The 144,179-nt window shown below is 42.0% G+C and overlaps 3 long non-coding RNA genes across 3 annotated transcripts; 1 reads left to right on the forward strand and 2 right to left on the reverse strand.

The window, feature by feature from the left end:
• Nucleotides 1-39,013: 39,013 nt before the first annotated feature.
• LOC142830665 (uncharacterized) lies at nt 39,014-118,216 on the reverse strand. Its single transcript, XR_012906107.1, has 3 exons — nt 118,080-118,216; nt 40,895-41,021; nt 39,014-39,291 (listed from the first exon to the last, which is right to left on the reverse strand). It is a non-coding gene; the product is annotated as an uncharacterized LOC142830665 (long non-coding RNA).
• Nucleotides 43,488-44,375, reverse strand: LOC112545321 (uncharacterized). The gene is made up of 2 exons (XR_003088789.2): nt 44,101-44,375; nt 43,488-43,709 (listed from the first exon to the last, which is right to left on the reverse strand). It is a non-coding gene; the product is annotated as an uncharacterized LOC112545321 (long non-coding RNA).
• LOC142830664 (uncharacterized) lies at nt 68,330-74,015 on the forward strand. The gene is made up of 3 exons (XR_012906106.1): nt 68,330-68,464; nt 68,721-68,828; nt 73,239-74,015. It is a non-coding gene; the product is annotated as an uncharacterized LOC142830664 (long non-coding RNA).
• Nucleotides 118,217-144,179: the final 25,963 nt, after the last annotated feature.

The raw sequence follows: 144,179 nt of genomic DNA on the forward strand, positions 1-144,179 counted from the left end.
AAGCTGTCATTTTGATTCCTGAAAGATTATTTAAAATTTACATTTGGCACCTGTCAAAAAACAAAAAAACTACTATTGGATATTATAACGCAGCAGCTAATAATTGCTAAATTTCAGCCAATTATGCAGAATGACAGACAATGCTTTCAAACTGGAACTTTATGTCAGGATCATGGAGCAAAAAGAAAAAGCTCTGCAAGTTAACGTTTTTTGGCATGCAAAATTTTATTTTGATTAGCCATGCAAAATGGATTGCACCAGATAACTTGTAAACACTGACAATATGATTTCCCCCCCTCAAAGTACTGTCAAAAACTTTCACACTGGTCCCAGTAATATGAATCTCAGATATAGGCCCTATTTGACAGACTAGGACACAGAAAGCTGTCAACCTAAGAGTAGACCAAAGATGATTGTTAAGGGGATTTGGTACTTTGTGTATTTTGCTTAATAGGGGAGCCTGTGCTCAGCATTTCCTAAAGCAAGAGAAGACAGTTGAAATCTCTGGGCACTTCATTGCTGCTGCCTCTCAAAGATTTCCTGTCAAAATGGGCCTATAAGGGGAGAAAGGTTTTCAATAACATTTTTTTTTTTTTACCTGGCAGGATTACCACTCTTGCTATGAAAAGAATTTGAAGGCACTGTCTGTGTAAAAGCACTGCTGCCAAACTACCACATCTAGTTGTGTTTAAAAATAAAAAGCAATATATACTGTAAAACCAGCTTTGATTGACACTTTATCCATATTTAACATAGTGTTTTTACCCCTCCCTTCAAATAGAGCAAGTGACCTTGCTGCTGGTGTGTTTGCAACTTAAACAGGGAAAGCATATTTGTTGTCAGCTACATTAGGGATACATTTTCAACATGGAGTGTGCACTACACACTCAACATAAAGTGCACAATTTCTGCAATTCCTGGTTCACATCGCTGAAACCCAACCCTTTCATGTTAGCCTTTCAGGGAATGGCACTTATGCAAATTTTAGTTACATGGGAATAAAGGTGTCAATAAAGATGCTTTCCCTTTCCAGTAACAGTTCCAAGCAAAAAGTGTACACAATTCAAATCTAAAAGCTTGGAGACAGGGCATAAGCTTTAGAAAATGCTGCATGTAAGATCTGAAGCCAGAATGTAGGCTTAAAAATGTTTTCGTTAAAATATTTTTCTGTCTTGTTCAAAACAATCCTGTATTGAAAACTTATTAAGAATGGGGCGAACTGGTTTTGGGAAAAATAAGATGGCGTCCATATTTTAATTATGTTTGGAACCTGATGTTTGAATCTACCTAAGTTAGTGGTTTCTAAATCGTTAATTAACTTGTCATTACAGAATATATGGGGACAGTAAATTAAGGCACACAGTTGACTTAATCATGGAAAAAGTGTAAAAGAGATGTGATGGAATTTTCATTTTAAATAGGAGGGAAAATCTGGGATGTGAAAGAGTAGGCTTTTCCAGATAGCTGGAGGAATGGAAGTTAAAGATTGACTAGCAGCTGAGAACAGTGCGGAATGGGGATTGAGATAAAATATGATGCAGGAAAGAGGGCATAGTACTAAAAAGAGAAATTGAGACCAGGGAAATTGAAAGATTGACAATGAGTCCATGAAAACCACTTTAAGACTCGGGCCCCAATATTTTTAGTCACTAGCTATGAGAGAGTTTGAGAAAGCTGGGATATATTTCAGGATAGCAACGATGTGTTTGCATATACAAGCAACATTCTTAACAGACTGAATTATGAATATAAGTGACTCTAAAAGACCATAGAGGACTTGCTACATCTACTCTGTAGCCTTCTTCCACAAAAGCTTATGCAAATGAAGCGCGGAGTGGAATATCACTGCGCTTCATTTGCATGATTAATTAGCAGCCATTTTTGCATAAGATGCTTTTGCGCAAAAAGGAGCTATGTAGACGGCTCCTTTTTGCGCAACCTCCCCTTGCGCAAGAGCCGTTCTTCCTGAAAAAATGAGGAAGCATGACTCTGAGCAAAAAGGAGCTGTCTACACAGATCCTTTTTGCGCAAAAGTGGCTACTAATTAATTATGCAAATGAAGCACAGAGATATTCCACTCTGTGCTTCATTTGCATAAGCTTTTGCAGAAGAAGGCTACGGTTTAGGACATAGCCAAGACGTGCAGCATGAACTAGCAATATGGCATAGTTAAAATCTAGTTTCAGTAGCAGTCACAACGGGCTACATGGTGCACAGGTGCTAGAAGGCAGACTTGCACAACAAAGTATTATGAATTTCTACAAAGAAAGGAAGATTGGGGTTGACGATATAGAAATGCAATATTGAGAATGAGTCACAAAAAGAGACCAGAGATAAGACAGGAGACATGTAAGGCACACTTGAGGGTCTTTCCTCCTGTCCCTACAAGAAGATATTCATTAAGACCCTTAATATAAAAATATAATCTCAGAAAAAGAGTAAAACATTACAGAGATAATGAGAAAAAAAAACCCATAACTATAAGTTTAAATAGAACAAAATTCCTGCATACTGATTCTTCAGTCAAATTCTCTGATAAAATATATACCTGTTGCATAAGTTAGCAATAACTATTTCCTAATTTAAATGTATGTAACCATGTCAGAAAAAACGCAACTCCATCATCTGGGTTCTGTGTTTTATGAGAAAAATCAGGATTCACAACTCTTAAGACTACAGTTGTTTGGGAGCTTGTGATGTGAGCTACAAGCCCTGTGTTAAACCAGGGCTAGCAGTAAGGCTCTGATGCATTTCACTGCTTTGCTTGTTTTAACATTCAAAACCAAAAATAAGTTCTGCTCCAGAGGAGGGAGGATTGGACCTATACTCTTCGGCTACATCTACACTGCAGGCTTCTTGCTCAAGAACTGTTTTACGCAAGAGATCTTGTGTAAAAGGTCTTCTACAAGAGTGCATCCACACTGCCATGTGCTTTTGCGCAAGAGATGTACTTTTGCACAAGAGCGTCCATGTCAGTGTGGACGCTCTCTAGCGCAAGAAAGCTCTGATGGCCATTTTAGCCATAGGGTTTTCTTGCGCAAGAAATTCATGTTGCCTGTGTATACCGACTTCTTGTGGAAGAGCTCTTGCGCAAGAGGACTTATTCCTTGTGGGGAGAGGAATAACTCTTCTGGAAGAAGCCCTGTTTTCCGACTCTGTACTGTAAATTTCCTTATCAAAAATACTCATGGGCTACGTCTACACTGGCCCCAAATTCCGGAAAAGGCATGCAAAGCAGGTAAGTCAGAATAGGGAAATCCATGGGGGATTTAAATATCCCCCGCGGATTTAAATAAACATGTCTGCCGCTTTTTTTCCGGCTTGGGGAAAAGCTGGAAAAAAGCGTCTAGACTGGCGCGATCCTCCAGAATAAAGCCCTTTTCCAGAGGATCTCTTATTCCTACTTTCAGTCCCTATTCTGACTTACCTGCTTTGCATGCCTTTTCCGGAATTTGGGGCCAGTGTAGACGTAGCCATGCAGTGTAGATGCTCTGCAAGTTCTTGTGCAAGAAGCCTGCAGTGTAGACATAGCCAAATCATAGCCCAAACAAAACAAAAAACAAAACAAAAACCAACAGTTTGTATTTAACATCATGATCATAAACAAAGTTATATGAAAATGCTGGCTCCACTGTGACTCACTTTTACACCCAATATTAAAAATCACCAAGACCGAAGGACACTTTACATTCCTTTTCTAAAATAATCCTCTTTAGAAAGTGAAGACACCGGTTTTTTGGTTCAATCTACCTTCATCAAATCAGTATGTGTGTCTACACAGCACAGTTATTTTGAAATAACAATGCGAGCATCTACACAGCAATTCCATTATTTCAAAATAATTTTTAAATATTGAACAGCTTATTTAGAAATCTGTAAACCTCATTTCATGAGGATAACACATTCCAAAATAGCTGTTTCGGAATAGCAGGAGTGTGGATGCTTCACTGCTGGTATTTCGAAATAGCTCCTCCCCAGGGCCATTCAAAGTAATCACTCCCCAGTGCTTCCTTGGTCTCTAATTCAAGGTAGCACATCCATATTAAGGAAGCCTTCCTCAGACTTATTTTGAGGTTTCTCTGTAGTATGCACATGGTATTTTGAAATAAACTATTTTGGAAAAAAAAATCCAAAATAGCTTATTTCAAAATAAGTGTGCCGTGTAGATGTACCCTTAGCGAATCCCAATTAATCTTATACTTAATAAACTCCCCCTTCTCTGGAAATGACATCATCCGAGGAGTTCTCACAATTAACTCTCTCTCTCTCATTCTTCTTTCAGCAGCTATTCGCACCATCCCATTATCTTCAGTTAAATATATCCCCAGAGAACCTATTTTCTGTATTTATACAATGAGATATACCAATCACACTATCAAATATTAAAGACCAAGTTACTGTTTCTTTCCTTCGAATCCTTTATTTTTTTAGCATAGAGGGAAACAGCTAAAGAGAAATGCAAGATGTCAGGTCATCAGCCACCCATGAACTATTCCCTCCAAACCTGTAAATATATAATTATTTTATTTTTCAATAGGGACATTGTTGAAGATTATCTGCTGGAGGCTCATTAAAGTTGGATCCATTTAAACACTCAGTAACATTTTCAGGGCAGTCTTTGTAGTAATGATCTATCCATATAAAGTATAAACAGTGTCACCAGCTTGATGTAAAAAATGATAACTTACCTGGCCATAAACTGTTATTTTGCAAGATGAGTTGTGCTTGTATACATTGCCGTGCAGCTTTATGTACACCCAATCTATTTGAGTTAGAACGTGCGTGCCAGGAACCCTTAAGTTGGACACTTTTGCCAGCAGTACCACTGCACAGCACCTACTTTCCTGGTATTCTTCGGAGAGGGCATAATAGGGACATGTCTCTGTGTTCCTTCACCCCACTGAATGTAACATCTATCTTGGCAGAGAAGATAGGAAGGCTGTGGAATGTATAAGTGCACAACAGATCTCAAAGAAAAGTTACAGTACTGGTGAATGATTATATGCATATACCTTCCATTGTAGGCAATTCATCAGCAGTTCCCTTCAAGAAGAGAGATTTTGGATCATCAGAACAGAGACTGTAACACCAACTTGCCAAAGTTGGCATTGTCTCCAATGCTATGAAAGATGGTGTAATCAGTGGGGAAAGTATGCACAGGGAACCATAACAATGCCTTGCAGATGCCAGCTTTTGGAATGCTGCTTAGAAAAGTTGACAAATAACTTGGTGCAGCAAGTGGTTATTCTCAGCACAGGAGAGACTTTACCAAGATGGTAGCAGAGGTAGGGGAAAGTACATAGCTTGCATGCATTCCCCTCACTCTTAGCTGGTGAGGAGGGGAAGGAGAGAAATAAGTGATGCAAGTTGTGTCCTTTCCCCTCACTCCCACATAGTGAAGGGAATGGGAAGAAGAGCAAGCAGCTTCCCAGTACAGGTGACTAGTGCCTGCTACCTTCCTGGAATGGTGGCCTTGTACAGATACGGTGTGTCTAGACTACATGGCTCCATCAACGGAGCCATGTAAACTAGTTTACCCGACACAGTCAATGAAGCGGGGATTTAAATAATCCCTGCTTCATTAAAATAAAAATGGCCCTCGTGCTGTGCCAACAATCAGCTGATCTGGCACAGCGCGGCAGTCTAGACACGGATCAATCGACAGGGGAAGCCTTTGTCAACCACTCCTGTAAACCTTGTTTCATGAGGCATAAGGGAGCGGTCAACAAGCTACATTGACGGAGCCAGGTAGTTTAGACCCACCCATGCAGCACAGAAATGGAAGCATTGTAGACTCTCACATAGCTCATCTGTTGCCTGAGGTGCAACAGATATTCCAGCACACGTGTGACCTCTTTCTGCTTGGGTGATAAATGATGAGTTTGCATCGAAATTGAAAAATCTCTATGACTTTTACTGAATTTTTGGCTGTATTCAATCTTCTTAACCGCTGGAGACAAAATATCTCATAAGAATTCAACTACATACCATGCATGCCATGAGGTGGAGAGACTGGAAGTTTGGATATACACACTTGCCTTGATTCCATGACAGGAGATCCTAGACTAGGTAGAAAAGCTATTGGAGGCCAGCCAAAGAGCTGATATAGGTTAATACTGTCTTGACACACTGGTGCAATAAGAATTCATGTTGTGCCATGTCTTTTCACTATCTTGAGTTCCTTTGGAATGAGAAGATCTGAAGGGAGTGCATATAGAAGATGACTGAACCAACGGAGGAAGAAGGCATCTGTAATAGTGTTTAAGCTTCAGCATGATCTAGAGCAAAAACCTCTTGCACTTGTTCTTCAGGTTGGTTGTGAACAAGTCAATGGCTAGGTACATCCAGCAGTGGAAAATCTAAAGGAGACTGTCCTTTCTCACTGGCCATTTACAATCTCTCCCTACCAAGGAATTCTGGCATCCACAATTGTGTTTCTCATGTGTTTCATAAGGTGGAAGGACATTCCAGAGACATTGTCACATATGCGTAGATTCCCTAGCCTCCTTGCATAGTTGAGATGATCTCACACTTCCCTGCTTCTTTAAATAAAACATGTCAACAGTGTTGTCTAAGAACATCTCACAGGTCCAATGAATAGCTCAGGACTCCAGCACATTTTTGTGAAGAGAAACACGTTGATGGAACAAGGGTGTTTTCATGAATGTTTGGATCCTGGTTCTTGTGAAACTAGCCAGTTCTGTGGTAGACTGAATGGTGGGGAGGAAACATACTTTATTATACAGAAAAGATAACTATTAATAAAGTATAGACCCAGGTTTGCATGCTATGATTTTTTTTTGTATTGCAAACATTTGGTTTTATTCTTTCTAAAATAACTCTGTTTTTGTTTTATTATATGTACTTATAAATACTGTGTTATTTAGGGTGTGATTGATACCAGCATAAGAGGTTGAAGAGACAAATTAATCTGAGAAAGAGCTGATGGCACTAAGAGCCCTGTGGTGGGTTTTTTTTCACCCCCAGTGCTGGATGTGTTGCTGATGCCAGGTGCATTGGTGGAGCTGAGGACACTAAATGGCGGTTACAGCAAAAGGGCAAAAGAGAGACCGACAGTGAAAGGCAAATCAGATCCCTTGCCAACAAGAAGGCCTGCGGCACCTCAGGTAAACGTATCAGTGCTAACAGCATCAAAGGATCCTGCAGAGGTGAAGAAAGTGGTCTTGACAGTCCCAAAGGAATCCGTGTTGCTGCCTCAGACAGGACCAGTGAGCATTTTCATTTGTGAAGCCTCAAACCGATACTGGAAGACTTACCAGAAAACTTCTGGCTTTTGTCTGCATCAGAATGCCTGGAGCACTTTGACGAGGCTGACAGGGAAGACAAAGCGTAACATTTCTCACCAGTCTTGTGCTTTGAGTCAGACGCAGCCGGAGGAGCACTTTTTGATTGAGTCCCCTGCCACACGGTTGGGGGCTCAGCTCCAACACAGGATGCATCATCTCTTTTATGAGGTGAATTTTAAATGAAATTCCCTCTTTTTCAATCTGGTGGAGAAGGAGATACAAATAAGAGCCCTTAGAGGCCCTCTTCGTATTTGTCTCCCACGAGGCCCATGCCGAAACAAATCAAGCAGTTCTTGTGCTTGTCTGTGACAGCCCTACATGTGGCACACTACTTAAAATCTGGAGATTTTTGTCATACTAACGTTCTGCAGGTAACCACAGAACTAAATGACTACTAAATGCAGCCGATATAACTATATACACTGAAAAGGTCTAAGGTGCTGGCTTGCCAAAGCAGATATGTGTGAGTGTGAGGAGAGCAGAGGTGCAGGTGCCACTTAGTAGTACTGCTGATAAATGCTTCTGCTTCGAGTGCATTGGGTGCATGTCCATCTGCAGTGTGAAGTAAATATGCAAATCACTCGAAGAAGAACTTGACTTGAAGCACAGTAAGCTTTCTGTGAGTAAGTACAGAAAACTGTCCCTGGGTTCACAGAAACACATATAATGGATGCAAGAGGGAGGCACTTCTATACAACTGAGAAGAAGCCATATACGATATCAGCAAAAACCAGGCTTGTATGGTTAAATAATCCCCTCATCAACATTCTAAGAAATACACAGAAACCTTAAAATAAGATTTTTATAAAAGGCTCTGTTCTGAACTGGGTGGATGACAGGCACCAAAGTTAACAATGGTCTGTGACTTTCCAACTTGAAAGCATCCTCCTATTTCATTTTGGCTAAATCAGTCTGTGACAGGTTCATCCCCGTGTGGTGTCTGAGCTACCACTGAGCCCTCAGACTCACCAGTATGCTGCTGTGACAAGCTGCAGACCCACTCCAAATTCTGAGCTTCTTCCAGCATCCACACAGGTAGGTATACACCCAGCTGCAGTTACATGAAGACAGGCTAAAGACAAAATAACCATCAACATCTTTGCCCCTCTCTCAATGTGGAGAGGATATGCAACAGTGCTCTGGGTTTAGATTCCCAAGCACTTTACTCCAAACTTTCTGGTTTGGATTAAAACATAAGTTTATATTACAAAAAGATAGATGTTAAATTATTATAAGTGATAGCAAACAGATTAAAGCAGATCACCTACTAAATAAAGAAATGCAACCTAAGTCTAAGAAACGTAGGGTACGTCTACACTACAGCGGTAAGATATTTCAAAATAACGCGTCTACACACAAAATGCATTTCAAAATAGCATTTGGCTATTTCAAAATAGCAGTATCCACTCAGTGTGGACGTGAATCGTATTTAAGGCCGGCCGGAACCCGTTTAGCAGGGCATCTGGTCAGCAGTTACTTTGTGTGGCTGCTACCTGAGGCTATCTGAGACCAGTGCTTAAAGGGACCCTCCCCACGCCCCGGACAGCTAGTTCTCAGGTTTCCCTGCTTCCTTGCCTACCTCCATGAGGGACAGCAAAACATTTTTTTTCTGCATGCTCTGGTTGCCCTCACTTGGGACACCACAGCACTCTGCAACATGGAGCCGGAGCTGCCTCTGGGCATTCTGGTGTTTCTCTTGGATGTGTTGCTGCAAGCTTGGCTGCACTTTCTACAGGCTGCCATCCAGGAGGTCCATCTCAGGGCTGTCGATATCCAAGAGGCCCTGCAGGAGAGCTTCTACTCTGAGGAGCACTGACAGTCTCCCTGGTGTGCACCACTGGGGGCTTGTGCCTCATTTCTCCCTCATGTCCTTCTACTTACCCCTCCCTAAGCTCCCTTACTGATGTCAAATAAAATGCACGTATTTTCATGAGCAAAAACTCTCTTTATTTAACAAAACTGGGGGGAGGAATGAAATTCTGGTGAGACTGGAGAAAGGAGGTGGGAGAATGGAGGAGAGAGGGTGGTAAAGTGGAGGAGGAAACCTGGGAGAAGGGAGCTGGAAGGGGGAAGTGAGGGGAACAAAGAGGAGGGGAAACTCAGGGCTCAGGGTTGGGGGTATTGCTGGGCCAACTGTCTCCCAGCACAGCAGGTGCGGGGGCCTCAGCGTCCCCAGGGGGATAGGGAGGGTGGGAGGGATAGAGGGTGTGGAGGGAGAAGCAGGAAGCAGCAGGAAGCAGAAAAAGAGTGGGAGGAGAAGCAGTAGCTGGGGAGGCAGCAGGCGCTGGAGTGGCAGGAAGCAGCACGCTCTGCACCAGGGTCTGCAGGTGGTGGCAGATGGTATGGCCCTGAGCAAGCTGATGCCACTGGAGATGCAATTCTTCTTGCACCCAGTGCTGGAGGGTGAGGTGCAGGGCTCGCAGTGCCCCCAGGTGCTGCTGTTGGTACCCCTCCACTGCACATGTCCCAGCTGGTGTCGTGCACCCTGCATGCGCAGCTGGTGTGGCTGTGGAGAAACAAGAGAAGTGGTCAGTTCTCCCTGGGGACACAGTAGCTGAAGCCCAGCCCAGCCCAGCCCAGCCTCCCTCTGCAAGGTGAGGATGACCATTCCCTGCACCATCAAAGCCGATGTGCTTGCACAGAGGCCATGTTCAGAATGTCTTGTTATCCCCGGGAGTGGGAGCTGCCCCGAGACCTCACCCATACCCCTGTGGTGTGTATAGTGTGGGGGTCGGGGGGAGATGTCCCCTGCCTCTGTGTAGAATGGCCTTGTGGAGGGAGGGCATCTTGCTGTCCCCCCCCCCCCCCCCGGAGTCAGGAGAATGTCATGCCTCTTCACACATGAGAATGGCTAACAGGGTAAGGCCCCTGTGGCAGCCAGCTGGGGCCACATGCCCAGGGGTGGCATGGCACATGCTCGCACATGCACAGGTTTCTGCATGATCCACGGACAGCAAGGCCCACATGCGCAGTCCCTGGTTCCATGCTGCTACTCCCCCAAATAAGGGGACAGTGATGGCACTCACCTGTTGTTGCCTCCCTGGCTTCAGATGACACCGGTGACAGATCTGCTGAGGTGGCTTGGGGGTCCTGGCTGCCCAGCATGCTCTGTCTGGTCTGTTGTGGCTCCTGGCTCTCCTCCTCCTCCTCCTCCTCCTCGATGCCCTGGTCAGGGTCCTCTGCCCCAGGTTTGATAACCACCTGGGGGGCATGGACTGTTCCACCCTCCAGGACGAGGTCCAGGGAGTTGAAATAGGGGCAGCTTGGTGTGTGCCCCTGGTTGGGAGCTGCCCCCTGTGGCCTGGCATATGCCTGCTGAAGCTCTTTTATTTTCAACCGTACCTGCTCCTGGGTGCAGATGTGGCCTTTGCTGGATGCTGGCAGCTATCCTGCCATAGACAGTCCCATTCCTCCATCTAGTGTGGAGATCATGGACATTGGAGGATTCCCCCCAAACTTAAATGAGGTGCATGATCTCCGCACTGGACCAGGAAGGTGCCCTCCTTTTCCGGCCCCTGGCAGGCTGCTGGGAGCAGGCAGACTGCTCCTGGGGAGTGGTGAAGGGCTGGCTGCCGGTGGCTTGCTAGCTCATATTGGGGCCACTGGGTCAGGGGCAGGACTGACTGTTTGTTGCGCTGGCAGGCATGGAGCTGGTACAGGCACTGTGGCCAAACTCTACCCCTTTAAGGGCTCTGGGGAGAGGGGGAGGGAGAGTAGCAGGGCACCCTGGGAAGGGCTGGAGGCCCCCTATTTCAAAATACACAGCACTTATTTCAAAATAGCAATTTCGAAATTGGCGTTATTCCTCATGGAATAAAGTTTACCAATTTTGAAATAAGCCCTCTGCTATTTCGATTTAATTTCAAAATAAGCGGTTGGCATAGGTAGACGCTAGTAAAGTTATTTCGAAATAATGGCGGTTATTGTTATTAAGGTGTAGACATACCCTTAGATAGAAAGGTAGCATATGAATTACTAAATTCTCACCCTGATAGATGATGCAAGAAGGCTGCAGATTCTTAAGGCACAAGCTACGCTTGCTTTGCAGCTTGGAATCCTCAGCTTTTCATGCACAGGCTAGAAATCCCTTTCACCTGGGTCCAGCACTTCCCCCTGCTCAGTCTTTGTTCCTCATGTGTTTCCAGAAGTCTTCTGGCTACGTCTACATTGGCAAGATTTTGTGCAAAAGCAATTGCTTTTGCGCAAAATCTTGCCACCTGTCTACACTGGCCATGAGTACTTGTGCAAGAACACTGACATTCTAATGTATAAAATCAGTGCTTCTTGCGCAAATACTCTGACGCTCCCGCTCAGGGATAAGCCCTCTTGCACAACTGTTCTTGTGTAAGAGACCAGTGTAGACAGGCAACAACAATTTCTTGCGTAAGCCTGATGTTTAAAATGGCCATCGGAGCTTTCTTGCACAAGAGGGCATCTACACTGGCATGGATGCTCTTGTGCAGAAGCACATCTTTTGCTCAAAGGCACATGCCAATGTAGACTCTCTCTTATTCAAATACTCTAACGCAAAAACTCTTGCGTTAAAGAGTATTTGCGAAAAATCTTGCCAATATAGACACAGCCTTCTTGTGTGGGGAGTGAAGAACAACAGATGATGTTACTCCCTGCCTTATATTGCTTTAGCCTGTGACAGGAACCCTTTGTCCTAAACTCAATGTGTGGAAAACCCTGACATCGCAACATGGAGTCCAGAGAGTCATATGGCTTTGTTTCAGGTACCTTGCTGAGGACTAGCAATCAATACTTACAGGCTGTCTGGACCATTCATGGGAAGGTCCATTGTCTTTGCTGATGAGCCATCAGTATTGCCAGGCTTCTTCGTTGCTGTACCAGAAAGGCTAGCTGTGATTGTCACCAAGAGTAAGCACATATGAAATACAGATGCATAGTCAATATTCACAACTTTAGGTAGAAAAATGAGATGTGCATATAAATAGGATAATCATATTCAGCAATTCATAACTTTTCCAGTGACATGGCTGATCTTGTACAAAATGCATTGTATTATACCATAATCATCATATCACTATGAATAATATGGGGTTCAGCATCATACATTTGATCCCAGGTTGAGATGGCCATGACTTCTCTTTAAACATTTATAACCTATGGAAGAGTTTCTTTCAGATTCTAAAGATTGTTATAGAAGGTCCACAATCACCACAGAAGTTGACACAGATGGTCTGTACTGAGAGCTTAAAGCAGCGGTCTCCCGAGCACCCCATGGAGGGGCATGGAGGATTTTTCAGGGGAGGCAATGGGCTCCAGGTCAGCCCATATGGGGGCCAAGGAAGGAGTGTCACCCAACTCCACTGTGCCAGCCATTCCACTACAGCCCCAACTACAGCCCCGGTGCCAGCCACAGCTCTGGTTCCTGGCCCCACTTCTGCATGCAGCCCCTAGCTGCAGCCCTGACCTCTGCCCTTAGCTCCAACTCCAGCTCCTGACCCCAGGCCCAGTTCCCAACTGTGGCTATCAGGGAAGTGCAGACAGGTTTCATTATGGATAAGGAGAGATCAAGAGAAAAAGTTTGGGCCTAAAGAGCTAGTTCCTCAAATCCAGATGAACTGGACGTTGCATAGGACAAAACTGTGAGGTGAGAGGAGATGGGAGAGCAGGAGAAAAAAAGCTGTTGTAGGTCACCTTTATGCCTGTGAGATATTTCACTGGGGCCATGTCTACACTAGGAAATTATTTTGAAATTACTAAACTTGACTTAAGAACCCAATTTAACAAACTAGTATGTCCTCACTATGGGGAAACATCAACATGAGTTTGAGGCAAGCTCCGTTAATGTGGATGAGCTACCTCAGACATAACTCCCCAGAGTGCTTCCTGGGACTCTGTGGGAGGCCTCCCAGGGTACGTCTACACAGCAACATTGTTTCAAAATAACTAGTGTTATTTCATATTAACTTAGTCTGTGTCTGTACCGCAGGCAGTTATTTCAAAATAATGTCAAAATACTGTCAAGCTGGAGGACTTCTTAGTTTGACTCCTGTAACCCTCATTGTACGAAGAGTCAGGGAAGTTGGAGGAAGAGTGCTCTATTTCAAAATAAGTGCTATGTAGATGCTCCCAGTTTTTAAATAAGCTTTTTCAAAATAAGATATACTCATTTTGTGAGCTCAATTTGTGTAGCTTATTTTGAGTTAAGACCTTAGAAACATTAGTTGTGTTCTTTAACTCAGACTCCCTTTGTGACAATGAGCAAAGCCCTTGACTTCTCTGAGCCTGAGTTCCCGCCTCTGTAAAATAAAATAATGATGATTGGCCTTGTAGAGCACATATTACTTATGGAATATCTATTATTATTGATAAGTAGTAGTTGTAGTAGTATTACCACAGTGCATAGGAGCCCAAGTCATGGACTCGAATTCCATAGTGTTAGGCATTGAGCAAAGAGAACACAAAGGAGCTTACAATCTAAGTATAAGATAAGTGGCAACAGATAAATAAACAGGTTAGTACAAGGAAATGATAATGTTCAAAAAGAGGAATGTTCCAGGTAACTCTCAAAATAAGTATAGACACAGTCCATGTCCCAAAGAAAGCACAATCCAAACTGGGGTTACATGTGAGTGTAAGAGTTGGTCTTTCAGGAATCTTCATGGTCCCATTGCATTTTTGTTTTCTGTAACTACTAAGTATTATTAGGATTTTGATTTTCTTATTAATTTCTCCTTCCCTGAGTATCATTGACATCAGCTGAGGGCTAGGAACAAAATTAGTGAATTTGTGATTCCAGAAACCAATCAGGGCACGTTCAGAGTAAGATGTGCTAAATATGAGTGAAGGTGGCAGAGTCTGACTGTAGCAACTAAGCCTCCGAGTAAAGATTTTTCTGAAATACAGTGGTGGGGTTGCAGTATAGAGTTAGGCCCAAATCCTTAGTCACACATTAACACCACCAGTCTTCCTTTCCACCTTCAGCTGGAATCATCTTTGTCCTATCTGAATCCTACGCAACCAACACTCCCAGCTATCTCCGAGATACTACTGACTTCCTGAGAAAATTACAAAACATCGATAACCTCCCAGATAACACCATCCTTGCTACCATGGATATAGAAGCTCTATACACCAACATCCCACATGAAGACAGATTACAAGCAATAGAAACACTATCCCAGTGGACAGCACTGCCAATCTGGCAGCAGACCTATGTAACTTTGTTCTCACCCACAATTATTTCCAATTTGAGGACAACTTATACCTCCAGATCAGTGGCAAAGCCATGGGTACCCACATGTTCCCACAGTACACTAACATCTTTATGGCTGACTTAGAACAACGTTTCCTCAGATCCCGTCATTGATGACATCTTTATGATCTGGATAAGAAATGGCCAAGAAACACTGGAGACATTCCATAGAGATTTTAACAACCTACACCCCACCATCAATCTCAGCCTGGACTATTCTACATGAGAGATCCATCTCCTGCATACCACAGTACAAATCACCAATGGTAAATTAGACACCACTCTCTACAGAAAACCCACTGACTCATACAGTTACTTTCATGCCTCCAGCTCCCATCCAGAACACACCATACAATCCATCGTCTATAGCCAAGCTCTTCGATACAACCACATCTGCTCTAATCCCACTGACAGATACCAGAAACTTCAGGATCTCTACCAAGCATTTATAACCTCAGTTACCCACCTGGAGAAATAAAAAAACAAATTGAAAGAGCCAGACGAATACCCAGAAACCATCTACTTCAAGACAGACCCAAGAAAACCAACAATAGAACACCACTTGTCATCACCTATAGCCCCCATCTTAAACCCGTCCAACACATTATCAATAAACTACAAACTATGCTAGAACAGGATACTACACTCCAAGACGCTCTGGGAGACAGACCCATAGTCTCCTACAGACAATCACCTAATCTCAGGATAATTCTTACCAACAACCACAGACATACTACACTAATACCAACCCTGGAACTTTTCCTTGCAATAACCCTGTTGCCAGCGTTGTCCACATATTTACTCTGCTGATACCATTATTGGACCTAACCAATTCAGTTATAAGATCAAAAACACATATTCCTGCTCATCCAGAAATATAATTTATGTCATCATGTGCCGACAGTGTCCGTCTGCTATGTACATTGGACAAACATCTCAGACACTTCGCCAAAGAATCAATGCACACAAAACGGATATTAGACAGTATCACAAAGAAAAAACAGTTTCTTGACATTTCAACCAGAAAAGGCATTGTCTCAATGACTTGATTACCTGCATACTGCTTCAAAGACTTGAAAGAGAAACCTCTGAACTGTCATTCATGCTTAAATTTGACACTTTACACCGGGGTCTTAACAAAGACACTAATTATCTTACCCATTACGAAGATAGCTTCCCTAATTATCACCTCTAATATCATTAGCTCACAGACATTTACCTTCCATCCCCCCCATCTCCCCTCTGTTCTGAAATTTGATTTGTCCTTTTTATATGTGTTCACTTTTTTTTTTTTTGATTGTATCCCTTTGGTATATATGGTCATGCCTATTTTCTTCCACAATTTGATCTGAGGAAGTGGGTCTGGCCTACAAAAGCTCATCACCTAATAAACCATCTTGTTAGTCTTTAAAGTGCTACATAGTCCTGTTTTTTGTTCTATCTGAATCCATGAGCTATGCTTAAGTTTGACATTACATCTCAGTTTTCTGAACATGACTGTTATTACGAATGCAGAATATCTCTGAAATGGATCTGGCAGAAGTAAATGATTGACTATACATAAATAACGCTTCTATTTCACACCAATATCTTGGTCACCATAAATAATGGAGAAGTTGCAAAGGGAAAAGACACTTTAGTGGGTGCTCAAGTCTTACAGCGAGGAGGGCCATGTATGGGTTTGGGTAGAATGTAGCAGTACCTCTTTAAAGCCATTAAATTCACATATTTTGCAATCTTTTTATTTTAATAAAAATACATAAAAGGAGAGCCTGCCTGCCAGGTGGCTTCTTCTAGAGTTGCGCATAGATAAGGCCCTGATACGAAGCAGTCATTTTCATTATTGTGTTTAAATATTCCCATCCACAATGAAATTATGAGAGAGAGAGGCAGCTGAAATGACTGATGATGAAGAATTAGTCCAGTCTGCCATCTCAAGCCAGCATTGGCTGAGGATACTACAGCTGCTGTTCTATCAAATTTTTCAGTCATTGTGGATTCTTGCATTTAGTACAACAGAACTGAATTTTCTAGTTAATGGTTTAAAGCAACATTGAATAAATACAAATAGTTTAATCTTCCTCTGTGGTCACCTCCTCCCACACTGGTGAGTATAATTAGAAAAATGCTACATTGCATATCTTGAATAGTGAATATAGCTGATTGTTAATCATTACATTTACATAGTTTATATGAAAAATATTTAAATTCATGAATACTCTAACTTTTCTTTGCCATACCATTAGAACTTGAAAAGTGCATGAATGTATAATACTCCATTGGCAGCATACTGATTTTATCCTGTAGTATCCTCTTGAGAAAATCGTTGGACAACAAAATCCCAGGTGTAAGGAACATTTGAGTTTAAATAGAGGGATTTTTTTTATGAACATGACATTTTACAGGAGGGAGGGGATGGAGATACAGAATTATAAACTGACAGAAGTATATTCATATAAACAATAATAAGCTTTAATATATTATAAAATGTTGGGGAAAAAAATCTTTTCTAGAGCCTATTTTGTGGAATGAATTGAGAAGTATATTTTTTCTTTATTTTACACCAGTGTAATATTGATTTCCTACAAAAACACATTAGAGAAAAGATTTACATGAAGCATAAGAAATCATATTTGATCAACAAACAGTAACTGCTTCATATCTTCAGTATGAACAATTGTAAAACCAGAAATGCTTCACATAGTTTGATAATTTAAAAAAATTGAGAACATTGTTAATTTTTTAACAAATTCAAGCACTTTGAATGCACCAAATAATTAATAATGTAAGAAATAATTTGTCTTTGCTAGTGAAGATAGTGGTAAAAATTGTATCCCGGCAAATTGTATGAAGGGATTTTTTCCAAATAGATTAACAAAACAATGCAAGAGAAAAAATAAACAGTGAAGCAGAGTTTTGAGTTATAATATATTTAAAGAAGTTTCTGGTAACAATGATTATTTTAAAAACAGTGGCCAAGATTTTCCAAAATGACTAGTGCTTTTGGGCAACTTGGTTCATGGGTGCACAATTAGAAACACTTCAAGGCCTAATTTTTGGGTACATCTAGACTACACGCCTTTTTTTAAAGAGGCTTTTTGGAAATAATTTCAAAAAAGCCTCTTTTGAAAAAGAGTGTCTAGATTGCACTAAGCGGATTGAAAAATTGCTCCGCTTTTTCAGAAAAGAGCATCCAGACTGCCTGTCGGAAAAAGGACACCTGGAAGCACTTGTGTCAGGGCATGGGGGCAGCCTTTACTTCAGGGTCCTGCAGCATGCTCTTTGCAGAAACGCGTGCTTTGAGGGATCCCCCTGAACAGCCATTGCTCTGCTCCTGAGCTGGCTTGCCTACCTCCTAGAGGGAAAGAAAAGCTTCTGCAATGCTTGCTTGGAGTGCCCTGCTTTCTGGGACACCACAGCATTTTTTTTTCCTGGTTGGTTTTTGTGCTTTGAATTGGGGTTTTTTTTTTGCCGTGGAGCGGAGCTGCCCGTAGGCAGGCGATGGACCCACACAGTAGTGCTTCAAGTTCTTCTAAAACTTCATGTAACCTTCATGATGTTCATGCCAGGTCTGGATTCTGAACCCAGCCTTCAGCCTCTCACTTGGGCTGTAACAACACTGTTCTTGCCACCGATCTTCTTCCATGAGAGACGATTTTGGAGGCTGGAGACAAGTTCAGATTGGTGGGACTGGCTCGTCATGGAGCGGTGAGATGATCAGGATTGGCTCTAAAACTTCCGTATGCAGAAGTCCATCTTCCAGGAGCTGTGTACCTGGCTTGCCCCTGCCCTGAAATGACAGGACACCCACCTGCGCCCTGCCATCCCCCTGGAGAAAAGGCTGGCTATTGCCCTCTGGAAGCTGGCCACCCTGACAGCTACCGTTTATAAGGACACCAGTTTGGCATGGGGAGATCTACTGTTGGTGCAGTGTTGATGGAGGTAAGTCCCTCTGGGGAGACAGTCCGTGTGGGGTAGGGAGACTGTAACAGGAAAGGGCAAGGGTGGCAATGGAGTGGGGGGCATGTAAACCTGGAGAAGGGAGGGATGTAAACCGGAAGGAGGGTGGGAGAGGGGAGAGGGAAATCTGGGAGGAGGGAGCTGGAAGGGGGAAGCCAGGGGAAGAAGGAGGAGGGGAAGTATCAAACTATGGTACGCCATATCTTCAGTACTGTGTACAGATGTGATCTCCTCACCCCAGAAAAGATATTTTGGCCTTGGAAAGGGTTCAGAAAAGGGCAACTAAAATGATCAGGGGTTTGGAACAGGTCCCATATGAAGAGAGGCTAAAGAGACTGGGACTTTTCAGTTTAGAAAAGAGGAGACTGAGGGGGGATATGATAGAGGTCTATAAAAGCATGAGTGGTGTGGAGAGGGTGCATAAAGAAAAGTTCTTCATTAGTTCCCATATATAAGGACTAGAGGACACCAAATGAAATTAATGGGTAGCAGGCTTCAAAGTAATAAAAGAAAGTTCTTCTTCACAAAGCAAATAATCAACCTGTGGAACTCCTTGCCACAGGAGGCTGTGAAGGCTAGAACTATAACAGAGTTTAAAGAGAAGTTAGAGAAAGACATAGAGGTTGGGTCCATGGAGTGGTATTAGCCGGGGGTAGAAATGGTGTTCCTGGCCTCTGTTTGTAGAGGACTGGAGATGGATGGCACAAGACAAATGGCTTGGTTATTGTCTTCGGTCCATCCCCTCCAGGGTCCCTAGTGTTGGCTGCTGTCGGCAGACAGGATACTGGGCTAGATGGACCTTTGGTCTGATCAGTAGGGCCATTCTTATAATCTTATGTTCTAAGCTCAGGGCTCAGGGTCAGGGGTCTCACTGGACCACCTTTCATGCAAACCTGCTCCTGGGTTTGCATTTGGCCTTTGGTGGCCAGGCTGTCAGCTATCCTGCCCTAGACGACCACTTTCCTGTGCCTAGTGCAGAGGTCGTGGACGTTGGAGGCCTCCCCCCAAACCTGGATGAGATCCACGATCTCCACACTAGACCAGACGGGCGCCCGCCTCTTGCGGACCCGGGCAGTCTCCTGGGAGCCGCCAGCCTGGTCCTGGGAAGAGGCGGAGGGTTGGGTGGCAGCGGGTGGCTGGCTCGTGCCGTGCCAGGTGCAGGGTCTGCTGGCTGGGGGCTGACAGGCTTGCACCTGGCACGGGCACCGTAGCCAGATCGTGGCCCTTTAAGGGCTCTGGGGCCGGGAGGGGGGCAGAAGAGTTTCCCTGGTTGTGCCCAGAGTGGCCACAAGGGCAAGCTGGGAAGGGCTAGCCTCCCACTAGTTCGAATTAAGTGGCTACACAGCCCTTAACTTGAACTACTTAATTCGAACTAGGCGTTAGTCCTCGTAGAATGAGGTTTACCTAGTTCGAATTAAGCGCTCCGTTAGTTCGAATTAAGTTCGAACTAGCGGTTTGCATACACAGAGCCTATTAAAGTTAATTTGAACTAACGGCTGTTAGTTCGAATTAACTTTGTAGTGTAGACATACCCTGAGATACTTTTGCCCTCACATGGACTGTGAAATGTGTCTGCACTCACCTCCCTCCCCAGGGATGGGTTAACTTTCCTGGGGGGCCAAGGATTTCAAATTTTGTGGAGCTCCCTAGGTACCAGGGTGGAGCCAAAAATGAGGGGTTCAGTGTGTGGGAGGGGACTGTGGGTTGAGGTAGGAAGATAGGTGCAGGAGGGGGTGAGGCCTCCAACTAGGGATGCGAGCTCTGAGATGGGGCCAAAAGGTTGAAAAGCAGGAGTGGGATGAGGACAGGAGGGTGGGGTGGGGGATCTAGGAGGAAATTAGGGTGCAGGAGTCAGCTCAGGATTCAGGTATTGGGACTAAGATGGAATTAGGTACTTAGAGTGCAGGAGGGAGCTTGGGATTGGGGCATGGCTTGGGGGGGTCCACACTGCCCTGCACTTACCTGCAGGCACTGCCCCTGCAGCTCCCATTTACTGCGATTCCTAGCCAATGGTAGCAGTTTCAGAGGGACTTCTGGGGAGGGTAGTGCAGGCACAGAACTTCCCCAGCACCCACAGCAAACAGCTCCAATGGTGGGTGAAAGGGGGGAGGGAGACGGGAAGAATGAAAGCATGTAGAGCTGCCTCCCCCCCACATCAGGCAGGTCTGGCAAGGAACACGAGGGCTTTAGGGGCTGCAGACCAAGTCCCCAGGTTAAAGAGGCCTCCCGTAGCCTGGGGCCTTAGACTACAGTCCCTAAAGCCCCTTTCTTAATCCAGCCCTTTTCCCTCCCATTTCCAGCAGGCATTTGCTCACCCCTCCATGGCCCTTTTAAGTATCTGCTTCCCAGATGCCTCCCCTCCTCAGTGTACATTTAAACCACCAGACTCCAAGTTATCACAAGTCCTGCCTCTTCCACTGTCTCAGCCTTGGCAGCACCTCAGTTCTGGAGGGTACTTGAGATCCAGCTCGTCCCCAATCACTGGTTCTAACCCTCCCTATTTCTGGCTACCTACAGCTCCTGCTTCCCAGTCTGGCCCTTTCCCTCCTCACCCATTCCTACCAGTTACTTGGCCCCTGCCTTGCCCTCCCTCCCTCTAACTTCATTCTGCACTCCTAGCCCTGTCAGGCATCTGATAACCTCCTCCCCAACTCCCACCTCCTTCAGCTACCCGATGCTTCTGTTCTCCATCCTTTTCCTTCCTTCCCTCTCAATATTCACCCCTCCCCATCCCCAGCAGGTACCCATCACCCAGCCATTTTTCACACTACTCCCTGTTCCCTAAACAGAAGCTGATGTTCTGAGCCCTCCCTGCTCCTGGCATGTACAGCCATTTGCTTTCCACACCCTGAGAGCTTCTGACGCCCTCCTCACACAAGCTCCTCACTGTCCCAAACTGTTTCTTCTCCCACTCACCCTCAGAGACTTTTTGGCAGACTTCATGGTCTTGATTCCACCCATTACTTCCCAAGCTTCTGGGGTGATTAGCTGACTTACTTCCCCATCTTTCTTTGGGGGACTGACAAGGGGACCTGCTCTCCTCCATGATCTGATGAGATGCCATTATCAGTAGGCCAGCCTTCTCTATGCATACAGAGATCAACAGGGGCAAATCCCTTCTTATTCAGAATGGGGAAATAAAAATGGTAATTCCTCTACTGTCTCTCTCCTTTTCATGGTGGGGTTGGGAAGTAAGGCTGAGCCCCACTGTCCCCTCCCACCTCATGCCACTGTCTGTATTTGCATAAAGGCAAGAGATCTTCATGTTATTGTCAAAGCAACTGCAGCAGGAGTCAAAATCTTGTTACTCATAGTAAATATGCTAGATTAGCCATACCGTGCTTGTTGCAGACTCATTGGGAATAGCCTGAGGAAATAAAATATCAGAAAACAGACGGAAAAAACCTGTGATTTTAAAACATGCTCTTTAGCTTTTCAGGCCTGACTCAGGATTTTTGAACTCATGGGGCAGGCAATACTGCAACTACTTACAGAGTCAGTATATTTTAAACAAAGACAGAAACCATAATGGATAATGAAGTATACATTTCCCGGCACATACAGTATGTGATCAACCTCACAACGGCCTGCCAAGCGCCATGCATCTTACATGACACACACACACCAGAGGCCTGCTATGTCTCATTCCCAAAGCCCTGTTGTAATGTCACACATCCAGCAGGACTGCGGGGAGGCAGAAAGGTTTGCCCTACAGTTAACTCATTCCAACCACTGGAGCTACTATGAGACTTACTAAACAGCTAGCCAAGCTGTCTCTTCTCCTCCTGTCCCACTGCACCTCTTCCTGGATCAGGAAGAAAGATCCAGCATCCAGAAGCTGGGAAGGAGAAGGTAGTAGCTTTGATCAGCAATGACATAATGAAGGCCTCCTCCTGCTCCCCGGAGCTCGTTAGCTCTTCCAGCCCCCTGTCACCCAGTCCCACTACCACCTTATCCTTCTCAACCTCCATCTAAAACCTTATGTTCCAGAATTATGCAGCTACAGAATTTGCAGCAACACTTCAGAATCTAAATGTCCATTAAAAAAACACTAAGTGCCATATGATGGCAAAGATAACCTTGAAACCATGAATCAAAAGTAAGGCTAGTTATATACTTAAAAAAAAAAAAAAAAAAATTAGGTCAACTCAACTACATCACTCGGAAGTGTGAAAAAACCACACCTCAGAGATGTAATTAAGCCGACCTAACTCTTGTGAAGACAGTGCTGTCAGCTTAGCTACCTCCTTTTGAGGTGGTGGATTAATTATAGCCATGAGAAACAGACTATATCAATAGAAATGCTCCAACTGATGTGGTTCTGTCTTTTCTGACCATAGCTTTGAGGGGTGAAAGCTGCCAGTCAGCTCAATGACTTATTTTTCAAAATTAACAACACTTTAGTGTCATCACTGTGATCTGTTTCTCTGCTGATTGTTTTCACTGAAATGGCCAGTTAATTTGTTTATCTCACAATCCAGAAAAAATAACACAGGTGCTAAAGTACTTTGTTATCACTTTTAAACTTAGTTTAATAGTACCCTTTCCTGAGCAATTCATTTATCTTTAGCTGCAGCAAAATTACTGCCACATTGCCAGAAATTTCCAGAGACTATGCAACAAAATTTTAGTGGGTCTTACCTCAATGTAAAATCAGGCTTTGCACATAAAAAGTACTTAGGTCACTGCCAAAGGAGAAATACCTGTGGAAAAGGAGTACTTTAAGAATGTTTCATACCTATTTAAGGCATTGTGAACTCAGAACAAAGTACAGTTGCCAGGTGTGAAAGGATGGATCAGTCCATTGTTTTGGCTGTGTATTAATGTCACCCAGGGGGGACTTTTATCATCAGTAAACAAAACGTTTCTGTAGTAATAATGGCAAAATTATTTCACATTCATTTAAAAGGAATATTAGTCCTGATTCTGAATTTTTAAAATTAAATTCTAACAAACAGAAATGTTTTCACTTCATATTTAATTTTAAATGTGCAGTTATAAATGTGAGAAACATTACTGAAAGGTTCATAGTGCACAATCACTTCCCCCCTGCCCATATGAAACTCATTGGTGATTCAGTATTAAAGACAGATCAGCCACTACAATACAAGCAGCCCATGGGTACTACTAACATATCTACCAACCCAATATGTCAACCAACTGTGGAACACCAGTTCTGAATATGGGCACATAGATCACACATTGGGGCATTCAAATGGGGTTTTTAAGTGCATAACATGAGCAGTTACACATCTGAAAACCCATATGAGTACACTCAGGTTCAGCACAAACACTCGCTTTTGTAACATCTCTGCTATATTCTTCTACTAAATGCTTCTTCTAGGAATAGATGCTTTAGTTTTCCTGAGTTAGAACTGCAAATATCCCTTAATATCTTCCCAATGGTCACAGCAACCTACATTTTTCAAAAGTTGTTAATCCAATCTTCAGTTTTATGACTGCCAAATACAACTATATGGTTTTTAAATTGCAACCATACCCACAAAGTTCCTCAATCCATGGCTGAGGTATACATTAAGATTCCTTTGTTGTTAAATGGTAAAATATGTGGCAACACTTCCATAGATATAGTATTATTAGTAAACTGAACTTTGGGAATTCTGCATGCTTTGTAACATGATTTTGTTAATTTACACCTTTAAAGTTTTAAAAGCCAAGTTTTTCAGCAATGATAGTATTCTTGCAGTAAGCTCATTAGAAGTAAGATGGCAGACTAGAAGCCATTTCTAAGTTGATATGTTTTGCCCATGATATCACCCAGAAATAGAGAGAGTACATAATAATTCAATTCCTCATGCAAAATCAATTATTTTTTAGTTCAGGATCCTCAGTCACTGAAACAGGATATTACTTTATGTCCTGAACAATACCTTGTTCCAGTTTCTAAGGAAACCAGTAGCAAAACTAAGTTTACAATGATGCATCCTCAAGAAATTGACTACAATGTCAGTCTCCAGGGTATCATTACAAAGTGCTATTTGCATTTAAATTTCTATAACCCTTAAGCAACTGAATTGTTTGTTTATAAGCACAGATATGATGTATCTGGGTGCTGTTTCTCCACCACCACCACCAATGTTAGCAATATATTTGTATTTAGCTATTTTTTAAGCCAGTGTCCACATCTGAAATGCCATTTTTATATTTTTATTTTATAATTTTGTTTCCATACACAGTGAGAATACTGTTCAAGCCTTGAAGCATAATGTGTGCTTCGTTAATGAAAGTTGCTCATTTGTTGCACATGTAGTAGTAAATAGACTAAATAATGTTGCTATGTGTTGAAAATAGCAAGAATCTATAAAAACAGTATTTATTTTGCACACAGTTTGGAGAGCTTTGGGCTAGCCACTATGGTTACATGTTCCTAGGGGAAGTCAAGGAAAACCCCTGTTTTTCTCTTGACAGACACTTGCCTCTTGTCAAAAAGAAACAACAAATATTCTGATCAGTTACTGATGCTTTTATAGTTGAAAACTCTCCTGACAAACTACTCCACTGACCAAAGATGACAAGGCCCTGACATCCTGTTTCTGCCTTCAGAATATATAGAACTGTTGCAAAAAGCTGTTCACATAGGATGCAATCATAAAAAACCAGGACTCAGGGGTTACTTTACCCCCGGTGAAATCAACATCAATTTATCATCTAGCAGTAACCTCCTTTCCTATTCACTGTTGTTTTAAGATTTTATACTTTAAAATTTGTAATTACATTTTGCAATAAATAAATAAATAAATAAATAAATAAATAAATAAATAAAATGCTTAAACCAATGGTTCCCAAACTTTTTGGCATCATGCCCCCCTTTTTGATTTTTGAAAAACCCTCACGCTCCCCCCTCCCCAAATAGCAGCAAAACTTGTTGAGCAAAAAAAAACTGAACAGGACAGCAAAACTTGTTGGGAGGGGGAGGCTGGGTCACCTTGCAACCCCCTCCCCTCCTGGAATTTCTTCATGCTTCCCCACCCCCCAGTTTGGGAACTCATGACCTAAATGGTATCTGTTTATTCTGTTTTAACCTACCAAGTATGATTTTTTAAAAAAGCTTCTTCTAAACAAAGATCACTTTTAGGACTAAGAGATCATATTCAGAAACGTAGAACCTGAACAGAAGATTTCTGCTCTGAATTGCAGTCAGGCAGCTGCAAATTCAGCCTTCTACAATAAAACAAATTTAATTAAGTAACTTTCTACCTATGGCAGGTAAGCCATTGATTTAGATCAGAGTTTTTAGCAGAAAATTATTTTAGCAAAGTAATTGTGAACCAGACTTTTTTAAAAAGCATTTCTCCCTTATTCCATTCTGCTCGCTCTTCCATATCAATATGTATGATACATTCATTGCTTCAGCAAAGTATGAAATTATAAACCTGAGAGAGGGAAAGAATTCTTCTGGGTGTCTGCAAACACATGTATACTGTTAGCGGATTCTCTGTGAGATTTCCTGTACTTTTCATCAATATGACTTAAGTCTGCCCTGGAAGATCCCTTTCAATTGATAGAAGCAAGTAATTAAGTTTTTGTGCTCATTACAACTTGTGCAATCTCATGAGCAAAGAGTGCCCTTTGAACCAAACAGCTTGGTGGTTTTATGACAAAGCTTTTTGTAATGTAAGGTTAACAATTAGAGTCAGACAGTGTGTTCTTCTCATGGGCTTGACACTCACTGAAGTGCTACAATAACCAAATTCATTTGAAAAGAGACTGGTTCAAAACCAGTTCTGGGGCAGCAGATGGCTTTTTGATTCACCTGATTAATCATTTAGGTCCCTGTTTCCCTTTTCAGCTCTCACTATTCTCAGACTCCATCCCATAGGATGTGCCTTGGGAATATCTGGGGCGTGGCCACATGCATATAATAAAACTAAATTTAGGGCTATATTTGGACAATAGAGTGCATAGACGCAACCAGACCAACACACACTGTGGTTGATGGAATCTGAAGCTGGTTCTGGATTTTGTGGCTGGTCCACTTTAATGTGCTGAAATGCTGGATCTGAATTCTTCAGACTGAGGTACATGAGGGGTAGAGGAAATAGGAATGGTGTAATGGTTTGAAATCAACATTTTATGTCTTGTTCTTGTCTCTATATCCCACATGAGCAGCAATCATGTTGCCTGAAGATGCCCTGAACTTAATCTGCATTGTGTAAATGTACAAACCACGTACAAATTTATCGCTGGGTACCAGACTATGAATGCCCTCATGCTCCAGCCACAGAAAACCAGCATGTGTGTAGCCTGGAGGAGGTGAGAATCAGGGTGGAAATTTTCTACCCATGCTGTGTCTCTGCTTGCATGGTTTGCAACAGTTGACTGCACACCACTGGCAGCAGCAATCTGGCTATAAAATTGTATTTTAAGGGGAAATGGAAAGGCTTTTTATTATTATTATTACTTACCAAAACCTGAGTTCAGGCACCATGTGTTTCACTTGAAAGAAGCATACCTCCTTCTGTGCTACTTCATGTGTCAGTTATGTCACCATCTCCTCCTTGGTTAGCAGGCTCTGGGGGCCTGAACTTATGTCTTTAAAGGCAATTGAAAAAGTAACAGAGTCAAAGCAGTTTTATTTTAACCATTTTTTCCTCAAGTCTTTTTGGCAGTGAAATAATAGTCCATTAGGATGAAATCATCAATGTTTGTGTGAGGTAGAATAGGTGGTAGAACAGGATTAATTGTACAGAGGCAGAAGATGGATCATTAGAGCAGAGGAAGCCAAAAGAAATGTAGGTGATTGAAACAATTGGAGAGGAATGAATGGCATGCAAGAAGACCCAGTAAGGAGACTTTTTGGCGCATGTTGAACACACAACTATGCAGACAACTAGCGGGGCAATGCAAAGTGCATCTGACAGATATGAAGCAGAAGTGTGGCTGGGGCAGAGAGGCAAGAAGCCAAACAGGAAAAGCAATTAAAGACAGCCATGATGATTAACTAGTTCATGTGATCAAAGGGTTTGAGTGATCTTGGAGGGTTGAAAAGAAAAGATTCCTTACCAGGTATCAGCAGCAGATATAGGGCAGGGCGAGCGTGGTGGCTGCCCCGGGCCCCGCGCTTCAGTAGGCCCCACTCCAGTGACAGGGGCAGACTGGCCCGGTGGGATACCAGGAATTTCCCGGTGGGCCATACGCCGAAGGGCCAGTTGATGGCTCCTGGAGGCGGAGGGGTATTGTGACGGTGTGCCGCAGCCCCGCACTTTAAATTCCTCAGTGCTGGCCAGTTTGGGTCATGTGGGGCCGAGGAAGCGCATGTGCTGCGTGCTGAAACACCGCGCAACAACTGAGAGAGGAGATGGCTGGGCGTGGCTTGACATCACGGCCCGGGACTTTAAAACCACACGGCCCAGAGTTGCACCGCTTGGTTCGGCACATGGTCTGGAGCCTGGGCCGGGGTCGCAGCCGCCCTGCAAACTGGAAAGGCAGAAGGTGAATGGCAGAGGAAGGGGCTTGTGCTGAGGGGAGGGGGCAGGTCAGGAGAAGAAAGGGGAAGGCATCAAGGGACAGCGTGGAGGAGAGACAAATGTCAGGGGGCCAAGTGGAGACAATGAGGAAATGGGCAGGAGGGGAGGTGTCAGTGGGAGGGGGACAGGGTGATGCTGGGAGAGGAGAGGGTAAGGGCATTGGGAGCTAAAGGTGGGAGGGGAAGTTCTGGGAGAAGGCTTGAAAGGAGGGGTAGGCATGAGGAAGGTGGGGATGGAGCAAGGCATGTGTGAGGGCACAGGGGTATGAGGGGAATGGGGGCACAGGATGGTGAGGGGATGGGCATCAGGGAAAAAGAGGGCAAAGGGCACAGGGGTAATGAGGGAAGGTGGAGGCACCAGGAGGGTGCAGGGGTAAGGAAAGGTACAGGTGCCAGGGGATTCTGGGGGTAAAGCAGAAAGGCAGACACCTGCAGGGGAGGGACCAGCACCAGAGGAGAGAGGCAGGGCAGGTGTGTAGAGGGAGGTGCTAGGAGAGGGGATGAGGAGAGGTAGCTCACATGATCAGAGTGGGGCTACGGGAGGAGTGGGTACAGGGGGGACACCTTTTTTCTATTTTTTCTCCAAAGAGGGGCCCCACAAAATTATGCTGCTCTGGGCCCCGCAAAACTCTCATCCACCCCTGGAAAGAATAGAGGTCCTTGGAGAGCATTCCTACTGCATACTCACACTTGTGGGATGCACATCTTGGCACAGCTGAGCTTTGGAAATCTGGAAAAATAATGCAGTCCCAACTGGCATGTGTGCCTCCTATGGCACTGTACATTCAGAGTTGAGGTTATCCGTGTATAGTCCCCAGCTGCCCCAGTTCTGCTAAACCCATGTCCATCAGAGAAGAGAATGTGGAGACAGAGGGAACAGTGGGCATGGCTTCCACCAACACTTTTGCAGAATCATATATGACAGTAAGTAACCTCTCTTCTTCAAAATGGCCTGGGCATATTTCTCTGTGGCTACGTCTAGACTGGCATGATTTTCCACAAATGCTTTTAACGGAAAAGTTTTTCCGTCAAAAGCATTTGCAGAAAAGAGAGTCTAGATTGGCACGGACGCTTTTCCGCAAAAGCACTTTTTGCGGAAAAGCGCCCGTGCCAATCTAGACGCGGTTTTGCTCAAGAAAGCCCCGATCGCCATTTTCGCCATCGGGGCTTTTTTGCGCAAAACAGTTTTCAGCTGTCTACACTGGCCCTTTCACGCAAAAGCATTTCCGGAAAAGGGCTTTTGCCCGAATGGGAACATCAAAGCATTTGGGCAAGAAGCACTGATTTTGGACAGTAGAATGTCAGTGCTTTTGCGCAAAATCAAGCAGCCAGTGTCGACAGCTGGCAAGTTTTTAAACTTGCCAGTCTAGACGTAGCCTGTGTGTTTAATCAGCATTACAGCCATGGGAAGGTCTGATGAGGAGTTAATTAACCAAAATATATTGAAAAAGCATTGCCCTTCAAAAAATGAGCATCAGCTCCAGATACAAAGATGAGAGAGCAGTGCTCTAGATTCTGAGCAAAAGCTAATTTAACATATACATCTACGGCCAGACAGCACCACCTCTAGAACAGCATGTCCACCACCAACTGCTTCACACAACAGTTGTGATGGTCTTGAGGGCTGTGACAACTTGTCTGCCATTATATTTTCTTTAGATGCAAGGTGGAGGGCTACAAGATGTATTCAGTGTGCCAAACAGTTACTCTGTTGTCCATAAGCTTTATATATCATTTTTAAAGAAATAAACATTTTGGTTAACCTTTACCAACACAAAATAGAAAGTTAAAGGTCTGGGTTTTTTTTGTCAGATGAAAGGTTTGTTCAGCACTATAGTCATCCTCATTCAGCTGCTTTAGCAGTAGAGCCACATTTTTTCAGATGAAAAAGAAAAAAAAGTAGTGTTAAATTAATATTGGATTTAAGGTCAGGTCACTCCTTGGAATACCAACACACATTCTCAGGGATTTACAAAGATTTGCTCTCAGCTAAAACACAAAACATAAGCAGAGTGCACATTTGGGGGGTTATGAAACTTAAAACTAATCTGTTTGGTTTTCAGCTAAACATCCTTAAAATATAAATCAAGGTTTTAAAAATATTCTAATCCCAATTACAGTAGGACTATAATATACATTTGTATGACAACAAAACAAGCATTTTAAACTAATGTAGAGGAAACCTGTAAATATGAGGACTTTATAGAAAATACTTTAAGTGTGCAGTAGTTTGCCTAGTATAATGCTTGACTTTTAATATAGAGATTGTGAATGTATTATAATTTTAAACAGTGATCTGTACAATTATTACATCTTAAAAATCAATAAAGAAGTACAATTAAAATACTTTTAAAATATAGTTTGCAAATCATTATTCTCTAATTCGAAGCAGACACTTTGTCTTTAAAACAAATACATTTAAGACTACGGAGCAATTTCATTTAACAAAATAGTCATTCTACATGACAGGCCCATTTATAAGCACCCAATAAACTAACATTTTTCAGTGCAAGCATTTTTTTTCAGTGCTTAAAATGCATATTTTAATCTTAGAAGTAAGTTTTAATTTATAAACTAAAAGTTACCCTAAAATACTAATAGCCAGTCTATTATGTTATTAGAAAACTTTGTTGAATTTCACAAAATGTTCAAAAATATAGTAATCATATGTCCATAATATAAAAACAAGCAAACAAAACACATGAAATATAAGAAATAGAAGAAAGATGTTGATACCGATATAAATATTAAAAAGAATATTGAGTGTGGGAATAAAAGCAAGAAAATTAATAGTTAAGGGTGAAAACTGCCATATGTTCTCCAGTGCTTGGGTACAATGAGAGCACTCCTTTAACTACGGTCGTAATGCCCCCTGTGATGCCTAGAAATAAAGAACATATGGTATATTTTCCTTTACTGTAAATAAGCGTATGTCTACACTGCATTCCTCTTTCGAGAGAGGAATGCAAATGCAGATGAACGAAATTGCAAATGAAGCACGGATTTGAATTTCCTGTGCTTAATTTGCATAATCGCGTCTGGGCGCTATCTATAAATACCCTATTTCAAAAAAAGAAACACTGTCTAGAATCGGTTATTTTGAAAGAAAACCCTTCTTTCAAAATTAAACTTAAACCTCATTTTAAAAGGAGTAAGGGTAATTTAGAAAGAAGGTTTTTCTTTCAAAATAACCGTGTCTAGACAGGGTTTCTTTTTTCAAAACAGGATATTTCAAATTAGCGCCTGGACGCGATTATGCAAATGAAGCGCGGGAAATTCAAATCCACACTTCATTTGCAATTTCGCTTGATTGCATCTTCATTCCTCTCTCGAAAGAGGAATGCAGTGTAGACATACCCTAACGGGGGGGGGGGGGGTTGGAGAGATGGATTACTATTTTGTATGTGTTTTGTTCATTGGGTCCTGAAGCTGACCGTATGAATTCACTGCTTTACTTTGACAACAGAGTATCAGATGTGTAATTGGTCTGATTCAGCATGTGGCTGAGCGCTGAGTATTGCTGAGCCCCCACAACTAGTGAGTTAATGGGAGTTGAGGCTCCTCTGTCTCACACCGGAAAAAAGCTTTATTTTAGGAACTAAAGGCCACACATTGCCATGAATTGCCACATGAAATTCCCATGGACTGACTCACACATATACAGCTATCATTAAAGGCAGTATATAGGAGATAAAGTCTGGCAGTTCTATACTCTCTAGGCACACTGAGCTTTGATTTCATTGGCCTGCCATGTCATAAGCAAAACAGAAACAGTAGCAAAGTCATATTGTCCTTAATACTGATAGCTAATGAGTCAGGGGAGAGCTGACAAGTATTATTTTGGCACTTGGGCATCTACTTAGGTTGGTCTACTGCAACACCTGGTATTACTTCCAGTCTGCTGGGCACACATTTCATTATATCACAAAAAGCTGCCTTAACTACTGAGCCTCAACATACAATCAGGCTTAAGCTCCCTCTGAAACCTCTCATTTCAATTTTTCACTCTTATCTGTACGTGTTACATATCTTGACAAAGTCTTATCTCTCCAAGCAACTGAAATAGGATAATTCTTAGTATTAAAGTCCAACAGAATGGAAAAGAGAACATTCCAGAAAAGAACAGCTACTGTCACAGTGGCTGCCCTGAGTTCGAGTCTCTCACAGTACACAGATGCAGATAGTTCAGTGCCTTGTACACAAATTGTCAGAATATACCAAGCACTAAATAGATCTTAAAAACTCCAGCCTTGGATACTATAAGATGCAAGGCAGAGAGAGAAAACATGAATGAGAGAACTCTAAAGATGGGGGATGTGTTCAGGAATTCTCTATAACAGGGATTCTCAAACTTCATTCTGACACAAAAATTGCTACATAAGCCATAGAGGGCAGATCAATGCCAAGGACCCATTGCCATTAGTGGAAGGGTGGGGCCAAAGCTGGAGCCCAAGGGCATTAGCCCCAGGTAAGAGGCCTGTAATGTGAACCTCATTACCTAGGTCTGAATCCCTTAGGTTTTGGCTTCAACCATAGGCTTTGACTTTAGCCCCAGAGCCCAACAAGTCTAACAACAGGCCTGGAAATCCCATTAATACAAAGCTAAAACCCACTTTGGGGTCCTGACACACAGTTTGAGGACTGCTTTTCAAAAAGGCTAACATCAATTTTTTTTACAAAAATAGAGAAGTATGCTCTATCAGAAATATAATTGACATCCCATATAGTCACTGAAATACAATTATCCAAATTGAGAGGTGTTGTAATGAGATGAAGGGCAGTTATAGTTGCTTTACTAGAAGTGGGAAGGTTATGCAGAAACACAATTCACAGGAAATTTAAAAGACAGTAATGAATGAACAAAATATGTTCAAAGCTGACACAGTAACCTTAAGCATGCATGCGATTTGAACTTGTATGAGATGACAATGAGATCTGGAAGGAGAGAGAGTGATGATGAGGTGGAGACATCCAAAACAGCAGCTCCGGATGACAGAAGCCAAAGAGATGGCTTTTACACCAAAAGCAATAACATTGCTTGAAGGGAAGAGTTGTTGTATGGGAAAAGAAAAATAGTGTTAGGAAGGCAAAGGATGGAGTAAATCTATGGAGAGTTTTAAAACCTAGGCTGTCTTAAATAAGTACAAAATAACATTTCTGGATACTCAACACATCTGCCTCACTTGGATGTCAGAGGTGAGCTACCTTTAAGACATTTTATCACTGGTGCTTAACTGAATAAAATGGAGAACATACTAACAAAATGGTAAATGAAGATATATTCCTTTGCACAGTGAAAAGATCTCTTAATATTTTTCACTCCTTTATATCTGCACCCTTTTTATTTCTCAAGCTGGTATGATATCTCTCCCTGTTCCTGGTGCAGGAATAACACAAAATTATTGCTTCTTTAGCTAGAGCACTTCTTTAGTTTCCATTTATGTGTCTTCTTGCAGTGGGCTGGTATTTAATGCATCCAGCTCCACTGCACAATTCAAGTTGAAAACTGCAAAACAAAATTGTTAAAAAGATTTTTAAACTGCTCCCTAACAATGAGATAATCATTCAAGAGAACTGAGGTAATCATTACAAGCAAGCACTCCTTGCCAAAGACTGAATTAAATTAGTTCTGGGAAAGACAGCCATAGTGCTGAAGCCTGCATCCTGTTAAGAATGTACAAAAGGAAAATGCCTCATACATATTTTTGCATATGTTTTTCCACTGCTTAATTGGGCAGTAGGAGTGAGATAACTCATACCCAATTGTTCTTGCAAGCCACAAGTGTAAAGAGAGAAAGGAATCGTTAACAAGCTAATATTAGTCCAGTAACATGATTCGATCATTTTATTTCTATCAATTGGATGGATGTCGCAAATTCTCTTGTAGCATATTTGCTCTTCTTTTTGCCACAAAGATTAGCCACAATCTGTGATGCTAGCACTTTGCTGGAACGAATAGTACAGGAGCTTCACTGCTGTGTTATTATCTGGGATCTATTATGTTTTACATTTTTCAAAAATCTTTAAGCTAGATCTTTGACATTCAACTGCCTATAAAGACATACACCACCTGATGAGAAGCTTTGATGTGCATTTTGAGGATTAAATAATCTAGATGGAAGGCAATGTGTTTCCAGCCAAGAAGAAAACTATGGAGGAAATTTTGCCTCCTGCTGTTCAGCACTGCTGGCAGTCAATACCTTTCAGCTTACCCTCTAAATTTGATTTCATACATATTTACAGACTATTTTTCCTCTTACTACTAATTCTTTTGAGACCAAATTAAGAACAAAGATAGCAGGAACAGGCTTCATCAAATAAAAATGTAAATATGCTGCATCTCATTTGTGGAAGAAGAAACTTTATTTAAATATTTTCTCAAATGGAATATCCTTGCTGTGTCATTATTGCTTGCAACTGGAAAAGTAATAGCCAACAAGTCAGAATAACAAATTAAGATTTAAGTAAATGTATGCGTTTGATAATGTAGTCAAGGATTTAAAAAAAAAAACCGAAACACCAGAATTGTCTGCATCTTCAGACAGGCAAAACGTATTGATGATAATTCCATATCAGTTCATCAAGGCTAACTTTATTATAATATATACAAATGAAAGTGCAATCATTCCTTACTGTACTTACTGTATTGTGAGGTAGTTCAAGAGCAAAATTTCACCTACCGTAACATTTCTATAATCCTGAGAGGAAAGTTTTCTTGCTTCAACTTTCATTTATAATGCCATTCTTCTACTGCAAAAAAAAAATAGGAGTTATAATATTTGTCTCTATTTCAGTTGTCTGATGTTAATAGTCAATTAATAATTTGCTAATAAGTAATATCTAATTGATAAACAATTACTGATAATTATAGTTACATCGTTAACTATTCAACAAGTCTCAGATAAGAAGTTAAACTGATATATCCAAACAAAGCTAACAGTAAAGAAAGCACATAAATGGAGAAGCATGTAGTTACAATAACTACAGAAGATGCCCGCTGTTGTTCATTGACAGCCCATGTTCACCCTGCAAATCATCTCACTTCCCCCATGTTTTAGGGGCAATTACAATTGTTACCCTGACTGTGTCTCATTTTAGATTCTATCTTAACCTAGAATACTCAGGAAGACATGGCTCAGGAATCAGGCAAGTCAAGATCCAAAATAGCAACCAGCCATGGATCCACTTTATTGCTCAGACAACTTCGTATGCTTCATTGTGACTTACATAGCATGAGAGCCAATTGCTGGGGCTGAACATCTCCACCAGTCAGTAGCTTTCTGAGTGGAGACCTGGATGAGGAAGGCCTCTTGCTAGCCTCCTTCTCTACAAGTTCTAATAAGCTGCTAGGAAGTCATCACATTCTAAGCCAGGGCTGGGAAAAATATGGTCCAGGGGCCAGATCTGGCCCTCCAAGCCAACCAACCCGTAGACCACCCTGCTGGGACCCTCAGGAACGCAGCTGCCATGGTTTAAAACACAGCCAGCGGCTTTTTGCTCTGCAAGGAGGGGTAGGCTTTGTGCAATCTCCCTGCCCTCAGCCCAATACTCAGTTCCGATACAGCCAGCCAATCGGAGCTGAGAGATTGGTCTGAGAGACTGGGGCAGCACAAGCTTCTTTAGTTGAGGGCCACATGGAGGGAGCAGCCTGTATTTCAAGCGGGCTGGGACTGCAACAAACAGGGAGACCAGCCTGCCTTGGGGGTGCAGCTGGCCAGGAGTTACCTTAGGTAAACTCTTCCTAGCCTGCACCTGTCTCTGGCACCCCAACTCCCTTCCTCAGATCACCATCCAAACCTTCTGCACCCCCTACCCCAGGTCACAACTCCCTTCGGGTATGTCTACACTACAGCGCTAATTTGAACTAACTTAGTTCGAATTAGTTAATTCAAACTAAGCTAATTCGAACTAGCGCATCTCGACTTAAAAACTAGTTCGAATTAGCATTTTGCTAATTCGAACTAGCGCGTCCACACTGATTGGACGCAGGGGCGCATTTAAGGGCGGCTGAACCGGTTCTGGCAGGGCATTAGGTCAGTAGTTGCTTTGTGTGGCTGCTGTCTGAGGCTATCTGAGGCTTGTGCTTAAAGGGACCCCCCTGGATAGCCGGTTCTCAGCATTTCTGCTTGCTTGCCTACCTCGCCGAGGAACAGCAAAGTGTTTTTCTCTGCGCCCGTCTGTGTCGGTGCTTCCCTTCGGGGACGCTGCCGCAGGTGGCAACATGGAGCCAGAGCTCGCCCTGCACTTTCTGGTGCAGTTTATGGACTTGCCCTGCAAGCCTGCCAGCAATGGCTGGAAGCTGCATGGTTCCACCTGGTGCACATCAGCCCCCTGCCTCTCTGCCTGGCCACTCTGGGGGCCATGGCGGAGCTGCGGTGGCGCCCGGGGACCGGCGTGCCCCGCCTCATCTGGCGTCTGGACACCAGCAGCGACTGGTGGGACCGCATCGTCCTAGAGCGCTGGGGAGACCAACAGTGGACCCAGAACTTCAGGATGAAGAGGGACACCTTCCTGGAGCTCTGCAAGTGGCTCGCCCCTGCTCTGCGCAGAAGGGACACTCGCATGAGGCCCGCCATCCCCCTCCAGAAGCGTGTGGCCATCGCCCTCTGGAAGCTCTCCACGCCAGACAGCTACCAATCCATCGGGAACCAGTTCGGCGTGGGGAGATCCACCGTCGGAGCGGTGCTCATGCAGGTATGGCACTCGCCGGCCACTGGGCCGGGGGTAAGGAGGGCTGCAAGCAGGTGATGGGCCGCCCCAGAGAAAACGGGGGGATGAGGGTGGAGGAGGCGAAAGTGCCCCGCACCGGAGGGGCCAGTTACTCCTGGCCGTACTACACGCCGCCCAGAGGGGTTGTTCCTGGGAGTGGGGTGCGGGGCACTGCCAGGGCACGAGCACTCCCAGCCACCCTGGAGCCCCACTGATTCGTGCTTTGCTGTGTCTCTCCGCAGGTGGTCAAGGCCATCAACCGGGTGCTGCTCCGCAGGGTGGTCCGCCTCACCAATGCAGATGCTGTCATCCGGGGGCTCGGCCCCCTCAGCTTTCCCAACTGTGGGGGGGGGGGCATCGATGGGACGCACATCCCCATCTGTGCCCCGGAGCACCAGGTCTCCCAGTACGTGAACCACAAGGGGTACTTCTCCGTCCTCCTGCAGGCCGTGTGTGACCACCGGGGACAGTTCACGGACATTAATGTGGGCTGGTCCGGCAAGGCACACGACACCAGGGTGTACCGGAACTCCTCCGTGTGCCAGAGGCTGCACGCCGGGACCTTCTTCCCCGACCGCCATATCAGGGTCGGGGACGTGGACATGCCCGTCTGTCTGGTGGGGGACGCAGCCTATCCCCTACAGCCCTGGCTCACGAAGCCCTACACGGGGCACCTCAACCCCTCCCACCAGGCCTTCAATGCGAGGCTGACCAGGGCCCACATCATCATTGAGGGGGCCTTTGGGCGACTGAAAGCCCGATTTAGGTGCCTCCTCACCCGCCTCGACCTCGCCAAGCACATCCCTCCCGTGGTGGCAGCATGTTGTGTGCTGCACAATTTGTGCGAGAGGAAGGGGGAGGCTTTCCTGCCAGCCTGGATGGCTGAGGCTGAGGCTGACTGCATGGCTGGCCAGTACGCTCAGCCCTGCACCGCCGCCGTCCGGGAAGCCCAGCGGGGGGCCGTCCAGATCCGGGAAGCCCTGGGGGAGAGCTTCCAGGTGGAGGAGGAGGACTGAACTCTCCCTGCATGCCCCACTGGGGCCTTCTTCTACCCTCCCCCCTTCCCCTCCCTAACCTCCCTTCCTAATGTCAAATAAAGACACCTGTTTTGGCAAAAAAACCTCTCTTTATTTTACATAACTGGGGTGGGGGGAGGGAGGAATGGGGTACAAGCCTCAGATGGGGAGGACTGGGCTGGCTCTGTGGGCTTCTGGGGGTGGAAGCTCTCCTGCAGCCCCCCAATTGCCCCCTCTCCCCTGATGGCAGCCTGCGGCAAGTGCAGCCGGTCTGATGGCCGAGTGCTGTGATGTGCCCAGTGTGGGCACTCCGGGCACTCCAAGCCAGGACTGCTTTGCAAGCAGGGCACCCCTGACAACTGTCTGTCTGGGGTGGGGGTCGGGTCCCTTTAAGCGCAGCCCTCGGCTAGCCTGAGACAGCATCTCCACGCTCTAAGTCCTCCTCTGATGCCCTGCCGGCACTGCTTCTGGCCATCCTTAACCCCGCTTCAGGGTCCACTTAATGTGGACATGCTAGTTTGAATTAGCAAAACGCTAATTCGAACTAGTTTTTAGTTCTAGCTGCGTTAGTTCGAATTAGCTTAGTTCGAATTAACTAATTCGAACTAAGTTAGTTCGAATTATCGCTGTAGTGTAGACGTACCCCAATAGAGAGAGTTAAGAAGATATACGTGGAGTTGAATACAGTCAGGGTACATCTACACAGCTACATATTTTAGAATAACTAGCATTATTTCAAAATAACAGTCTGCATCTACACAGCAGGCAGTTATTTTGAAATAATGTTGTAATACTGTCAACCTGGGGGACTTCTTACTCGGACTTCTGTAACCCTCATTGTATGAGGAGTAAGGCAAGTGAGAGGAAGAGGGCTCTATTTTGAAATAAGTATTGTATAGATGCTCCCAATTTCAAAATAAGCTATTTTGCAATAAGCTACAGAACTGATGTAGCTCAGTTTCCACCTTTTCAAGATTCCACCTGTTCTGAACTCTAATTCCATCATGGGTGTGGCACATCATGATTTGTATACACTCCCATCAGCCTCCTGCAGTGTAGGTGCCCCAGATGATGGCATTAGAGTTCAGAACAGGCAGAATCATGGAAAGGTTTAAAACAAGTGATATAAGAACCAATACTGAGGTTCTGTATGCTACGAGGATCTATTAAAAGCTCAGCAGATACTCTACTGCCTGGGTTAAGTGCAGTGATTTTACAGAAGCCTGAGGATTGTTGGCAACCAGTGGCATATGTATCCAAATGATTGAATGAGGCAGAAACCAGATACACCCAGATCAAGAAAAAGCTTAGAAATATCACTTGCCAGTGAGAGATTCAATTCATATATTTATAGACAAAGAGTGGAAGCTGAAACAGATCACAAGCCCCTGGTAGTGTTATTTAACAAACTGCTAAATGCCTGTACCTTAAGGATTCAAAGAATGATGATAAAGCTGCACTGGGTGACTCACATACCCACTAAATTCACATTCACTGCTGATGCATTTTCCAGAACAGGGCTCCCATGAAACCAGAGACGACTTTAGAGACAGAGATGCAAGTAGGTTTGATTGTAAATTCCCATAGCTAAGAGGAAAGTAGAACAAATAAGAGAGGAGAGGTTACCGCCACACTACTCTCAAGTGAGTCTTTACCACTCACTTTCCTCAAACACCTCTTCTCCAGGCAGGTTAGCAAGTCTCCATGAGTTTTTCAGGACGTTTAATCTCCCGCTCTGATCTTCTCAGTATCAGCTTTTCTTTAGAGTCTAAGTTGTTCTCTTGTTCATTGACAGTGAGGATTTCACCCCTAGTGTTTGAAATATGCTGAGTTTCCTTCATGTTCTTTAGCAGACATCCTTTTCTGCCCAGCTTACATTCAATGAGAAACAATGGACATTATTTTCCATAACTGAATTCTCTGAGATTTCTTCCTTCAGTTATTACTTTCTGCAAATATTATTAAGTGCTTTGATAGTCCTATACATTATCCTAACACACCACTGAATGTATACTTATAATAGTACAAATGTTGTGATAAACATTAACAAGGTTTACAACTCAAAGTCAACATTTCAAAATGTATGATAAAGAAGATATTTTCATAAGCAGTGATGAGTTTTTAATTCAGTTTTTAACAATGATATACAGAAATATATGAGTATTGGAAAAGTGGTTGGAATCATTCACCAAATATTTGTCTTACATTAGAAAGAAGCATAGAGGCCAGATTTACTATTTTAGCTAGAAGATTTAATGTGACTGCCCAGAGGTGCATGGGAGGAGAGATGCAGATATTCTGGGGTATACTCTCTCCTCCCAGAACCTGAGTTTGGGGTTGACGTTTGAGCCCGAACGCTGTGAAGCAACTTTATTGCATCACGTTTTCCTGCATAGCTGATCAGATATTAGCTCAGATTCTATATTGGGAAGGAATGTAGTGGCTCTAGGATCAGCATCCCACACAGCTCTCCAAGCTCCACTGGTTTCAGTGCCCTAACCTCCTGCTTCCTCTGTGTTCCCTAAACCTCTTCCTCTGAAGGGAGCATCCAAAAAAACCTCAGTGAGCTTAGTGCTGCAAAGAGTTTCCTATGTTTTTTCTCTTTTCCTGCAGGTTTTTCTTCATGGACAGTTACAGTGTGGCTTGCTACCTCAAACCAGTTTGTGTGTGTGAAGTTGTTCCTTGGTAGGCTTTTCATGAAGTTCAGCTCTTTGTAAAGTGTCTGTAGTCACAAGCACAATATGAAATGGAAATGTGTTTTGTTTTATATTCTTTGTTGGTTTCTTCTATGCAAGTTGAGACAAAATCTACTTGAAACAAGAGCAAATTTGTCAAACAAATTTTTTCCTCTGCAAAGTCCCATGTAGAGAGGGAAGACAAAATTAATTTCATTATAAACACTGACTGCATTGCAGAGCAGTGTCTACAAAAAGTTGCGACAAGTTTAGCACTTATGCTGGATAACGAGGGAACTAATTAAGAACTGAGTTTTTCCAAACTTTCTCCTTAATCTCTTGCTATATAAATCAATAAAATTCACAATGTTTTACTTGTGTATATATGCACATAATAAACAAAGGGCCCTGTCCTACTGCCCTTACTCTTGTGAGGAGGACAATTCATTTCAGAGGGACTACTCATAAGAGTAAATGCTTCAGGTTCAGATGGAAACATTGTTACAGATACTCACAGTTCAAACATACGCCACTTGAGCCCAACTGGCTGGGGGGATGGTTCTATCCTTGGCAAAGTCTTCACTCAGTCTGCCTTAACTGACTTCTTTGTCACTTCAGGAAATCATCAGTGGCCCATTTCAGCTTGTGTAGTCATGTGTCCAAGTTCAAGGAGAGTTAAAAAAAATGATACCACATCAGAATGGCAGCTGTCACGATCTGGGTTTTCTTCCTCAGACTTTGATTGCTACCACCAAGCTTCCCACATGGAAATATTACCACAGTGTCCCTCTCCCTCTGCTCCCTTGTTACAAGAAGCCCATTCCCAGGAACAGAGTCTCCTGATAGGTCTGGGGGCTTTTTCTGACCATCACTGCAGTCACCATTCACCACAGCTCCACTCCAGACAAACTTGGAATTTATTATTTACTGTTAACACCCACAAATGAACTTTGGTGCTGACTATCTAGTAGTGAGCACTGCACTGTTGACGTCCTTGAAAATATTGTTTCATGTTATTTCAGGGCTCCTTTCCATAATCTATGGAGTCCAATGTTCTCCCACTCCAGTCTCATCACTTCCTGGATCTCTAATGAACCAGTCTCTGGGGGATACCTTTCTCAGCAACTTCAGTAAATCTGCACCTTGAGCTGACAAATCTCCACACAGTTGTTCAACAGCTCTTTCGAACAAACATTTGGGGGTCCAGTGCAGTAAACCATCACAGAGTCCTTAGGTTTCAAACCAGTTTCTTATTTCCACTCAGATATTTTACCTCCTTCATGCCTCAGATAAATATAAATGTAGTATATACCTTAATGTTCTCTAGTATAGCATTTTACATCTACTTTGCACTCTTTTTATACTGCTGCACATTGCTGGACAAGTTAGTGAACTGGTTGCTAGAATGTGAATCTTCTGAGTTTCCCTTCCAACTGCATAATTTTACAACATACCCTTCTTTGGCAAACATCTACTGAACTTCATAAGAACACAAATGTTAGAAAGACATACACATTGAGGAAATCTTCACAATTTTCCTGGAAGACAGAGAATATATACTACATTGGACCACTACATCTAAAAATAGATCTTTTTTACACACACACAGGACCACTACATCTGAAAATAGATCTCTCTCTCTCTCTCTCTCTCTCTCTCACAGTTGAGTTTAAAAAGAGAGAGAAAAAGATGACGTTTTGATGATGAGAAAAGAATAAAAAGATTTAAGACTGACCTTTAGAAGAAAATATTTCATTCTAAATGTTTCTTTTAAAAGGTCTGTCTCCACCATTTCTGTAGGTGAAATGTGTTCATGATAATAAGCCGTTTCCTGGAATTTTAATGTCTAATTTATGAGGGGAAAAAAGAAGTTTCTCTCATCTACAAGACAGTATTCAAAAGAGATGGTTAGCAAATACCTTCTATAATGATTGTATAAATGTGAATTACACAAATGAATGTTTCCAGTCTCAAAGGACCCACCACTTTAATTAAAAGGTGAGTTAACTTTCACTTTTATTTGGTTATTCTTATCTCCTGGGGCTAATTTAGGATATTTGTGACACAATAGTATTCATTTATTTTTCTGAGCCATGTTGTATGTTATTTTAAAACTAACATCTATGGTGTCCTTGCTTTTAAATGTAGATTTAGCCTCCCTCTAGATGAGCATTGGTGGAACATCTGTGTTGAAAAGTACAAAAAAAATTCACATTTTCTGTGTGAAGCAGGCACAGTGCTGACATTATACTGTCTCATAGAGAGAATTAAAGTGATGCTGATGTCTGAGGGACTGGATGGCTCAAGGGAATGGTAATGTGACATAGAAAGTTTCATTTGATGAAAACCAGCGTGAATTCAGCTCATGCTGATAATGACCAAAAGTCATTATCATTTGACGGCTGTCGAAAAAACTTATAAAAGTTATAAATACATTAATGGTCCAGTCCAGTTCTTAGTGATGTGCCCGAATTAGAAGTGAGGAAATAATGCAAAAATGTTTCTGCAAATATAAATTCATATTTCTAACTGATTACGCTCAATCTTCCTTTGTATGTGCTTTCTTTTTAATAGTATCACAAACAAGTTCACTGGGAGGTATGCTTGTGAATTTAAAACAAATACTGGAATATATTTATGAAAAATTAGTCTTAAATTTGTGAATGCAAATGTTTGCTGTGGAAACCTAAGCCCAGGGCTGAGGACAGAAATGACATGCCCCTTAAAAAGGAGTGTGAGTGCGTGTATGTGCGTGCGTGTGTGTGTCCGTCCGTCCGTACATAGAAGGGATGGGGCTTTGGAGCAACTCCAAACCATACATAGAAGGGATGGGGCCTCGGAGAGGGCTGGGGGCTAGCCTCCCCCCTGAACTGCACAGATCACATGGCCAGGAACTCCAGCAGGGATGTAGAAGAGCCAGGAGCTCTGGCCATTTTGGTGATAGCAGTGTTGGCAGCCAAGGGCCCTGGGCCTTTTTAAAATCCCTAAGGCCTAGGGCTGCTCCCTCTTTGTCTCCCCTCCCCCTTGTTGGCAGCCCTACCTAATGCATGAAGAGATGAGATGAATGCAGCTGATGAAGTGAGTTGCAACTCATGAAAGCTTAATAAATAATAATAATAAAATGTTTAATCTTAAGGAGCCACAGGACCCCTTATTGTTTTTGTTTAGCACAATTACAGCTCAGTGACTAATTTCATAACTATGCAAAAAGTCCTTTCTGTGTCGACTCCCCCATTGCAGCACTGAATAGTAAGGATCTGAGTCTTTTCATTTACACTGGTTTTAAGTCAGGTAGCTCCATTGACTTCTGTGGCATTATTCTTGATTTACCTGAGTGAAAGAGAAGGGAGAATCTGATCTAGAAGAGTTTGTCATGAAAGTGAACACAAGCATATTTTGTTGTTAAATTTAATGACAGTCACAACACTTCCAATCCACAATATGTATTGCTCATTATGTTCAATATCATGCCATAGGGAAAAAACAATGCTTAAGGCAAAATGGTTATACCTCTCTAGCCCTGAGCTACAATGACATCACGAATAAACAGTGCATGAAATAATAATAGCCATCAAGGGCACTACATTAAATGTTTGCCTTCATTCTTCATTTTTTTAAATCCCCAAATTTAAACAAAAACTAACTAATGAAAAATTAAGACATATAACCATCTAGATTATTCAAGAGGAAAATGGCAAAATAAAAACTATTATAGTCATACATTGTGGTGAATGCAGCAATTTCCTTTCTATTGATCTGATTGTTGACCAGCAGAAAGTAGGGGTAAGACAACCTCTTCAGAGATGATCTGCCTCTTCCTCTGCATCCTCCCCATCCTGGGAAGCGCTTCAGAGAAACAAAGGAGCGGATGATGACACTCTTGTCACCCTATCTTGGAAGTTGGGGCAGGGCAGATAGAACTAGGTAACCATAGAATCAGAGACCTCAGGAGATTATTGAGTCCAAACCCCTGCCCAAAGCACAACTGACCCTAACTAAATCATCCCAGCCAGGGCTTTGTCAAGCTAGGACTTAAAAACTTCTAGGGATGGAGATTCTACCACCTGCCTAGGTAACCCATTGCCAGAGCCGGCTTTAGGAAGTGCGGGGCCCAATTCAAACTGTTTTGGTGGCCTCCCCCACACTCAGGATTTTTTGTTAAAAAAAAAAAAACACACACAACAAACCACAACCACACACAAATATCACATCAGATGTAGATCTGATCAAAATGTATATCTATATAATTGAACATTTTCAAAAAAAATGCCATCCTTTATTATGCAAAATTTTACAAAAAATTAAATCAGTTGCCTTAAGTGTAGGTCAAATATTTTCAATTGCAAACTATCCAATCTTTTCAATAAAGTTTAAAGTTTGATTTTTAAAAAGTTACCAGAGAGCACTGCAGTTTTCTGTTACATTGATTTACTTTTTAAATAGCAAAAGTGGAGTCTTTGTAAATAAAGTGTCAGTTCTGTGGTCAAATTCCAGACCTTAGTGATTTCAGCAATAATGATTTCACTAGGTAATATGGTACCTCACCACCATTGCCTCCTTTGCACTGCCCTTCAACACACTGCCTGCATGTTGAGTCCAAGGTCAGTCTACACAAGATTTTAACAATGATTTTTGCTCAAGCGATCACTGAGACAAGACAAGGACTCTCAATTGATTCTAGTCAGCTCTGCCTTTAAACACTGGATGTAAAGTGTCAGATATAATTGAGGACTCCCAAATGGACTCTACACCACCAGAAATAAAACCTGTTTCCATCTTCTGTGACTTTCAGTTAGATGTGACTCACTATCCTCTGCTTAGTGTTCAAGTTATGGTAGACCCTAAGCCAGGTCATATTAAGTTCAGGTCTTTAACCTTTTAATCATACAATATGGATTACAACATTTCATTCTCCCAGCTACAAGTCTTAAGTGAATTTCAACCCAAAAAGAGCCAAAATTGTTCACCTTGACACATCAAGTGTGTCTATTGATCTCTGTGGCAAAGTAGGTTGTCTATATAAATAAGGTCTGCTCCTGAAGCCTTTTCCTACAGTTGATTAACAGATGGCAGTAGATAGCTCATTCAGACCACTGGCTGATAATAGTCAGTCACCCTGACCAGTCATTAACCATAGTCATGGACTCACCCTACTCTCCATTGTCTCTATGATTCTCTGATGACCTGTGACAAAGAAGGAAGGTGGAAAGAGAAACTGAAAGGAGAGACCCCTCTAAATTCACCAATCAAAGAGCAGTATTGCCAACCCCAAAATCACAAGGAATGCCTACACAAAGTTATGAGAATGGTCTACAAATCATAAGATTTTTTTTAAAATAAAACATGTTGGATTTTTATTGGCCTTTTGTTTCTTGAGTATTTAGGGTTCATGTTTTAAGCTTTCCTCCTTAACTGTAAGGCCCAGAAGTACAGAGAACTTTTTTAAAATGTTTTGAGACTCATGGTAAAACAATGGAGGAATTCTTGTGAGCCCATGCTTTGCTACCAGTATAAATAAAAAAAACACAATATCTTCTCCACTAAACATCCTAATGAGATACTGCAAATGGTGAACTGAATTCAACAGCTCCTGATATGAACAGGTATCAACCTAGTTTTTCATATTAGAGATGGGTTACTAGGAATCATACACAACAATATGAAATCTTTCCACTCTCAAGTCAGCATATTCACAAAGCACCTATAATTTTGATCCCTGCATTTATTGGATAGTGAAAGAGAAAGGAGAGGAATTAGTGTAGATAAATGTTCAAATTAAAAACAAAAGAAACAAACAAACAAAAAAAGCCTGAAGGAATTAGGACTGGGCTCCTACATCTCACTTTCAGAACTGACTAGGACACTTATGACCAGATTTTCAAAGGTGTGTAAAGATCAGATAGATATCTTTGAAGATCCGAGTTGGCAACTGTCTCCTTAGGAGCTTAATTACCTTTGAAAATCTGAGCTTAGATTTCCAAGTCCAATTTTCAAAAATGACTTTAGTCACTGGGGGCCTAAAGAGACAAAAATAGACAAAAGGCAGGAGATATGGTATTCCTTTTAAAAACATGAGACATCTGTTTTTAACTAAATTTTATATTATTTTTATCCCAAGGGCAACTGACCCCTTCGGCCCCCTCACTACGACACTGCCCCCCCCCCTGCAGATCTATCATCTTATGCATATGCAAGATCTGTGAGAGCTGTCCCATGAATCTGCAGTTAGTGTCTGTGGTATCTGCTTTTTGGTGGCGACTCAGTGCTGCCACATTCACCTCCAAAGAGGAGGCTTCCGAAAGCAGGCCCTTGCTGCAGACCCCAAGGCATCTAAAGGTCCAGTCTCCTTTCAATGGGCCCACTTCCCAGGGCTCATTGATCTTAGATCTGGCTTCCATCCCCTCTCCAACTTTTGCAAATGCCCAGAGGTGCTCACCTTCCGCCTTATCCATTCCCACCTCATTCACCCCACAGGGACAGTCTCTGCCTCACTTGTCCTAGGGACTATTCTACCAAGACGTAATACAAAGTTTCCATGTAAAAAGACGCATTACAAAGCTAAAAACTTCAATGAGAGAATGATTAATACAGAGAAGTGTCTATATCTGCTGCAGGGAGACACCTCTGCCTGCCTCCACCCCTCTCCCCCAGAGTCTACAGTCCCATTGCAAAGCAGGGGAGTGGAAGGAAAGAGGCTGAGGACCATCAATGGGACTGAAGCAGTCATGAGCAAGCCATGCCCGGGAACCATTCTCCTGTCCATTGCTGGTGCAGTGTTGCTTCAGGCACACTGAAATGCAGTCACCGCTAGGATGGGCTGGACAGCTGTTTAATGCCTGCACAAGGTTTCAGGCAGGGGGCAGTGCGGGCTGCCTTCCTGCAGGGCCCCCATCAGAACTACTGTGCCCTCCTGGCTTAGGAAAAGGGAATGAGCCGTCTACATTAGGGCCCAGCTGGAGTATCATGTCCAGTTCTGGGCGCCACATTTCAGGAAACGTGAAGAAACTGGAGATAGTCCAGAGAAGATCAACACAAATGATGAAAGTTCTATAGAACATGAGATATGAGGCAAGGCTGAAGAAATTGGCCTTGTTTACCTTGGAAAAGAGAAGACCGAAAAGGGACATGAGAGCAGCTTTCAAGTATCTAAAAAACTATCATAAGGAAGAGGAAGAAAAACTGAGGTTAGGATGAGAAGCAATGGGCTTAAATTGCAGCAAGGGAGGTTTAGGCTGGACATTAGGAAAAACTTCCTGCCTGTCAGGGTAGTTAAACACCAGAATAAATTGCCTAGGGAGATTGTGGAATCTCCATCACTGGAGATTTTTAAGACCAGGTTAGACAGACACCTGTCAGGGATGAGCTAGGGCAACTCAACATTGGAAGCCCCAGGGGCCACACTGATACTTACAGAACATGCTGAGGGCCTCAACATAAGTGTGGTTGAATATGCAAGCAAATATATACAGAGCGTCTCTCACACTGACAAGCATGAATACAAAGATTAAGGCAAGACTACACAACACACAAGCCCCATTTAAGTCAGTTCTGCTGATATTAATAAAATGCAATATTTACCTGATTTCTACCCATGTGACAGCACTTTTCATGAACAATGACAGTCCAAGAATTTAACTCCAAAACACATATCAACAGAAGATCATTACACTGACTACTTTTTTGTATTGGCTCCCACTCACTGGCCATGCGTTGATCCCCACATAAACCCAAACTACACCGCGGGGCGCAAACAAACTGGCTGTGAGCAGCATACCAAGTTATTAATAAATGTTTTAAAACTTTTACCTGTTCTCTTTGCTGCCATGTCTCCTCTCCTTCCTCCATCATCTCCCCTGGTGCCTGCTGCCCCCCAACTCCTCATCCTCTTCTACTGTCCTGACTCCTGCCCTTCTCACTGCCCTCAGCCCTCCTGCAACCTGCCCCCCTCCACAAGCCCTTCTCTCCCCACTGTGCCCACTTCTTCAGGAGCCCCACTCTGATCAAGTGAGCTACGCTTCATCATCCCCTCTTCCAAAACCTCCAACTACACACCTACCCTCCCTCTCTCCTCTGGTGCTGGTCCCTTCCCTGCAGGTGTCTGCCCTTCTGTTTCACCCCCAGAATCCCCTGGCACCTGCAGCTTCCTTTAGCCCTGCACCCTCCTGGTGCCTCCCCCTTCCCTTACTGCCCCCTTTTTCCCTGAGGCCCACCCCCTCACCACTCTCTTCCCTGTTCTCCTCCTGCCCCTGTGCCCTCACACATGACTTCCTCCATCCCCACCTTTCTCATGCCCACTCCTTCTTTCAAGCCTTCTCCTAGCACCTCCCCCTCTCCCTCTAGCCCCCAATACAGTTCCCCTCTCTTCTCCTCTCCCAGCATCACCCTGTCCTCCCTCCCACTGACACCTCCCCTCCTGCCCTTTCCCTCATTATCTGCACTTGACCCCCTGGCATTTGTCTTTTGGTGTCTTCCTGTTTCTTCCCCTTCACCTCCCCACAAGCCCCTTCTCCTTGTTTTGGGCAGCAGTAGGCGGTGAGGGGGAGCCACACAAAGCCGCACATGGGATGGCCTGGGTCTGGGGCCGGGTGTGGGGATGCACGGGCGGGGGGGGGGGCAGCAGGGGAGGCCGGGGCCTGTTCCAGGCAGAGCCGGGGGAGAGGCCCAGCTTCACATAGTGGGGGAGCTGGGCTCCCGGCTCAGAATTGTAACACTGGCCGGTACTTCTGGGTTCAGCGGCGCGGGGCCCCCTTAGGTGCGGGGCCCGATTTGACCAAATTGGTCGACCAAATGGGTCGAATCGGCCTAAGGCCAGCCCTGCCCATTGCAGTACTTTACCACTCTCCTAGTGAAATAGTTTTTCCTAATATTCAACCTAGGCCTCTTCCACTGCAATTTGAACCAGATAAGTATGAGAAATAGGGACACTTTCTTGTACAGGAGAGGGGGATAATCAGGGGCGGATGCAGGGCAGGGCGAGTGGGGCGACTGCCCCAGGCCCCACGCTTCAAGAAGCCCCGCGCATGCGCAGTGGCGCCACCGCACATGTGCCAAGTCAAAGAGGGGGCCCCGCAAAATTGTGCTGCCCTGGACCCTGCAAAATCCTCATCTGCCCCTGGGGATAATAGTTGCCTATGTAAGACATAGCTTCTAATATTGGGTCATCTGGTTACCCTAGATTGTGGGCAATAAGTGACCCGTGGACTGGATGAGGTTGATCAGGTTTAGACCTTGGCAGGCCACCACATGCTTTATTTGCCTTCATGTCTGCAGGTACAGCTGTTTGCATCTCCCATTGGCCATGCTTTACTGTTCCCAGACAATGGGAGCTGTGGGAAGCAGCATGGACCAGAACACTGCTTTTCACAGCTCCCATTGGGCATGAATGGCAATCTCTGGCCAACAGGAGGTGCGAGTGGCTGGATCTGCAGATGTGCAGGTAAATAAAACATGTGGCACACTGCCAGCGGCTAACCCTGGTATACTGCATTCAGCCCATGAGCCACTTACTGCCTGCCCTAGATATTACCTGTTCCCCTATGATTACTCTCTTGCTGAGAATAGCTATAAAAACAACAGAAGAATCGGAATTTACACGCATTCTGGAAATGCCATAATGCTGATGAATTTTATATTGAACCCAACTTAAATTTCACAATTGATTTTTTTTCTTCAATGCAGTAGTGAAAGCATATTATAATACCACTTCTCTATAGAGAATGTTAATTCACCCTCTGGATTAAGTGGCTCACATGGGGATTTAATTTAGATTTACTAAGACAGCCATTGCATGTTAATTAAATAGCAAGTGATTATTTAAATATTTATACTGAGGTTTAACAGCTACAATATGTAAAATGATATGTTAAATAGTGGGCCAAGAGTAGTCCATTTCAGTGTACCTATATAACTCCATCAATGAGGTCAGTGGCATTGCACAGATGTATATAAAAAATGAACTTGATTGAATACATTGATTTACATTCTTCAGTTGGTGTTTATTTAACATACAATATCTGAATGACTCAATGAGTCTAAATCAAATACTTAGCTAAATGTATTTAGGGCACTAAAAGTGTTAAAGAATAGTGTTGATTATACCATATATTCTAAACATATGTAAAACATCCCAGTAAATATACGTATTAATTGAAATAAATAATAATAATCATTATTAACTATAATAAACTTTACTTCAAATAGGTGCTGGAGACTGTTGATATCTCATGCACAAAATTCTGACATTGCAGCTATATCAAATAATAAATTTACAGCATAAACAGAAACCCAAATTATTACAAGTCACAATATGAGCAAGTTAAACTGAAATGGAAACTCGAACTTGTGACTATCCCAGGCTGAGCTATAATTTGGAGTAGGCATGTATCCCAGCTCTCTTTTCCTCCCTCCCTCACCACTCTAGAGCTGCCACAGCACAGAATTCAGTGTCATAATTTGCTAGTGGTATATACTTCATCACTAGTTGACTTAGTCAGATGTATGGCTACGTCTACACTGGCCCCTTTTCCGGAAGGGGCATGTTAATTTCACCTATCATAGTAGGGAAATCCGCGGGGGATTTAAATATCCCCCGTGGCATTTAAATAAAAATGTCCGCCGCTTTTTTCCGGCTTTTAAAAAAGCCGGAAAAGAGCGTCTACACTGGCCCCGATCCTCCGGAAAAAGTGCCCTTTTCCGGAGGCTCTTATTCCTACTTTGAAGTACCTTTGAAGTCCGCTCTTTTTAAAAGCCGGAAAAAAGTGGCGGACATTTTTATTTAAATGCCGCGGGGGATATTTAAATCCCCCGCGGATTTCCCAACTATGATAGGTGAAATTAACATGCCCCTTCCGGAAAAGGGGCCAGTGTAGACGAGCCCTTTGAAGTTTTGTCTGAATAAGGATAGTAGAATGAGGCAGTAATGTGTTAATAGTATCCTTCCAGACCTCAATGCTGTTTTAGTTGTGGTAGGGATTTTTTGTTTGTTTCTTTTTCATAACTTTTTCAGTTTCTGGCACTCTCAGGATCTAATTAAGACAGAGGCTCTATTATAGACCTGTGCCAAGAGTCTTGTCTCCTGGACACATGTGATTATATCAGAATTCTAGCTGCTGCTTCCCCCCCACAAAGGTCTTGAAAACAAAAGCTTGAAAACATGGCCCACGTTTAATGTGTGTGCTTGCCTAAGTTTGCAGAAGCATGAAACCATAACTTCAAGTCTTGGTGTCACAGCAAACTAGTCCTGCCTGAAACTTGACCCTCTCTTCCAGTTCTATTCATCAAACTATATGACAATTCGAACAATTCTGTAAAGTGAGCCAAGGAGATGGAAGCTCAAATTACTTGAGAAAGTGTCACTATTTTTAATTTCACTCCCATATTTTCTAGCCAGTAGCAAAACTACTAATAAACAAAACATCACATTCAGCTCTTTGACTTATTAAAATAAAATATCCTGGAACCACATGGAAACAGACATGTTCCCTCTGGGGTGTGTTCAGAACTTCTTACAATATTATAAACCAGACACAAGTGTTTAAAGGATTTGTACTAGGTATAATTTCTCTCTCTATTCATTCTAGTGGCAAAGGTTGTAAAATGCTATGGTGTCAATATAGTTATCAAACAGACAAAAACTATTCAATTTCTATTGAAAATACAGGATCTTCAAAATAGGGAAATACTAGTTAATGTGATTTATCTCCATTTCACATTCCTCTGGTTTCAGATTGGTGTGTCTGATTTTTGTGTTAAATGACTTCCAAGTTTTCAAACTAAAAGCAGTTAAGAAACAAAATATTTACATTCTTACAACTTGCACTTCCTGAATAGTAGATATAATACAGATGCCTAGTCACTGTTCTGCAAGAGCCTTCTACAAATCAGTAATAAAATAATTAAATTAGTGAGCTGTGTTTAGATCAGAGATTCTTGGCTGCCAGCTCCTAAGAACTCTGGGAATTCAGAACCACAGAAGGATCATTTGGAGTCCATTTGGCAGAAATGGCAGAAACGTGCTGCTCCTGGGAACATCCTTTCCCAATAACATTTATAGCTTTAGATGGAAGTGAAAAGCACCATATGTTAAGAGTTTCCTGCAAAGCTTCCTGGTAAGAGAGGAAATAAATTCAACTTGTCACATCTGCTTGGGGGCCAGTCAAGTAGGATTTTATCACAGCCGTAAGTGGTTTACAAAACTGTCCTGTTATCAATTGAAGGGAATTTTACTTTGGGGGAGGGAGGAGAAGTTCAATACAATTGTTCATATAATCTCAGTCATTAAATGATTTATTCTTCAATGGGCTTCTACAACATATTATTTGTCAGTAAACTAAATGAACTTAACTATTCAGCTAAAAGTCATAGTTTAGTTGGGCAGCCAGTTTACTCAATTCAGATTCACAAGAGGCATTTTGACCCAAGAATCTGTGCATAGGACATAATTCAAATTAAAAACTGTATTTAATTAGGTAAAACTGAAATTTCTACCATTCTAAAAACTCTTCATCTTGAGCAATGTACAGTTATCCGAGTTTAACGAAAGTAACACTTCCACACAATTGTGTCTCACGAGGAAACAGTTGCATACTAAGATCTTTGCCTTTGCAGTTGCTCAAGTAATCATTCTTCTCTTTGCAGACAAAGCAGAATTTTGTAAAAATAACTACAAGTGACAACAGTACTTTGCTGCAGAACTGTTAGTGAAATTCACAGGGCTGCAATCTGGTTGTGAAATTGTTTCAAAGTAAAACTCCAGAGGCTACACACATTCATTTTTTGGCATCTGGTCCTGCTTCCACTGAAGTTAATGGAAGTTTTGCCACTGACTACAGAAAGAGCAGGACTGGGCCCAAACTGTGCAATTATTTGCCAAAATAATCAAGCTACAGGAAATTGTGACTCAAAAGGTGGACTTTTTTTTCAAAATTCCAGATGCATACATGGAGCTGATCTAATCTACACACGTCGGGTTGCATACTACCTTGTGTTTGCATGCACAGCTTCCATTGATGTAAATGGGAAGCTGATGCTCTCAAGGGCAGGACAGGACAAGTCCCATAGAGCCCATTCATTCCACTCTATCACCAAACACTAAGCACAAGAGAGTAGAAGTAACACATCCCATTACATTCAATATTCATGTAATTATTGAAGTATACTGTATGTACTACATTTGCAAACTGTCCATAATAATTTAATTTTGTCTCTTCAATTTATAATATGTTAATTAGGCATGAAATTAAATGCTTTTTAGCATACAACTGATTATGCCATAATGTATCCAACAAGGGTTGATTACTGAATAATAAATCATAATTTGCATAAATATTTTATATAAAAAAATCTACTTGCTGTAACAAAAGAAAACATAGGAGAAAGGCAAGAGTTTCACAAAAACTCTATATTTATCCATTTGCATGAATAAGGGATTCATCCACCTTAGGGGAGGTAGCCTGTATTTGCAGTGTCACCTTCCCCAAGAAACTCTGCCAGAACAGAATAGCTTTTTTAAAAAAAGCAGCAGTTTTATTTAGAGAGTATTTTATTTAGTGCCTCTCCCAGAATCTCTGGCTGGTGCTGCCCACTTAAATACACTGGTGGTGGGGGCATGCCTCCCAACTGGGTTCACAGAGCTGTGCTAGACCGGCTGGAGCTTCCATGCCCAAAAAGCAGGGCTGTGATTGCCTCCAGAGTTAGCCATCCACATTCAGACTTGTACTCAAGATGCTACCCTTGAATGCAGCATCTAAACTGCTAATTTTAGCACACTAGCTTAAGCAGAGCTAGCAATTTCCCCACTCAGACTGGGACGCATGCTTCCAGCAGCTGTGTAGACTTACCAGTTAGCACCAGCTTTCTAATGAAGCTGAATGTATGGTTGTTGTCCTCAAGGGACTTTATACCACCAGGAACACAGACCCACCATTAAAAGGCCTTATTTAACATGCTATGAAGACCATGGAAAAAACTTCTAATTGGGCTTCGGATCAGTCTTGCAAATTTCCAGGAAATCTCTTACTTATGTTATGAAGGACACACATCGATCTGTCATGACACTGGGGTCCATCCTACTCCCACTGCAGTGAGGGCGAGTTTTAGCTTTGCGTTTAGTGGGAGCAGGCCCATTATGTGTAAACGAGGCAGCGTATCTAGCATGAATGACTTTATTTGTGTTTGCTCCTTGGATTATTTCAATTGTCAGAGATAGTTAGGAGTAACATATTGTTCACTCAGGAAATGCAGCTAAAATAAGTGAACAAATTTCTCTCCATGTCAGGGCGTATTTAATTCTGGTTTATATAAAGAAGTTAAAAGGGAATCAAGTGAAATCAGATAGGCGAAGGGACATATTCCCCTTCTAAAAAAAATCTGGATGTAATGCCAGTATCGACATGAACAATGTAAACAAATTCCTGTGACAAAAAGAGGGAAAACTTAAGTATAATGAGAAAACCTGAGAGCAGCAAATCACAACTGGTTCATTTTCTGTCTGCTGAACATTTACCCAGCTAACCAGCGGTGAGTGCCAAGAAGAAATATTCCTCATAGGAAACAGGCCTGCAATAAAACATAGTTAAGGCTCAGTCCTTTAAGCTGCTGAGTACCTCCTGCCAGCCACTCAGCACCACACAGGAGCCAGTGGGAGTTATGGCTGCTCAGCCCTTTTTAGAATCAGAACCTTGGATATTGATGTGATTTCTGTTTGAAAAGTTTGTTTCCTTGCCCAGAAAGATGGTGATGAATTTGATATTAAGTAAGTTTTCAGAAAAACCTCACCATCAGTGGGAAGGACACAGTAAACCACAGTATTTAAGAAAAGCTTTGAGGTGAGAAGTGCCCTGATTGTTGAATTCACATATGGAGGGAATTTTAATTATAGATTTATTTATTTTTTGCAGGGCATCTGATAATTCAGCCACAGAACATCTGGTTAAAACCCTTCTCATAGTGGATATATATGGAGTCTTCCCTCCATGGGTCAAAGAAAGTAGCAAAAAGAGAGATCATCCCAACTTTTTTTTAAAAAAGTCCTATTACACAATGCACCAAGAAACAAAAAGAAGGCAAATGAGGAAGGAGAAGAGAAGGATGACATAAGAATAAGGACAGGGAAAATATTAGGAAAAAATGCCTGAATCTCCTTTACTGTTGCTTTATTTCCTATTTCAGTCTCTGGCATACAAAATGGTACTATAAGCACTTGGTTCTTATACAGAGTTTACTCCCATGTAGCTCAAAATGCTTTAGAAGTATCATTGTCCCTCATTTTGTAGTTGGAGAAACTGAGGTACAGCTGGGCAAAATGACTTGAAGCACTCATGAGGACGATGGCAAAGCCAGGAATAAAACACGGTTGCTTGATTGCTGGTAGTGTACCTTATTCACTGGATCATGCTGCATCATGACAGTAGAGTTTCATTAACCCTTCCCTCCTCAAACATTTTTACTAGACATCTTGTTCTTTCAGTGTCCAAGTTCAAAATTGCTTTTTAAAAAATAATTTCATTCATAGATCTTGTTTCTATTCTGCTTTCCTACTCCTTTTGCCTGGCTGTAGTGTCCCTTCATCAGGGGCCAATTTGATGAATAAAATGGATACCATTCTCCTTGTGAGACTTACTTGCCCTGAACACAATCCTAGCGTATCTACTTTGTCATGGTCCTGACATAGTCTTAGTTAGATAAGTTATGAAATCAGTGTAAGCTGACACATCAGGAGTATTGCAGTGAAACCCTTTATTATAAAACATTTTTAAAATAGCCACACAAAGGAAAGCTAATTAGTCAGTGAAACAAACAATGAAAAATTGGTACTGAATTGGTATTTTTCTCTCTCTCTAATATCAGATTGCTACTATATGTACAGTACAAGGAAGCACTCAAATTAAAACTTCCCTGTGTGATATCAAATTACTAAATTTTTAGGACTGCTGAAAAATTAGAGCATAATCTTTGCATAATTTGTTTATCACCTTCATGCTCTAGTTAAAACTGTGTCCCTGCTGGGGGATAGGAGTCTTCATGATTTATCTCCTATAAAAGCAAAGAGGGCACCTTCAGTTTCAGTGATATTCTAGAGCAAAACCATAAGCTAATTTTCAGGAAAATATATGACCATTAAGAATGGATCTTTGCCTCTCAGAATTGAGTGTCTGCACACCAAACCTGCATTCACTGAGGTCAATAGGAAAACACTTAAATTGTATCATTAATTCTTATTAATTATATTATTATTTTTATTGCTTATTTACATTGCATTGAAGGTTCATTAGGCACCCTATAGACAATGCATAAAAAACAAAATCACAGCCCCAAGAAACTTGCAAATGAATAGCCTAGTGCTGCATTCCCTTACTACCAAGTGGACTTCAATGGAACAAGTCCTACAATAAGCACTACACAGAGTAGTAGGTAAACAGTAGAACACATGGAAAAATCAAAGAAATGAATGATGGAGTGATAAAGTGTTGTAGCATAGAAGCAATGTCATTAAGATAATACTTGGCAAACATCTTGTTATAATTCCGCAATTTTATGTTATATTTAATCTAACCACATCCCTACTTCTCTATCGTAAACTGAGTATGGGAGCTAAAAGCAAAATCAGTCTATATGATAAGGAAAAAAAACCCAGAGAAGATAAAAATAAATCCCCTCCCCCTTACCACTTACAGAAACACAAATTACAGTAACTTTCTTGGCAACTTTCCATATAAGATGTTGCTAATCTGATATGTAATCAACAGATCCTTGGCAATAATAAAGATGAGACCTTTGGCTGAAATGAATTATTCTGTTGTGAACTGAATTCTGAAGGAGCTATCATTACAGTTATAAATTCCAAGACAGTGGAGGTCTCAAAGCATAGGGATCGATGAAGAGCTGTTTGTCAATCAATCCTCCAAGAAATACAGCAATGCAAGGCTCAGCAGAACAGCAAGACAGCAAGCTATGGTCTGAGGGAATCAAAACTTGGTCAGGATCTCTCAAAGGTAAGAATAGTTTGTATTATTTATTTTCTTTCCTCTAAAAAACAATGCTTCTTGTGAGTACCTACTGGTCAGACTGTAGTTAAGTGTTTTTAAATTTCATTACTCTACTCATTTTAAATAGATTAAATTTACTAATAGCACAAGTGATAAGAGCTCATCATTCTGAGAGTTCTGTCCTTTCCTTTTTTAGAGAGTCTTTATTACTTTCCTTCTCCACCCTGCAAAGACAAGGATTCTTGGCCACTTCCTGCTGGACCCAGAAAAGGACGTTAGAACAGCAGGATGCCTGCAGGTAGGGGACAAAAAGCGGGGGGAGGATTCCACAAAGAAAAGTAGATTTTAATGTCAGTCTTCCTTTGTGGAATGCTCTTTATTGGTTTTTCCTCTACTCTGCCCATCTTCCTCTTCTTTTCTTCTCTCAATGAACTCTATCTGCTTGCCTGTCCCCAGTCACTTGGTGCCATATTTCAACAGCTTTTCACTATGCACTCTACCTCCTATGTCTTCAGAAATGGATCCTGAACTGCTGAAGAAAATGCTGATAGGTCTCACTAATATGTCATGTATGTCAGGCAATTTTTACCTTATGCTGCAAGGTGACGATGAACAGTTAGACATGGAGCTTGCCAGCCATCTTAGCTATGCCATGACATTTTGTGTGATATTCTCAGAGGCACTGAAGACAGTGGAACACCACTTTTGGACTTGGGAAATGAGCATTGAGTGGTGGGCTCATATTGTCATGCAAGTCTCACATGACGAGCAGGGGCTTTAGAACTGTCAGATGAGGAAAGCCACTTTCATAGGACTGCATGATGAGCTCGCAGGACATGAGAATGAGAGCTGTCCTGCTGGTGGAGGAGTGTGTAGCAATTGCACTGTGGAAGCCGGCAACTCCAGACAGCTACTGATCACCAGTCAGGGGGAGAGTCCACTTGAAGGGTGCAGGGACATCATGCATGAAAGACCATGATTCTGGGCATCATGCATGAAAATGTGGTTGGCTTTGCACAGATGGGCTTTCGTAACTGTCGAGGGGCAATAGATGTACAAATACATTAACCAAAAGGGCTATTTGTCCTCGATTCTCTAGGCATGGGAGAGTTTCATGGGCATTAATGCAGGCTGGTCTAGAAGGCTGCATGACACACATCTTTTGAACACTGGCCTGTTCAGGAAGCTGCAAGTGGAGATATTTTTCTCAGACCAGAAGATCACTTTGGGGGAAGCTGAAATGCCCATTGTGATTCTGGGAGACCTCATCTAACTCTCAATGCTCTGGCTCAAGAAGTCATACACTACGGCTACATCTACACTGGCATGGTTTTCCGAAAATGCTTTTAACGGAAAACTTTTCCGTTAAAGCATTTTAGGAAAAGCACGTCTAGATTAGCAGGATGCTTTTCCGCAAAAGCACTTTTTGCGGAAAAGCGTCCGTGGCCAATCTAGACGTGCTTTTCCGCAAAAAAGCCCCGATCACCATTTTCGCGATTGGGGCTTTTTTGCGGAAAACACTGCTGTCTACACTGGCCCTTTTGCGCAAAAGTCTTTTGGAAAAAGACTTTTGCCTGAACGGGAGCAGCATAGTATTTCCGGAAAAGCACTGACAATCTTACATTAGATAGTCAGTGCTTTTGTGGAAATTCAAGCGGCCAGTGTAGACAGCAGGCAAGTTTTTCCACAAAAGCAGATGATTTTTAGAAAAACTTGCCAGTCTAGACACAGCCGGAAAGTCTTGGCAGCAGAAGGAGGTGGTTCAACAACAGGCTGAGCAGGTGCAGAATGATTGTGGAGTGTGCTTTAGGCTGTTTAAATGCCTGCTGGTGATGGTTGTACAGGAAACTGGACCTCGCTGATTACAGCATCCCCATTATTATAGCTACGTGCTTGGCTCTCCATAATATTTGTGAAAGGAAGGGTGAAAGCTTCACTCAGGGCTGGACCCCAGTTACTCAGCATCTAGTGGAGGAGTTTGAACAGTGGGAGACGAGAGCTATTAGAGGAGCACAGCACAGGGCCATAAGCAGCAGGGAAGACTTGAGGCAGCAATTTATTGCCAAGTACAGGAGTGCAATGGCTGCAATGCTTGAGAGGGACTCTAATTGGTCCCTATGATGCATTTAGTACATTAGCGCCTGTTGCTTTTTTGGGGTGTGCTTGTTTGTTTTCATGTGTTGAAATACCGAATGTGATCGGATGTGCTGTTCAATGAGGTCTAGCACCTCAGAATGGCTCCAAGTACGGAATCTCCTGGTGTGCGGAGAAGGCATGGTGACCAGAAAAGATGTGCTGAGAGCCCTCGATGGATTCCTGACCAAACAGGAAGTGGACTTCCAAAATTCCAAAGTAATGCAAAGGCTGAGTCTGAGGGTTGGTCACTTGAAGGGAGGCAGTACCGATGACTAGAGAGTCAAGAACAGGAATAGTGGAACAGGTATCAGAGTCACAACACTGTAGTACAGCAGGGTGTCCACACTGGCACTCCAGTGCTAAAGGCTGCACTTTAGGTAAGCCACAACTGCTAGTGCACACAAAATGCTTTGCAAGTGTGGACACCTCAGGAGTTACAACTACACTGATTTACTGCAAGTGTAGATTGGTCTAAATCTCCCATTGTTCGGTCTCTCTTCCCCCATTCCTTCTTTCCCCTTTTCTCCTGTCTTTGGATGGTTTTCAACATTTCCCACCCCCTCAAACCCAAACTGTTCCTTAGAAGACATTTCCCCAACCCATGTTCTTCTCTACACCTCTCTATCTGTTCTTTCTCTTCTCCTCATGTTCTCTGTTGGTCCCTCACTCTTAGTTGCTTCCTCCATTCCTTCCTCATCTCCTCCAGTTCTCATAGCTGCTTCCTACTCCTAATCCATGTTTCCCCTTTGCCTCGCTCTACTCTTCCCTTTGTGCCTTTCCTCCACTGCTCAGCACACAAAGCAGAGAAGCTGAAACTGTATTTAACAATTTTTTCTGAAGCAAGACAACACAAGCACTTTGTTAATGTAATCCCCACCTTCTTCATTCTGCTCCTTTTCCTTTTTCTGATGTTCCCTTCTTTCTGCCTGGTTTCAAGCAGGAGTACAAGGTATGGTCATAGAATAATAGAATACTAGGAATGGAAGGGAACTTGAGAGGTCATCGAGTCCAGTCCCCTGCCCTCATGGCAGGACAAAATACTAGACCATCTGTCTAGACCATCCCTGATAGACATTTATCTATCCTACTCTTAAATATCTCCACAGATGGAGATTCCACAACATCCCTGGGCAATTTATTCCAGTGTTTGACTACCCTGACAGTTAGGAACTTTTTCCTAATGTCCAACCTAAACCTCCCTTGTTGCAGTTTAAGCCCATTGCTTCTTATTCTATCCTCAGAGGCCAAGACGAACAAGTTTTCTCCCTCCTCTTTATGACACCCTTTTAGATACCTGAAAACTGCTATCATGTCCCCCCTCAATCTTCTCTTTTCTAAACTAAACAAACCCAATTCCTTCAGCCTTCCCTCATATATCATGTTCTTCAGACCTTTAATCATTCTTGTTGCTCTTCTCTGGGCCCTCTCCAATTTCTCCACATCTTTCTTGAAATGCGGTGCCCAGAACTGAACACAATACTCGAGTTGAGGCCTAACCAGTGCAGAGTAGAGCGGAAGAATGATTTCTTGTGTCTTGCTCACAACACATCTGTTAATGCATCCCAGAATCATGTTTGCTTTCTTTGCAACAGCATCACACTGCTGACTCATATTCAACTTGTCGTCCACTATAACCCCTAGATCCCTTTCTGCCATCCTCCTTCCCAGACAGTCGCTTCCCATTCTGTATGTATGAAACTGATTGTTCCTTCCTAAGTGGAGCACTTTGCATTTGTCTTTATTAAACTTCATCCTATTTACCTCAGACCATTTCTCCAATTTGTCCAGGTCATTTTGAATTATGACCCTATCCTCCAGAGCAGTCGCAACCCCTCCCATCAGCTGCAAACTTAATAAACGTACTTTCTATACCAATATCTAAATCATTGATGAAGATATTGAACAGAGCCGGTCCCAAAACGGACCCCTGTGGAACCCCGCTTGTTATGCCTTTCCAGCAGGATTGTGAACCATTAATAACTACTCTCTGAGTATGGTTATCCAGCCAGTTATGCACCCACCCTATAGTAGCCCCATCAAGGAGGTCCAGAGCAGGCAGGGAGTGAGAATGCATGGAACAAACTGTTCAGAAGTGCAATGCTACTCTGCATCAGAGCATCTGGTTAATTATCCCTTCCTGCTCTCCACAGTTGCCACTATTGTTATAATAGCCTTCTTCTCTGAAGCTCCAGCTGTCTGAAACAGCCTCCCTGTCTCTCTCTGCTTCATTGACTCTCTTCACCTCTTCTCAGGGCTCAGCTGGAAAGTTCTCCCTCTCTCATCTGTACCCCTCTGCTGTTGTTTAACTTTGTAACTATATTATTTATAGTGAAGTGGTCATGGTCTTAGGATACAGTATGTATGAAGATATTAATTGCTTTGTATTGAAAGCACAGTGGAGTGGGGGGAGAAGAAATAAAGACCTTAAAGGTCCCCTGCTTGATGGCTCTATTAGCACTGTGTTCACTGAGCCAAAGGAAATGCCAGGGGTGCTGGGAGCCAAGCCTTCCCTCCCCCACTTTTTACCATGGGCCCCTCCTTTGCCCCTCCTCCTTGCCCTGAGGCCTTGCCCCAGGCTAGGCCAGTGCTCCAGCAGCTGGAGCCCAGCTAGGGATCACTGTACACCTATGGAGAGCCACATAGCACCCTTCACACTGGGCAGGTAGGGGGGTAACAGTAGTCCACACCCCTCATCTCCAGCCCCCAAAATCCCTACCTAGACCAGATGGAGCATCTGTGGCTTCCGACACCTGCCAGGAAGGCTCTTACCGTGGCTGGGTTGTTGCTCCATGGCTTTGCTCCATGACCAAAGCCAGGTCAGTGTAAGAGCTGCACAGGTGCCTGTGAGGAGCCATGGATCCTCTATCTGACCTGGGCTGGGGGTACTAGAGATGGAAATATGGGATGGGACTATTCTTGGGTCCCCCAGCTTTGTGCAGGTGGAGGGCCCAGACTTCTCACTGCACTTAGTTTTCTGGCTTAGCGGGTGTGGGCCTCAGGGGGAAAAGAAGGGTATTGGCTCGTCCACAGAGTAGCCTACCTCCCACTTTTGATAAAACTCCACGTACCCATTTTATTTTTTTAACCTTAGAACATTGGACAACCCTAAAATGTTAATTAACATAAGGACTGGCCAGTTCCTGTCTGGGAGTTACTCGAGTAGCTATGGACTTGGTCAGTGGAGAGAGGTTTTCTTGCTCTGGGAAGCAAGGTCAGGATAGTTTACAATTGTAACTACCCCTCTGTCTTCCTGGCCAGAACGGAAAGCATCCCTTCTCATTCTGTGGCCTTCTGATCAGTCACAACCTGGTGCCTCTCAGGGCCAGTAACTTATACAGGGTAGGGACACCATGGGTGAGAAGAAACTAACAAAGAGCCCTGAGCTCAGTGCTCAGATGAGGAAACAAAGTGCTAGCAATCAGCACAAAGGCTCAAAGAGAGGGAAGGAAAAGGGGAGAATTAGGTGCAGAATGCAAATTCAGGCCCCTACAGAGGAGGGAGTGAGAGGAGGAGAGCGGCAGGAGCCAAGCTAATTTGCTCCACTCCCAACTATAAATCCTAAAGATTTATATAATTTTCATCAAGATTACTGACAGCATGGCTATTTTAACTCTGCAATTCTTCCTTGCTGTCATGGTCCTTTCAGAGGTTCCTTGCTGTATGAATAGATTCTGAGGCAGTTTTCTGCCAGTGATTCAGAATAATAGTCCACTGCATATACATATATATAGCACCATTGATCCAAGAATCTCAAAGCTCTTTCCAAACAACAATGAGACCGACAGCACCCTGTTAGGTAAGCAGCTGTTATTATTCCCATTTCACAAATAATTAGCCCCAGCTAAAGAGAGTACGTGACTTGTACAAGCCCCCCTAGAAAATCAGCATCAAAGCATGTGATATTGCTTGCATCCTGTTTTCCAGTCCTGTTCTCAGATCACCATTGAACCCTGCCCCCAAGATATCATGCCTCCTAGAAAGAACACTAATGCATTAGTGGACAATGAAAATGATAGGGCAGAAGTTTTAGGAAGGCCCAACAATATAAAAGGGAAGGGCAATAAGGTGAAGAGGCAGTTCCCTCGTATAAGATTTAATTACAAATCATTGGCAGAGATGTGCCTGTTCCTGGTCATGTCACCATTGGAAAAATAAATTTCACATAGTCCCTGCACTAAGGAACTGTCTACATAGGAAAATTTGACCAGTTATACTTCTATAGTTATTATGCTAGATTTAACTCTAGATAGTTATACAGCATGGACTCTCCAGATACAAAAATAGCTTTTTTGTTTGTTTGTTTCGTTTAAATCTCTTTCCAAAGTAAGAAATTAAAATCCACTCAAAACACTTTTATTCTGGATTAAGAGTGTTGACATTGGGAATTACACCAATATAACTATCAGTTTAAAGTCACACCTTATTTAATACAAGTATAACTTCCCCTAGCTGACAAACCCCGTAATCTCAGGCTGCTAAACTAAAATGGTGGCCATGAAATGTACAGAACAGAATAGAAAAGAATCGACCAACAAAGAATCCTCTTCCTCCACCCACTCACTGAATTCTGTGATCAATATTTAACACGGTGATCTGGCCATTTTTTTAGATCCAGATTATTATCTTCTGTGTACTACAGGTTGAACTACTCTAGTCTGGCACCCTTGGGACCTGTCTGGTGCCAAACCAGAGAATTTGCAGAACCATGGGAGAGCAATATTGTCTAGCAGCATAACCAACACTTCCACTGCCTCTTAGAAGACATTTATGGGTAAATTAGAGCTAAACAACAGCACAGAACACAGAGCTAGGACTGGTGTCCATAAACAAACTTTATGGGACTGCAGGAAACTTGGCCACACCCATGATAACTAAAATCATGACAGACGTTGCTGGATCAGAGAGTGCTGGACTAGAGAGATTCAACCTGTATTACTACCATTATTTACTAGTACCATAAGTGTGGCATTGGGCTGTACACAAGGAGTAAAGTTATGTTCCCTACGTTAAGCAGGTTGCAATCCAGGTAATCATAGATTACCAATGACTGGATTTAGAACTAGATGAACAAAGTGCATTTGTTAACTTGGTAGTGCTTCTCCTACTATTGCTCTCTTTGAAGGAGAGGGACTTTATTTTACATTTTATTTTTAAATGATCAATTAAAGGAAAGTTGTCAGGCCACATGAATTGTTCTAATTACTGAGTTTTCACAGTATTAAATACTCTAAGTTAAATCAACTAACATTTAGCAAACTGCTTCTACTTTTCCCCCCACTTCTTCCTTTCTAAGAGCTCTCCACAGAATTAGCAGGTAGGTGCTAATTGCAAATGATTAAGTGCTCACCAGTCTTACACTTCTTATTTAAATATTAATGAGATGGATTAGCATGGAACATGGCTTGTATTAATTTTATAAATGGAAGTATGCATGGATCACTGACTCCTGTTTTGTATTCTAAGAAGCATGGAACAAAAGAAAAACTATTTAAATACAAAAAGTGTATTATTAGAATACCATGTATTTCTGTTGGCAAGAAAGAAATGAAGAACTAAAGGGACTGAACAAAATAAAGATAAACACTATTAATTTGTACAAGCTGCATATATTTTTTTCAATAACCAGAAGGTGCAAAGCTTATCTTTTAATAATAGTTATCTCATCAGTCTCTGTAAATGAGCAAAATAGGTTACACATAAGTCAGGTTTAAATTTTTCCATACAGCACAGATACACACATAGAAACATATCTTGCTTTTGCTATAAAGAAGTAAGTTGGCTATTCTTGAAATATTTCACGTATCTGAACTCCCATCACAGGACCACAAGAAGCCCATTCAACATCCTAATTGTTCTCCCCTGTCTACAAAGATGACAAGCTATTTCTAAATGGTATTTTCTTATTATTATGAATCACCTCTCCTTCCTCCACTGCTGTTCCTCCTCCTCCTCAGATGCCATGGAAAATTAAAGCCTATTTTTCATGAATTGTTGTGTTAGCATCTACAACATTTTGACTAGCTTAACCCGGCCCCTGAGACTCAGGAAAGGTGATTGCATTTCACTGTAGAAGAGAAAGCACATCTGTGATTAAACTGAAATTAAACTGGTTAAAAATGTAAAATTAATTGTTTTTATTTATGGCAGACAGAAACAATTATATGCTGATACCCAATCTACCAAATTTCCCCTCACATAGATATTGTTGAATTTCCCTGGCAAATATTTTTAATATATATATAAGAAGTTTGCAGCCATTTGCAAGAATGTACATGGCCATGGGATAAGAGGGAAGGTCCTTTCTTGGCTTGAGAACTGGTTAAAAGACAGGAAACAAAGGGTAGGAATAAATGGTAAATTTTCAGATTGGAGAGGGGTAACTAGTGGTGTACCCCAAGGGTCAGTCCTGGAACCAATCCTTTTCAACTTATTCATAAACGATCTGGAGAAAGGGGTAAGCAGTGAGGTAGTAAAGTTTGCAGATGATACCAAACTGTTTAAGATAGTCAAGACAGAAGCAGACTGTGAGGGACTCCAAGAAGATCTCACCAAACTGAGTGATTGGGCAACAAAACGGCAAATGAAATTTAATGTGGATAAGTGTAAAGTAATGCACATCGGGAAAAATAACCCCAATTATACGTACAGTATGATGGGGGCTAATCTGACTACGACAAATCAGGAAAGAGATCTTGGAGTTATCATGGACAGTTCTCTGAGAACTTCCACACAGTGTGCAGAGGCGGTCAAAAAGGAAAATAGGATGCTAGGAATTATTAAGAAAGGGATAGAAAATAAGACCCAGAATATCTTACTGCCCCTGTATAAAACTATGGTACGCCCACATCTTGAATACTGTGTACAGATGTGGGCTCCTCACCTCACAAAAGATATTTTGGCCTTGGAAAGGGTTCCGAAAAGGGCAACTAAAATGATTTGGAAGGGTTTGGAACGGGTCCCATATGAGGAGAGGTTAAAGCGACTGGGACTTTTCAGTTTAGAAAAGAGGAGACTGAAGGGGGATATGATAGAGGTATATAAAATCATGAGTGGTGTGGAGAGGGCCGATAAAGAAAAGTTATTTATTAGTTCCCTAAATAGAAGAACTAGAGGACACCAAATGAAATTAATGGGTAGCAGGTTTAAAACTAATAAAAGAAAGTTCTTCTTCACACAGCATGTAGTCAACCTGTGGAACTCCTTGCCAGAAGAGGCTGTGAAGGCTAGGACTATAACAGAGTTTAAAGAGAAGCTAGATAAATTCATGGAGGTTAGGTCCATAAAAGGCTATTAGCCAGGGGATAAAATGGTGTCCTTAGCCTCTGTTTATCAGAGGCTGGAGAGGGATGGCAGGAGACAAATCGCTTGATCATTGTCTTCGGTCCACCCGGTACTGGCCACTGTCGGTAGACAGGATACTGGGCTAGATGGACCTTTGGTCTGTCCCAGTATGGCCGTTCTTATGTTCTTTCTTATATTGCAATGTTAATTACTGGGACAATATGTAAATTATGTTGAAGTGCAAAGTCAGTGACAGTGACTATGTTTTTCCAAGTAGCTGGGGGGAAAGAACTGCTGTTTGCAAAGTATCTTTACTTAAGGAAACTGAAAAGGGGAGTTGACAAAATTGAAATTTGGACTATAGCATTATGAGGTCTCAATCCTTTTTTATTTTTAATATATTTGTGATCTACCTCCAATCACTTGAAAGGAAAAAAAAATATACAAGTATCTTTTTTAAAGGGGTCACACAAACTATAATTAAATATTTAGAATCAAAACCATCATTGTATCAGTTTTTTCCCTGATCCTGGAAAACACATCAGGATGTGAATTTGTTCATCCACGTGGCTAAACATATTGACCTACTGGTTAGACTGGAATTACTCACATACTTTAAAGTCTGCAGGATCAGGCTCTCTCTTCCTTTTACAACTTTTTTTCCTTGAGGTTGAAGGTAATAAGAGGAAATTAGTTTGCAATATTCAGATAAAATCCAGTCTAGAAGAAGTAAGCCTCAATTATCAGAAGAGTTGGAAGAATTCTGGGGCAGATTTAACAGAAGCAGAGTGATGGCTCCAAACATAGTAACAACTGAGATAGGCAACAATTAAGAAGGGGTCAATTACCAATCTCTGCCCACAGATATGTATATAGAACTTCTCTATAAATTAGGGAAGTGGAGTGCAAGTATTAGAGGAAAGAACTGGCCCATAGTTTTGTTATTACCACCACAAAGGCACAGTGCTGATAAAAGAATGTATGGTTGCAGATGTAATCCCCACACCTACTGTGTGGCACCTAGACCACTGCAACAGTTAAGATCAAGAGACCTAGACAGCATGGGCTGGAAGCCAGCCAGCATTTAGCTCAGCAGTTAGAGGTTCCTATAGTCAGCTCACAAGGTCCCAGAGTCAAATCTGCCTTGGTGGTGGTTACACAAACACATCAGCAGTGAAGATGCATTCAGTAAGATCTTTTGCTGTTACCCAGGCAAACTAGCCTTTGGTCACATAAGAGCATCATATCCATCTCTTACCTCCTTTTTCTTGGCTACTGTTGCTGCTAATAATGGCATTACTAATTTCATCAGTGATACTGCATTAAGATCTGCTAGTATATGCTTCCACATCTATGCTGAATCCCATTAATTTCAATGTGACTCAGCCCAGGTTCAGATGTTCTGTGCTAACAGATTCTGATGTAACATCAGGGCATTATTTAGTAGAGAAATGAAAGTTCATCACAATAGCACATTATCTATTAGTTGTATGTTATGTTGCCCTAGGTAACTGACACATTGCTAGCCTGTAGCTACTTACTAATTTGGGCAGCTTTGTTTGTCTGAGTCCTCAGTTTGTTTCTCTCCTTCATATCATTTTATTTATTTTGACTTTAAAAATATGTTTTGTGGAAAGGAGTAGGCAGGTATCTCACAGCTAATAAACTACAGCTTCAAGTCTGGTTAGTAGACATTTGGTTTTATTGAGAACTGCTTATTAAAATTTTTTTTTGTAAAAGTTCATTAAACTATCTCTTTTGAAGTTTTAAAAAAAGGATCAAAATTCAGTTATTTTGGCCATCTCTAGTGTTATGTGAGATGAGGGAAGATTTGCTCCCCGAATTATTAGTGTGACTGTTTTATTTTGATTTCCTTTTCCATTTGATGTCATTGTATAAAACAAATCCCTAGCTCAGTGATTTCTCTTTCTCTAACTAGGAATAGTATAGCTTCCTCTCCATAAGGTCCATGTGCCTCCAAGCATTTATGGATTTATCTTCACAACAGCCTTGTCTGACAGATGGAGAACTGAACCAGAATGGTTAAGTAAGTTACCCAGGAACAAACAGCAATCTGTGGCAGAGAGAGTTTAACCCAGTTCCCTGGAGACCTACTATGTTAACCTTGGTCCCTTCTAATCTTTAGCTTCTCAAAGAATAACAGAAATGAGGTTTTGCAATGGTGATTCAGATCTCATAGGTACATCAGTCCTTCTGAGAGGCTACTGTTGAGTCCACAGACAACTACTGACCTCTCCAAAAGCGAATAGAAATTTTCTTCCGGAGCTTGAATACCATAATAATAATAATGGTAATGCTTAGCCCTTATACAAGGATTTTCTAGAGCAAGGTCTCATAGAAAAAGGAACATGTGCTCATATAACCCTACTTCTGGCATTTTCCAAATTTTGGGTGCGTGACTTAAATTTAGTATGAATGATGATATTGAAGTTATGCTAGTTTCCCCTGTTCTTAGAATAGGAAATATATTTGTTGCTAAATTTATCTTTTTTAAGTGGGGACCACTACACACTGGCTGCCTGTGTGAATACCAAGAATTATCAGTCTTTGGTGTAAACATGGATATTGATGGTCTTGGGTTAATGAATCTGGAAAGTCACCTCAAGGGAACTCCACATCTGCCTGTTATGTAATGTGACTTATTTATAATAGTGTGGCAAAGCACAACAGCGGTGCTTGTCATCAGAGAGAGAAAGTCCCATATCAAAAAGGAGGGAGGCAGAAGATTCAGCTGCCACCTTCGTGGGTGCTGTGCTTCACTCTGACACAAGATGCAACCACAACTTCTAGGTTTCCTGCATTTGTCCCCTGTTGTCCTGAAGCAACTAGGGAAGCAAACAATTATATTTCTCTGTTGGCTATTGTCCTGATTTTCCTAGGCTTGTTATCAGGAAGGAATTTGCTACTATGTGGATTCAGCAAATGGTTGCATTCAGTGGTCTTAATATTTAGCTCACTGAATCCAAATGTTATCTAATTCCATTAATGACTATTAGACTTCCTATCTATGTCAATACTACAGGTCAAGAGCCTTCCTTCCAGTGCCCTCTTTCCCCAGAGCTATCTGTTTGGGTATGTCTACACTGCAAAATTAATTCGAAATAACAGCCCTTGTTCTGAATTAACTTTCTTAGTGTCTATACATGCAAACCGCTCTTTTGAAATTAATTCGAAATAGCAGAGCGCTTAATTCGAATTTGGTAAACCTCATTCTATGAGGAATAATGACAAATTCAAAATAGCTATTTCAAATTAAGTGCTGTGAAGACACTTAATTAGAAATAGAGGGCCTCCAGACCTTCCCAGGGAGCCCTGGTGGCCACTATGGGCACAACCAGGAAAACTTACTCTACTCTCCCCAAGCCCCGGAGCCATTAAAGGGATAGACCCTGGCCACAGTGTCTGTGCCACCTCCAAGCCTGCCAGCCCAGAGCCAGAAGTGGCCACCGGGGCCCCTGACCCAGTGGCCCCTGACCCAGTGGCCCAAGCCACTGGCAGCCAGCCCTCCACCACTCCCCAGAAGCAGTCTGCCAGCTCTCAGGAGCTTGACAGGGGCTGGAGAAGGCGGGCGCCTTCCTGGTCCAGGGTGGAGATCATGGACCTTATTCAGGTTTGGGGGGGGATGCCCCCAGCGTCCATGATCTCCACACTAGATGGAGGAATGAGGCCGTCTATGGCAGGATAGCTGCCAGCCTGGCCACGAAAGGCCGCATGTGAACCCAGGATCAGGTATGCATGAAAATCAAGTTGGTCCGGAGAGACCCCCAACCCTGAGCTTCCCCTCCCCCTTCTTTCTCTCCTCCCCTCCCCTCAGCACAAGCACCTTCCCCATATTTTCCCCTCCCCTCCCCTCCCCACCCCACAGTCCAGTCCAGCCCCTCCCCCTCCCCCAGGGACAGCTCTAGGTTTTTTGCTGCCCCAAGCAAAATATTTTTAGCCGCCCCCCCTTGTTTTGTTGTCTTTTACACGTTTGCATTTTGCAATGGGGTTTTGTTTGTTTGTTTTCATTTTTGTCCCACCGTTTTAGCCCTATAAATAGCAAATTTATAGGCAAAGGTGCTTCAAGTGAACTCCCCCTTTCATTCCGTGCTGGGTCATAGCAGCCTTTTCCCTGGCCTGTCCAGCCCCTCCCTATGGACAAGCACCCCTCACTCCCGACCCACAGGGGAAACAGGGTGCAGGGACAGCACAGAGCCAGAGAGGTGCAGGGAACAGTGGGGGCAGGGTACAGGGGTGGTACAGGGAATGGGAGGCAGAGAGCCAAAGGGACACAGGGTATAAGGTGCGGTGGAGGCACGTGGAATAGGACGCAGGAAATGGGAGGGGCAAAGGGATCGGGGTCTAGGGGCAGTGCAGGGAACGGGCAGCACAGAGCTGGGGGCAGGGATCGGAGGGGAGCAGGGCCCAAGGGCAGCTCAGAGCCAGAGAGTCACAGGAAAGAAGGACAGCAGGAGGTCCGGGATACAGGGGAGCAGGGGTGGCATGGGGAACGGGCGGCGTGGAGACAAAGTGGCGCGGGGCGGGGCGTTGGGGCTCCCGTGGCCAAGCAGCCAGGGCTGCTTTACTGCTGCTGCAGCTCTTTAAAATCAGCGGGGCCGTGTCACACCAGCATCCTGGCATTTGCCGCCATCTCGCCTCTGTCCCCACCTCCTCCTGAGAATCACTGTGCTTCCCCCTTCCCGGTGGCAGTTCACTCCTCTGCCCAGCCGGCGGATCAGATGGGGACACGCCGGCCATAGTGCGGGCTTTGGCCAGCCTGTCACAACTGCCCACCGGGCCAGTCCGCCCCTGCACTCTCCAGCTGATAAAATCTACTTGCCACGGGAGAACAGGCGAGTGCATTTGTCGAGCCCTGCGAATTAAGATAACTTAAATTAATGCTGTAGTGTAGACATACCCTTTTTTACTTTTATTACCGTTCTGGGTAAGGAATGACTGCCTCAGATTCTATAGAGGGAAACTAAGTGTGCATCTACACTGCACAGTTATTTTGAGATAACTAGCATTATTTCGAACTAACAATGCAATCGTCTACAAGGCATTCCCTTATTTTGAAATAATAGTCGGCTTATTCTGAAATCTGTAAACGTCATTCTATGAGGAATAATGCCTATTCCGAAATGGCTATTTAGAAATACGGCACGCGTGGATGCTTTACTGCTGCTATTTCAAAATAGGATGGCCCTGGTGAGGGGCTAAGTTATTGCTCCCCAGTCCCTCCTGGGGCTCTAAATTGAGATAGCATGTCCACATTAGAGAAGTCTGCCTCTGACTAATTCTGAGGCTTCCCTGCAGTGTAGATGTGCAATTTCAAAATAAGCTATTTCGGAATAACTATTTCAATAATATCTTATTTCGAAATAAATGTGCAGTGTAGACATACCCTAAGTGGCTGGCCTTGTTCTTACTTACGTGTATAGATCTAAGGGTATGTCTACACTACCCTCCTAGTTTGAACTAGGAGGGCAATGTAGGCATACCGCACTTGCAAATGAAGCCCGGGATTTGAATTTCCCGGGCTTCATTTGCATAAGCGGGGCTCTGCCATTTTTAAATCCCCGCTTGTTCGAACCCTGTGTCGCGCGGCTACACGCGGCACGAACTAGGCAGTTGGAACTAGGCTTCCTAGTTCGAACTACCGTTAACTCCTCATTCCACGAGGAGTAACGGTAGTTCGAACTAGGAAGCCTAGTTCCAACTACCTAGTTCGTGCCGTGTGTAGCCGCGCGACACAGGGTTCGAACAAGCAGGGATTTAAAAATGGCAGAGCCCCGCTTATGCAAATGAAGCCCGGGAAATTCAAATCCCGGGCTTCATTTGCAAGTGCGGTATGCCTACATTACCTCGCTAGTTCGAACTAGGAGGGTAGTGTAGACATACCCTAAGAAATACAACCACAGTACATCCCAGGCTCTGTGGAAGTATTTATAGGTTGTAGGGTATTTGGCTAGCTCCATCCTGTTGTCTGGCCTTTTGAGTATGTCAATGTCTCAACAAATAACAGCAATTCCTGGCTGTTATGCAACAATGACTGAATGAAGAAATAAGGCATCCTGTTGGTATTATGGTTCACCCTTGGATGCCATTAGAACTTGATAATTTCTTTCATCATTTTTTTCAATCAATACATACTGTCCTCTCTGCTAGTCTTTTTCACTCCTGCTAAAGCATGAAAGACTATTCTATAATCCCATTTCCACATAATCAACCATTTTTTCCTCTGCCCATGTGAACTGTTTTAAGTAATGCTATCTTTATGTGCTACATATTAATTTCATGCAATTAGTTAAATATTGAAAAATCATGCAGTTTACATTTTCCATACAGTGTGTAATGTTACGATTTATTGGTGGGAGAACTGAAAAATAAAAAGGAAAGATGTTTGGGCTTGCTTCTGATCACCTTGTAATTACAAAATTTACTCTTTTTTCCTCAGCTTTTATTTGTACTGACTTCTTAAGCAAACTGAAGGAGAAGTCAGGAAAAATATCTTCTCAAAGGATAACAGAGCAGAAAACTAACGGCAATACTCAATTTCTACAGATGTGTACAGGCTTGACCATACTAGGTTCTCAGGCCCAAATCCAGCAAAGCATAAAGCACAAGCTTAGTTTAACTACACAAGTAATCTGATTAAAGTCAGTGGAACTACTCTGGTGCGTTAGGTTAAATACATATTTAAATTCTTTGCGAATGGGGGTCAGCATTCTCTGCACTTTGTAGAATCATATCATAACTGAGCATCATGTTCATGGCATGTGCAATGAGGGTCTTAGCATTATTTCCAATGTGAATGCTTTTGGTTTCCAATCCCTCTATTCTTTTTCTTAACCACATGTACAATTATTCAGTCACCTTTCGTTTCCTCACATCAGGTCTGTATCCTGTACAGTTTCAAAAGGGGACAGAGAGCGCTGAAAAATGAGGCAGGCTGATATATTAGATACATATGCACATCAAAAATACACAAGAATTTGGGGATGGGGAACAAAGAAAATAAAGAAAGCATGTTCTTACAATCCCAGGACAAGCATTGCTCTCTCCCAAAGACAATGTACCATACATGTGTTATTTATATGCCACCATTTTAACAAGTCGTCAATGAAAAACATCTTGTTACCATAGTAACTAGCACACTGCATGCTATCTCTGAGACTACTACATCACCAAACTAGACACACACAGAGGCTCACATCACTGAGCCATATTTCAATAAAAGTGAAAGAACCTTTTGTGCACTATTCTGTTGTGTGTGTGTGTGTGTGTGTGTGTGTGTGTGTGTGTGTGTGTGTGTGTGTATATATATATATATATATATAGGTTATTTTTAAACACATAAAGGGAAATTGTGCTACTGTCCATTCATTTGTTGTTGGTGGAGATGTCTGTATCATGTCATTACAGTGGCACTTTACCTGGCTGCTTCTCATAATGTGTTCTTTTAGTGGGGCCAAGGAAGTAAAAGAACCTTTAGGACACCCCCAAACCCCAATTTCTGTGGCAAGTCAGAATTGGTTCTTCTGGTAAATATTCTAGTATACAGTCCAATTTACTTAACCTCTTTCAACCCATGATGGTAATTCCACTGCTTCCTTTGAGAGACAATCCTCACATCTTAATACACATCACTCTCGGGAAGTGTTTCTGCAAGTTTAGATTAAATGATAATTGCCTCACTTTCATCCTATTGCTCTAAGATGAGGAGCCCAGAAGCTCTGGTGATGAACATGGAGTAAATATTTAGACCCACTGTTACTTACTCCAGTAATGCCAATCCCAAACATTTCCTCTCCAACCTTTTTATTTATAGTTGTTAATCACTAGTGGAAGAGTGTATTCTTTGTTACTCAGAATTTGGTAAAGGATAGCCAACAAACAAACAGTGAAAAAATGGAGAGTGAATGTTGCACTAGGAATGGCCACAATGAAATAAACTATGTCATGAGCTTCAGGAACTGGTACATGACAAAAGAGCATGACAGAATGATACTGCACTTTGCAGGGACAGACATGCTACGTATCAAGGGATCCCAGCCAAAGCTCTGTGTATAATGCATTATGCAGCCTCATAAATGACTGAAAAATTCCCCATTCATAAATAAGTGTGTAATGTTGCTACAAAACCAAGCTTCCAATAGAAATGAAGATTCACAATTTAAAGGTTAAGAAAAGCAATGACGCCTGTCTGTGTCTGCAGACAGCACATCTCAATGGCTTTGAGAGCAATGAGCCACCCCATTCATTTCAATGGGATATTAATGCTGAAGTCTAGCTAAGGCCATTTAAATGTCAGCATTGTTAGCTACACTGCTGATCAAGTTAGCAGAAACATCCACCTGATGTACTTATCCCATTGTAGTTGGAGAGTGGTAGATACTGGGGCAGGCAGTTTCTGTAAAGATTTCTGAGAAAGCTGGTGGAGAAAGAGGATTATAAAACCCTATTGCCCCAAACGGAAAGAGATCTCCTCGCCAGTGCAAAATGAGAAAAAGATGCATCTGCTCCACAATATAAGAATTCTTAATGACCTACAGGCTGCTAAAACCCAAGCCATCTCCTGGGACTCCCCAGTGTCAAAATCCCTGATGTTATTTAACCATTTGCCAAAATTTCCAGCGTATCCTCTCACCATCCACATTGTAATTATGTCGTATCCTGGAGAAAACCATGCCGCATTTTGAGAATTTGAGGGCAGAGTACAATCAAGTTAGTTTATTATCCAATTAAATAGATATCAGAGGGCTACTACAATGACTGCACGGGGCAGAGTTTCATTGTTGGAGAAGTGTTGGGGAGTCAGTAATCTATCCATCCCAGATTTCTGCTTCACAATTTATATCTAATGAGGAACACTGAATGCTGAGCCTTGAATAGCAGCCTCCTGCATCCTTAGTGACGGGAAGATAACTTAGTAAACAAACCTTTTAATTGATTAGAATCTTTGGAAACCCCTAAAGCCACTTATACACACTACACAGCTTACTGCTTCTGGCTCTCCACTAAGAATCATGACAATTCATTCAGTTTTTTCCTTTTACTTATGAGATTGGCATTGAAAAAACAATAGATTTCTCATACTAGATGGAAATTAGTTCAGCCCAAGACAGATACCCAGAACCTAGACTCCCACCTCTACAACTTACCTCAGCCCCTGACATAACGTTTCTGTTTATAATATAAAGTATAAGCGCTAACAGTGGGAGTCAGCATATCTGCATAGTCTAGGCCATGCTGTTGTGCACATAAAGTTTTCTGTTATCTAGGTTGGAGAGAACCTCCTGTTAATTGTCCCAGCATGTCATCTGATGGTTTGTTATTCAATCAAAATATATAGGCCTTGACAGAATAGCTTAATGTCACAAAGTTAATGTGCCCGAGGCTATATAATGTATTTTTATTACTAAGTTTCAGACATAGGGAAGAACTGAGAAAAAGTAAAAATGCAAAACATTGAAGTGTTGTACTCCTCTGAACATCCCAGGTTTGGCTGCCAGTTTTATGGTCTTCGTTAATGCCACGTTACTGATGATTCCCTCTTTATTTCTTCATGTTCTTATTTTGGTCCTTTTTTGTAGGTCCTACTAGGAATGTTCCCTTTCCTTCTCTCCCTTATTCTGGGCTATAGAAAAAATTAATTAGGTCAATTTATGGTTGATCCTCTGAAAAAATAATTTTACAAGCACCAGTGGCATGCTCTATTGACATTTAACATCTTAAAACTGTAGGAGGAGAGCCACACAAAAGACCCAGTCCTGCTTCTTTTGAAGTCAACAATGAAACTCTCATTGATTGCTGAAGGATACAGATTGGGCTTTTTGTTTTAGTGGCATTGGTAATTTATTTTGGGAAATAGGTCAGAAGGAATTGGACATCAATTACAGTAGACTTCGGATAATCCGGCACCTTGGGGACCTAGGTGGTGCTGGATTATTGGATATGCCAGAGTATCGGGAGGTACTCCAGTGGGGCCTGTGACGGGTCTGCTGGGACCCACACTGCATCCCGAGGGTGGGTGAGGAACGGCGCAGCAACAGGCGAACCCTCCACCGTTTTGCAGGAAGGTGGGGGAAGCCCTGCACTGCCGCCGGGAGTTTCCGGAAGGGGAGTGGGCTCCCCACCCCCCAGACTGCAGTAGTTATCACCGAGCAGGAGGCTGAGGGCCAGTGCTGTGGGACCAACCCAGCAGCACCCCAACTGCTCTGCTCTGCCGCTTGTCCGCCACTCGTCAGTTTCAGCAGCAGCAGCGGCGGACTTGGGGAAGCGGCGCAGTAGAGCAGCTGGGGTGCTGCCAGGTTGGTCCCGCAGTGCCACCCCTCGCCCCCCTGCTCGGTGCCCGACAGCACCCCAGCTGATCTGCTCCGCCCCGTCGCTTCCCCGAATCTGCCGCTGCTGCTGCTGAAACTGACTAGAAGCAGACTTGGGGAAGCAGCAGAGCAGAGCAGCTGGGGTGCTGCTGGGTGCCAAGCAGGGGGGTGAGGGCAGCGCTGCGGGACAAACCCGGCAGCACCCCAGCTGCTCTACTGTGCCGCGTCCCCAAGTCTGCCACTGTCACTGCTGAAACTGATGAGCGGCAGACAAGTGGCAGAGCAGAGCAGCTGGGGTGCTGCTGGGTTGGTCTCTTACCCCCGTGCTTGGTGATAACTACTGCAGTCTGGAAGGGTGGGGAGCCCGCTCCCCTCCTGGAAGCTCTCAGTGGCGGTGCTGGGCTTCCCCCGACTTCCTGCAAAACGGCAGAGGGTTCGCCCATCGCTGCGTCGTTCCCTGCCAGCAGCTCCAATTGTCCAGCTGGCCGGAGTACTTCCTGGTTCCAGTTGGTGCCAGACTATCGAGAGTGCCAGACCACTGGATGCTGGACAACTGGAGCTTTACTGTATTTTGGTTTTGGTTTCTTTACATTTTCAAATTGTTGTGCAAGGTGCAGGCACAAATTGATAAGGGATGGCAAGTGAGACCCCAATGTTTATGGTAGTTTAACTGTCTCCTGAAACAATCCTTTCTACACAGAATGCACAAATTGGAAGGAGATTCCATGTCATGGTTGTTAGTATTTGTTTCAGAAGGCTTCCAATAACCTCTGGCAAATTCCCTTGAGAGTGCTCTACTCCCATTTAACATGTTCAAGTCAATGAGAGCAGAAGCTGCTCAGCACTCCAGAAAATGAAGCTACATGTTTAGATGCCTTCTCCAAAGCCTGTGAGCAGTTCCGCTAATCTCCGTGCTTACAGCAAAGCCTTTGGGTATCTGTTTGCCAGATCAGGGCACAAATATGAAATTTTGTAACTAACTTTAGACACCCACATTTGAAAACGTTGTTGTCCTTAGTTCATTGTGCTCAAGAGAGGGTGGGGGTGGGGATCTAGTCAGCTTTCCAAAACTTGCAGAAACAGCATTGGGTACATTATGTATACCACATTTGCTTATACTTCAACCATTGTATGGTGTTTCCAAATTTTTAACTTTATTTTTCCCAGTGTCCTTCACAACTGTTTCTGTGTTACAGACAAAAATAAAGCGGGAAATGCTAAATTAAAGAAAGTGATTTTCCTAGTGAAGAGAGACATGTGAAAGCTTTCAGTGCTTCCTTCCCTATTTCTGTGAGTTGTTAGTGACTTGGATAGCATGGGTAGTGGAAACAGATGCTATCAGATCTACATTTTTGGCGGAGGATAAAGCAACAAAGGCTAACATATTCATGATGTTTGCAAAATGACATATACCAAAGTTCATCTTTACAACACACACTTGGTAGGGCAGATAATTTCCAGCTCTTGGGCTGTGTCTAGACTGTAGGTTTTTTTTTTTAAAAAAAGTAGCCTTTTTTCAAAAAAACTTTACCTGAATGCAAACAGGGCTTTTTCGAAACAGAGCATCTAGACTGCCTGGGTGCTCTCTTTCAAAAAAGCGGCTCACTTTTTTGAAAGAAGAGGTTGCAGTCTAGACGCTCTCTTTTGAAAGAGGCTTTTTTGAATGATTCTTTCGAAAAAGCCTCTTTTGAAAGAGGCTTGTAGTCTAGATATACCCTTGGTGATATGGAATGATACAATTGTCTCCATGTCCCTTTTCATTTTTGAGAAGAAAATATATTACTTGCGCTTTTCAGTTCTCTGTTTGATACAGGATACAAACTTAGGGAACTGAGGTTTTTGCTCCCAGAAAAGCTAAATCGGGTTTACAAAATACTTTGGGATCCTCAGATATAAAATACTTTGTAAGTGTACATTTTTTTATTACCATACAACATCAAAAGATCTACAGACAGAGTCATAGGTGGCCAGAGTCAGATGATGGGGGCTCACAGAACTTGGGCTGTGAGACTAAAAATTGCAGGATAGACATCTGGGCTCAGGCTGGAGCCCTGGACTGTGAAACCCCATGAGGCAGAAGGGCCACAGAGTCCAGGCCCCAGCCTAAGCAGAAACTACACTGAGATTTTCAGCCTTGGGGCCTAAACGACACAAGCCTGAATCAGCTGCTCTGGACTCAGAGACTCAGGGCTGCGGGTTTTTTATCACAATAGATATACGCACTGAGTTCACAGCCCAGTCCCCACAGACTTGGGTTTCGTGTGCAGTGTAGACATTCTTGTACAGACTGAGCTGCAGTGTAAAGCATCTGGACTTCAGTGTGGAGACAGCCACAGCTATGGGTGCTGACAAACTTGTCGGGACCCTGGGCAAGGTAGGGAGTTACCTGGCTCCTAGCTCCCAGAAGACAAAAGGGCTCAAGAGGAAGGGGTGGGACTGGAGGCAGCCAGCTCTCAGGGTTGCCCAGAGTATGCCACATGGCACTCTGGCAGCAATTTAATGGACCCGGGGCTCCGGCCGCCACCACTCCTGTGGTAGTGGTGGTAGCAGCCTGGAAACCAGGGCCTTTTCAATCACTGGCCCCAGGACAACTCCCTCCTTGCCCTCCCTTCCTCCTGCCTCCTCTTCCTCCCTCCCCCCAAGTTTCCCGGCCATAGCATATAATACATTATATCCAAGGGCCTCCAAATATTTTGCCAACACTCACTGCAAACACCCTGTGTAGCAGGTAAAAAATCATACCTAGTTTACAGATGCTCCAGAGACATTAAACAGCATTCAAAATGTTCTAAGGCAGGAGAGACAGTACACTTGATCAAGATGAAATATATTAATCATTTGTTGGGACCCCAATCCTACCTTTGTATCTGTGCAAGCAGATCCTTGCACTAGTGCAAAGTCTCAGTATCGTCAATTGAATTCCACTGGAAAATACGGAAAATTGTCTCTGGATTCTAAAAATCTACTTAAAAAATCCTCAACTGAATAGGCACTCATTGTACTTGACCACTCCATGACTTTGCTTTGTACTGCAGAGGCAGCTGGAATACAAACCCTATTCCTAGAATCATGCTGTCATTACTGATTGCATCATCGATGAGACTAAACAAGTCAAAGCAATGCTGGCTTGTGGTCTGTGAAAAGCATGGAAAAGTCAATATTTATCCCTTTGGGCAAAAGGGAGAACACTGAGCTGGGAGAAGGGGCTGTTATTTTATATCTGCTAAGTAGGTATGACCAATAATGGAAAGTTAAAAGCAAAAATAAAAGTGTCCAAGAAATACTTGACAGCGTTTCTTTGTCAATATTGCAAGGACATTATGATCTCTATGATAGCTCTGTTTAAAAAAAAAAGCACAACAGACTTCAAGGTAAATGGCAAAAATAAAATTGTATGTAGTTTCGTAGCAATGTTGGTCCCAGGATATCAAATAGCCAAGGTGGGCGAAGCAATATATTTTATCTTTTTCACAAACAGAAGTTGGTCCAATAAAATAGATGATCTCACCCACATCATCTCTTAAAAATAAAGTTGAAAAATTCCTGACTTCTTATGTGCTAATAATCTAACATTTCATACATCATCTGAAAGAACAGCAGTTCAAGATTTTTTCAATAATTGCACAAATCTAATATTCATATCTCCCTGGAGCCAGGCAAACATTCAAAGGTACAGCTGACACTAGTGGGGAACACTGAGGGCTTGTCTACATGGGTACTACACTTTGTGGTGGTGTGATTTGTAAAGTGCACTAACATGTTGAAAATAAATTACTTTGTTTAAATCCTACTGGTGTGCACTAAAAGTTTTCTAGTATGCTTTAACACAGTATTTGTTCAAATAGCGCTGCAATAAAGCACGCCAACAGGGCCTACATAGAACAATTAATGAGTGATGTGTTATGCTGTCCTGTGAAGAGCATTATCCCACCATATAAACAAACCCTGAATCTCAATTGTATAGGTTTTAGTATTAAAACGACTTGAACAAAGATTTCCCCCATTTTCATGCATGATTCAATTTCCATAAAGTACAGCCTGGGGATTTTTACAAAGACTTTATAGAATCCAAAGAGATTTAACTTTTGAGACTCTTTCCAAAAAAATGCATATAGCTTCTGTTAAAAATTTAAATACATTTAACACAACATATTATCAGCATTCAGTTCTCTACCCTTGTTTTCTTTGACTGTATTGCCTGAATTGCTGGGAAAAGTAAGCTACATAGTACTTTGTGTTCAATTAAAATTAGCTAAGTCACAAAATAACTATTAACACAATATATTGTATCTCATTTTCTTCAAGGTGAATAATAGTGGCCCAAGAGTAGAGAGATCTGTGGAGTCTGTGAGCACTATGGTACTACTAAGTGAGCTGGTGTTGATGGGCAGCTACTATGGTGGTTAGATGGCTGAAGTTTTGCTTTTTCCAAAAGAAAGTTGTTTTGGGAGGAGGAGGTGTCTAAAAAAGGTACAACTAGGATGGAAAAGATAGGGTAATATAAGAAGATCATTTTTTCCTTGGGATTAATGTGTACCATATCTAATGCTTCTTATTCCGTCTGTATGCTTTAGGCAATAAGCCCTACCAGTAAACCTTTCACCTCTCACATTTTCTATTCAAAGACTGTCAAGACAGATGGCAGTAAATGCCATCTTTATTGAATCATGATCCTTAGTACTTTACCAGAAATAAGCAAGTATTAATCAAAGTACAAAGGTTTGCAAAAGGTAGAGCTGTGAAAGCTTTGGGAGAAAACAGCTTGGCAAGCTGGCTCTCATTTTTAAGAAAAATGAAAATACAGGGGATCAGAAAGCTCATCAGACTTTTCATGGGACTTTTCCAACTCCTTGGCTTACTTTCAGAACTTTTTGCCTCTTGTGTTTGGGCCAGGTCCAGGCCTCTAAATGGATGCTTTCCTTGGTGAATGCACTTTTAAAAAAAAAATAAAAAAGAACAAAAAAACTACTTGATAAACTACTGATTCTCAAAATGGATGGTCTTAGACCCCTTCTGGATTATTATCTTTCTTGAACACTCTCCCTATTCCCATCTTCCCATTGGCTCTTTGTCATCCAAATCTACTGCATCTGCTGTCCCTCATGAAATCATCATCCTGCTTTCTTAACTGCACCGAGGAGATGGTAAACCAACACGAATTTTCTTTCATATATTCAGTGCAGTGCTAGAATGAGTGTATCCTGTTTGAACCTTGCCTGGGTGAAATCATCAGTTGGCTCGTTTGTTAAGTCTTCAGGAGAAAGTATAGAGTTTGAATCTTTTAGCTTGGTAAATCTCTCGAAATCAGCAGGAGCTTAACAATATTTACTGTTTAACACTTGTCTATTGAATCACTCTATGCTTTATATTTCAAAATTCCCTAAACTAACCCTTGGTCAAATTTAAATGAGTTTACGATGTGGCAGTAATACAACTAAAAAGCAAAGGCAGATATCTGATGTACCTACACATTTGCATGCCAACCCCAGAATCCACTGCTATATTATAGTTAGCCCAAGGCAGTACTGGTGCTACAGCCCTAGCTGCAAAGTGAAAGACCTGGCTATGTCTATATATGAGAACAACAGCCTGTATTGCAAGGGAGATTTGTGGATGTCATTTTCCACTATTAACTTCCACCTCATAAAGAGTGTGGCTTAAACACTAATCGACAGGTAAACTCCAAAGAAGTCAATCAGCTTATACCACGCTTTGAGGAAGCAGCTGAAATTTAAAAATTCTGCTTGGTTACCTCGAAGCCAAAAAGCTGTGTGCATATACTGCAGATGAGAGCAGTTTCTTTAGTGAAATCCCACTAGGTGTTTTTCCAATGAGCAGTGCTCATTTAACAAGTGCATTCTGCCATGCAGGCGGGACCTGCCAAGAGCAACAGCATGTTTGGAACATAAACGTTGTTTAATTAATATTGCTTACAAATATCCATTTTATTAACATCTTTATGGCCAGCCCCAGGCAAAGCAAAGCAGTGTGGCAGAAAAGTGGTTAAATGAAAGTTTTCACTAGCTGGTTATAGTCTCTGCTGTAAAAACAATGCCAAAAACCTGACTAAGTGCATAGATGAAGTTATAGTTAAGACAGAACCAAGCACAGACAATTTATCATTAGTCTAAAATACATTAAGTAACCCCAGAGCTAGGACTTCCTCAATATCCTAAATGTGGCTGCTTTTTGTAAGGTACTACAAAGTCCATAACAACCGGCTTCATAATATGAGGATAATAATTTGCCATATAACTGTATTCAGGGAAGTAACACATCCCTGCACAGAATCAACACAAGGTTTACACAATATGTCAGCGCACAGGACCCTCACACCCTCCAATAAAATAAATAATTTTAAACACACTCGGTACATCACCTAAGTAATATCTTAAACGTCTTCCTTATCTTAAAATGATTACTGTGCTGATATTCCTCCTCTTCCCCTTCTGGCATCCAATATCATTTTTGTACAGGCTGGGACTAACAGTTAGTCTGTCTACCTAGAATTGTTTCCATCACAGATTCTCAGTATTAGGCTTGCATTATTTGGTATTAGTCATGGCTTCTCCCTGCCCCACCCTGAGATTTCTTTGTGACACTTTCTTAACATACTGGCATGCATAGGAATTGTGGCTTGGCTCAGCAAAGCACTTAAGCACATTTTTAAGTTCCACTGAAATGAGTATTTAAGTGCCCAGCTCAGATGAGGCCTAAACAAATACATGTATGTACCCTTTAATATCACTTATTTTACATTTTGTTTCCAAATGCACAAACCAATATAGCTCTGATGCAGCTAAGCTGCACTAAACAATAATGAAAAATTTGGCTTGTCTTCTCTCTACTTATATGAGGTACTTGACATATGGAATTGAATACATGGAACAAAACAGTTTCAGGCTATTGGTTTTAAAAGCAATGCATGATTACCTGATCAGACTTCATGGCATTTTTATACTTTTGTGTATACACAGGAATATATGTAAATTTATTGTACAATGCAGATATAATATATGAATTAAATTTCTGAGGTACTAATACAGACCTGTCATACAAGTCATTGCATCCTATACAAATAAAGTTGCACCTATTTATGTCTACTGTGAATTTGATTCAGAAGATGAAAGTCCTTACAAAATTTAGCAATTACAATTCAGAGGTGCAGTAGCTGTTTACTGAAGGTTTAGTAACATGTCTTATGTAGAGTAAATACTACATATGCATGCAGGAATGCATTGTTCTGTTTGTGACCCATTTTGTGTGTGCGCCACTATGCATATCAAAAGTGTATCTGAGTTCAGAATTTGATCCATCACCTGGACATTAGATAGCTCCCTCCAGCATTCCCATTTTATAACTGTAGCATTGCAGGACAGGAAAAAAAAAGATATAGTAATCATATCCTCAACAAGGTGGTTTAGGGGTTGCACTTTCTACCCTTTGCTCCTGTTTAACTCCTGGGGGGGTTTTTTATGGCTAATTATATAGTAAAATAACTTGGATGCATGGTTATGCAAAGACAATGTTCACAATATAGAAAAATATCTTATTGGTACTATCAATATCTTTGTGGACAGAAGGGAATTTCTAGGTTTCTGAAATAAAGCCCCAAATCCATTGTATTACTCCTATTCAGCTGATTGCTCAGAACAACTGTAACAGTGTTTTAGTGAATGACGGGCTCCCTCAGGCTTCCTCAGCTCCCCCAGACTCTCTTCCACACTAGTCATTAATGGTCAGAAACAAAATTAGATACCCCAATATATTTCTCCGTGTATTTTCTAAACAATTTTCTTGCTGTTTGACCCATGTAATTTTTGAAAATACACAGAGCATTGGTAAGTTTGACAGTGGTTCAGCGACACAGACTGCTCTCTAGCTCTGTTTCTGATATATTCCTAGATTCAAATAGTCAGTAATTTACATCCAAAGATGTAAAATAAACAAAGCATGAGGCATTCATGTTGGAAGTGCTACTCCTTCTGAAAAACTATGAATAACTTATTCACCAGCATCAACAGTAATTTCATCTAGATTGCAGTCTTTGCGTTGTAGGCACTGAAAGGATATTAAATAAAATATTACTGCTGCCTTTGTTATAAGCCATACCTCTCACTCTTTGAAATGGAAAACAATGATACAAAAATAAAAGTAGAGATGGAACAAAATGATTAAAATTAGCTCTGCCATTCCAGGAGATATACATAAGTGTTTAGGAGTGCATTAAAATGCTTTAAATAAAAAGTATTCTTAGTTTTAGGAAACAGAAGTAGATAGTATAACTCTTTATAAGGAATGAATTACATATCGGTTGTAAAACCATAGCTCACACTGTGAAATACACTAGATAAGAGTCTCATGCTGGAGATTCATAAACATTGCTTATATCAGACCAGTTTCAAAAATACATTTGAAGACACTAAATTAATAGTCAAAAGGGAGAAAAAAAGTAGAGAAAAGGATAAAGATTGGCCATGTAATATCTTAGTAACCCAGACTTCCATTTGGTGTTCATGCATATCTGCTTTTGGAGCTTATAAAGGGAACTTCAAATAACATTGAAGTATTATTAGATTGATAACCACCTCAAATACCAGCAGGTAGCTCATAAATACTTAAACATATGCAGATTAGTTGGGAGAAGATAGTCTTCATTTGTGGTCTTAGGTCATATTAATGTGATTTTTTCTTTCAAACAGAACTAAGTAGATGTGTCAGAAGGGGTAAAATTCTTAATGGAAGAGAACACAAATAGTTTCTAACCTGCTGCTAAGGTTAGAAATGTCACGGATTGTTGTCATTATCATGGAACGGAAGGTTCTTCATCATTTCAAATGCAATTCCATATCCACAGGTAGTCAGATAAGTGACCATTACCACACATAGCAAAAGGACAAACAGATGGGATGCAGATCATTCATTTTTGCCTGGAAGGTATGCTTGAACTGTTTTCAAAACTGTTTGCAATCTTGTATTCGCCTTATGATGGGAGTGGTTTTTTTTAATAACATAACATTTATACACCAAAGATGAAGTGTTGTGTCTCCTTTTAATAAACAGAGAAATGCCACTTATTTTTTCAAATTTAGTGAAATTAATTGAGAAACTGTTTGGGTTTTCAATATAGTGTTAAAAAAAGTCTGGACTTCTTAATGAAAAGAATTCAGTCTTGGGAAGGATTCAGGAGCAAAATGAGTGGGTAGTTGGAAAATAAACATTTGATGATAATATTTATCCCTATATTATTTTTTTAAATTAAACTGAGAAATAGGAGGACAAATATCACAAATCATCAGACACGCTGATATAAATCTGTAGTATATTTCATCATATTTATAAAAATGCCAAATTGTATCACCACATCAGTTACGATTCCTGATATGATCAATGCAATCTGATCTGATGTATCTTCTGAAATATTTGAAAGAAACCCCATAGCTCTGAGTAAATCATAGCTTTTAAAAACTTGTTGAAAGCCTTTGAAAATGTTGGTCCAGCTTTAGTCTTTGTTCAAAACTTTTTGCGGGTAATTAACGGAATATATATGGCCAATTTCTTCCTACGCTATGGGGAAATGATGTTTGGAAGTACTCTAAAGCTTAACTGAATCATTTGTTTCATTGCTTCTCAAGTTTAAAATGTGCAGAGCTGTGAAGTCTGTGTTTTGTACAGGAAAGACAGATGCCTAGAACGGTTCCTGTTAGTGGACAGGCAAATCATTCACTAGGGAAGCAGACAACTGGGTTCCTTCAGCAGTAATGTGTCTGTGTAGTTTGATTTCCATACATTGACTCACAAGAGTTAACTGCAACACACAGTTGTGAAATTTTGCATGAGCTTAGGCATGAAGAGGCTATAAATCTTTACAATCCTGCAGAAACTTAGATGAATTTACCTTGACAAAGCCCTGGCTGAGTTGATTTAGTTAGGATCAGTACTGCCTTGGGCAGGGGGCTGGACTTGATGACCTCCTGAGGTCTCTTCCAGCTCTATGATTCTACCTTTGTAAATTGTGAGCACTCAGTAAAATTGTTCACAGTATGTAAAGGTAAGCACATATATATGACTTTTCAAGATTAGGAGCTAGGACTGGGTCATATTTCAGTCATTTTAATATGCATAATTTGCTCAATCTAGTAAAAATGAAAAAAAATTGTCATTGGTGTCTAAAACTAATATTACAGTATATACCAACTGCATTTGAACATATAGTAGTCCTAGCTAGGAATGATAATTTTTATCTCCCTTAAAAACAGATAACATGGGACATTCTATGATTCACCATTCTGTCGAAGTCCAGAGCAAATATTTCTGGACTGTATAGCTATTTATCTAGGCTTTTGAAATCACCCGTCCACATAGGATCCATATGGGAGAAGTACAGAGTAGATATTTAATGGAGGGATCACACAGAGATGCTTCTGAGAGATGAGCACTGTTTACATGCAGGCTGTGTCTAGACTGACAAGTTTTTTCTGCAAAAGTAGCTGCTTTTGCGGAAAAACTTGCCAGCTGTCTACACTGGCCACTTGAATTTCTGCAAGAACACTGACTTCCTACTGTCTGAAATCAGTGCTTCCTGCGGAAATACTATGCTGCTCCCGTTTGGGCAAAAGCCCCTTTTGTGCAAAGCTTTTGAGCAAAAGGGCCAGCGTAGACAGCTCAGATTTGTTTTGCGCAAAAAAGCCCCGATCGTGAAAATGGTGATCGGGGCTTTTTTGCGGAAAAGCGCATCTAGATCGGCACGGACGCTTTTCCGCAAAAAAAACCTTTTCCATTAAAAGCATTTCCACAAAATCATGCCAGTCTAGATGCAGCCGCAGAGTAGTAATGGACCAGGCAGAGAAAGATTTTCATTTACACTGATTAAGTAGCTCCAACCCCAGTACAAAGTTGAAGTGGCATTAAGGAGTGCTGTTGTAGGGAGCTGTTGCAGAGAAAGTTTCTATTTAGATCTCCAAAATTAGAAGTTGGCTTTTGCCCTGAAGTATAGGTATTTCCTTCGTTTGAGTGACTGTTGATTCTAATAGATTCTATGGGAACATTAATATTTCCAAAGAGCAACTGAGAAATAATAACTGATACTACAAAAGCTAGCTATAACATCATATGCATCTATAACTGACTATGTTGCTAATCAGACACTTCACTGTATGTGCTTGTCACTACAAATCTATGTACACAAGATCATTTTACACTGATTCTGTAGACACATTATACTTTTAAAAATATACTTGTCTTGAAATGGAAACTGTTTCCTGACTGTTGCTTTCAGTGGTACTTAAGTTGCAGCTGTGCTGCTTATCATGTCTGAATCCTTATTAGTATACAGTAGTGTGGCTAAGTTGGAAGCATTTTTATAGCTTTCATGGTAAGCAGTGCGATGGTTATGAATTACAAACTCCTGCTTTCCTTCATTATAGTATGGCGAAAGGAATAAAGTGTTCTTTTTGGTTGAAACTGTCAGTGCTTAGTTTCAGCAAACAGATATTTTTGTTTTAATTTGGGGGAAATCTCTCCTCTCTATTTGAGTAATAGCTTCCTTTCAATGCATCATTCTACCTCATTCTTATCTCTTTTAATGTTTATATATATATATATATGTATTCAACTGCACACATGTATAAAAGAGAGGAATAAATGTATACAACACACAACCAACCAAAAATGAAAGTTTTAAGGGAACAAGTATGCAACAGAACGACATCATTAAGTCAAGGAAATTGTTTGATCCCCCAAATGGGGAAACCACTTTGAAATACAAGAGTTGATATAGAATCTTGACAGGCCCTTCTCTATAGCCACCTGCCTGTATGCAAGAAGAAAATATTGCTATCTTATTTTCTTAAACTGTTCCACTGCATTATATAAGTGATTGAAAGCGCTGCTAAAAACATCACAATGGCTTCTAATATATCGTCCTTCTTTATTTTCCCTATTAAAGAGTTCATTTAATAAAAGTTATTTTATTCATGCTGAACACATCTTTCTTGCATGGCATTGCTTCCCCCCCCCCCCCCCATTTAATAGCGTTAAATAGGGATTTAACTTAAATGGCTCTTCACCTTGACCTCCATTTTGTTGCGATTTGTAGGTGGCAAAGGCTGTGTTAGAGTTGCCTCCAGGACATTATGCCAATGAGTCCCGAGTTTACCACAGTAAACAAAATGTGTTCTTTAATGTGGTTATGCTGATTATGCATTACTGTTCATTGACTCTTCACAGTGAGTTTTGCAGTAATTAATGTTTTCTAAATTCAGAGGTAATGTAGCTGGTTTGTGACAGCTAAAAATTTCTATGCAGTGTTCATTACCCATTTTCATGTGTTAAAATCTATTTTTTGTATACTTAACACAGAAGTAGAACAAATGACAAATGGTCATAGAAAAGCTAAATCTCAGTCTCTGAAATCGTTGCTTTTTTTTTCCCTAAACAGTGCAATTCAATGCAGATGTACTTAAAAATAAGTATCACAATGAAAACCAATGCCATTTGCAACCAAACAGACAGGATTGGAATACTAAGTTCTGCTAAAGCCATTTCTGTTCTACTCAAGGACTTCTTGGCTGTATTGTTCCAACTCCTTAAACAAAAATCAAAGTCCTTGCTTTAACATAGCTGTTTGTGGGGCCGGAATCACTCCTCATAAAAAGGAAGTATGTTGTTTAGAGCTTTAGCTTTTCTTTGGAAAAAATCATCATGTCTAGCACCGATTTATAATCCCAATTGCTACACCTACACAAACAGGATCATACCCTATCCTGTTTCCCTTTTCACCCTATTTGTTTGTTTCATTTTCTTGCTGCATTTGTCTTAGGGTGTGTCTAGACTACAGAGTTTTGTCGACAAAAGTGGACTTTTGTCGACAAAACTATACCTGCGTCTACACTACCGCTGAGTTCTGTTGACATAACGTCGATAGAACTCAGCAGTTTTGTCGACGCTGGTAAACCTCATTTTACGAGGCATAACGCCTTTTGTCGACAGAGTTCTGCCGACAGAAGCTGTTATTGCATCTAGGGTTGTGTCTAGACTACAGGGTTTTGTTGACAAAGCAGCTTGCTTTGTCGACAGAACTGAATGTAGTCTAGACGCTCTTTGTCGACAGAAGCTTTGTCGACAGTATCTGTCGACAAAGCTTCTGTCGACAAAAGCCTGTAGTCTAGATGTACCCTTAAAGAAAATTATTAAGTTCTCTGGGGCAAAGAGTGGCACTTACTATAAGTCTAGACAGTGCTTAGCATATTGGATTCCTGAACAGGTTGGGATCTCTTTAAATAAAATAAATAATAATGGTAATAGAAAATTAGACTATCACACTAATGAAAAAGTGTATTACTTTACACTGCAGCAAAGAATATCTATAATGAGGCCAAATGCATTACCGAACAAGCATTCTACAAAGGAACAATTTAAAATCAGGATCAATATTGTCATTCTCTGCAAACTGTTATCAGTAGGACAATTGCTGACAATTGTTTTAAAATGTTCTAAGGGTCAAACAAGTGACTCTAAAAATGGCCTCTTGCTACTGCACATACTTTCATGCATCTTCCAATCTTTATCTGTTTAATTTACCGATAAAAGCAAGTTTTTTCTCTCCTTGTGTCAGCACTGCAAAGGTAGTATAGCAATGGAAGAAGAGCAGGCTCTTCTATCTTCTCATCATCAACAATATTGCCAGCTACAATTCAATTTCCAACCTCTTTTAGTGAAATGCAAACCAGAGACTTCTCTGCTGGATTGGAATAATGTTGATCTTGCCCAGTTGGCAACTAGAAAAATATATTGTTTTCACTCTTGAATTGAGAAGTAAAATGTTGAGATAGTCGATCAAAAGCAAGAAAGAAAAAAATGAAAAGTAATTTTTACATTTTCTTTTATGGTTAAGCAGCTAAGCAAATTAGAACCCTCTTTCCATTCATAGGAAGTCCTTGGCTTTTCCAGATAAACAACCATTGTGAAGATTTGTGTGTACAATTACTCTAGTTTTCCATTTTGCAGATATGCCCAAAAATCATAATGGAAAATGCTGCTGTTTGAAGTCAGTGTGGGTATGTCTACACTAGCCCCCTAGTTTGAACTAGGGAGGCTAATGTAGGCATTCGAAGTTGCAAATGAAGCCCGGGATTTAAATATCCCGGGCTTAATTTGCATGTTTCCATCCGGTCACCATTTTTAAATTCCACTAGTCCGAAGTAATTGCTTGCAGCTACACGTGGCAGTGAAACAGTAATCTGAACTAAGTCCTTAGTTCAAATTAACTGTTATACCTCATTTCATATTTAAATCCTGGGCTTCATTTGCACCTTTGAATGCCTACATTAGCTTCCCTAGTTCGAACTAGGGGGCTAGTGTAGACATATCCTGTGTTACTCACTGTCCTGGTGAGTGTTAGCACAGGTAATATTCAGAGTAGGGGAAATTAATTCACTTGCAAAAAGAGGAGCAAGATGATATCCCAGCTGATAGCCTCGACACTTCTTCCCCTCACTGGCAGTCTCCCCTGACTTGGGAACAGTGTCCTCTGTCCCTCTGCACTGGCCCAGGAGCAGATGCTGCCCCAAGAGTGCAGGCCTGACAATGTGCCATGTGCAGCACTGCTGTGTGTGTGTCCCTGACCCCAGCCTCCTTAATGGTGGCTTGTGGTGGGAAGGTTCAGAAAAAGACAACAAAAATGATTAGGGATTTGGAATGGGTCCCATATGAAGAGATTAAAAAGATTTGGACTTTTCAGCTTAGAAAAGAGGAGACTAAGGCAGGATATGATAGAGGTCTATGAAATCATGACTGGTGTGAAAAAAGTGAATAAGGAAAAGTTATTTACTTATTCCCACAATATAAGAATTGGGGGTCACCAAATGAAATTAATAGGCAGCAGGTTTAAAACAAACAAATGGAAGTTTTTCTTCACTCAGTGCACAGTCAACTTGTAGAACTCCTTGCCAGAGAATGCGGTGAAGACTAGAACTTTAACAGGGTTCAAAAAAGAGCTGGATAGATTCATGGAGGTTAGATCCATCAATGGCTATTTGCCAGGATAGGTAGAAATGGTGACCCTAGCCTCTCTTAGTCTGGAGATGGGTGACAGGGAAGGGTTCACATGACAATTACCTGTTGTGTTCCCTCCCTTTGGGGAATCTGGTATTGGCCACTGTCGGCAGACAGGATACTGGGATAGATGGACTTTGGTGTGACCCAATATGGATGTTCTTATGTTCTTAAGGTGTCCCACCACGGGATCAGGAGTAAGGCAGGCCTCTGCAGGAATCTTGTGAGCAGGAGTGCAAGGTTCCTTTGTGGCAGCCTCATTGCAACTGTGTGCTCTGGATTAGTGCTTCATGTGCACCCCCATGCACAGGCTGCTGTGCAATGCCCAGGTTGAGAAGGCTGAGCGAGGAGCATGCAGCTCCTTCCCACCAGCCACTTCCTCTCATGTTTGTCTAGGGACAGTAATGGAACTCACCTGATAGGCTTTCCCTGGCCTCGTCCAAGACCTGGGACACATCCAGGGAAGGGGAAGGGCATTGCTCCAGGGACAGGCTGAACTTCTGGTTGGCGGGCATGGTGTCAGTGCAAGCCTCCTCATCTTCCTCCTCCTGCATTGCCTCCTCTTCCGCCTGCACAGCCATGCCCTCTGGGAGGCTGACAACAAGCATCTCCCACTCAGAGTCCACAGCAATATGGGGGAGGGACAGACCCCCACCCTCCCAGGATGTGCAGTGGAGCTGGCCAAAGTACTGGCAGAAGCGGGGTGCTGCCTCAGAGTGGGAGCTGCCCTCCCTGGCCTTGGTATAGGCCTGCTTCAGCTCCTTTACCTTCAACCTGACTTGCTCCTAGGTGTGGCTGTGGCCCTTCTGGCCCAAGATGGCAGCCATCCCACTGCAGATGTCAGCATTTCTGCACCTCCTCACCTCAGATCTCAATGAGGATCCAGGATCTTCACACCAGACCAGGATGGTGCCCTCCTCTTTCACCAGCCAGGCAGGGGCTTCAGAGCTGGCTGCTGGCTCTCTTGCAGCAATGGAGGACTCAATGGGAGCATGGGAGTCGCTCAGGTGGCGGGGAAGGCACAGCAGGTTGCTGGTATGTGGCATAAGGTTGGTAGGACTTTCCTTGTGCCATGAGTCCTTTCCCCTGAGGCTGCACTGTTAAAGGCTGCGGGGAAAGAGGAACTATAGAGTTCTGATGAGTGTGGACAGAATGGCAACCAGGGCACCTGAGAGAATCTCTGGAGGCCAGTTATTTCAAAATAACCACAGCTGAGCTATCTACACACCTTATTTCAAAATACTTAGTTTGAAATAGGCATTATTCCTCATGAAAAGAGGGTTACAGAATTAGGAATAAGAAGCCCGTTATTTTGAAATTATTTTGAAACAGGCTTACTGTGTAGACACTCATTTTGTTATTTTGAAATAAAGTGAGTTATTTTGAAATAATGCTGCTGTGTAGATGTGCCCATAGTTATCTTCTGATATAACACTGCATGTGTTGGTATTATGTTAGCAGACATTCACTATGAACACCTGATCACATGAGTGAATTCATGAGGCAAACACATGTACCATGTTTCCATACTACTGGATCATAACCAGGACCTTTTACCAGTTCATAACAGAGAAAAGTCTTACTTCAAATGTTCCTAATATTTTCTGTGCTGCTATCATCCAGATATTCCCAAGGAACATTCTTATCTAATCCATTTAGTCGTCTCTCTTCCTCCATACTATTTCCCTGTTTTCATTTACCATTGCTTTGCAGCATACTGGGTATTCTGGCCACATTCTGCTTACTATCCTTTTTATTTGTGATGGTTTTCATCACATCCAAAGCTTTCATTTTTCTCATATCTAACTCCTTCAGTTCATGTGTTATTTTATTCCCAATGTACACACTTCAAAGATCCTTTGGGCCATTTTTAACCTTTATTCAGCTTTCACAGCAAGGGCATAAGTATCAATCTACATGAGTTTCTCTATGTGCCATTTAAATGCAATACTGCTATATTAGCTTTCTCCATCTGAATGAACTAGTGTTACAAATTACTTTTTCATAGGAATGTTCTATTTTCATTTTTCTTCCATTCCCACGCCTCCCACCAGTAAAAGGCTGATATTTTTAATGTTACTTTGTTCCAAACTTTTGAAGATGACTCCAATCTGTGATGATTATATCTAAGACCTGAGCTGTTTCAAAATTCCTGGTGCTTGCATAAAGTTAGAGTAGAAAGTAAATTTAGTGCAGATAGAAACATTTCTAAAAATATTAGTTATTAAAGAAAGCTAGACTGTTACTGGTAAGAAAGGTGAAATTCATCTCCTAAACTATGGAGGGTAATGCTATGGAAGCCCGTTTAGGATTTTTTTTTTCACTTTTCATTTTTTAGAAAAAGAAGGCACTTGTATAAATGGATAGCAAACATGGCAATGTTAGATGCAATGATTCAGACAAAAGTGACAGGGTAGCTGGAAATACCTATTTCAGAAACATAAAATACATACAATGATTGAGATATAAGAGAGTCATTTTAAGTATTTTGTTAAAATCACTGCAAATACAATGTATAACAATTTACTGTTGTCTGCAAAGAAGACATGAAGCTGCTTGTTTAATAAATGAGGTTCATCTATAGTAAATGGCTGGGTGCAATGCAAGTGTCTCTAATCAAATTTGGGATAGATGAGTTCTTGTAGATTCAGTTTATTTCATTAATTTACAACTGGTTAGTGCTCATAGTAGATGGTCAATTGATATTATTTGTGACAATGCTAAATAAAATAAGCAAAGGAAAATAAGGTATGTGATGTATTACCAAGATAAATCACAGCACAGAATGTGGGGATATGAAAGCCTTCAGCTGCAACACTTAACACACTTCATTTGATTCCCATTCGTCAGTTTCACTGCCATTGGCTCAAAAAGAATGCAAAGGTAACTGAACACAAAAATATGATTTACAGCACTTGAAAAGAGTCATACTGAAATAAATCAAAATTCTAGTGTTTTTCAGGCAATGGCTTATTCAGAATATGAGGCTTTTATAATAATATATTGCTAGTATAAAAACATCACACCCCAAATGCAGCCATAGAGAAACAGGCGGCCAGACTGCATAACTTTTTGTTGTTGTTTGGTAGAATGGTGCATTAATGTCATCCACATTTTCAAAGGTGGCTAGTGATTTTAAAGGTCAAGTCTGAGACATTGTGAAGGAGCCACATTATCTGGGTACTCACCACTTTCTGAAATGCAGCCCTGCAAAGGTATTTCAAATTGGGCACCCAAAACCCCTCATCGCTTTTCAAAACTTAGGCCAAAGTGTGTAAAAACATTGTGGAATGCACACCTCCTTCTGAAGTGCAGAGTTTGGCTACATGAAAGGACCTTTTTGGCAGCGAGAGAGGGATGGGCCATGTGCTGGAAGTGGAAGGCCAAGGGCTGCATGGATCCTCCTATCTTCCAATGTTTATTTGTGCCATTAGGCTAGAGAAGGCTCCACAGGATGGCCCTGTAGCTTCTCTAGGCCTATGGTGAAAACCCTACCCCTATCCTTTCTGGCCCCTTATTCCCAACCATTGTTGATGGATTTTAGCCTAATTAAAAATGTGACATGAATAGAAACTTTGTCACAGACACCTTCCCACACAGGCAAATCTCTTAAAAACCAAGAGATGTTTTTATTGCAGGTTTCCCATCCCATAAGGTAAGTTGTAGCAGTCAGATGAATTCTATTTCTTTGCATGTTACCCTGTGCCTAGTTCAGACTCTGATGTGCTAAGGCCAACATTCACAGGCCCAGCCAAAGAGTTCATGGGGCCCTAGGCGGCACACTGACAGCAGGCCCAGACGGAAGATGCTGTGGTGCAGGCAGAGCCCCAAGGAGTGGGGCCGGGAAAGAAACTGCTCCCAGCCCTCATCCTATTGCGGGGACTGGACCAGGAATCTCCCCTCCCAGTCCCACCAACCCGCAAGTCCTGGGTGAGTTTTGCTTGGGCCATAGGAGCCAGCCCAGCCCTGCTCACCTGGGCTGGGCATTGAGCGGTAGCAGCTGGAGGAGAGAGCCAGGAGCAGCAGGTGGAGGGAGGCACCCCGGACTGCAGGAGCAGACAGGAAGGAGTATGGGGAGAGTGGGCTCCGGCAGGGCTTTAAACTGAAGCCTGGGCCCCCATTGGGTAGCACGGAAGTGGCCGGGGCCAATCACCATGGCTAGTGTTACAGCTAGCAATCCATAGCCAGTCACCCCTCAACAGGAATCAAGTGGTTTCAGTGCCTGAGGTGTTTCTTGTAAGGCTGAATTAGCTACCTGACTCACATCATAAAAGCTGTCAATTTCAGCTCGGGGCCCAAAGCTACCACCTTGCTCGCCTTGCCCTATGTCCGGGCATTCAAGCAATCACACTGTGCATATCGCTTAGGTTTCTAATTCTTCTGCAGTGTTATAGGTGGTTGTCTCTTTATTATAACATCATAAAATAAACTGTTGAGTTTTTGCTTTCAATAACCTGAGCAATTTCTATGAGGTTAAATAATGTAAAGCTGTGGTTTTAATGTTTTGTTTTCCTCTATTCTTAGAAGAAACATATTGCAATGAATTTTGACCACTTACTGCTGGATCTCCATGAGAACATTCTGTACTTTTATTAACAAACTGAAAAGTAATAGCATGGAGAATCTTTGATAATAAAATAAACACTCTTTTTAATACATATAACATCTCCCCAAGAAGCAGCTTGTTTTTCTAGTATTTGTTCTACAGATGCTTCTTACATTACTGAAATTTAACTTGCAATACATGTTGCAAGTAGGGATGAAATATTAACAGATCTAGCCTACTAGAGCTGTATGAAGTTAAGATTATACATTTCAAATGATTAAATAGGTATCTGCTTGACAGAAGCATTCTCTATGGAAAACAAGTTTTAGAAAGAAAATGCTAGTTCGATTTTCATTCTGTTACCACTGAAATGGGCATTCTTATTCATCCTTTTTAGTTTATTAGTAACTGAACGAATCAAATCTTCCCCAACTTACTTCATGTGTGATATAAAAGTGAATAGAATCTTAAGAAATACCATACTTTAGAATAAGATCAGTAAGTTTGGAATCCCTTTGAGCATTTTTGTATTTTTATTTTTACAAAAATTCTGGTCTGTGAACTCATTCTCTGAAATATTTGCAGAAAGCTAACACAAAGGGGGCAAAGACAAACACAGCAAAAGAAAAGTCATTTAAAAATCTGAACAAATGTGGTCAGGTAATACATTATACTAGTTGCCCCGCTGTGGAGAGAGAGAGAGAAAAAAAAATCAATGAAATAAGGGTGGGAAGATGACACAATTTAAGGAGAAATTTATTCAATAGTCAAGAATGGATAAATGGAGGGACAAGTAAAAGGGGTGACAACCTTTGATAAATGAACAACAGTAAGAAAATATTTGTTGAAACTAATCACCATTTGGGTTTAGCTCATAGAAGGAAAAAAACCAAGCACCATAGGAAAATAAAGAGATCATGGGAAACTATTATTGACCTCAAGGGATGCAGAAGAAAGCAGATCAGGAAGTGTTTACACAGATAAGAGAGGTATGTAAAATGGCTAGTCCATTGCTTAACAGAGTTTTCAATTACTCTATAGATTGGAACAACAATAGCAGCATTGTAAAAAATATTTCTTGGAGATGGTACAGAGGCAATATATTTCAAGACCATTCTGGAGTTAGTCCTCAGACTTAAATGAAATCAAAAGAATGAATGAATGAAATGGGTAAAAATCTAGGATTTAGTGCTCACAATAAGTTTGAAATACACATGGCCTGCAAAGGGAGAACTTAAGTGTATTAAGATTAGAAGTGGCAGAAATATGGACCATCTTTGAAAAGAACATTAAAATAAACTACATTACAAGGCTCTGCTTCTGCTTTCAGTTTTACCTGATGTGCAGTACTATGACATATCTTACATTTAAGGAGAAACTTATATTGTTTGTCATCCAAAATAACTACAGGCAGTCCCCGGGTTACGTACAAGATAAGAACAAACCTACAGTCCCTAAGTTGAATCTGTATGTAAGTCGGAACTGGCATCCAGATTCAGCTGCGTCCCGTTCCCCCCCCCCCCCAGCAGACCAGGGAGACATTGAGCAAAGTGGCAGAGGACCCGGGGCCAGACCCGCGGCGCTTCCAGATCAGCGCCGCGGGTCCGGCCCGGGTCCTCCGCCGCTTTGCTCCGCGTCTCCCTGGTCTGCTGGCTCCTCCAGCAGACCAGGGAGATGGGGAGCAGCTTTTCTCGCCCCGGAATAGGCGGGCAGTGGGACCAGGCATCCTGCCGCTCCAGTCCTCCGGGGCGAGAAAATCCCCGTTCGTAACTGCGGATCCAACGTAAGTCGGATCCGCGTAACTCGGGGACTGCCTGTAGATGTATTTTAAGGGTTTTGATAATATTTACATCATGCTAGTGATCATCCTATAAGTAGAAATGAAGAGAAAACACTGGAACTTTAACCCTAAGGCCCCAACTTGTTAAAGATATATACTCTTAACTTTGTACATTGTGGCTGTGTCTAGACTGGCAAGTTTTTCCGCAAAAGCAATTGCTTTTGTGGAAAAACTTGCCAGCTGTCTACACTGGCCGCTTGAATTTCCACAAGAACACTGACGATCTCATCATGTAAGAAATCAGTGCTTCTTACAGAAATACTGTGCTGCTCATGTTCGGGCAAAAGTCCTTTTGCGCAAAAGGGCCAGTGTAGACAGTTCAGATTTATTTTGCGCAAAAGCGCGTCTAGATTGCCATGGATGCTTTTGCGCAAAAGCATCCATGCCAATCTAGATGCTCTTTTCCGCAAATGCTTTTAATGAAAAACTTTTCTGTTAAATGCATTTGTGGAAAATCATGCCAGTATAGACGTAGCCTGTTAGTTTCACCGAATTCAGAGTGACTATTCAGTTCATAAGGCTAAGAACATGCATAAAAATGATAGCCTAAAACATCAAATTGCCAAGGTGAGAAAGAAGGCCAAAAGTGAGCTGTGCTTGAGTTAGGACTCCTACCAAATTCTTAAGGTAGCCAGAATCCCTTGTTTCAGCTTTGCATTTAAGCAACTAGCAAATTCATGGTACTGCTGTCTTAGCTATGAACTCACATCAATGCATTCTTCCTTAAGGATGCCCATAATATGTTAGCAATGATCTCCTCCCCCCCCCCCCAAAAAAAAAGAAAGAAAGGAAAAAGAAATCTTCAACAATGCATGCTCAGAACCCTTCTTATGAAAGCTCTCAAGTTGGTCAAATCTATTTTACAGGGCAACTGTTATTCTTGATATTCCTCCTGATGTTTGGTTGCACTTTACTGGATAAACCAAGTCATGTGTATTTGGCATAGATAGGTAGGCCAGATGCAACTGTGCCAGAGCCATATAAATCAGGGATTATTTCCACCCTCTATGGTGCAATGCTTGTGGATATGCAGCCCAAATTTGCCTATGCCTTTTTCTGCCATTGTACACGGAACACATATCTGATTTTCTGTTCATTATAGCCCCAGGTCTTTCAGCTTTTTGAATATCTCCCTTCCAATGAATCTCAAAATATTACCTTTACTCTCCACCCTCTTCCCACCTGTACTGCTTGCTTTTTTCCAAGTAGGAACTCAATTTTCTATTTACTAAGCAGTTTTCTACTCTCTAGGACCCTTGACGTTATTCCTTTGTCTTTACTAGTATTAGCAAACTCCTTTCGTTGTTAGTATTGAAATTTCATTAGGAAGCTATTTATTCCCTCATCCATCTCCAGATATGAAGATTTTGAGTAAGACCAGAATTGCAATTTTTCAATGGCTGGTACTGTAGTATTAAAGTAGAGTGACAGTGCAAATATTGGGAGCGGTAGGAACCTATAGACAATGTAAAGTTATTTTTAATTGATGTCATAAATGACTTCTTTAAAAAAATATAGTAAGAGTGTCTGGGCCTTTAACCACATGCACCTAGTTTGCACTGAGAAAGAAGAATAAGAATTCACTTGAATTGTAAATGGATTATATTTATATCCTTTGTCCTTGGCTGAGAAAAAGTTCACACCTCCCCACACACATTTTTAAATAAATTTGCTCTTAATTGGACTCTGGAAAAAGCCCCTTTTAGTGACTGTTGTACTGCTATACATTTTATGCATAAAAAGAGCTAACACTGGTCAAGCTACACTTCTGACACCCTATGTGCCAGACATACAAAATACTGTACATGCATAAAAAGAATAGAACCAAGTGACAACAGAAAGCAATTTACATAAGCAAAGAGATGTAACCAAAGGATAAAGCACATTTTAAAAGCCAAAAGGCTGAAATGGAGGATTAGGCAGGTTCAAAAGAAAAGAAACTAAAATAAAAGTAAAAACAAAAGTTAAAAAATAAAAATCTATTAAATGCCAAATATATCCAACAATAGTTAATCCATTTTTCCATACAATATAATAGGTATGGGGAGTGATGATAGGGTGACCATATTTCCCTATGCTAAATACAGAAATACCTGACTTGGTAAAATTATTTATATTCAAGCGAGTTCAATGGCAATCAATCTGAACTATGCAGTACAAGTGTTCAAATTAACATCAAGCTGACTGAGCCCCTCTTCAAAAGAAATACTGAATAGCTGGAGTCTTTTTATTTACCTTCTTATCTTTAAGATTTGCATGGGGAGAGGGCACACATATACTTGTCTCACACAAGGATCAGGAAGGCCAGCAGACCTGACCCAACCCCACTACACAATGCTCTCCACTCTCCATGTCTGGCTTGGATCCCAGGATGGACCCAACTTTTTTGGTACCTGACTCTGCCTCTTCTCAAGGCAGTATGTGGGGAACACACAGGATCAAACCCATCCTCTCAATTTCTGTGATGGTTCACACCAGATCATGGCCAACAGCAGCCTTTCAGCATTGAGCAGAAGGGAAGAAACAGGAGCTGCTTTCAGCCCAGGGCCTCGGGTTGGGGGATGACTTGGCCTGTGATTTTGCAGAGATCTTCTCTTTCCTCCTCTACCCCTCCCCCGATCTCCTGTGGCTAGAAGAAGCTTGTCCCTTCCTGCCCATAGAAAAGCAGTCAAAGTCTCCAAGCTGCTGCTGGCCATAGACATAACCCAGCCACCTCCTGTCCCTTGGCTACAGTGTGGGCAGGAAGAAGTTAAGGATGCATTGTGCACCAGGGCTCAGGGAACCTGACTGCAGGGGCTACAGTGAACCAGGCCAGAGAGGTAGCTCAGCTGGAGACAGTGCCTAGGGAACAGAGCAGCCCTGCACAGCCTGAGGATCAAGCCTAGGGAAGAGGCAGTGTGTGATGATGGTGCTAAGTCCCTTCGTGGGGGGCTACTCTGAAGCCTGCACAGGCAGGGTGGAAACAGGTTGAAAACAGCTTCCTCCACACCAGAGCTTAGCTGAGGAGAGACGCCTCCCTGTGCCAGGGCTGTGCGGGACTTTGGCACATGCAGGGTGTTGCTCCTCCTGGCCAGTATCCTGGGCCAGAGGGGCTTGAGCTTTCCCTCGAGCGGCAGTGCAGGGAGGTAGAAGCCTGCCAGTCAGGCTGTTGGTGAGCTGAATGATCTGACCAGTGCTGGTTCTCCACACAGTGCTGGGATCAGGATGCACTCTGCTGGGGGGAAGGGGGGTTATGGAGGAGCAGAATAGCTGAGGGGGGAGGGGCACAGCAGAGAGAGAACAGTGAGAAGGGGAGCATGTAAAGGACTGGGGATGGGCAGCAGAGATGACACATAACCAGTCACCACCTGCATGCACTCCCCGTCACCACAGCAAGCAGCCAGTGCTGTCTGGAAATGGGACTGGGAGTGAGGGGGGCTTATTGGCCAAGAGGAGGCACAGCAGCAAGGACTGCATGGTTGGATCAGAAGGGAGAGCAGCTGGCCCCACACTAATTTGCCTGACCAGCCTCAAACACCCACCCTATTGTCAGCCATTGGACCCTTACCACTCACAGCTGGGCGGGGAGTGCCTGGCGAACAAGGATCCAGCCAGCAGTAGAACCCACCAGTACTGATAAGAGAGAAGAGACAGAAAACAGTGGGCAATTTTCCCATGCTTAAGATAGAGTAGGGACATCTACAGGAGGGCTTAAATACAAGACTGTCCCTCTAAAAATGGGATATTTGTTCACCCTAATGATACAGGGCTGGCAGTCCTTTTAAGACTCAGAGATACAAACAAACAAACAAACCAAACATTTGTGTTTCATCTGTCTTAAACCTGAAGCAGTCAAAGATTTACTTAGATAATGGTTACATATCTGAGCATTTTTAAGTGTCCAATACCAGAATTATAAAAATGATTAGATGGTCTTGAAAATCAAGGCCAGAAAAGTATCCAAAAGTGCTAAAGAAAGTGGGGACAGAAGCTAAGGAATTAGCAGGCATATTCACAAGTTCATTTAGCTTAGAAGAGACCCCTGGGGACTGAAGAGTGGCTAACAACTAAGTTATTTTAAAAGTGCCTGGAGATATAATAGCAAACCTTAGGCCAGTCAGCTTGATATAAAGTGTGCAGAAAATATAAAATGGGGAAGCACAGCTTGATTAAGGATTGATGGCATGAGAGTAGAGAGAGGAGAATAGTGGCCCATGGCTCACTAACATGAGGGAATTTCTGAGAAGATTTCTGCCTGAGTAGGCCTAAGGATGGCATTGGACAGCACATACATGAGACAGAATGTACACCATTTTTAAATGGGGGCTAAACCTGTCACTAATGGCACATTCATCATAGCCTCTGTGCAGAAGAGTGAGGTGGTGTTTAGAGATGTCAAAACTTTCCTAATAATTTTTTTCCATATAAAAGTGCCCTTTCTGCATATGAAGAGTTTCATGAAAAATTATCCACATTGTGCAAAGTTTTCATATTTTGTGGAAAAATTGTCACTTTCATCAATATGTTTCTAAGAAACATTGACAACGTTATAGGCATTTTTAATTTACCAAAAACCTTCAGTAAATGAAACAGTTTTGTAAAATTTTTTGATCAAAAATTCTGAAAATATTTTTGAAAAAACAACAAACCGAGTCTATTTGGAACCTCAAAACAAAAATGAATTTAATTATGTTATTAAACTAATTTTTCCTTGTTTCCCCAGTTGTGGTGCAACCTCTGATATACCACATTGCATAGGTGATGCACCAAGTAAAAGAAGCAGCACCAAAAGTGTGCTTGGACCCACATATTAGGTAGCAAAAGTGTGGAAAAACTGGAGAGAGACATGGACCTATCCATCAATACACCAACATTTCAAATAAGTTTTTGCTACCATATAGACAGACGTGACAGAATTCAATTTTTAATAAAAGTTTTACTGAAAAGTAAACAGTGTTGATTGTTAAACATTTGTTTTGGTTTTTATCAATTTTAAATGTTCACATTTTTTAAATTAATAATTTTGTGGGACTAATTTATAAATTAATTTTGTCAGTTTGTATGAGTATGGTGGTGAAAGCAACATTTACCAATAAAAGTTAAATCCTTCCAAGCCTGCATATTTTGCAGCCACTAACTTTAACTTTAAATTCCACTCTTCATTTCATGAATAAATGCTCTGTTAATGTGGGAAAGAAGTTGCACCCATGGAAATGACTGAGTAGAAATTGGCTCTCAGTGATGATGTATTTATATGGAGCAAAATAGTCCAAATATTGATTGGTGCTAGTGCCAAAGGACTGTTTAACGTTAGCGCAGAAATGGTGTCTTGCTGTGAGAGGTGTAGAAGGACTACTGGCAAATGTGGTACCCAGGTGGTGGGTGCACAAGAGCATTTTGGTAATTGAAATAGGCGTGTCTGACTGGGGTGCTTGTCATTTCACGTATGGAAGGAGTTTGGATATCTGGTCAGCTGTGTATACAGAAGTTTATCGCAGTCCAGCTTGCAAGGTTATAACATAGAGCTACTGCCTTTGACTGAGAGGATAGTACCAGCTGGCTAGACAAGCCATTTTCAAGTCCAACCACCATAAAAGATAACATGCCAGAAGTAGGTCTGCATTATTGGCATGTAGACAGGCAGAATGCCAGTCTTCTTTGTTTATTCAACTATGGTATCTGTTACCTTACCAGCTAGTGCAGTTATATTAAAAACAAACAAACAAACCTCACATATAGTGAAAACTGTCCTCAGGACAGATCATGCTACCAAATTAACCTGATTAGGAAATACTGAGAGGGAAAGAAATTAGCAATAGCCAAATAAAATAAATGTTCCTTACATATATCCTGAGTGAGGGTAACCTACTGATGACCGAAAAGTGAAGTAAGTTCCAAAAAAAATGAGAGTTCCTGACTGCCCAATCACTGCCACTTTCCTGAAACAATCAGTAAGGAAAACACCCACTGTCATGTGTAAATAAGGAATAGGAGGCAACTTAACAGGTAAATGGATCCCAGACCATCCAGGTCATTAACAATAACTACTACTACTAAATTATGCAATAATGCAACGAACAATAAATAAAACTATTTAAGGTCTTGAAATGTTACAGTGGCACAGCTGCAGCTCTCACTGTAGCATTTCAATGTAGACACTCTAGCGATGGGAAAGGTTTACCTATATCCCTAAGACACCGGAGTGAGGTCACCAGAAGAAATTTTCCATTGATACTGTCAATACTGGTGGGTGAGATCAACTTTAACTTTGCCACTCAGCAGTATGGATTTTTAATGGCCATGAGCAATGGGTTGATTTAACTTTTGAGTGCATACCTGGCCTCATGTCCAGTAAGAAGGCACAGCCAGGTGAGCTATTACCACAGGTAGCAAACAGTTTTTACATTAAAAGACACCTAGAACTTAAAGGCTGGCTGCATATTTTCCATTGGTAACCAGCTGGCCATCCCCTGGGCTCACAACCATCCCAGCAGCAAAATAAATGATGGCTTAATGTTCGTGTCACTAGCAGACAGAATGGAGCAGAAGAAAGGAGAGATTTCAACACCTTCTAAATGTGCCTTTCATGCAGTAGCTGATATTTGAATGGAAACCAGAGATTTTTCAGTCTGGTGAAGGCATGAAGAAAGGCACAAAGTGCAAATGTCATCACCTTCTCCCCACACATCAACAGTGATTCTGCATGCACAATATTGAGTGCCATGTAATGCTCTGAAACACTTTTTTTTGGCAGCTAGCTATTTTCAGCTTCATCCTTCAAATTTGCTTTAAGCTCTCAGAAGTGTCGACATGTTCTCTTCAACGCTATATCATAACTGATCTGAGAAAGCAACAATTTTCCCATAGAGCTAATTATTTATTAATTATGATTATTAATAAAAACACACCTGTTTTGTCTAGTAATTGAACCACCAGAAAGCCATTTAAGTAAAGATCTTTGTGATAGACCAATCAAATTTATTCTACTTTTCCTTCCTTAGTTCTGTGTGTTTGTTTGAAGAAAATCAGACCTGTGGAATATACTTTTGACTGTACAGCCTACATTGTAAGTAACATTAATCATGTGTCTAATATGAAACAGCTCTTCCCCCACCCCAGTTAGGGTTTCATTTGATAAAATATGAAGAGAATTGAAGTCACATGTAATTGGTCATGGTGACTAATACAAGACATTTTTATCTGGAACATTAGTTGCACATTGTATTTGATTGCCTGTTATTTTTGGTCTGATACATTTGATTGTGTAACAATGAGATCTTCCCGGCAAGTGTATAAACTTTTTTCTTCACTTTGCTTTACTTTAATTTGTCCATAAATGCATCCTTTAGGGTACTAGACACAATGGAGCATGTATTCTCGAGAAGGTGGCTTTTAGAGTGGCCATGGCTGGCAAATGTGAAAATCCTCATGGGCCCCATAAGCAGTAAAGAATGTTCAGGAATTTTTATTGTGGTTTTATTGGGGTTCTTCCTCAAGCCCCACCTGTTTCTCTCATTGCAAATGCTGATTGGATCTTCAGTTCACATCAGACCAGGCAGCCACCTGCAGTTTAGAAACTTCTGGCTGTACAACTCTTGAATAAGCTATCCAGTCATTCCAGTGACAGTGAGAGGCACCAGTCCTCAAAGAACCAGCTAAGTGAAAACAACAGTGGAGTTTCTAGGCTAATTTGCTTTTGCAGCTTGATGTGCCAAGGCAAGAAAGAAGTAAATCAAACCATTTCCAAACAGCAAAGCAACACTGCTTTTTCAGACTGCCAGATCTCACAAATGCCTTGTCCAATTCACTCCCCTCACCACCCACACTTTAAAAATAAATAAATACATTTCTCCTCAGAGGAGAACACATGAGCAATTTCAGATGGCTTAGCTGAGTGGTGATGATGTTAGAGCCTGGAGTCAAAATCGGGTTTATGGCAGAAAACTACTCTGTCATAAATATGGAGAAAACTCTCTCATCTACTATATATTTAAGAGAGTTTGTGTGTGTGTGTCTGTCTGTGAGTCTGTCTGTTCAAGAACTCGTCCTAAACAGTAAGAGCTAGGACCACCAAATATGGTATGCAACGTCCTCTTATAACTTAAAAGAGGGTAAGGATTTGGTTGTGCCAGGACAATGTGATTGTTTCTCATAAAATAAAAAGGGAGGACTTTGCTAGAAGGGAGGATTATCCTGCAGAATTATCACATGGTGGAAGCAAGGGGCCACAGATGGGGATTGGGACAGCTACACCCCCATTGGAGCATCAGGAAGTGTGGGAGTAAAAAGGGACAGCTATTATATATTTGAAAGTTTGTCTGTGTCTGTGTGTGTCTCTCTGTCCTCCAGCTGGGGGATATGCAACCCTTCCCCGGGCACATCTCATCTGACCCCAAGCTGCTGCAGTGACAGAGGGCTGGAGCTGTCCTCCCTTCCCAGAGCAGCCTGTATACTGAACCCCTCATCACAGCAATGATTTAAATAAAGAAAAAAAAAATATATATATATATATATCAGTTAGGACCCAAAGCAATGCCAGATAAATACTCTAGTGCTATATAGCGTATGGAATCAATGGAGTAGCCACAGGTCAGCAGAGGACAGCGTAATGTGCTCTTCTCTCTCTGACATTGGAGGGCTCATGTCTCAGCAGAAAGGGGAGTATTTGGGGAACTGGAAGATTGTTGGAGCAGCTACTGGAAGGAGCCATCCAGTCAACACTATTTTGGCACAGAATGGTGTTGAGAAGCTGCTATCAACACATAGCATATTATCTTATTGACTTTAGTGGAGGACCTGAAGGATTCCTTATTATTGCTAATGAAGGACTGGACTGAGATGTGGCACTCACGTACCTCTTTAGCTTGCCCCCCTAATTGCCAAGTTTTAGGATTACTATCTTATTAACTATAATTGTTAAATGGATATGTAGGGCATGGAAAACTGGTGTGTAAATCTACAGCACACGAACCTGCTATGTATTAAATTATCATGTGGATAAAACTTAAAGAGTAGGCAATCTCTCCTTCCAGGCATAATAAAGCATCTTTTTCATTTAAGACATTCCAGAGTGCTTATTGGGGGCAGAAGATGTTAGAACTTACAGCAGCTGAATGCTGGCCCTTGGGCTGTGGTACATGTGGGTGCTCCCAAGAACTGTCTGAGAAACAAAGCTAGTGTATCCCAGGACTCCACTGACCCCACTGGGGCGAGTAATTACATACACACTCACAGAGTCCAACATGTTGAATATATTGCAATGTGAAACTTGTTTAAAAAATTCCTTTCACTTGATGATGCCAATTTGTTTTGTTTCCCAAATGTTGCTTATACCACCGTCATCTCCACTGCCAGAGGCATTTGTGTATAACCCGTCTGCTGCTGCATTCATTCTGAAATGGAAACCTGTCTTTGGTTTTGCAGGAGAGCCCTTTTTGGGCTTTGTTTCAGAAGGTTGTTTGTTTTTCCTGTTTGTAATTGAATGAGGCTGTGTCATTTGTCAGTGTCTGTCTTTTCCACAATATTTTGCTGATTTCCAGTATGTGTTCTTGTTCACAGTGGTGTGCAGAATGACAAACAAAAACTCTGCTTTACGCTAAGGTTATTTGCTCAAGGAGGGCTGTGTGTTTGTATAAATCATAATTGTTCCTGTAATTGTGCAGCCTCATGAGGGGCCCCTTTGATGTGCACTGGGATTCTAGTCTGCATGGAATGCAGAGAAGTAGATGTCAAGGAGAGGCCCCCTCGGGGGGAGACGCATGATAGGCTGGTACAGTATGAAAAGAGAAGTGCGGGTGCCTCTTTATGCTCAACCTTGTTAGCGGAATAGAAACAAAGAGATGCCCCAGCAGAGGGCCCACAATGTACTTGTTGCACTTGTTACCAGATTTGCGGAGGTGCAGTGCAAGTATAGCACCTGCTGTAAATAAGAACATCTATAGTGATCACACAGCAGAGTTGAGCAAAGCTCATCGGATTTAGTCTGCTGAGGGATTGTGAAAACCATTTTTAACTTGGCCAATGTGTTTTTGCCTCTGTCTAGCACAACATGCTTGTTCCTAAAGAGGAGGCCTTAAGGACTCCCCCTACTGCCTCCCCTTCCCCCCCATACCAAGTCCTGAGCAGTCTTATGCTGGTTCTGCACCCAGCACACTTCCCAGAACTCGCTTCCTGGGACCCAGTTCCCCACACACTTCCCTTCTGCAGTTCCACACCCAGCCCCGTGTTTTTCTCCTACCACAGAGATCCAAACTCTTCTCCCTGTGCCCAGTTCCGCAGTCTCCCTCCCCGACAGCCACCCTGGAGCACTATCCAGAGGGGCACCTTTCCCACAAGTTGCCAGGCAGTTCGGGAACCTCCGACTCATCCCTCTTCTGCGTCTCTCCTTCCTCAGGAATCACCACAAGATGGGATCCAGTCTTCTCACCAGACTGAGTCTTACTGGGACCGCTTGCTCCACTTCTTGCTGGGGGCTGGAGGCTGGGGCCTGTTCCCCATGGGTGCTGGGAAGACCACAACGGTAGTGTTGCAAGCAACTAGTGCACTGGGTTGCAACATCACTCCAACTTGTCCCAATAAGGAGCCAAGCATTGAGAGAGGGCCTGCCCCCTTCTTTGTTGCACCCTTGCCTGCTTTCCCTGACATTTGTTTGTATTTCAGACTTGAACAACCCCTAGAATTCTCTCTGAAATTTGGCTAAAACTTTGGAGTTTTGCCTGGTTTCAGCTGGAAGCCATTAAAAGCAGTTTCACTGACTTCCACTAAGGCTGTAGCTTAACTTATGGTGCACAGAAGAGAACATATAAGTGGGATCCCTTTCTTTTGTCAGCCCCCTCAGCTAACTCATATTTTACCTTCCCATTTCATTTTGTTACACCCCTAATTTTTCCTCTTGCCTTCCTAGGAGACCCAAACACCATCTACTGGTTTTCCTGACCTGGGCAAGAGGGGGAACAATAATGTATATATTCATTCTGCCTCTATCCTAGGCTGTGTCTAGACTGCATCCCTCTGCCGACAGAGGGATGCAAATCAAGCACTCTGGAAGTGCAAATGAGCCCAGGATTTCACTATCCCAGGCTTCATTTGCATCCTTACGTTCTGACGCTGTGACAATCAGGCTCAGTGTTGAAAGTGAAAGTAAAGTGTAGCCGCAGCTCTGCCAACAGCAGGAAGCTTTTTGGCAGATCCTGTACTCAAAAAACGAGTACAGGAGCTGTCGAAAAAGCTCCCTGCTGGCGGGAGAGCTGTGGCTACACTTTACATTCACTTTCGACTCAGAGCCTGATCGGCACAGCATCGGAACGTGAGTATGCAAATGAAGCCTGGGATATTGAAATCCTGGGCTCATTTGCACTTCCAGAGTGCTTGATTTGCATCCCTCTGTCGGCAGAGGGATGCAGTCTAGACACAGCCCTAGTGCACAGCTCAGTAGATCAGTCACTCAGTAGATCAGCCCCATCATAAAGCCAAGACTCAAAATCTAACCTCTCTAAAGTTGACTAAAAACAGGAAAATAGATTTGCCGAAAGAGTTGACACTTTGTAGCATTTGAAACAGATCTATTTTTAAAGCTGGGCTGAAATTCCCATTATGGACATTTTCAATTAAAAACAAAAGACACCCCCTATACACACACACACATACACACAAAACTTTCATTGTTGTCAATGTTTTCAGCAGCATTTTTGGATTTCCCGCTGAATTCAGATTTTTACGTCTGAAAACCAAAAGCAAAGTTTCACAATGTCGGATTCCCTTCTGAATCTCTAGCAACCTTTTAAATATAATCCTTTAACAGAACACTTCACAAAGAAAGGGATGGGGCAGTTGGAGTTACCCATCACTACTGAACAGATAAATAATTACCTCACATGAACATGGAGATGAACAAAGCCACTTTAATCCATAGTCCATGAAAGATACAGTCCTTACGTACAAAGAGAATTATTGCAGATTTTTAAAGCCACACATCACACCAAATATCCTCTGTGGAGGACAGAATATTTTCCATTACCGAGCACAATAGGACATAATTACATTGTGAATCTCTACAAATCTAGAGCTATGAGCCAAGGCAACTATTGTATTCCAGAAAGCAAAATTGTACCATCCCTGTTTTCCAGACCTTCACTGACAGATTCTTGCCAGTCTGTCACTTCAATTCAAAATGACCCTCCTGGCTTACAAAGTGACCACAGAGTCTCTTCATTATTTACATACCTCACTCCTGGACTCTTCTTTTCTTTTCATGCACTTAGTATCTTCTCAGTTATGCTGCTTTATTGATTTGAATTCCTTTCCAGCCATTGCAAGTTGTTTCTCTTTTAATCTCACTTTAAACTATCCTTTTCTGTTTAGCTTAGCCTGCAGCCCTACCACCAAGTGCTGCACTTTAGTGATCTCTCATAGTAAGTAGAGGTGGGTCAGGTCAGTACTTGGAGGGGAGACTTTTAAGAAAAATACCAGTGCTACAGCAGGCATGGTTCAGTGTGTGATCTTGAGTCAGGGAAACACTGCGTGTCAGGTGCATTGTGCTAGAAGTGTAAGCTATCAGGTGAGATGTACAACCAAGAGTCTGCCTGCTCCTGGTCAATAACAACCTCAATCTGTTCCCTATGGAACTCTGACAAAATTTCCATGGATTTCAACAAGGGTGGGAGCTTTTTGGTGTCCTGGCTAAATTCCAGTACCAATAACTCCGCTCTGATTAACTAAATCCTTCCCTAAAGTTTCAGTTAGCAAGGCTGGCCTAGTAGGAGGTAACAGACCAGCCAGTTTCTTTCCACCAGCCCATAAATTACAGGGTAGTGTGACTGGAGGGAGGTAGGGGAGGAAGGAAATCTGAGAGGTCAAAGATCCTCCAAAGTGCTGAGAGGCTGAGGAGTCTGCCTGCCTGCCAGCAGCTCTTGGGAAAGCAGCCTGCCAGTGAAGGGAGAAGGCCCAGACAGCAGGCTGCCCCAGAATGCAGTGAGAGGTAGAAGTTTAGGAGTGGCCTTCACTACAATGCTATATCAGCACGTCTGCATCAATGCAGCTACCCTGATGTCGTATATCTGGTGAAGATGTGCTCTGTGAAAGGGAGAACACTCAATATAATTACCTCACCTCATCGAGGGGCAGAAGCTGTCAGGTGGAGAACATCTCCCACCAACATGGCATCATGCTGGCCCGGCTTTAAGTCAATGTAACTTATGTCACGCAGAGGAGTGGTTTTTGGTTTTTCACTCCTTGAAGCATCATATGTTACATTGACCTTAGAAGGAGTATAGTCAAACCCTTAGACATGCCAGATCTGCAGGCAGTCAGGAGAAGCACTAATATGTTATTCACAGTCTTTGCCTGTTCTAATCCTACCACAGACATCATGTCACCGCTCCAACTCTGCACTAGCAAGATAGCTCACCAAGCACATGATTGATATTTCAGCAGCACAATTGTGGGATATGCTTTTGTGTAGGAACCTCATGGACAGTGAAGTTTATTATCTATCCTTCATACATTCAAGACTGAATAATTTATTTAACAAACATAATACACACACACACACACCATCACATCCCAAAAGAGATCCCATGGTGCTTTACAAAGGGATATATCCTAGAGCACTATGTAGTACTGCTATGAACAGTGAGACAGATATTCTGCCTTTCTCCACAGTGGCTGTATGTACACAAGTACATAGCAATGGTATGCAGCTCTTTGGGACAGGAAGGGAAAAGGATGCATGTATATTATTGCTGTTATGGAGTATAGAGTGAAGTACAGCAGTTGTTCTTGCTCCACTGGATATATTTTCAACAATTCATTAATAACAACTCTTGTAAATGGCAGTAAAATTCACAAGGGAACTCGCTATCAGTTAGTTTGCTTTGTTCCACCACTGATAATAAACACACTCAAGTTCCGTAACTAGTTTCATACTGAGTCTATAGGCATTTCCCAAACAAAAACCAGTTAGTATTTTACAGCCTACATTTATGTGTGTCAAAATGAAAAAAAGTAGTTTTTTTGTTTGATTGAAAATTACTGTGAAAGAAAGAAAGACAAAGACAGTAATTCCATGCAAGGAACTTAAGACAATAATAACAGTGATAATCTTTCATTTATAACGTCTTTCATCTTGAAAAATCCTCACCAGACACTGAATAGGAGCTGTCTTTAGGAGTGACTACAGCTATCGCCATAGGAAAAGTGTTCAGTTTCAAAATTATACCTCACCAGACACTGAATAGGAGCTGTCTTTAGGAGTGACTACAGCTATCGCCATAGGAAAAGTGTTCTCAGTTTCTTCAGCCATATCTAGACCAAACTTCTTTGGAAGAAGCTTTTCTGGAAGAGATCTTCCAGAAAAGTGTATTTCAAAAGAGAGCATCCACACAGCAAAAGTGCAACAAAAATGTGATGTGCTTTTTCAAAAGATAGAGTCCAATTAATGTGGACGTTATCTCGTATTTAAGTTGTGATTATCATGGACGGAGTGGCCACCAGGGCAATTGTGTTATTTCCTGGTGGCCTCTTCTTTCAAAAGAACTCCTTCTTCTGCATCCACACATGCTTTTTTCTGAAAAAGCTTTTTTTGAAAAAGGCTTCTTCCTTGTAGAAAGAGGTTTGCCTCTGTTGAAAAAACTCCTCCATTCTTTCGACTTTGTCAAAAAACACAATAGCGGTGTGGATGTAAGTATAGTTTTTCTGGAAAAACAGCAATTTTTCTGGAAAAATGCTACCCTTCCATAACCATCTTCATGCTTTCTCCTGTCTTCTCCTTTATGGGGGAACACTCTCTGTGGCAGTGGCCAAGGGCTACATGCGACCCTTTGGGGATCTATATGTGGTGCCTGAAACATTTTGTTTACCATTGCCCATGCACAGGGTTGCCAGATTCTGCTGCATTTTGTCCACATAGTTGTTTTCTGATCATTGTTGCCAAAGTGGCATGCACTTTACTTAAAAGCAAGGGCATTGTGAAGTGAGGTGTGTGCTGATTGCACACAACATTGAGAGTTATGTGCTTCCTCTGCATCCAATCAAAGTGCTGCCTTGGTTCAGTCAGCATACCTCATAAATTCCATGTATGCAAGCGCAGTTAGCAAAACTACTCTATCCTGGGAGACTGTCTTGGTTATGATAATCTTGTGTCTGACTAAGATAAAGGAGGGCCACTGGTGTGGCCCACTCACTAGGCTCGGTTGTCAATGGCTGCTCGATGAGCTCCATTGCCAGCCCATTATTCTCACCTCATTTAAGTCCTCTCATTAAGAGTTGGTCCTTCCATGATGCCTACAAGAAATTAGCCATCTTGGCCATTTGTTTTAACTATTTAAATGCTACTCCCTTCCTCCCCCCTAAATCACACCATCATGCTGCAAACTGGTTTTTACTGGGCAACAACATAATCTTAGTACTTTCCTAATTCTGGCATGTCTGAAATCTGACCCCAATCCTCCAAGAGGGGCAGCACAGACAGATTTGGGCACCTCTGTGAAGTCCTGTTGCGAACTGCCTGTATGTAACAGATTTCAGGACTGGGGCCCCATGTAATCTCTTTAGGACCAGCAGTAATGTCTTATCTTTGCTGGGAGGCATCCAGGACATTTCAGCAGTACTTAGGAACTCCGTTCAAGAATCAAGACCCTATTTTGCAAAATAGTATAGCCAACGAAGAATACAACTACTCTTAGGAAGATGTGCAGGAAGTCCCCAACTTATGAATGGGTTATGTTCCAAAAGTTCATTTTTAAGTCTGTGGTTTGCAACTCTGAACACATTTTCCCATAGAAACATTGTAATTGGTAGGTAGGTTCCCAGGCTAATCCACAAAAGCTTATTTAGCCTATAATGTAGCTGAAATAGTGCAATGAAAAATAGTAGAAGCAGTTTTAAATTTAACCTGGAATGCTGGTGCTCCAGGAAAGGCAGTCTTTTAATTAGATGAGGATGTTAAGGTAGGTGTAGATTCTGAAAGGGACTCCTCTGTTGTCCTGTGGACTACACTTGCATTGCTTTCTGCAACCTGTGCCTCTTGCCTGCTACAGGTGAACTATGGTTTGTATGTGTGAACGTTTGTATCTCTGGGAGTGCCTATATTAGATAATTTTTTTTAAACAAAAATATCTTTCTTCTCTCCAGAGAGCTTTTTCAATGGCACAGCCTGTCTTGGGCACTAATTTGGATTTTTCTAAACTTCCCAATCTTTTTTGTATATGCACTATTATATTTTGTATACCCCACAATTAGAAACTCATCTTTTTCTCTATTTCAGGTGTACAGCCTACTCTCCAAGTATCCACAGTGCATAAGTTAAGTACGCTAACCCTGTAGCCACACAATCCCATGCCTGTAATCAAGTAGATCTCAGCATTGACGACTTTAAGTACAAAAACAAACAATGAAAAAGACATAGCTTGAGGAGTGACATACATTGCGTCTCATCTCTTGCCCTGTCACCCCTTCCACAAAAAAGTGTTGAGTGAAAGCTTCAAGGGCATGCCAAGAAATGGAAGTATCCATTAGCACACCCTTTCTAAAATACAACAGCTCCTTGAAAGCTAAAATTAGCAAAAATCATTCTTGCAAGCAGGAAGCAATCTAATGACAACCTCAGCAGGAAATACCACTGTGATGAATGCAAGACAGGCTCGTGACAATGATCTACTGGCTTGTCTGTCTTTCCAACAAGTGTGTATCAATTTGACAATTCCATTAAATTCCATAGGGCCCAATGTGGTGCAGAGTGTAAAAATCAATAGAATCATTAACCAAAATAGGAATGCAAATGAAGTGATCAATAACTGACCGGAACATTTTGTCAGGACCATAGTCAGATGGGAAATGGTCACATTAGGTAATAGAAATTCAGAGGAATGGACAAAATCTCTCTGCTCAACAGAACTTCTTTAATAATATTCTTGTCTGCAATTCCATAAACAATCTATACTCGGATTTTAAATTTAGGGATTAGGAAACGGGGGGAATGAGAGTCCTTTCAAAATGATTCCAGTAGCTGTAAACCTGTTTGAGGGTTTTGTTTACCTTGGAACAGAACCCAAAATGCTCCCCATGGAATGGGAATTGCTGTTTTCTAAAGCAGTAGATTGACTGGCAATGAAACTGTCCCAATTTCCTTTTCTTTCCAGCAGAGGGTTTTCACTGCTTTCCTCATGATTGCACATAAATTACTGCTTCCTTCAAAGCCAAGCTGTCTAAAAAACCACACTACCAGTTATGCATTTCCTTCTCTTTCACCCTCTGTGCTTTTCCCTGGGACACGATTCATTTCCAAATGTGCTATCTGCTTCTCCCAGAGATTTTTCTGGCTACATTCTTTAGGTTTCCCCAAACTGTTTCTCTCTTACCCTAGACTGCTGTCTATGCCATCCCAACAACCTATAGCATGTGCACTTCAGTTTGTAGGATCCAAACTCATCAATGCAGACAAAATATGAATCTTCACTGCTTGTAACAGCTGAAGAAAACTTATCAGGGTGGGGCATATAAAAAGAACAGGAATATGAATGCAAATGTCTTTGATTCCTGTGGAAAATACACACACACACACACAGCGCAAAATCTAGCCCAAAGTCTATAATGAATCAAAACTAGCTTGATTTGATTAAATCTTGCTTTTAGTAGCTATAGAACTGCCTACACTCATCATACCCAATATATATAAATCAACACTATCAGTTGGAGGAAAAGTAAAATGAGCCATCACTGCAGTCCCTTTAAACTGGACTTAAGGTACCTCCTCTTTACTGTTGAGATATGTACCATAGGTGGGTGAAACCTATGAGCTAGATTCTGATCTAATTTCCAGTGATTTAGCCCTAGCAGTGTAATTGTAACACCTTCCCTCCAAGGTTCTTATTATAATGAATGGTGAGATTAAAGATAAAAGCAACCCTGATAATAAGAGAATGCCCTCAAAATAACAAAGAAGGGTTCCAGTATAAAAAACTGGAAAGAATTACAATAAACCCAACCATACATTTGAGAAAATAGACCCTTTGTCCTTTTAGTGAAGCGTAGTGGCTGTCCACTGACCTGGAGAGGGAGGAAACTTTCCTTGAACACTTGTGGGTGGAACCATGCCTCAACCCCACCATCCTGCCAGAAGTCAGGAGACAGGACAGGAGGTACAAAATACATGTCCAGGAGCTCAGTTGGAGCCCAGCTGCTGTTGGGGCCAGATGCTATTCTTGAGACCCTGAAGTAGGAAGTTGCTACAGACCTCAAGGGAGCCACGGAATTGCCAGGTCACAGATAGTACTTGACCTAGGAGACCTGCCAACCCTGATGGAGGTTTCATTCCCCAATGACCCAGACAATCTGCTACTGAGCGAGGTACGCCTAGAGGGAGAGTTAAGAAGTAACTCAGGAGTAGCCATCCCTGGTCTGGCTGAAAGAGTGAAGAAGTCAGTGTTTTGAGGTCAGGATCCTTGCTGTCCCAGTGGCAGACCGATTTGCTGTTGTTAAGGCCCTACAATGGATCGGGTGGGCCTGTGTCCTCCCTGCCACTCCAGTCTATGGGTGGCTGTCTCCCTTACCCCTGCTTCTTTAGGCAAACTGCTTGTGCTTATCGGCTCTCTGCCACAGCTAGGAGACCAAACTATTGGTTGTCCTGCCCTGGATTAGAGTCTGGTTTTACTGTTTGCTTGGCCTAAGCATAGGCCTGAGCCCCTGAACTGTTGGTTGCTCCATCCTGACCCTAGGGCCTGTGCACACTGACTGAGCCACACTCATGGCACACTATGTGCTACTGAGCCAGGTGTGCAGTAAAGCAGAATGGTTGCTCACTGACAGGAAGGAGGTGGAGCCACATCCTGTTACCCCAAAAATATTCTCACTGGAGACCACTCAGGGTTACACTAGTGTGGGTTAATTTCCACTAGGTAAAACTAAAGAGGAGAAAGCAGCCACCAAAGGTTTAAACTAAATAAGATAGAACTCTCTCTCTCTCACACACACACACACACACAGACAAGCAAGCAAACACACACCCCTCCATTCATTCACTTATTCATACCTATTCATTCCTGCCCTCAGGCACTCACACACTTACACAGACATATGGGTTGCAGAAGGAACCAAGGAATGTGGATCCTGGAGGGTCTGTCTGCTCATTGGGAAGCTGGTCAGGAGGAGAGACGCTGGAGGGGAGCTTCTCAGGATCAGAGGAAGGAAAAAAAAAAAAGAGAGTCTCACTTATGCTCCCTCTCTTTATATAGTGTCTGAATGGCTCCTGTGACTCATTCACCTCATCATCAGGGAGCATGCCCAGACTTCCCTTTATCCAGCAGGGAGCATGCCCAGACTGTGATGACTCATTGAAATGTGCTCCATTGTTCCCAGTCTTCTTCAAACACACTCTCACACTCACACTCTCTCTCCATTCACCCAGGGGAGAATGCAGCTTAGGGAAAGTGTCAGGGGGTTCACACCCCCAGTGCACCTCAGTGCCCCCTGACTCTCCTCATATAGCCCCTCTCCTGGCAAGTTACAGTCTGTACAGGTTGCTCATCATAGGCATCAGGGTTGTCTCAACTGCTTGCTTACCTAGGCTGCATCAGGGTCCGCCTCCAAACCAGGGCTTTGCCTCCAGCCCCTAGCCAGGGGAGTCTTGGCTGGCCCTCCTCCAGCTATTGCTGGCTATCCCCAGCTTGTCTCCCTCCAAGGAGCTCCTGCCTCCTCTAGCAGTCAACTCTCCACTGGCTCTCCCCCCAGCAAACTGTGCTTCCCCTTTTATAGCTGACAGCTGGGCTCGCCTAGCCACCCGGGCTTCCCGGATCTCTGACAGCTGGGGCTAATTAGCCTAACCGCTTCAGCTGGGTTCTTCCAGCCACCCTCAGGCTCAAGGCCTGAGCCTTGGGCTTAAAGGCCCAGTGCAGGGCAGGCGCCCTGTCACAGAAAGTTACAAGCAATGTGGCTGAGAGTTACAAAGATTACAAAGTTGCAATTTACAATAAATTTCTGAGAGTTACACAGATTACAAAGTTCACAATGGCTATATCTAGACTACATCCTTTTTTTGGAAAAGGGATGTAAATTAGACATATTGCAATTGCTAATGAAGCGGGGATTTAAATATCCCGCACATTAATTAACATAAAAATGGCTGCCGCTTTTTATCGGCACGGAGCTTTGCCAGAGAAAAGTGCCAGTCTAGACGCTGATCTTTCGAAAAATAAAGCCTTTTTTAGGGATAAGGGATCTTTTGGAAAAGGCTTTATTTTTCGAAAGATCAGCGTCTAGACTGGCGCTTTTCTCTGGCAAAGCTCCGTGCCGAAAAAAGTGGCAGCCATTTTTATGCTAATGAAGTGCGGGAGATTTAAATCCCCGCTTCATTAGCAATTGCAATACATAGTCTAGACGTAGCCAATGAGTTACAGTTTAAAACCTTAGACCTTACAGTTGGTGTAGCTTCAGAAAATCCATGTATATAAATCTAGTGAGCTCAGGCGGAGGCTTTTTTATGCAACACATCCCAACCAGACTACAGTCCCCTACAGCAGCTAACTGTTCTAAGGTACCTGGGATCTCTCTATTCAATACAAACCAGAAATGCAGATAATAATTAGAATTCATTTGATGAATTCCACCTCTTCTTTCTGCCACCATTCTCTTACATTTGTAATTATTCAAAATTGCACTCTTTAGGGAGAGTCCTTAGGGAGGGTGGAGGGGGCTGCAGCTCCCCCCTGCCCACCAATTCATTTGGGAACACTTCTGGCTGTTCATCTTCAGCTGGAAATTAGGGGAAAATGCACAGTTTGCTCCATTTTTCACTCTGGCTGGGAAGCACATGGAGCAGATGAACCTGGAGCTGTCCCAGCTGGGGGACATGCACCCGTCCCCCAGCTGTACTCACTGGAGATGCAGCAGCCATGGAGAGGAGCTTCTCACTGGGTCCCAAGCTGCTGCAGTAAGAGAGGGCTGAGGCAGTCCTCTCCCCCAGGGAGCCTGCATACTCAACCCCTCTTTCTCAGCCTCATCCTAGAGCAATGATTTAAGTGAAGAAAAACAAAATTTAATTGAGTCAAGGACCCAAGCAATGTGAGGTAAATCTTCTACTTGGTGAATATTTAGTAACAGCCTAAGAGATTTAGAAATCTACAATCAGTTCCTATATCCCTTACTCAGAATAAAAATAATATCTAACATTTCTCATTGAACATTTTTCCTTGCCCAGATACTATTATTTTACTGTCTATCTCAGAAAACACAACTATCATTTGTCGGGGAAAGAAATGGACTCAATACATGTATTCTTCCTGACTCCTCACATCTTAAAGCTTTCTGCAATTCATTTCCTCATTTTCAGCTGCTGAGATTCAGAGCAGACAGGGTGTGATCATATGTTTTTTCAAGTGAAGCTGATGAAAACCTGAAAACTTTCCAACTACAGGACATTCTGTTTTCTCAAGGAAAAAGAACCCCAACCAACCATAATGACATATTTTCCATTTCTAAAGATGACGCAATAAGCTAAAGCATTTGGAGAAAATCAGTTGTCAGGAACAAGGAAAGTCTTGAATACTCATGTCTTCCCTCCCCCTTCCTCAAGTTTTCATTTATTTGTCACACCAGCCATATCACACTAACAGATTTCTAAATTTTTGAAATGAGTGTTCCACTTAATAATTGTTTTTTTCCTTCCCTGTCCCCTCCTGCCCCATCACCTTACAAAAGAGATAAAGATATCCATCCAAAGTGATATTCAGTTCCTTGTAGCCAGGTAGATCATTAGTATGGGACTCAGGAGACTTGAGCGCACTTCCAAGTTTTGCCAATGATCTTGGGCATGTCATGTCTAATGTCATCTCTCTGTGCCTCAATTCCCCTATCTGTAATATAAGGATACTGATACTGATCTCTTTTGTAGAGTACCTTGAGAATTACAGATGAAAAGTGCTATGTGAGAACTAGGTCAAATTATTATTTCTAGTATCACAAATCCTCCAGATTAGGGGGAGGGGAGAGCATAAGGTATAGTATATTCCCATGTTTTACTTTACTGTGGACAGATTTTACAGGGACATTTTCTAGCCCACTGAAAACCTCTCTCTCTCTCTCTCTCTCTCTCACACACACACACATATATATATATATATATGTTCTGGCCCTGTGACTGTTTAAGTAAGTTTCTATCATTGGGCCAGAGACAGCAAGGGAGTCTCTGTAGGCCAGAAGCTGGAGCACCACAAGTGAGGTGGGAGATCCATCTCTCTTGAAGCTATTCTACTTTGGCCTCTCTCTGGCCAGTATTTAGGTAGGTGAATGACACAAGTTATGCTGACATGAGCTGTAGCGTAGACATAGACTAAGTCACCTCTGGCAGGAAATGTGTATGCAAATGGGGAAGAAAAAGTTTAAAGAAAATTATTTCAAACCTCCATTTAGGTATTAGGGTGGAATTTTAGCAGATGTCACGGAGAACTCCAGATCACCAGCAGTTCTGAACTACTCTATATTGGCCAAGATAGTTTGGTCTATTTTGGTGTCAATACCCACCCTCCCAATAAACATAGAATATGGCTGAAATCTCAGTGTGTGACGTGTTCAGTGTAACTGATGCCGGAACCTACCACGCAGAAGCCAAAGAGGCAGGAATTCACTGTAAAGTTAAAGTTCTGAAAACTTCTAGACAAACAATCTCATATTTAAGGATTACAATGTGTTATGTTTCTCTGTATAACTTAAAATGTAAAAGCAACTTGTAATATGGAGTCAATAACCCAGCTCATGTAGAAAATTAAGTCTGAAATACTCAAAACGTGTTGGTCACAACCCAAAAAACCGTACCAAAGCAAGCAATTAACTTACTTGAGTATCTAAGACTCACTGTAGTTCCAACTTCTTTTTTCCCCTTAAAACTGAACTGGCACCCAATTACAATTAAAAGTAAATGTGACATATACAAATATTTTACTTCCCAGTGTATATATTCCAAAAGATAACTGTGTATGGAAGATAAGGAACTTGAGTAAAAATCCTGCTCCACATGGCAACCGAACAGCTGTTTATCATTGGCCTAATTATCAAGTTAATGAGATACTAATTTCTATATTCATAAAGTATGCATGAGCAAACATAAGCATATGCAAAACAGAGCTTAACGACAAACTTAATCAATAAAATAACAAGGTATTGGTAAATAAACATTAATGATCTTTAAAGCTAAGATTCAAGTTAAGTTTTATGGCAATCTTGCACATACAAGACATAACTCTAGTGAGAGGATAGACTGTGAGTATATCAACAACATCATTCTTGACTCCATATGTGTATTTATGGAAAGGAGTGTGCATAAGATACCAAACACCTGTTTCTGTGAAATTTCAGGATAAGGTTACATCAGTTTGCCCACCACAAAACCCGATGCCTCTGATGCTAGGAGAATCATCTCCGGAACTCCATTTACTGTCTTCTTTGCCTGCCTTGGAGCTGCTAGGGATAGAAGCATAGTGCATTGCTTAGCTCTCTCCTTGGCTAGAGCAGATGCATCAGTAACATGATCAGCTAATTTCCTCAAATAAATTAGAGAGAATGAAAAATGGAACACCATGAAAACAAAGACCCCAATAGCTCATGACCATTTTAAACTAAAAAGGTTCAACATGGCAACAAAGCAAAATGATAAACAGAGACTCATAAAGGTCTAGGCTTTTTTCTCCCCTCACATTTGTTTTAAACATTAGATATGACAAATTGACACTGAACACAACATTAGAAATCCTGGCTTGTCAGTGTGGAAGTCTGGCAACAGCTGGCAACCATATGCCTGGAAATATCCTGGCATTTTAATAATATAAATTGGGTTGGCTTGCTTTTATTTTTTTAAAGAAAAAAATTAGCAGATATAACACTGTTTTTTGCTTGTGTAAAGCTAACCAGCATTATGAAGAACATAGATATTATTATAAGGATAGAGCAAAGGAATCTGGAACCTGTTTCCCTGTTCCAATTCTAATGGACTGGGCATATGCTTATTTCTATATAATAAAGAAAGCAACTATAAAGCTAAACAAATATATTGCTGAGCTACATAAAACTAAAATGATAAAAATGCTGGAATTAAAATCACAATTAAAACAGAATTAATTAATCAAGAGATTCAAATTATCCAACCAGTAACTCCATAACGTGTAATTAAATAAAATAAGATTGACACAAAATTATTTTTATTAGTCCTGCAATAACAACATTTGAATAGGAAATGGAGTATTTTATAGGCTGTTTCCACACAAAATAATTCAATATAGACTATAAGCATGCCCTTGGTTCAGTTCAAGGAAGTACATTCATTAGACTATATACTGGCCACAAGCCTGCCAATGGGGGGAGAGTTGGAGGTAAAGGGAGAAATTGTCCAGGAGACCAGGATTTCGAAGGGCCCTGCCACATAGAAGAGAGTCACATTCTTCCTAAGCGAGTAGTGGAGGTGACAGAAGCCCCTCTCTCCAATGGTTCTCCATCCTGCTGCAGCTCAGAGCTTCTGGGACCCAGCTGTTATCTGTGAAGAGCAGGGGATAGGGGTGTTGATTTCATGGTGCCCCTCTGCCCCTGTACCCCATCTCCTAAAAATAATGGAGAAGGGACACATTTTAATCTGAATGGTACATGTGTGACTAAGTGCCTTTCTTAAAGAGATAGTGCACTGTTGCCAAGATTTCCACGGCTCTCTCAGTCTCTCTCTCTCTCTCTCTCCCACACATACACACACCTGTTTCTGTGTCATACTCACCTTGCACCACACATAATATATTATTATTGTTATTAGTTGGTACTTCCTGAAATGCACATATATTCTCTGTAAGTTTACTCTTTCAAAGTGTGCTATTTTAGTGTTTCGAGTGGTTTCTGCATTTCTTTTTTTTCTCTCTCTCTTACACTTAAATTTAATTCTTTAAGTAGTGTGTTCTAAAATGCCTAACTTGTACTGGCCAAAGTAATTATCTCTATGGTAACTTTTTAATAAGATTTATTATATCTAGATTTGTTGCACATGGTGGGTGCATGTAACAAAATGCAGTGCTCACATGGATGAAAACCGTTAGAGGGAATAAGTCAGCAGTGCGGGCCCAGCAATGCCCAAATATCAGAGGGTATGTGTACACTACCCTCCTAGTTCGAACTAGCGGGGTAATGTAGGCGTACCGCACTTGCAAATGAAGCCTGGGATTTGAATTTCCCGGGCTTCATTTGCATAAGCGGGGAGCCGCCATTTTTAAAACCCCGCTGGTTCGAACCCCGTGCAGCGTGGCTACACGGGGCTCGAACTAAGTAGTTCGGACTAGGCTTCCTACCGTGGAACAAGGTGTACCGGTAGTTGGGAATAGGAAGCCTAGTCCGAACTACCTAGTTTGAGCCCCGTGTAGCCGCGCTGCACGGGGTTCGAACCAGCGGGGTTTTAAAAATGGCGGCTCCCCGCTTATGCAAATGAAGCCCGGGAAATTCAAATCCCGGGCTTCATTTGCAAGTGCGGTATGCCTACATTACCCCGCTAGTTCGAACTAGCGGGGTAGTGTAGACATACCCAGACAGACCACATCCTAGCAGGGCCATTGTCTATTCTGACCCGGTGCCCAGAATTGCTGTCAGTGGGCCTGATTGGCAGTTTTAGATTAATACTTTTCTCAAATTCTCCTGTTATGTGCTACAACTTAATTATTCTCACTCTTCTTTCCTCTTCTCACAATAACACAGAAGTCCTTTTACAGACTTAGTACCAAAGAGGTGATTAAAACATACAGTAGAAGATTTACAGAACATTATATTTTGACTCTGTAAGACCTATTGGCTCATTTAGTGGCATCTTGGCTTTAGTATTAGGACAAAAAATTCTTTCAGACATTTTCCTGTAAACATATGCACATACGTTTACACAAACTGATGGTGCACTGGACAATCAAAGCTTCCACCACGCTAAGTGAAGGAACAAAAGGAAGTGTTGTTGCTGTTGCTGCTGCTTTGTTAAATGCATGTAATCATCAGTAAATGGAATCAAATGATGGAACAAGTGGTGGTGCTCATAAATTAGGCTGTCATTGCTGGTGATCCAAATCTTCCATCCTTTCAGGGTACAGAGGAGAATAGGGCTTCAGGTGTTGTTTTGGTCTTGAGAGAAAGAGAGATAGTAAAGAAAACTTTTTTCTTCACGGTCTTAACTTTTAAGTGTAAATTTTCCTTTTTCTCCACCTCACAAACCACCTTTGTGGTTTTGGGACAAATTTTGTGCACCCAAGTATTCTGGATAGTTATTGTGGATCTTTCAGGCTTCATATTTCTGTGGAAAGTCCAAATACCAACGTCCATGGCCTCCCAAGATCAAATGAATTGACTTCGACAGATGTTCTCAAGATGTGTGGAAGCCATTTGGAAAAGAACAGGTCCATCTCCCACCTTTAGTGACAGGCATGAGATATGCACTCAGTAAGAACTAATTGTTTCATCAGCAACATTCCTCCATGCTCTCATGAGTATTATCTTGCTATTCTCAGCATTTCTTAAAATATTCTAAAGAACGGGGGAGCTGTCACTGATGGGTTCATAACTTGCCTAGTAAATGTTAACCAAAGCATAAGCTTCTTTTACAGTTTATAAAAATGTCATTGAGAATTAAACAATAAAAGTTTAATCTACGTTCAACTTGCATAGTTCCTATTTAGCTCACACCATACTATTCATGAATTGATGAGTACTTAACCATATGCTCAAAGGTAGCTAGATCTTCTGCAAGCAGTGTGGGTAAGTCATATCTTTATTATGGAGTGCCAGTAGTTGCTTCATAGTTAGGTTTGAAGCTTGCTTTGCATAATAATCCTGATTTTCAAATGACCTCTCATCCTGAGAATTCTCCCCAAAGCAACCAATCTTTTTGAAATTTTTCACGGCTGCATTTCATCCCAGAGTACATTATAGCCTGGAAAAAATCTGAGAAAGGGTCACATCCTGACTTTCCAATTCATCTGCATTTCAGAGAAAGAGCTTTCTCAGATTAGAAGTCAAAGGGTTGGGTTTTTTTCCTGCTACACCATGAATTATTTTAATGAGGATTAATTCTGTGGTACAAATTCTGAGTCAGATCAAATATATTTAGAATCTAAGGTCCTGATCTTGCAATGATTTATGCACATGTTTAACTTTACACATATGAGTAGTCACATAATAGATAGGGATACTTCCTCATGACCTACTTTACATTTGCATACATGCCCTTTATGGGGAAGTTCATTCAGGCAAGTGATAATATGATAACCAGTATAACATCAGCTCTGTCTTCATGCTGCTTTTAGGTAATAATTTAATCTCTGCCCAAATACTGCCAAAATGATGCTAAAGGCAGCTTTTGCTAAGGCATCTTCCTACAAGAGTGTGAAGTCAAAGTTTTGGCAACATATTCTAAAGCAAGGGTCTCCAACCTTTTTAAGCACAAGATCACTTTTTGAATTTAAGTGCAAGCTGAGAGCTACCTCAAACCCAAACACCCTGGCCCCACCTCCTTTGTGTCCTTTCTCTAAGGCCCTGCCCCCTGCTCCCTCCCACATCCTCCCTCACTTTCATCAGGCAGGGGCAGTGGGTTGGGGTGCAGGCTCTGGTCTTGGATTAAGGGGTTTGGAGGGTGAGGGGCTCTGAGCTGAGCCTGGGGCAGGCAGTTGGAGTGCTGGAAGGATTTCTAGGTGCAGGCTCTGGGAGGGTGTTTGGATGCGGGGTGCTTGAGGCTAGGGAGGGGACTTGGGGTGCAGGACGGAGTTCATGACTGGGGCAGAGTTTCAGGATGTGGGCTCCAGCTGGGCACTGCTTATCTCCGGTGGCTCCTGTTAAGTGGTGCAATGGGTTAAGGCAGGCTTATCCCTGCCCTAACCCTGCACCACTCTCAAAGGCAGCCAGCAAACTCCATCCCAAGTCCTGTTATGCCCCTCACTCTGCTCTGAGGAGATAGGATACAAGGTGGGGGGGGCACCTTGACATCAGTGCCCCTCTTCTCCCTCCCCTGCCCTGCCCAGCAAGCAGGAGGCTATGGGGGGTTGGAGGAAGCAGCTCTAAGGCAAAGGGCAGGAGTTGTGCAGCAGTGGGAGGAGGGGCAGCTGAAGTGCTGCACTTGACAGCCTCTTGGCCAAACCAGTCAGGATCACCTGTCAGAGGCTCCAAGATCTAACAGTAGATCCTGATCTACTGATTGGCGACCACCATTCTAAAGTAACTCCAGATCATTGGCTGATAATAGTAGGGCAGATGCAGTACTGCTATCATAGTTACAGATGGATCTCTGAAGATCATTGCTCACTGCTGTATATTTACACTTGAGAGAGAGAGTAGAGTGTTATAGACAATAACTGTCAAAACCGAATCAAAATCTACCCTCTTCATGTGAGCTAGTCTTTCCCATGCTCAGCTTCCACTGCCAATAATCCACAAATCATCCCTGATCACCAATCCCGTAGTATGCAAAACTGCCATCTCAACCCTTCTATGAACTCACCTTTCCGCACATCACAGAAACAATGATTCCTCTACTGATTCACTGTAGAGCACATATTAAAAGGAAGCCTGAGTCACATCCTACATCTCTCCCACTGCTTTTATCTGCATACAATCCAGTCCCTATACTGCAAGCTGCTCTATGGGGGCAGACCCCTGCACCCAGGAGCAGCCCTAGATGAGCTGCTGGCAACTGGCACCCTAGGCGAAATGCACCATCAGCACTCCCACCTCCAAAGCCCTCAACGGCCGTTTATCTTGGCGCCCTAGGCAGCCACCTGTATTGACAGGCCGCCACTGCCTGAACCCATGCTGAGCCTAACTGACCTGAATGGAGCTCTGTGAAGGGAAATGCACCTCAGGCATGGAGCATTGAGGCCTTATATTGTAACCCCTTCAGGACCCGGATCTTTGTATTGAATGATTCTAAGGTGTCTATAATGCACCCACATGCTACATAAAGGATAAAAAATAATACAAATAAATGATGCAGAAAAAAACAGCTCAATGCTCTGTCTCCCCGTATGGAACAACAAAAGAGGAACTGCCTCTTCACTCCCCTTTTAGTATGGGACTTCTCTGTTGTTTTACCCTCTACAGTCACCTCCCCTCTCAGCTTAAGGGTAAATTATATCAGCCTTTTTCTTGGAATCATATTTAATAAACTTTGGAAAACAGGTCTAATCTAGTGACTCAGGAAGCAGCAACTTTGTTTCTCTGTTTCCTGGCCCACAAATGTGGTGGCTGTTTAACTGTGCTATATTAAGTATTCTCTTTCTTCTCTGCTTACAGTCTCTTTTGTCTACCTGCTGACTATAGCAGTAGATTTCCATAGCCTCCTGTACATGCAATAGATTTCTCTGCTGCCCTCTCCCTGGGTGGTAATCTTATTTCAGCAACATTAATAATTTTATAGTCATGCTGGTAAATCCCCTATTTAATAGCTTGATGTTTGAGAACAGAAAACCCCACATGATCCAAATGTTCCCTAAAAAACCCTAAAAATCTCCCCAACATGTGACAATAACTATTAGCCATTGTTAACTGAACAATTTCCCTTTCATTTATATGTCCAGGTTCACTGCCAGACCTAATCAAGTTGCATAACTGAAACTATTTAATTTTCAAAAAATTCAGACAGAAATGGCCACAAAAATGGGAAGAACATGCATTCGAAATTGAACATAAACCACCTAGAAAGCATAATGACAAGAACAGGTTATCTATGTGCTTGTGTTGGGAAAATGTCTGAAAATTCTGCATTAAACAGGAAGATGAGCTAAGCAGGTAAAGTGATGTAATCCACAGGACTGCAGGTATTCCCTCCTCTACTACAGGAAGTTTGGAAGCAGTTTTATAAGCCTGGATTGCAGAAAGGCATCAAGATGCTCTGAGGGAAAAAAAAGTCTAAACAATGTGTGACTCATGGAAACTGAATGAAGAAAAGCTTTCTGAGGTGCAATTCCCATCCTTTGATTTATTATTAAAGTTCATTGGACTCAGTGGAATCCCCTGGAATTGCAGTATGAAGATATCGTGTTTTAGGTGGGAGACATTTGCTGGTGGTGCCTGCAAATATCAATTTATTGTTTCTGATTCTCTGACACAGGATGCTTTGACAGTATGCCAAAAGCTCAGAGGATCCAATTATCCCACATGATTCGCACTGGCAGGCCTGGCCTTAGGGCAAGGCAAGCAAGGCAGTTGCCTTGGGCCCCGTGCCTTGAGGGCCCTGCACCCAGCGCCCAACTCCCACCCTCCCGCCCAGCTGCTCACTCGCTGCCTTGGCTGGGAGCCATACGGCCATGCAGTGCAGCCAACTATAACATGCCACCTTGGGCCCCACAAAATCTTTGGCTGGTCCTGCACACTTGGAACTCCCAAAGAAACCAATGGAACTGTGGAAGCACTACACTTCTGATAGGCTGCTTTTATTAGGTACCTAAACGTGAATTTAGAAGCTAAACTTGAAGAATCCAGATTTGAAAATTTGAGGGTTGGTTCTTTCACTAGCTGGTGATGAGCAGACGAATTGGGGGACAGAATTACAAACTATACTTATCATGTTTACTTTGATTTTTGCTTCCCTGACATTTGTGTGAGATTAAGATGGTGTGATGTAAATTAAGCTAATGTGAGAAAGTCTGAGATTCAACAATAGAGCGGATGATATAAATCACAAATAACTTGGCAACATGATAATTGTGTCAAATAATATGAGTAAATAGTTTCCACAGTCTGACCTGCTCTATATATGGTCATCCATGTGCATCTAATACATTGTTCTCCGTTTCCTGTCAGTAACTTACACAGAGCTAGTTGTTTACATTATTCAACCAACACCATTCATCAGCATATCTGAATAATTGAGGTTGCATTGTGTGTGTTATAAAGCCTTTTTTTTATAATGTATTTGTTAAATTGACCAGTTTAAGAGACCCCACAGTGATCCTTTGATCTTCAAAAGCTCATCGTCCAAACATTTACAGGCAGATGGAGGTGAACTTTATGCCTGCTGGAATTTGAATAAATAATTTTAAGGGAAACAAACCTCTCAGTAGCTCCGAGAATGAAAAAAGCTCTTTTAGTTGTTAACAAAGGAGATAAATAACCATAATACCTGAAGAAAACATGGACCTACTGTTGTTACTGTTGTCTACCCCATGCTGCTTCTACAACAGTAGGGATGTTCAGGGGGTCTGACACCTGTACACGTAGAGCTTTATATTTGTGATGCTCTCAAAATAGCTAGCTTTGGCAATAGTTTTGAACGCTGCAGTAATTCTGTGTGTCCTTCTCTATCCAATCCTCCCTGGTAACATGTGGGATTTTTCCAACTCCAAGAGGTAAGTGGCCAGGGCTGGCTGTGGCATAGTTCCCACCTAAAATAATATGGCTGTAAATAGGATATGCCATTCCCCTGCATATCTGGGGCATAGAAGACCTTTTTCAAGGGGAAAAGTGGTTCTTCTTCCTTATGGAGGCTAAACAAAGGAAGGGATGACAGGGGCCAGGAGGGAAAGGTTGAACCTTATGTAGAGATTAAGAAAAGATGCTGCTAAGGGATCTGCCTTTTCTTTTTCCTACCTACCTTGTCTCCATCATTTCCTCCTAAGATACCCTGGTGATGAGCATGGTACACTGGCTAGATTAGAGAGATCTGTGTTTGTGGTACTGGATACAGTAAATCAAGGCTGGCAAATTTACTCTGGTCTGCCTGCATTCCTGTAAAATCTGATCATCGTTTTTGAGGGGGTTTCTCTTAATCTACTGTACCTGCTTGTTGTCACATTTACCAATAACTTTGTATTTTTTGGTAATAATTTATTGAGTCTGACATTTCTTGCTTGGTCAATTTTTTCCTGCTAAGGATCTTGAACAAGCTCACAAAACTGCTTTTAGACCCAGTCATGACAATTTGGCATTTGTCATGGGGTATACACATGTATCTAAACAATAATAGGACATGACTGGCAAAATGACAGTAGAGGTAGCACAGACTGAAACTGCCTGCAGAGAGGTAATGATGCAACAGCTCACTAAAATTGAGAAATGTCAGGAAGGAGTACAGTCTGTTCAAATGGACTTAAAAAAATAAGCCTGCAATGCAGACGAGAGCTGAGCACCCTCAGAGAGAGATAGGTGAAAGGAAGATGATTGATACCAATATTTGTTATTCTTGATGGGACCTAGTCAATTCAATTACATTAGAGCTTCCAAAATGTGGGTAGAGACATGTGGTTGGACCCAATTGTCTGAAGCATGATTATATCCAGGAATTGCCTGGATCTTTGTAAAATAGCAAGCAGTAATTATTGTACCGTGCGCTGCCCAAACATATAAATGAAAGACAGGCAATCTGAAGTTTATTATAGCAAAATTGCTGCATCTATTTTAAAAAATAATTTTACTGTCCAAATTCCTCTCTGGCTATTACAATAAAAGCATCTGTTCTGCTACTTGGAGCAGTATTCCCTTGAAATGAATGGGAATTTAGGAAAGAACAGTAAGGATGATCGTGCTTTCCATTGATGCTGATGGCTTGCTTTTACTTTTATGATATGTTAATAGAAGGAAGAGAAACTCAGGATGACAACCTTTTCTCGTTCTAGATGGCAAAATTACATAATTATATAGCTCAGTATTCTGATCATCTCTCACTAATCTAAGCTATATTATGAATATATTTAGTAGTAAATATTATGGCAAAACATTTTCCTTTCTGATCCACATCTGTGCTGTTGTTATGGTCTTTATCTAACCCCCATTAAAGTCAACAGGAGTCTTTTAAGTCAGGGCCAGATTAAGGCAAAAGCACAATAAATCCCAAATACTACATCCATCCAGATCTCTCTCTCTCTTGCTTTCTCATGCACGCACACACGCATTTCTAGTCCTTGTGAAAAAATCTTGTAAAAACAACTTGTGTGTTACTGATGCAGTCACATCTGTCTCAGTCTGCAGACAGACAACAGCAGAGGGAGGAGCAGCTGTCACTGAACTTTATATTCATCACCAGAGCTAACCAAGCCTTCTACAGTGGGGAAACTCCCTGGCCACTGCTTGGGAAGGGTAAATGGGGGCCTCAGCACACTATCCCCACCCTAGCTCTATTGGGAAAAGGAAGGAGATCCTGTCACTAATTCAGCATCTGCTGGGGTTGAGGCAATGGGAGCCCCAGTGCAGGGTGGCCCGAGGGCCACCCAATCAGGGCCATCCTTAGGGAAAATGGCGCACAAGGCAAACTTGTATGTTGGTGCCCCTGCCCCCCCTCCTACCCTAAGCATGGTGCCCCCCATTTCCCTTGGGCTCCCTCACCCCTGGACTCCCAACCTGTGCCCCCTTTGCCATTAACTCCTGCCTCTCCTGCACCTAACTCCTACCTACACTATGCCCCAACCCCAACATTTTGCCATCTTCACCCCAACCCCTGCACTTCCCTTCCACCTGCACCCCACTCCAGTCCTGCATTGCCTACCACACTGCCTCCCTGCCCAGTACCACCCAACCCTTTTATGTCCAGTAACCCCCTTTCCCAGTGGCCCACCACAAAGAGATCACCACAAATTTCTATGCCCACTGCTCTCTCACCAACAGACCCCCACACTGCTCAGCACATCATGTTCCTGAGGGTATTCAGCACCAAAAAATTAAATATTCTGTGCACAATATTTTGCAATTCTGCTAATTTTATTGCCAATAAGTAAATGTGGAAGCTCCAGCATGGGAGTAGCAAGTATAGGCCACTGGCTGCATCTCCACAAACATTCATCTCCTAGGATAGGGACTTGGCAGTGAGATACCTGGACACATGGCAAAAGGCCACAGGGAAGCATTTTACATGATGGTGGAGATAACAGCCATGGCCCAAAATCCATAGAATGACCAAAAAAAGAAATAGCTAATATTAATGACTGAGTCCAGCCCTCACACAGGTCCTTGCCTGCCATGGCTCTGGGCCATCACCTCTCAAATGGCCTCTTCATTTCCCTCTCAGCCTGAAATGCAAAGAGGTGCCTGGAACATGCAGTTTAGTAGAAAAAAGAATCATCAGGCACCATCCACAAGAAAAATAAATGTCTCTTTTTCCTACATAAAAGTTTCAAAAGCAAATCCATCTTCCCGCCCAGATTGATAACAAGTTGCTCCCTCCCTTGCATCCTGCAGCCCTGATTGCTGCTTTTCTGCTCCATGTACACAACCAACCCCCTGCACAATCCCCTTCCCCTTTTTTTTAATGTCAATTTATTGTTGACACAGGCATCTTGTTAATTGTGGGCAGGAGCAGTCACCTTTATTTTCTTTCAACTTCCCCTCCTCTGTCAGGCTGAGTGTGTTCCTCCCTCCCCCAGCCCATGTCTGCTGCTGATTCCTGCTGGGGAAGAGAGGAGAAGCGATCCTTTGCCTCTGGGCTTAAATTTTAAAGCAGAAGGATAAACTTAAAAAACAACAAATGGTCTGGTAGCACTTTAAAGACTAACGAAATATGTAGATGGTATCATGAGCTTTTGTGGGTGCAGCCCACTTCTTCAGATGACTGGAGTTTTGGGTTTAGGATGTGCAGACCCAAAATAAATAGGGGAGAAGGGAGAGGGGGGGAAGGGAAAAAAGGAAGGGTGTGGGACACAAGAAGCAGAGGGTATGAACAAATCAAAGGGAAAAACAAATAGGCAGAAAGCAGAAGAAGACAGTGAAAAGGAGATTGCAGGCAGTTGGAGCAGGAGGCAAGGCATGCGGGTGGAATAGGGGAGAGAGGCAGGTGCAGTGTGTGGAGCAAGTCAGAAGAGCTGATGTCCCCTAGGGGGCACCAGACTGCTCACCAGGTGGCCTTAGCACATTCACTTCTAGCTCACTGAGCCAGACAATGCCTCCCTCCTCTCCCTTCCCAGCCCCACTCCTGTCAAAGCCACCCCCAGTCTGGCCTTCCTACACACACACACACACACACACACACACACACACACACACACACACACACACACACACACACACACACACACACACACACTGTTCCAGTGCCTGGCTCTATTCCCTGAGCTCAACTCTTCCCTCTTCCCAGCACTCACATGCTGAAAACTTTTGTTCCGGGCAGAGAGGGACACTATCACAGCTCTGGGCTCCCCAGGAGGGACGGGCTGGAAGAGTGTTCTTCCTTCGACTTCTTGCTGTGTAGACAGCCCCAAAAGCCAAATTAGGCTATTTTGACTTAAGCTACGCAATTGACATAGCTGAAGTTATGTAGCTTAATTCAACTTTAGCTCTGCTGTGCAGACATAGCCTGAATGAGTAAATGGACAATCACTAACCTTAGTAGAGTTTCACCCATTTACATTGGGAGAAATTTTGGCCCAATAGATTTGTTTTGTTTTCTTTAAAAGGAAAGGTCTTGGTATGTATATAAACCAAAAAATTAGATAATTAAAGTACAAATAGAGATTTTTGACACTCTAGACCTGATTCACCAATGCACTTTATTTTTAAGTAAGTGTAACTACAGCTGAAATGTAGGTTCTCTGTATTAAACCTGTGGGGACGCACCCATTTACCCAACTGGTGATTTTGATTCCTGGTCCTCAGACATCCTTAAGCAAACATAGCTAAGAGGCTGATAGGGCTAACACACATTTTGTGACTGAGCACAAAAGTTGATAGAAAAGAGAAAAGCTGTTAGGAAAACAGAATAATTTTGCTATAGAAGAAATCCAACTTTTCAACTCAGTTTAGTATTAATCTTGTAAAGTTTTTTTTAGCATGTAGGTGTTTGTCTTTACCTTATTTTATTTTTCTTTCTATATATCATTTGTAGAAGTCATACAGATTTATTTTGGGTTTGAAGATTAGTTGATACAACCAGAAAGTTCTCTGGCTTCTCTAGACAGACAGGGGCAAGAAGTTTACAAATACTTGAGTATATAGACCCAGGCATGGAGAAAGCTATGTGCTTCCTGCCCCAAAATGTGCCCAGGACTGTGGTCTTAGAGAAATCCAAACTAAGAAATACTAAGCATAATTACAGTCAATAAACAGTACCACAATATGAATTGGAGCAAAGGGAATAACTAGCTTTAAAATGGGTATGTATAGGTGTGTCTATCCGAACACCCACTGTGGTGAAAGTTCCCCATTGTGCATTGATTTACTGCAGTGATACATCAGTGCGGACTAGAAGACTTTCCGTGTGCAGAAGCAGCAGCAGGGTCACCATGGACAGTTAGTGCACAGCATGCAAGACCGCTGTAAATCTATACCTCTGCTTGTTGTGTAATAAGTGTGTGGGTAGATATGCCCTAGGTTCATTGGTATGGAATCTTTACTATAAAGCATCAACTTTCTCCCATTTTTTCTCTGTTTGTCTCATTTATTTTAATGTTTCAATGGTTTTTTTGTTTGTTTTCACAACTATTAGACAATTTTATGCCCACATGACAAACACTAGGCAAACAAATAGTGACAGTAAGTGATCTGATTTACATTTTTATAAATTCAGAGTAAACAAAGTAGATTCACATTTAAGCATTTGACACAAACAGAGAGACCTAAATAGACAAGAAAAAGGGAGGCCTCCATGCAAAATCTGAAAGCTGCTTGACTAAATATTTAACGTGTCTCATTAGTTTCAATCACTATTTTGTGCAATTGGACCAAATCCATTCTAATAGAGCCTAAAAAGCTGTAGGTAGATATTATATATTCCACTTTTTGCAATTACAATTGCAGAGTAAAAAAGCGCAGATACTCCTGTTCCACTAACGTCATATAACAGAAGTTGGCATACCAGATAAATCTACAATACCATCTTCCTAAGACATTTTTCACGTAGGGTACGTCTACACAGCGGTGTTATTATGGAATAACTAATGTTATTCAGAAATAACTACACTACAAACCTTTATTTCAAAATAATTTTGAACTGGAGGATGTTTTACTCCAACTCATGGTAAGCCTCATTTCACAAGGAGGAAGGGAAGTCAAAGGAAGAGTGTTTGTCCTTCAACTTCCTGCTATGTAGACAGCATCAGAAGCCAAATGAAGCTATTTTGACTTAAGCTACGCAATTAACGTAGCTGAAGTTGCATAGCTTAATTCGACTTTAGCCCTGCTGTGTAGACATACCCCTAGGCCGTGTCCAGACTCAGGGGTTTTTTCGGGAAAAGTAGCCTTTTCCCGAAAAAACTTCCCCTGCGTCCAGACTCAAGCCGCGTTCTTTCGAAATTATTTCGAAAGAACGCGGCTTTTCTTTCGATGGCGGTAAACCTCAATTTACGAGGAAGAACGCCTTCCTTCGAAAGTTCCTCTTTCGAAAGAAGGCGTTCTTCAATGTAAAGAGGCCGTCTTCGAAAGAGAGCATCCAGACTCGCTGGGTTCTCTCTTTCGAAAAAGCGGATTTCTCTTTCAAAAGATCCGCCTGCAGTCTAGACGCGATCTTTCGAAAGAGCCTCTTTCGAAAGAAGCCTGCAGTCTAGACATAGCCCTAGAGAGGAAGGATGGTCCTTTGGTTACAGAACTCAACAGAGACTCAGAGAACATAGATTCTATTTCTGATTCATCAACAGATCTCGTGTGTGACCTTGGACATGCCCCCATAACATCTGTGTGTGCCTGCTCCCCATTTTTGCAATGGCTATAATGACAGTTCCTTGCTCACATCCTTTGACTATCTTGCCTCCTCAGGGCAGGAACTATTACGATGGTCCTGATCCCACAAACATGCACACACTTAACTGAGTAGTCTTTTTTAGGCTCACTGACAGGGAGGCACAAAAGGGCAACTGCCCAGGAGATAACTGCTTCACCACCTTCCTCAACCATTACTATAGCATTTGCAGGAGAAAGGGCTTTTCAGACTGTAAGTAAAAGGAACTCTTTTGGATTATGAAAATTAGTGTTGAGCACTTATTTCTTATTTCTGTTGAATGGAGCAAGTAGGACACACTAGCAAATTTTTCACTTTGAATGTTCTATTACCTTGATTGACCCTTTCCCCCTTTTAATGTAATAGTCCTAGTTTGTATAAAATTATGGACTGTATTTAACACTCACTAACTTGTCTAGCTTCTGACACTAGTGGTTAACAGTATAACCACCATCTTTATCATTATTGCTTTAGGTATTGGCCTTACTACTCCATTAACCATGGCCCTGCACACCAGTCCTGATTTTTTTTACCACTTTCCCATGTACATATTAACTCACACCGGGCACTTTTTGACACTTCACTTTCTGTCTACACTCCAATTACTCTCTGTGCCCCATAAAACAAAATCAGTCAATGACAGTCTAAGGACATCTGGAATGAACTTAGCAACAGAATTTCTCAGATCCTTTTTAATCCTTCTGGGTCAAAATCACCATCAGCAGGCAGACTAGAGTTGCCAGCTCTCCAGGATTGTCCTGGAGTCTCCTGGAATTAAAGATTAATCTTTTATTAAAGATTATGTCATGTGATGAAACCTCCAGGAATACGTCCAACCAAAATTGGCAACCCTAAGGCTGACAGAAACGTGAGATCAAAGTCTACTCACACTACTGTTTTTGTTTCCCTTCACTGATATGTGATCTGCTGACAGACATCAACAATGTTGATCTGTGGAGAGCAAAATATTTAATAGGATGCTGTGAGGCCAGATGTATAAGCCTAAAACAAATAGAAAATGCTTCCCTGATTATTTTTTTAATTGCAATGGGAAAAGTTTCTTTTTAACAAAAGCTTTCCCCCTGGAGAATTTGCAAACCAAACATCGCAGCACTTGCTAGTTAAAGGAACCTTGAAATTAAATTAGAGCTGACTTTAAATCTAAGACAATCTTATTAGATTATTTTCATCATTGAAGCTGAGATAGGCAAAAAAGGCCCCAAAACAAATACCCAGATGTAAGCAGGATCTGAAGGAATGCTTCCCTTACAGCTAGCTGGAAGAGGGGAAGAGATCCTAGGTGTGTCTATGTAAATAAAGTTAGCTCCTGCTTTGCTTAGATTATTAAATATTCAGAAGATTGAGTGGTATTTTGCTCATTGTAATCAACGTAATTTGTGACCCAATACAAACTATGTTTGTGTTAAATGCAGGGATAGCTAAAATATGATAGCTAATCTTTGTAATTTTGGGAGAATATAGAAAAGTAAGACTGTGCTGAATTGTTCCAAGAAGGGAAAGGACACACAGTTAGCAGAAGCAACCTTGTGAAGCAAGGGTTCGACTTTCAGACCTCAGTGATTATGAGGGAAGGTTATTCTGGCTAGGATGCTGCATAACCTTCCTTGCCTGGATTGGTCTGACCTGTTCCCCTCAAAGAGCAAAGATAAATAGGATTATTCAGAGCCCCTTTCTTATGTTAATTATGTTGGAGTTTCTTGTTTCTTCTATCCTGTTTGCTAACAGTTGAAATCACTGGAAACTGAAATCACTTGAGATGGATGGGCAGAAGTTACACCGCCCTAAGAGGTGAATGGTGACTGATCAGACAGCAGGGTGATAGCAGAGAGATGCAATGACAGGCCAGCAGGGCTATGGCAAAGAGGTACAATGAGCTTTCATCAGAGCAGCGGTGGGGGAGATGTGCGACAAGCAGCCAGCAGTGTGGTGGCAGCGGAGAGCCATGACAAGTGGCCAGAGGCACAGTGGCAGACAGGTGTGACAAGCAGCCAGCAGGACGATGGCAGAGAGCAGGGAGTTGGCACATGGCAAGCGACCAATGGAGTAAGATTTCTCTTTACCTGCCCACACCAAGGATGGAGGTGAACTATGCAGATTCACCTCTGAACTCTGTGTCTGCTTTGACCAAGGGCAGCAACTCTTAATGGGGTGCAGAGAAGGGTTGGGCATGTGAAGGGGACATTTACATTGGTAGACTTAAGAACCTAGAGGAAAAGAGACATTGCCCAGCCTACTTGGGGTGGGACTGTTACTAATGGTTTTGGTTACGAACCTTGTTTATGGTGTTTTCCCAAATTAATGCCAAGTTACTTCCATCCCTTCTATTAAAAATTTCTTTTCTACACTCAGACCCTATGCTTGTGAGTGGGGAAGCTTTGCCTCTCAAAGGCACCCAGGGATGATGTGTGAATTTCTCAGATTGCTGGGTGGGGCTTGAACCAGTTCTGAGTTGGATGGATGGAAAGGAACCCCTAGATATTGAAACTGATCCTGGCTGCTTCTGCTTCCACCTAGCTGAAGGGTTACACGTCATAAATCCTGTAAATAAATTTGCTTTATGAAAAAAATATTGTCTGTAGGAAGCACGAAAGGAATTGTTTAATCTGACAGTGTCTCTTCAAATCTACATCTGAAACAATTTATTTTGGTCAACTTTTTCAAATAAGTTTCTGCTCTGTGGTTGTCCATCATGGTTTGTCTGTTCTGACCCTGAGATGGCTGAAATTTTGGAGTTATTTAATGAAAATGCCTCCAAGCATTTAATATTTTCAAGCTGTTAATACTCTAAACTGATTCTGTGCCAGACCAAACAAATATACATTTTGTCTTGAAAAAAGGACCTTGGTCTCCTTTTTGAACGATCTGTTTTAAAAAGTTTTGGAAGAGAAAGATAAGACTAGAGAATCAAGCAAAAATTTTAGTCTATAGTTCTAACTAATTTGGCTTCTAAAGCAGCCACTGCTCTTCTTTAGTTTAAACTTACTCTTCTTTGACTCAGTAACAAATGTTGAAAGATTCTGAAATACAAAGTTGCCACCAGATAGGCTGCTGACGGTTCAAAAAAAGCTATCAAACTGGCTAGCTTTCCTTCAGATACAATTTAAGTGAGTGTGATGTTGGTCCTCATTTTTCTAAAATCCCTCTGCATCAGAGGCACATGGAGACGTTTCTGAAAGTTCTTGGGTTCTCTTTAGTACAAATTCACAATTAGGAATTGCAATCAATTTATTTTGTTTGTTTTTAAATACAAATAAATAAAGATTCTTTCTACAATGGAATAACAATTAATAAAGGCATACATATAAATGGCAATCTGTAAAGGCACAATCTTGATAATATAGCATATTTCTCCCCACACGCTGACTTCCCAGTGAAGTTAATGGGAACATTGTATACACACTAGTAGCAGGATTGGGCCCTGTATATTCTAAAGAGCCTACCTGTTCATAGTTTAACTTTAAAAACACTTACCTATTTTGAAAGGTAGCACATTTTGAAAACAACCAGATGATTAGGGGACCACATGAAACATAGTTTTGAGGAGCCCTTTGAGAATTTTAAATTTGGAACAATTTCTACAGCATCCTAATCAATTCTTCCTATGATTTCCATGATTTTGATGTTTTTAGAGAATTTTGATCCACTCTTAATTCCCGTAGCTTTACCATCTGCATAGCATTTTTATGAAAGGTAATTTTATCCCCTCTGCCAACCTGATTAATATTGTAATGGGAGGATTTATTAGTTTCCATGACTCCAGATAATATTTTTTTCTCCCTGAGTTTTCAGCTGGCAGCAGCAAGTTTGTAATGTTATTAATTGAAAGCAGAGAAGTCATTCATTAGCAAAAGGCCCTAATCTACTGGTTCTAACTGGTAGTTGAAAAATCAACATGCACTTTTCTCTGCATTCCATCTGAAAATCTCTTTCGCAGAAAGAGCTAGATGTAAAACATTTCTGCCTTATCTAAATTGCTAGCAGCCATCTAAGTACAAAGTTTTTTAGTATATTTCTTATGTTTTCTAGATCCTCAGTGTAGGTAAACAGCTTCCAATAAATCCCATGAAAGAATGGGAATTGTGGAGTTCTGAATAACACAGTATTTTGTCTGCATAGCAGAGGATGAACTTGGTCTATGCTATTAATTTATGTTAATTCAGGGGTTCAGAAAATTGACATCCCTGTGCAACGTTATGTTGATAGGAGGGTTTCTCCCATTGACATAGCTACTGCCTCTTAGGGAAGTGGATTAACTACACCGATGGGAGAATCTATGAAATGTAGACAAGCCTTAAAGTTCCACATAAGCTCTTAAGTTAGTGAATGTGGGGGTTAAAATTGATCTTTAAAGTTCTATGCCCACCAATGATACTTTATAATTAATATAGTACAATCTTACAATATATTTTAGAAATGTGTGTGAGTGTGTCTATTTGTCCATTTGTCTGTGAATCCATTTGCTCAAGAACTCCTCCTAAACAGTAAGAGCAAGGACCACCAAATTTGGTCTGCAGCTTCTTCTTACTATAACTTACAGAAAGTTGTTTGGTTGTGTCAAGATAATGTGTAACACTTCTGCCAGGTACTGTCAGCAGCAGCCAGGGCCTGGTTCAATATCTAGGGGTCCCTTTTCCTCCATCTCACACAGAACCTGCTCAAGCCCCCATCCAGTAGCCTGGGAAACTCACACACCCCTGGGCGCCTTTGAGAGGCAATGCTTCCTCACTCACAAGCACAGAGTCTGAGCATAGAATATAAACTTTTAATGAAAGAGAGAGAGAAAGAAGTCACATGGCATTAGCTCGGGGAAATACCACAAACAGAGTTCATAACCAACCCATGAGTAACCATCCCAGCTCAAATGAATTGAGCAATGTTATTTGCCTGTCAGGCTCACTAGTCACTTTCTCCATACCCCACTTCAAATGCCCCACTTACAGCTCTGTCCAGTCAGTGCAGACCCAGACACATCACCCTGAGGACTCCACTCACTGTCTGTGTCTAGACTGGCAAGTTTTTCCACAAAATCATCTGCTTTTGCGGAAAAACTTGCCAGCTGTCTACACTGGCCGCTTGAATTTCCAGAAAAGCACTGACGATCTCATGTAAGATCGTCAGTGCTTTTCCGGAAAAACTATGCTGCTCCTGTTCGGGCAAAAGTCTTTTTCCAAAAGACTTTTGCGCAAAAGGGCCAGTGTAGACAGCACAGTACTGTTTTCCGCAAAAAAGCCCCAATCGCAAAAATGGCGATCGGGGCTTTTTTGCGGAAAAGCGCGTCTAGATTGGCCACGGACACTTTTCCACAAAAAGTGCTTTTGCGGAAAAGCATCCTGCCAATCTAGACATGCTTTTCCGAAAATGCTTTTAACAGAAAAGTTTTCCGTTAAAAGCATTTTCGGAAAATCATGCCAGTGTAGACGTAGCCCCACTGTCTTCCAGCACCACTCATACCTGCAGAGGAACTGGCAAAGGAAATGGACAAACTCGGCCATCTCAACATTTTCATTAGTTTTTAATCAGTTGACATACATAGCCAAATTTCAGCTAATGGAATTACAATAGGGATGTCTGGCCCTAGATTTTATTTTCTTTCTTGTTACCACTGGTCCCAGAACTCTTTCACTTTTCAAAGGAAATCTCCAGAACCTATTAAAATCACAGTGTACTTCCTCTCATGTGTCACCATGAAGCCCTATATTGCAGTTCCACAATCTCCCAGCAGGAACGTTGCTGAGCAGCGCTCTAAGAAAAGACCTTGCAGTAAGAGTCACTTTTAGATGTCTGATTGCTTTTTCTTTTCACCATTCCCCAGGGTCAATTGAGGGGACATTCTTGGGTCTGAGAAATAAAATGACAGTTCCATCTGCAAGCTATTCACTGGAGATAAAGATTCTTTTTCTAGCTGTTCCATCACCTGTACAGGACTGAACAGCTTTTCTTTAACAGACATTGGTTAATAATTCCTTTTTCTTTGACCTTCATTTTTGACATCACCAGAGTTGTGTTTTCTCTGTATATTCTCTTCAGCTGAATTATCGGTAGCAATAGGGCAAACTGTATTTGAACCAAAAGGCTAAAGCTGTAATATATGTCATCCTACTGTGGTAAACATTCTGATACCTTTGGTTTTTTTTATTTTATTTATTAACAGAACCATTCTTTTACAACAGAAATTTCATGAAACTTGTTTTACAACTTAGAGATAAACTTATACACAATTCGTTGGCTTAAGGAAGTCTCTAAACTTGTATTGATGAGACGTGCTATCAGTCACTTTCTTCAACTTTGTGATATTGATTCCATAATGTTGTTGATGCTTTTCTACTCTTCCTCTTTTCCTTATTTTAAGGACACTTCTTGAAAGAGATTTTGCCTTCCTTAATATTCAAAGAAAGTTCTAAAATTATCATGTCTGGAAGAGGGATATATCCCCTTCCACCCAACTCCAAAAAGCCCCAACACATTTCCAAATAGTTATTTTTTCCTTCTCCTCTGAAAATCTCTGGCTTGATGAATTAATTTTTCTAGTACCAGAATATATGGCTTTTATAAAAAGCAGAGTTGTCAGAACAATTTAATAAAAATACAAAGGGGTTATCTGACAGCTGACACCTCATTATCTCCCTTATGGCTTTCCAAAATGTCTTAATTTGAGGCATATCTACCATATACAGAGAGAGAAATCTTCCAATTTCATTACATTCTTTCCAGCATTGCCCCTGTACTGTAAATGTGTTTAATTTTAAGGGAAGTTAGCTACTATTTATAAAGAATTTTAATGTGATTTTATTTTATTGGTGTGTGGGAATTAGTCCATATATTCTCCCATACCTAAATTTTCACGCCAATGCTTGCATCAATTTTCCCTCTTTCCATGAAGATAGTTATTTACTTACTACCCTAAGAAACAGTTAGATTTCTACTTGTTGCTTTCAAAAAAGAGTGATTATATATTGATTTTGGCCTAAAGGATTTCTTATCCAGGGGACCACGTGGCTGAAAACACTTCCAAGGGTTTTGCATTCCTCATTTAGATGCCTGAATCTAGAAATTGTGTGTAGATAAGCTGACTGTATTGAAAAGATGAAGGGCTGAGAAATAGTAGCTTGGTTATAGTTTGCTTCATTTGGTTAGCTTCTCAAATGACTCGAGTGTTTTATCACAATCTCTGGTAGATTCCATGGAGCAAGCTGAGTGACATTAAAATCCTCAGTGCAAATTTTGCCTCTCCTTGATTTCCATAGAGTTATTCCAGCTACTGTTGTAATTGAGTATAGAATTTCAGTCACAAGAATATAGACATACACCAACTAGTTTACTCTGGATACATTATCTTAAGTAAGCTGGGTAACAGCCAGAACTAATTCTCTTTGTATGGTCTGCTGCTTAGTGATAGTGGATGAAGAATGTTTGAAATGGTGGACCTAGTTTCCAGCACAGCAGGCCAAATTTGCAATGTCCAACTTTTAGAAAATAAGGCCTGATTGATGTAAAGCGGTAGTGAGTGCAAAGCATTTGTATGCTTATTAATATTAAGTCCAGTGATCCTTAGCTCCAGTTGAGCCTTATCTATCCTGAAGGTTGTTAGCCCAGAAAGGAAAATATGGTGTTGCTTTTCATCTACCTGTCATGGCTACAACAAACTCTTTTGTACATTTCATGCATATGATGAACAGGAGGGAAGCAGATAAGAAGGCTATAGAATTGACCTACACATGAATCTGTAACAGATTAAACTAGTTGGTTCGCAACCGTCATCATCCAACTCAGATCAAGATGAATTCACTCTGCTGCCAGAGAACGGATTCTTTAATTCACTTTGGTCCTACACTTACTGCTCTACTGATGAGCTACTAGATCCTAATTTCCACATGCTTTCCTATAATAACTTTGGTATAACCTGAGATTGCATTGTCATAAGACATTTTGGCTTAGCAAAATCTTCAGTCAGCTTTTCCTGAATTAGTGTTGTATTGTGCACATTAATTATTATTTTCAAGCTTTGGAGCCAAAACTTTATC

Source organism: Pelodiscus sinensis, chromosome 9 (assembly GCF_049634645.1).
Source record: "Pelodiscus sinensis isolate JC-2024 chromosome 9, ASM4963464v1, whole genome shotgun sequence".
NCBI classification, from domain to species: Eukaryota; Metazoa; Chordata; order Testudines; family Trionychidae; genus Pelodiscus; species Pelodiscus sinensis.